Below are 144,179 nucleotides of genomic sequence, written 5' to 3'. Positions count from 1 at the left end.
GGAATCAATGATGACTCCAAGATCCCTTTCTGCCTCCGTGCTCTCAAGAAGGGAGTTTCCCATCTTATAAGTGTGCTGCTGGTTACTACTGCCCAAGTGCAGCACCCTGCACTTGTCCGTATTGAAACGCATCCTGTTTTTGTTAGCCCACCCCTGCAACCTATCCAGGTCTTTCTGCAGTCTCTCCCTCCCTGCTAATGTGACCACCTCTCCCCATATTTTGGTATCATCAGCAAATTTGAACAGGTTGCTTTTCACACCGTCGTCCAAATCTCTGATAAAGAAATTGAACAGTGCTGGCCCAAGGACCGAGCCCTGGGGGACTCCGCTGCCCACTTCCCCCCAGGTCAAATATGACCCATCCACCACCACCCTCTGAGTACGACCCTTCAGCCAATTAGCAATCCATCTGACCGTGTAGGCATCGATGCCACAGTCGCCTAGTCTTTTAATGAGGATGGGGTGGGAGACAGTGTCAAAGGCCTTGCTGAAGTCCAGAAACACTACATCCACTGCGACACCTGCATCCAGTGCTTTTGTGACCTGATCGTAAAAGGCAATCAGGTTGGTCTGACATGACCTGCCCCTAATGAAACCGTGCTGGTTGCCCTTGAGCATCATCCCCGATGCCGGCCCGTCACAGATGTGCTCCTTGATGATCTTCTCAAAGAGTTTCCCCAGGATTGAGGTAAGACTGACAAGCCTCTGGTTGCCCGGGTCCTCCCTCCTCCCTTTTTTAAAGATGGGGACCACATTGGCTATCTTCCCATCATCTGGCACCTGGCCTGAGCACCACGAGTGCTCGTAAAGCCTTGCCAAGGGCCCTGCAATAACCCCTGCTAGCTCCCTCAACACCCTGGGGTGGAGAGCATCTGGACCTGCTGATCTGAACATGTCCAGCCCCTCCAGTAGCACTCTAACCCGGTCCTCCTCAACCTTAGGTCTGGAGGTGTTCCCCTCGAGTCAGTCTTGAATCACGGTGGGGGAGTCCCAGTCCCTGCACAAGAAAACGGAGGTGAAGAATTTGTTAAAGAGGTCTGCCTTCTCCTCTGGCGCGACCACCAGATTGCCCATGGTATCTTGCAGCGGCCCCACATTTCCCGGCGCCTTCTTCATCCTCCCTATATATTTTAAAAAGGACTTTTTATTATCTTTGATTTTGGATGCTAGTCCTAGCTCTACATCCGCCTTAGCTTTCCTAACAGCCCCCCTACAGGCCCGAGCAGTGGAGGTATACTCCTCTTTGGAGATCGCCCCCACTTTCCGCCGGGTGTACGCCACCTTTTTTGCAACCAGGCATTCCCGGACGTCCTTGGTATGCCAGGGAGGCTTTTGGGCACTCTTGCACCCCTTGCTTCTAGTTGGGATCATCACCTCTTGGGCCCTGAGTATTGTCTCCTTAAGGAACGACCTCTCATCTTGGGCACTGAGTTCCCCTGCCCTCGAGAATCCCAGCGCCTCTCCCACCAATCTCCTCAACTCCTTGAAGTTGGCCCTCTTAAAGTCTAGGGCTACTGCCTTGCTGCAGGCCCTTGTCACCCTGCGCTGAATGATGAATTCCAGCAAGCGATGATTGCTATCACCCAGGTGGTCAAGGACCTGGAGGCCCCTTACCAGATTATCGCCTGTGGCCAGGACCAGGTCCAACAGGGCATTTCCTCTGGTGGGACTGTGCACTTCCTGGGTTAAGTGGAGGTCCTGTATCTCGGCCAGGAACCTCCTGGAACGGTCCGACCTGGCTGACTGCACCGTGTCAACAATAGCATGCACAACTAGGTCTCCTATTCTCACCTCCACAATGGGCTTTGCCTTATGCCCCTTGTGCTTCCTGAAGCTGCAGTCCATCTGCTCTTCATGGGGAAATTCATGAGTCCCCTCACTCCCCCTTCTTTTGTTATAGAACCTCGCTATGTGCTCTCTCTCTCTCTCCACATCCAAAGCAAATCACCTCTCTAGAATCCCAACCCTGGGTTTCTTTAGCACTCATCCTCACCCCCTCACTTCTCCTTCCTTTGTTGTGATTTTCTGCGTGGATCAGTGCCCCCATACTCCCTCCCTTTCCTCTCCTTATTGGCTCAGGGTCATATTCAACGTTAGTATAATCCTCTGCTACCCTTAATGCCTCTGTCAGGGATCTGGGTTGATGCCTCTTTACCCACTTTTGTGTATTCTACTCCAAGTCTTTTACAAACTGCTCCAACACCACTAGATCTACTACCTCTTCTGTGGTCTTGCTAGCTGGTTGGATCCAGTAGCTCCATCTCGCAAGATCTGTGCTAACACCCTGGGTCACATCTCTTCTGGTTTCTTTTTGGCCCTAAATTTCTGTCTGTATATTTCTGGCAAAATCTCCAACCTATATAGGATAGCCTCCTTCACTTTCTCATAACACCTGGCTTCTTCTGGTGATACACCCCTATATGCTGCCTGTGCCGGCCCCATCAGTAATGGCCCTAGCTGTATGGCTCATTCCTTCCTAGCTCAGGCTGCCGTGATAGTGGCCCTCTCAAACCCTTCTAAAAATGCTTCTATGTCATCAGACATCGTCATCTTTGGTAGCCTAGTCCCCTCTACCCCAGTATGGATGATTATGGGTCTTGCTTCTAGTTTTTTACTAAGCTCCTGTTGTTGGGACAAAAGCATTATTCTAGCTTTGGCTTCCTGTGTCCTTACCCTTACTAGTTCTTGTATTTGGGCTTGTTGCCCCTGCAATATCCTAATTGTAAGAGCACGGGCTTGTTGTCATTCTGCAGGCAGCTGCAGATACATACTGATCTTTTCCATCCATTTCCGGTTTCCTGGCCAATGCACCAAAAGCCTGTGAGCAGGTGTCCTGGATCAATCACAGAGATAACATACTTTGGCAGAGCTTTTCCTCCTAGTGTTTGTTCTCACCTGCCATGACTTTGATGGGAGTTAAAATTAACATGCAGGAGGGAAGCTGCTGATCCCAACTAATACCAAAGTGACTCTCTCTTTTTCCTTGGGAGTACTGCTGCTGGGTAAGTCTGGCAAACCTCCCCCTATCAGGACAACACCCCTGTGCATTCAGGTGAAACTTCCAGGGAAAACTGGGATTCTTGCCCATACACCATCCCCACTCTCAGCTCACTCTCTCTCTCATTAAAGAAAAGAACTATAAATCAAACTATTAATCGGACAGCTGTCAGCTTTTAATTTACTCTAACTCTCCGTGTGCAGTAAGTGTCAACAAAAGTCTCTAATTAGACGTGAATACCTGCTCCTCAGGGTCTCCTCTAAACTTAACTTTCAGTGGGCAAACTACCTGCCAGTTGCTTTCTTTGGGCACACTGCCTGCTCTGCTCCCATGCCACCATATGAATGGCTCTGTTCCGGAAGATCTCGTCTGGCTCTGGTTCCGGCTCCGGCTCCAGCTCTGGCTCCACTCCCCTTCCAGGGAAGAACACTGATCAGGTAGAGCTCAGTCAATTGACACTTTTCAAATATGCTGCTCTCCAGCACCATGGACACTCCTGGCACCAGCAGAAATGATGTCATCTGCCCAGCTGGTCCTGCAGCATCCAGTAAGTTTCCTTTCATGGTATTCCTCCATAACAGGGTCATTGGCTCCCTGTTACAGTTACATTCATAGGTTTTTTTATTCTAGGTGATGTTCTAGCTTACAGGGACTGGACTTTGCCTAAATTTTGTAATGAATCCCTCCTTGCAGATGGGAACTATCTTCACCTGCTGTCTGTGTGCAACCCAGCTCCAGGTATTGACACCATAGCCTCTCAGAGGCCCTCACTGCACACTGCACTTAGGACATGTTAACTGCATCTGAGTGGTTAAGCAGTAAAACACCTACTAAGAGCCATCATAACGTAGCAAGGCCAGTTCTTTTCTGGTGAGTATAAAGAGGAAATTATAGGCTTATTTTAGTACTTGACATGAATGGCAAGACTTTTAGAATCCTCTTGGGGAACAAGAATAACCCCAGATTGTCTCAAATAGCTGATGTGTAGTTTTGCATTTAGCCTTGGAGACTAGCAAAGCAACAAGTTAGAGCAAAAGATTCTAATAAGGCAAAACAAGAAACCAACCTTAGAAATGAGGAACAAAACAGGTTTGTAATGTTTAAAGGTGGCACTAAGTGTAAAAGAAACTGCAAACATTGATTTAAGAGATAAAACTGCCTGGAAAGATAAAGTAGGGTAACAACTGCTTAGCAATTGTGACATCACACTAGGAAATATAGGAAGACAACATCAAAACAGCAGCTGTCTGTCTTTTTCAATGTGCTTGGACTACGTTCCAAGAAATATTAAATCAACACAGGGACCCAGAATCCATGCTCCCAGCACAGTTGGCTAACCACTGACTTTTATTACACCCACCAGCAGCACAGTGAGGTTAACTTTAATGTGTGTAACATTGCTGCTTTTTAGTAGGGCTGTGCAAAATTTCTCCAGTTGTTTTATTTTGATGCTGTTTCGACTCGTTTCGCTTGAAACAGGGAAATCAAAATGAAAGGCTTTGAAACAGCCTCAAAATTAAACAAGTCACAACATTTCAAAATGTTTCGAAGATGAAGCTAGGCTCTCTTGCAGGGAAGCAGAAAATAAGGAGAGAGAAGGGGGAAGGACTGCTCTGATATTGACTGTGTAGCTGTGATCCTTCCCTGAGGTCCCTTCCAATCCCAGTGTTCTGGGAGAGGGATGGAAAAAAACAGCATAAAAAGCAGAATTGTTTGAACTGAGCTGCTTTCTGCCTTGGGGTCAGTTACTGAGCTGTGTCTTCCAGCAGTTCAGCAGCATCAGACAACAAAGGCTATCATTTCCTACTTGCTAGCCCCCATACCCCCCCAACTGAGATGCAGCCTCTTTAATACAACAAGCAGGCATGAGGCTTCCACTAGTACAGGCAGCAAGAAGAGGGGAGTAGTGCTAGTGCCACTGCCTGTGCCTGAGTCTGCATCCCCTCCAAGAGCACCAGCCATAACCTCCTCCCCCTCCACCACCATGACAACAAGTAGTACCAGCATGACAGTCTCCTCCACCCACATTTCACTTCCCATCTTGAGACTTCCAGTGCCAGAGTAAGAGCTGGAGCTGGATCTCAGAGCCCTAGCTAGGGAAATTCTGAGGAAGGAGGGGGAATCAGCTGAGTTTGTGTTCCACACCCCTCAAGTTTCCCCTAGAGCCAGGTCTCCTTCCCTGGAAGGCACTTCAGAGGAGGTTGAGGTAGAGGTTGTGGAGGCAAGTGGTTTAGCCGAGTCCACTCCTCCTGTTGCTGTGCTTCTGCCTGCTGAGGAAGGGAAAAAGGCAGCATCTGCACATGCACCCACAGCCCAGAAGTGAGTGGGTAGTGTGGTCTGAGATCATTTTGAGCTGGCAGATGATCCCACATATGCTATCTGCCTGCACTGACTAGCCAAAACCAGCCAGGGCAAAGGAATCAAACACATGAGCATTACAGGGATGCTGATGCATCTCTACAGGCACCAGCCCCTTGCCCTTGCTCCTCCTCATCCTGGCACCAGTTGGTGTGTGCCCCAGAAGAAGTCCCTGTCTCACTCCAAAGCCCCCCCTCACCATGAAGCAGTGTCAGCATACCCTGGAACAATGAGGGAAAGACGGGAAGAAAGTGGGGCGCATCACATATGTGAGCAAGATCACCCAGACCACTGGGGAGATGCTTGCTGTGGATGGTCAGCCTTCTCCTTAGTTGAGCATCCAGGGTTCAAGGTTCATGGCACTCATGGCCCCATCATACCAAGTGCCCACATGCATCACCATGCAGGACGGTGGTGCAATCCCTGTACGAGGCATGCAGGGAGTACTTGAGTCAGGAGCTGCACAAGCAGGTCTGCAGGTGGCCTCACACTTCACCTCGGACATCTGGAGCATCTGGGGTGGAGATCATGCAGACCTCTCCCTCACAGGGCACTGGAGTGACCAGCCAGGCCATCGGTGGGCTCTCCTTCAAGCCAAGGTGATAGATGAGTCCTGCACGGCAACAGAGATCATGAGGGCCATGAACCACTTGGTACAGGGGTGGCTCACTGGGCAGGGCAAGCTCACTGGCGGGTTCATGGTCACCAACAATGGGGCCAATATGATCAAAGCAGTCCGTGATGTCAACTTTGTTGGCATCCACTGTGTGGCACACAAGTTACACCTCATAATCAGGGACACATTGGAGGGGGTGACAGGGCTGCGGGTGATGGTACCAGCACCACCAGCCAGCTTATTTCAAAATGCAGAAAGGTGGCAGGCTACATCCACCAGAATATCAAGGGAGGCAAGACGCTATGGGACAAACAGGCAGAGGTGAACATCCTGCAGCACAAAATCATGCAGGATGTGGAGACTCAGTGGAACTCCACGTACCTGATGCTCAAGAGGCTGGTGGAGCAACAGAAGGCCATTCATGAGATGGCCTTGCTCAGGGAGATTGGGATCACAGGCCCCCTTAACAGAGCTGATTGGAATACCATCTCCCAGATCTTGGTGGTCCTCAAGCCCTTCCTTGAGGCCACTGAGAGCCTCAGTGCTGGCGATGCCCTTCTTAGCCAGGTGATCCCTGTAGTGAGGGAACTTCAGAATCAAATGGAGAAGTTCCAGGGGATCAATGACAGGGTAGTTTAGGTCACCATGGCATGGGAGGTTTGCTGCCTGCCCAGTGCCAGGATCCAAGACATCACTGCAAGGATTCCTGACCTCATCCAGGCCTCCAGTTACTATTCCATGGTCCTCATCCATGTAGGTATGAATGATGCGGCAAAGAGTAGTCCAGATTGCATCATGAGTGACTACAAGGCTCTGGGGGCCAGGCTTAGGAAGTTGGGGGCACAGGTGTTACTTTAACTTGCCACTGTATCTTGTCATATGTTAAGCTTTTACTCTGCCCCAACTTTAGGAACTGCCTTCATTCAGTTGTCTGGGTCAATCCTATCATTCACTCAATCCCATCAAAACTTTAACAGCAGCTAACACCTTTCTTTCTAGGATACCTATATTATACCCACACTATTTCTGGACATCTCACCCCCATTACCAATAAGAGTATAATTTTACACTTTCAGCAGTCTCTGCCTTGCAATACACACACAGAGCAAACATACAACACTGCTTCATTTTCTGTTTTGCACAAACACCTCAACAATCTCTGCAATACAGTCCACTTTAGTCACAGTTTCTAGCACAGAACTTAGTCTTCTTTGCTACTGACTTCTTATTGGACCAGCGATAGAAGTTGCTATACTTAACCCAAACAGACCACAGCATGACCTCAGGTACTCTGAGATCAGGACACAACTTTTCTTTAAAGCAACTGCATTTTTCCTGCTTTAAAGTAGTCATTTTTAAAATTGCATTCTTACTCTTTTCTCCTACCTGTTCTAGCATTAAAAATCTGTTATTTTTTTATTCTCTCCTCTCTTTCGAAACACTTTCCACATCTCTCTCTATAACAGCTGCCTCTCAGCCTGTTTTCCTACTTTCCTCTATTCTTTTTCTTTGGGCTTTACCAAGGGTTTTTTGGGCGGGGGTTTGGTCAGGGTATGCTCCCCCTGAAAGACTGTGTGTGTGAAGAATTACACATCACACACAATTCCTTTGGAAAATCTCTTCCTACCTTCAAAAAGAACCTTTAAACTATGCCTTTGATAAGCTCACTTCTCTTCCCTACCCAGAGTAACTTAAAGTAATTCTGGCCACTTATTTCTGTTTACACAGCTCTACTTTGATGTTTCCCAAAACAAGCTGTTACACTCTTGTAACAATCTCTATCTCTTTTAGCCTCTTCACTGATCCTGAAGGGTGGGGGAACCAAGTTTCCCCTCACTTCCCATTACAAATTCTCTGCCACTGCCTGAGCAGATGTCCAGTAACATATCTTGTCTCTTTCTCATTCCTCTAACCATCTCTGATCTCTCTGAAGCTGCACTGCCTGCATAACACTCTGCCTTATCATAACTGCACTTGTAAATTACACTTTACAAACTCTACAGCAAACACATACTTGCGCTTGTCTTCTCTCCACAGAAGACTGTAACTATTCCCAAGGACCTTAGGGTCAAAAGACCCTCTTCATTCACACAGCCTTTCAAGCAGAGAGATGACTTTCTCTGCTCCCTAGCTTCCTATTGTGAACACAACAGGAGGTTCTTACTCAATCTCAAGCGGACCACAGTATGTAACCATGTCCACTATTCTGCCTGACCCAGACAAACAGTCTTCTAGTGAGCAGTAACAAACAACATCTCCTGCACAACACTTACAAAAGTAGTCACAATTACCATACAGCTCTACCTTACTACAAGTCTCAGCTAAACCCTCTAGAACAGACCACTCTGCATCAACAAATTTCCTGATTGGTCAGGACACTACCTTCTGTCCCGGAGGAGTTACCAATTGTTGGACTGAATTTTTGGAACCAGCCCCTATACCTTTGTTCCAGGTGAGCACAACCCTCAGACCCATCAGAGTCAAAGTGCATCTGGTTAAGATGCAGGCTCCACTCTGAGGCTCTCTCTCTTAGGTGTCAGCAGTCTGGAGTATCAAAGTGTTCAATGCTTCCCACGGTTATTGCTGCCACTTGTTGGCTGGCAAACCGCAACTTCTACCTTAAATATTTAATGATAGAATCACAGTGGATGTGACTGGCAGGCACATGCCTCTGCTTCTAAGTTAACTTCTTTACATAGTTTCATAGTTTGTAGGGTCGGAAGGGACCTTGACAGATCATCAAGTCCGACCCCCTGCCATGGCAGGAAAGAGCACTGGGGTCAAACGACCCCAGCAAGGTGTTCATCCAGCCTCCTCTTAAAGACCCCCAGGGTAGGAGCCAGCACCACTTTTCTTGGAAGTTGGTTCCAGATCCTAGCTGCCCTGACAGTGAAATAGCACCTCCTGATGTCTAGTCTGAACCTACCCTCTGCCAGCTTGTGACCATTATTTCTAGTCACTCCTGGTAGTGCTCAGAGGAACAGGGACTCCCCCAATGCCTGCTGGTCCCCCCTGACTAGTTTGTAACAGGCCACTAGATTCCCCCCTCAGCCTTCTCTTGTGGAGGCTGAACAGGTTCAGGTCCCTTAGCCTCTCCTCGTAGGGCCTGCCCTGCTGCCCCCTGATCATGCAGGTGGCCCTCCTCTGGACCTTCTCAATGTTGTCGACATCCCTCCTGAAGTGTGGCACCCAGAACTGGACGCAGTACTCCAACTGCGGCCTGACCAGTGCCGCTTAGAGGGAGAGGATCACCTCCTTGGACCTGCTTGAGATGCATCTGTGGATGCATGACAAGGTGCTGTTGGCCTTCCCGACCACGTCCCCACACTGTCGGCCCATGTTCATTTTGACATCAATAACAATTCCAAGATCCTTTTCTGCCTCTGCACTGACAAGAAGGGAGTTCCCCAGCCTGTAGGTATGCTGCTGGTTCTTCCTCCCCAGGTGCAGCACCTTGCACTTGTCAGTGTTGAAACCCATCCTGTTCTCATCTGCCCACCCCTGTAACCTGTCTAGGTCCAATTGCAGCCTATTCCTCCCTTCTAGCGTGCTCACATCCCCCCACATCTTAGTGTCATGAGCAAATTTGAATAGGGTGCTTTTTACCCCCTCGTCCACGTCACTGATGAAGATGTTGAACAGTATGGATCCGAGGATCGAGCCCTGGGGGACCCCACTGCCCACATCCCTCCATGTCGAAAATGACCTGTCCACCGCCACTTTCTGGGTGCGGCCCTCCAGCCAGTTAGTGACCCATTTGACTGTGTAGGTGTCGACACCACAGTCCCCAAGCTTTTTAATGAGAATAGGGTGAGAGACCGTGTGGAAGGCCTTCGTGAAGTCCAGAAAGACTATGTCCACTGCTACCCCTGCGTCTAAAGATTTTGTGACCTGGTCATAGAAGGCCACCAGGTTGGTCTGACAGAACCTGCCTCTAATGAACCCGTGTTGGTTGCCCCTAAGCATAACATCCCCTACTGGCCCCTCGTGGACATGCGCCAGGATAATTCTCTCAAAAAGCTTACCCAGGATCGAGGTAAGACTGACTGGCCTATAGTTCCCTGGGTCCTCCTTCCTCCCTTTTTTGAAAATGAGGACCACATTGGCCCTTTTCCAGTCATCTGGCACCTCACCAGAGCACCACGAGTGCTCGTAAAGCCATGCCAGGGGTCCTGCAATGACCTCTGCTAATTCCCTCAGCACTCTGAGGTGGAGGTCATCAGAACCAGCTGATTTAAATACATCCAGTCCCTCCAGAAGTTCCCTGACTAGATCCTCACTAACCCTAGGCCTGGGTGCGCCTCCCCCGGGGCCTGAGGGGGTCCCGGCAGACAGGCTGATATGGTCCCTGCTCAGGAAAATGGAGGCAAAGGAATCATTAAATAGGTTAGCCTTGTCATCTGGTGCGACAACCAGATTTCCTAGAGTGTCTTGCAGAGGCCCCACGTTACTAGGTACCTTCTTTTTGCCCCCTATGTATTTAAAAAAGGGCTTCTTGTTGTCCTTAATGCAGGTAGCTAGTCCCAGTTCCATCTCCACCTTTGCCTTCCTGACTGCCCCCCTGCAGCCCTGAGCAACCGAGGTATAGTCTTCCCTGGTGATGGCCCCTCCCTTCCATTGGGTGTATGCCTCCTTTTTAGCTAGGAAATGTGCCCGTATGCTTTTCGTGAGCCATGGGAGCTTTTGCGCCCTCTTGCCCCCTTTGACCCTTGTTGGGATTACCTCCCTTTGGGCATGGAGGATTGTCTCCTTAAGGATCGACCACTCCTCTTAGACACCCGACTCCCCTCCCCTCCGGGACCTCAGTACTTCCCCAACTATTCTTCTTACCTCATTGAATCCGCCCTCCTGAAGTCCAGGGCTGCTGCCTTGCTGCTGGCTTTTGCCACCTTGCGCTAGATGGTGAATTCCAGCAGGCGATGATCGCTGTCGCCCAGTTGGTCGAGCACCCACAGCCCCCACACAAGGTTGTTGCCTGTGGCCAGCACCAGATCCAACAAGGCATCTCTCCTGGTGGGGCTGTACATCTCTTGAGTTAGACAGAAGTCCTGTATCTCAGCTAGGAACCTACGTGAGTGATCAGACCTGGCTGACTGCTCTTCCCAGCAGATGTCTGGAAAGTTCAGGTCCCCCATGATGACCACATCTTTTGAGCTAACTACCTCCGTGAGCTGACTTAAGAATTCCTGGTCTAGCTCTTCCCCTTGGTTGGGTGGCCTGTAGTAGACCCCCACCATTAAGTCCCTTTCCCCTAGACTTCCTTGTATTCTAACCCAGAGCACTTCAGTGTGCCCCTCATCTGACCTTGTGCTAGTAGATGAGGTAGTAGCACCATCTCCTGTAATATATGATTCTCTTGTTCTAACTTAACTTTTTCTCCTGCTTGTCCCTCTAAGTTCTTGTTCTCTAATTCTACTTTTTTTAGGGCATCTTAAAAAGATTCTATATGTGTTTGTGCCCCTGCTGCAATTACCCTTAAACTTTCAATATTCCCCATCACTTGAGCAAGTTGTTTATTTAACAGAGCCACCCTTTCCTGACTACTTGTCAGGCAAAGGAAAAAATTCTTAGAAGCCTCCCATAATAGCCAAATCACTGCAGCTTCTTTTTTCATGGAATATGGAGGCTTATCATATAATTCAACATATTTTCCAATTTTTTCTTTCAAATCAGTGATAGTGCAGGCATCTGCTACTGCCTGTTCAGTTTAAGGGCTATGCCCAAATTTTTGCAGGGTTCTTAGGGTAAGGTTCCCTGGCTCTCAGTACCACCCTCCTGTATTTTTTTTTCTTAAACATGTTTTTCTTCTACCTAGTGTTTAATCTCAGTTACCAATACCAATATCTACAAAATCAAAACCATATATCATCAATGATTCTTATGTCAAAAATACCTCATAAAGTAAGCAAAAAGACTCCAAAACTCCAAAACTACTGAGGACTCCCCGCACACAGGCCAAGGGCAATCCAAAACTACTGAGGACTCCCCACACACAGGCCAAGGGCAATCCAAAACAACTGATCTTTTTGTGTGGCTGGGCTAACTTGGAACCGTAGTACCTGGCACTTCTACCACCAGGCAGTGTGCACACCTTAGACTGACAAACAAATCAATAAGCACAGCATTAAACCACACACCCTGCTATGCCTTCTCCACCAAAATGTTACTTTAACTTGCCAATTGCTCAAATCAAGAGCTAGACCTTATAAAGGGGGATAAGGCAACATGCCATGTTTATTGATTAAATGTAGCAGATACATATGCTTGGACACACCAGTCATACAAACAGACATACACAAGCATACATACAAACAGACACAGACAGACATACAGACAAAACCACTCCAGTAAGATGTTATAGTTACTAGCAGAAGTTACTCAATGTTAGCACTGGATGACCAATTCTAGGCTCATTCAGGGTGATGGGAGCAGGGGAAGAATAGATGCACCTGTGCTCCAGGAGGTTGCAAAGAGTGGATTCCTCATCTTGGCTTGTCTGTATCTCACTTTTATAGGGATTTCAAGTCTTTGTTCAGCATTGGTGTTTTTCCATGCTCAGTTTTTAATTAGAAATTGTTTCTTCTGGTTATCTCAACTTGAGGTCATTCCAGTAAAGTTGGTATCTCCGAGTTAGTATCTCTGCTTTGAAGCATTATGTAGTTCAAATGGCAGGATATGCCAAATTCCTTCTTCTCACTATCTTCTTTGCACTTGATCACAGACAAGTTCTTCAGCCATCCATCAATTAGCTTAATTAGTTTACTGTCTGGTAACTTATACATTGGTGTCTTGTTGCTTACACAATCAGTTAAATCTTCTGTTTTCATGCAAATGGTTACCATTCTTTCACCATTCACCCTCTTACACAGACACTCATGTACACAGGGCATACAAAGTTCATTTACTTATGTCAATCAGGGAACAAATACAAAATGGAGTTTTAGTTGTTCATAAAAGACAAAAAAAAATAAAGCTAATACAATCATAGAGGTTGATCAATTCAATACTGTTATCATTTAAACATAATAACTAATGAAAAAATTCATACTACACAGGTAGTTTTCTCATCAATCCTCCCGGTCAGCAGTTGCTGTCAACATGAAAATGCCTGCATTAGAGAAGTCAACCTGAAGCTCCAGAGTTGGTGCCATTGTGCGGGTTTTGGCTTCTACAACCATACTCCACACTTCCATGAGAGAGGTATCCTGGGACGAGATGGTCTTCATCTTTCTTCTAAAGGTAAGAGTCTGTTCTCTTAAAGGCTGGCTAATCTCCAAAGGGCGTTAAACTAGGTTAATCAGGGGACAGGGCAAAAAAGGGGCATACAGGCTGTGGAAGCAGGGGGCAGCTATCAAAGAGGAGTGTATCTCCTTGGCTTGCACGTGCAGGGAATCAGTTAGGAAGGCCAAAGCTGCATTAGAACTCAGGCTGGCGACAAAAATCAAAGACAACAAAAAGTCCTTCTTCAGGTATATAGGGAGCAAAAAGAAGGTGCAGGGCAGCAGAAGACCCCTACAAAATGGACAAGGGAAGTTGGTGACAGATACGAGGGACAAAACAGAGCTTTTCAATGAGTTTTTTGCCTCTGTATTCTTGAACTCAGATCTAGAAAAATCTCCCAAATGCATTACTGACAGAAGCAGGAGAAACACCAGCCCATCAACTATCAGCACCAACCTAGTAAAGAGACACTTGGAGAGGCTGGGTGTGTTTAAATCAGCGGGACCGAATAAGCTCTATCCAAGGGTGCTGAAAGAATTGGCCAGTGTCATAGCAGAGCCACTGACAACTGTTTGAGCACTCATGGAGCTCAGGTGAGGTCCCAGAAGACTGGAAAAGGCCAATGTGGTCCCTATTTTCAAGAAGGGTAGGAAGGAAGATGTGGGTAACTATAGACTGGTTATTCTCATCTCTATCCTTGGGAAAACCCTTGAGAAACTTACCAAGGATCACGTTTGTAGGAGTCCAGCAGGTAATATAATGCTGAAGGGCAGACAGCATGGGTTCATAGCAGGTAGATCCTTCCTGACTAACCTTGTTTCTTTCCATGGCCAGGTTACTAAAAGCTTACATGCAGGAGTCGAGGTAGATGTCATCTACTTGGACTTGAGGGCCTTCAAAATGGTATCCCATCCTATTCTTATAAACAAATTGAATGGTTGTGTCATAGATGATTACAGAGTTATGTGGGTGGCAAATTGGCTTGAGGGTCATACCCAGAGGGTGGTGGTGGATGGGTAGGTATTGACCTTGAAAGATGTGGGCAGTGTGGTCCCCCAAGGCTCAGTCCTTGGGCCGGTGCTGTTCAATATCTTCATCAGTGACCTGGATGAGGGTGTGGAAAGCACTCGGTCCAAATTCACAGACCACACCGAAGTATGGGGTGAAGCAAACACACTGATGGCAAGAAACTGAATCCAGGCAGACCTGGACAGGTTAGAAAAGTGGGCAGAGAACAGTAGGATGCAGTTCAACAAGGACAAGTGCAAGGTGCTGCACCTAGGGAGAGGGAATTGCCAGCACACCTATAGGCTGGGGAATTAACTTCCCAGCAGCACAGTGGCAGAAAGAGATCTCAGAGTTCTTGTTGACTCCAAGATGAATATGAGTCATCAATGTGACAAAATAATTAGCAGAGCTAACCGCACTTTGTCATACATTAGTAGGTACATTACGAACAGATCCACAGAGGTGATGCTCCCCTTCTATGAGGCACTGGTCAGGCTGCAGCTAGAGTATTGCATCCAATTCTGGGCGCTGCAATTCAAGAAGGATGTGGACAACAATGAGAGGGTCAAAAGGAGGGCCACTCATATGGTTAGAGGCCTGCAGGGAAGGCCTTATGAGGAAATGCTGAGGGACCTGGAACTTTTCAGCCTTTGAAAGGGAAGGTTGAGGGGGCATCTTGTGGCAGTATAGAAATTCACCACAGAGGGGCAGCAGTGAATAGGAGATGCTCTGTTTACCAGAGCACCCCTTGGAATAACCAGAAACAACAGCCACAAGCTGATAGAGAGTAGATTTAGGTTGGACATGAGAGAACTTCTTCATGGTTAGGGTTGCCAGAATCTGGAACAGGCTTCCAAGGAAGGTGGTGCTCTCTCCTACCTTGGCCAGTGATGCAAGAGGAGACTGGACAAGCACCTGGCTGGAGTTACATGACCCCAGTGCTCTTTCTTGTCATTGGCAGGGGGTCAGACTCAATGATCCTTTGAGGTCCCTTGTCACCCTAGCATCTACGAATATTCCTGGCAGGGGCAAGCTGCTGTCACCAGCCATGCAGGCACTGGTGAGGCAGCTGAAGGAGGGTATCAGGAAATGCCTTGATCCATTGTAGTCCTGAATTGTCCACGTGCTGGCCACCATGTGTGACCCAAGGGTGAAGGGGAGTGTATGTGGCAGCCAAAGCCTGGATCAGTGAACAGAGGTGCTAGTGAAGAGAGTCAGGGAGGCAGAACAGCAGAGTCAGGGAGGCAGAAGGGCCGAGGCGGTCATGGAAGTGGGGGATCCACTGTTTCGTGCCAGCACGCCGTCCACCAGCCAGTCTCCTCCTCCACCACAGGTGCTGCCAATGTGGGCCAAGGGCATGGCTTCCATGGTGGGATCCAGAGGCACCAGACCCCACCATCAGGCAGGTAGCTCTCAGGCCTTGGTGGCTGCCTTTCTCACCAAGGACATGGAGTCGCTGCTGTGCGACCCCTTAATCTACTGGCAAGCCACAGCCAGATGTGGCTGGATCTGGCCACGGTTGCCAAAGAACACCTGTCTTGCCCACTGACCAGTGTTCCAAGCGAGAGGGTGTTCAGCATTGCTGGGGATGTAGTGACACCCCACCGCACCTGCTTGGATCCTGGTTTGGTGGAGCAGCTGGTGTTCCTCAAGGTGAACCTCCCACTGCTGGGGTTCCCAAACTCCAGGTGAAGACAGAGTGAGTGCCACCCTCCTCACTCTGTCCACACCTATTTCCTTTAAAAAAAAAATTTAAAAACATTTAATGCCCTGCTCTCAGAGCTAGAGGCAGCACTCACTGCATCAACAGCCAGCAGGGGAAGAACATGTCCCTGCTGAGCTCCCATACCAGGACAAACTTGGAGGTATGGGCTGGGGCTATGGGGAAGGAGGAGACCCTAGGTCCTGGGCATGACCACTAAAACTGCACTCTGCCAGGATCAGGGAGGCCTGGTGGGACTGCCAGCAGTGCGGCAGCCCCAGGAAGTGCCGGGACTAAGGATCCCCCTGGTGAAAGGTGGGTAGAAGGCGCCATAATCTCCAGCCACCAAACGCATGGACTCAGTCCTGGCTGGGGAAAGCCCAGACCCATCACGTCTTTGACAGGCCTGAAGCTTTCTGGTTGCAGTGTAGTTGTGAGGCTCCAGGTGAGCTCAGCTTAGCTCCCTGGGATGCCAGCTTTTGGTTTGAAAACCCCTGTCAAGCTGAGGAAACACCTGCAGCTGGTGTGTGTGCTATTCCTGGATGGAAGGAATAGTAAAGACCCCAGAGTCTGGCATGCAATGCAGATAAGAAAGCCAGTTACTAAAAATGGAAATGGAAGTGTCAGGGGGTGAGGGAGAGGCAGGGGTGGGTGGGTGGGGGGAAGGGGGTGTAGCAGGTAAAAGTGACAAGGTACCTGGGGAGTCAGCTATCCAGCAGGTTGTAGTGTGTCAGAATTCCATGTCTATATTGAGTCCATGAGTTTATCTACCTAGGAGGTTGATGAAGTGTAGTTCGTAGGCTCGTCTGTGAAAAGTGTTTCTAAATTCGTTTTGAAGATCAGGCCTGAGAGATTAGAGACAATTGGTGTTCTCGTCTTTCATAGATTTTTGGTGCGTGCTCATTCTGGTGTGCATTTACTGCTTGGCATCTCCTATGTATTTTCCATTAGGGCATTTGCTGCCCTGATGGAGATATGTATTGTATTGTATTTTGAAGATAACTCCATGCTGGAGAGATAAGGTTCAGTGTTTGTTTAATTTACAAACCACTTTTCACAGACAAACCCATTTACTTCCCTGCTATCTGTGGCCCCATGCCTGTGCCTTGCCTGCTCCCCCCCTTCCATGGTGCCTGCTAACTTGAAAGCATCTATGTTCTCTAAGTAATCCCTAACCTGTTCTTCTACTACCCTAGCCTGTCTTCTTTCCTATCTTTGTGCCAACTGCGCTTGTCATTTGGTAGCTGCCCCTATTTTTGAAAACTGAACTAAACAAAACAAAGCATTAAATGCTTCACCCTTCTTTGCATCATCTGTAACTAGCTTGCCTTCTGCATTCTGTAAGAAATATATAGTTTCTTTGGTCTTCCTCTTACTCTTGACATACTTGTAAAATCCCTTTTTATTGCCTTTCATATCCCTTGCCAGTAGCATCTCAAAATTGGAGAAACCATAGGGCTAGTGGACATGTTGGGATCAGAATTTAGATAGCAGCCTAAGTTTCGGGGATCAGACAGATAAGTGCCTCTATTTTGGGATGGGATGTCATTCAAGTCCACATTTTGGGATGAAAAAGAATCCACATGCAGTTAGAATTTACATTTTGGGATCTGTCACCATTAGTGATGGCCTTTAGGGATATAATGGGGTCAGAACCCATGTTTGGGATTAGAGCCCATGGCTGTTGGGGAACAGGATTAAAAATCTATGTTTTGTCCTTGAAAGTTTTTAGAGAAACCTATTTTGGGACTAGAAATGATTAGAGCCAATGTTTGGGGTTAATGCTTTGTCAGAGTCTACATTTGGCTATGGGATGACACTGAATTCTCATTAGGGGGTGGTATAGAGTTGCATATTCATTCTGTGAGAGAGATAAACCCACATTTATGTCAGGAACATGGTTAGAGCCAGGTTTCTAGGACTGGACAGGGAAACAGTTTATGTTTTGGGATGAGGTAATTTTAGAGCCTGATTTGGTAACAGAAATATTTGGAGCTAAACTTTTGAGATGGGATGGAGCTGGAATTCACACTGTGAGAAATGGGCAGGGATAGATCCCAATGATAAAATAGTTGTAAGCCCTGGTTTTCGGAAGAGGACAGCATCAGAGCCCACAATGGGGATTGTATGGGGTTAAAGCCCAGATTTCAAGATGAAGTGGCATTAGAGTCCATTTCAGGAACTCAGCAGGCCTAACACCTCCTTTTGGAACCTGGGAGGAAACAGACCCCCACTTTGAGTTAGGATGGGAGTTCATTCCTTGCTTAGAGCCCACAACCCCAGCTCTATTCGAGTTTTCAGTGTAGACTAAAGTGCCAAGTCACTCCTTCCTCAGATATTGAAGGAGTTGCCTGGGGTTGAATCCATTCCAGCAAGGGCTGTGGGAAAGAGTTGGGGGCTGCAGTTTGCACAGCTTTTATTCTTCTTTGTAGGCACTAAAGCAACCAGGACCCCTTCCACTGAGTGGAGAGTAGAGCTGGGTGATCCAGATTGGATTATGAATTGGACTGGATTAGACTCTGCCCATGCTTACTGTGGTTCTATGCTCCTGTGTGGAGGGCAGCTGTTCCACTTGTGCATTTTATACAATGCACATTGACACCCTGATGGATGGAAGAGGCAGTACACATGACAGTCCTGAGCCATTTAACTCAAAGGAACCGAGAGGGAGATGAATGACCCTGTGAATCTGTGCACATCAACCTACTCTTATGGTTTATTAATCTGCTCATTTGGCCTTGAAGCGCCATGAGACAAGGGCAAAAACCATTTGACAGTTTCACAAAGCTGATGCCTGGGGCTAGTGAGAACCCCGCTGCCCCTGCCCTGGGAGTGCCACAATGCCACATGCATCCCACCACTGGGCTGAGCTGCGCTCCCTACCCACACGCCAGCAGGACACTCATGATATTGCAACACTCCCGGAGTTGCTGCAGAGGGGCTCAGGGTGCAAAGCCCAGTGTGCAGCAGCAGGCATCTCCACCCTGAGCACAGATCAGGGGGGCACGTGCCCCCTAGGCCTCCACTGGGGTGGGTACAGTGGCAGGAGCCTCCCGCACCTGGATAAGCCACCTGGGCTCCAATCAGTACCTAACTTGTGTACTTCCTGGGCTCAGTCTCGTGCCAATCAATCTCAGTCTGGGGGAGCTGAGCATGTGCTCACATGCACATGCGCTTAGCCCCCCCAGACTCAGACAGACTGTCAGAGGCTCCACAATCAACCAGTCAGTCATGATTGACTGGTTGTTGACTACTGCCTTAGACCAACACAGCTACAACCAACAATCTCCCATGTCTTAAACCTAGTGCTCCTATTGATACAGCCCAAAATTCCATTTGCCAGTTTTGCAGCTGCATCACACTGAAGAGTCATACTGAGTCCCTGATCCACCAAAACTCCTAAACCTTCTCTGTAATGCTGCCATTCAGCTAAGTGTCATATATTTTGTGTGTGTTTTGATGATTCATCCAAAGGTGCAGCACCTGGCATTTGTCAGTTTAGAACTTCATCCAGTTGGCTCTAGCTAAGCTTACCAACCTGTCAGGATCCTTCTAAATCATGCCCCTGTTCTTCAGTCTGTTCACAGTCTTTCCCAGTTTTCATGTGATCTGCAAATTTGCTCAAGAATCTCTCTATCCCAGAATGCCACTTTCAGTGCCTCTTCTCCCTCCCCACCACTCCCTTTTGCTTTTTTATTCCAGTGAAATGTTTAAGAACCTTGACAATATTTCCTCAATGACTGGGAATCAGTGCTGAGGAGCCAAGGCTCCTGCAGAGCCTGCATTTTTTGCAGCCAGCAACTTCAAGTAATTTAGCTCTTTCCAGTATTTGAATCAATCCATGACACAAGCCTGCTGTCACTGACTCCACACAATACTGCTTGCTCCTCTTCACTATTCCTTTGCAGGCATAGACTATGCACTCAACATGGGGGACAGACGGGAGCCTACTTTATCACTGTGGGATACAGCACATTAAAGAGATATTTCTGCTGGATTAACCAGCAGTGAAATAGATTCATAGATATATCAGGGTCAGAAGGGACCTCAGCAAATCATTGAGTCTGATCCCCTGCCTAGGCAGGAAAGAGTGCTGGGGTCAGATGACCCCAGCCAAATGCCTATCCAGCCTTCTCTTAAAGACCCAAAGGTAGGGGAGAGCACTGCCTCCCTTGGAAGCCCATCCCCAATTTTGACCACCCTTCCCATGAAGAAGTTTTTCCTGATATCTAGCCTAAATCTGCTCTCTGTCAGTTTCTGACCTTTGTTCCTTCTTACCCCAAGAGGTGCCATGGTGAACAGAGCATCTCCAATCCCTTGCTGCATCCCCCAAATGAATTTGTAGGCGGCTACAAGATCACCACTCAGCCTTCTCTTGTGGGGACTGAAGAGGTCCAGGTCCCTCAGTCTCTTCTCATACGGCTTGTCCTGTAAACCCCTAACCATACGAGTGGCCCTCCTCTGGACCCTCTCGAGTTTATCAACATCCTTCTTGAAGTACAGTGCCCAAAACTGGATGCAGTACTCCAACTGTGGTCTGACCAATGCCGCATAGAGTGGAAGTATCACCTCCTTGGTTCTATTTGTCATGCATCTGCTGATGCATAATAAAGTGCGGTTAGCTTTGCTGTTGATTTCGTCACACTGACGACTCATGTTCATCTTGGAGTCCACTATGACTCCGAGGTCCCTTTCTGCTTCTGTGCTGCTGAGAGGGTCACTTCCAAGCCAGTAAGTGTGCTGAATATTTTTGCACCCTAGGTGCAGCACTCTGCACTTGTCCTTGTACTGCATCCTATTGTGTACTGCCCACTTTTCTACCCTGTTCAGGTCTGCCTGCAATCACTCTCTATCCTCCAGAATGTGCACTGCACCCCACAATTTAGTATCATCAGGAAACTTGGACAGAGTACACTTCACACCCACATCCATGTCCCTGATTAAGTTATTGAAGAGTACAGGTCCAAGGACCGAACCCTGCGGGACCCCACTGCCCACATCCTTCCAGGCTGATACTGACCCGTGTTCTACCACTCTCTGGGTGTGACTGCTAAGCCAATTTGCCACCCACCAGACCCTCTGTGATCTCTGTGTGACCGTCTATGTCACAGCCTCTTAATTTATTTATTAGTTAACACTATAGCTGTTTGGGCATGTCTACATGAGACACTTACTGTGCATTAGCCTAATAACACTGTGCAGTAGCATGGCAATTAAAAACTGTTGTAATAGCCTACTATGCAGTGTTATTAGGCTAATGTACAGTAAGCATCACAAAATAACCATATGCCGGCACTACTGTGCAGTAACTCTTACTGTAGATTTAGTTAGCACTTTATTAAGCAAGTACTAAACAAAATGCACAGTATCTAAGGCACTTTAATGAACATGTAGACACACCTTTTACATTATTTTCATTAGGCTTCATAAAGTACATGCCAAAATGTTCATACTTCTCAACACTATTGTTTCAGTCTATAGTAAATTCAGGAAGGCAATACAGGCTCAGGTTGCCTTTAGTTTTCATTGTCCATGGAAAACACTGAAAAATTAAAAGCATAACACTCTATTACTGCAGAGCCTCAAGAGGTATTTATGGCAGCAAAGGAGGTCAGACAGCATTCCCATACAAGCAGTTGTTAGAAATGCCATTTTGCTCCCACATTGCATTAAAAAGATGACTTGGAGACAATTTTTTCAGAGAGATTTTTAATGGCTCTTTTGACAGACATATTTTCAATTCTTGTTTTCTACAGTAATTCAATGTAAAACCCCCCAAATCATATACAAGAGTCTGAACATTTGGAATAACAAAGCCAGTTCAGAAAACTGTGGGACTCCCCAAACCAGTTAATTTTCTAACAACACTGGTAGAGAAATTCCCCCATAGGAGTTAACTAGACAGGAAAACATTTCAACTGGAATGCTTTGCAAATATCAGAAAACCCAGTTGCAAGGACATGGGTTAAAGCCCCCACTCTCCCCAAGCAAATCATTAGTGGCACTGGCTCTTTAGATACTTGGCCTCAGTAGGAGAAGGTGCTGGGCACCTGCGTCACTGCCACTTGCCACCTGAGCTTGGAGAAGGAGCAGCTCCCTGGAGATACATTAAAAATACTGAAGTGAGACACCCCAGCTGTATGTGCTACCATCAGCTGCAGCCTAACAAGCCTTTCCCCATCCCAAGAGGAACTGCTTAAGTACATGATCAAAGGTTTTGGGGTAGCCACTCAGACAAAAGACGAAGTGTGTCCCCTGCAGGCACTCATCAGGCATAAGCAGTGAAAGTGAGGTGGGAAATGTTCCTCTGGCATGATCATAACCATGACCAGGGGAGACTTCCAGATGGTCAGGACTGCCCAGTGAGAGTCCGGAGACTATGGAGCCCAGGTGGCCCACATGCGCCTCCTGCTGTAATGCATTAGGAAAGACATTCAAGGTATTGGTAAACAACAAATTGGTACTTGACTCCCTCTACTGATATCTGCAGGGAATGACACACAGGGACTTAACTCGCTCAAAAGCAGCATTCGTGCAAACACAAGCACCGTGGTGTGCAAACAGAACTGCACCACACCAAAAAAGGCCACATTTAAATTCTGCAGTGGTCTACACTAAATCCTCTGTTGTGTACACACATCCAAACAGTGCCTCTGTGCAGAAGAGCTGCTGGTGGTTGTGTGTGGGTATGGTATGCACATGCGCTCTTGGCACAGGCCTTTCTTCCTGGAATGGTCACAGAGTTTGGTGAATGGGGCTTTGCCTGGAAATAGAGGAAGTGTATCATTTCCCTGCAATTGATGAGGCCATTGTGTGACCTGAGCCTGATGCCACTGCCCAGCCTTCTAAGAAGATAGGTAGGAGCCATCTTTTCCCACTGCACTCAGCACAATAGGGCCCCTGTCCTTAATGTGGCTCCTAGGAGCTGCTTTAATACAGTTCATAAACAAAAATGGAAGTTCTGGGACCATCTCACTTAGGGGCTCATTCTGAATTTAAAGGAAATTGTCACTGGAGTGGCCATACCCTGGCATAGAGTCTGTCAGGAAGTTGGTGACAGCTCCCTGATCCTCTGCCTGGCCCCAGATAAAAGATAAAGCAGTTTGGAGACTGTTTCAGTGAGTGCTGGCCAGCAGTCATCCTCAAGGAACCAGGCATCAGCTGCAGCATGCTCCAATTACATGCTTTCCATCTCCACCCCTCCCCACCATGTCCCCATGCTAGGATAGTCAGAGCTGCTACCCAGCAGAGACTGCCATATATTGGGGCAATCCCCTACTAGAAGCTGCAGTGCATTTGTATTGCCTTGGAGTGTCTACACATACAATTAACGCACCTGAATTTTCTGCACAGAAAATTCAGGTTCATTAAAGTGCTCCCCGGCCTTCTTCTACATGTGTGCCCCTATCGGGAGCATATTAAGCTAGACAGGAGCAGCCCAGAGCTTAGCCTAGAGCTCCAGAGGGTAGGGGAGCTGTCCTAGCTCTGTAGGCAGCTCCATCCCAGTAGGTGGAGATTAGAAGTTGCCTCCCAGCCACATGGAGACCAGGATGGATCCTGGTCTCCACGTGGCCAGCAGGCAGCATTCTGCTGAGCCAGGATAGCTCTAGTCACTCCCTGTGGCCACATACTGCCTAGGCCAGGGGTGGGCAATTATTTCAGGCGGACAGCCGCTTACTGAGTTTTGGCAAGCCACCAAGGGCCACATTACAGGCAGCCAGGGGCAGATATATATTAATTTTCTAAATGTTTAGTGCCCCATGGGCCTGATAGAATGGCCTGGCAGGCTACATTTTGCCCACCCCTGACCTAGGCTGACCTGGAACAATTTCACGTGTGGTATGGCACGTTAGTTAATGTTCCATTTTTCTAGAAAACGGTACATTAGACTAATCTACCATGCAGTAATTGCTGTCTGTGTGTAGATGGCAATGTTTTACTGCACACATTAGATTAGTTTAATGCACAGTAAAGCATCTACGGTACATACAAACCCTGTGTACTGCCCGAGTGGGGCAGTGACTCAGCCCTCCAGTGAGCCAAGCCTTTGAGCCTAACACATTTTCCTCTCATTTTAGCCCTTCACCTCAGATTCTTACTGGCTCCTACAAACTTACTGATGTTTGACTTCATAGTTGGACACATACTCACTTGAGGTTTTCATGCTGACCCTAGATGGAAGGAACTCCAGCAAGCAGGGGTGGGGTGCAGATACTCAGAGGTTTGGCACAATCCATGCTCTCTTGACAGTGACTGCCTAACTCTCTCTGCTGCACTGTGTCCCAGGGAGGAGGGTTGGTTGAAGGGGGTTTTCTTGGAAAAAAACTCTTAAGCCAACCAGGTCCTAAATAGATGCTGGAAGTTCAAACTGTGCCTAAGGGCAAGTGAGGGTCATCACCTCCATGTATCACCCTTCCCTTTGAGGGATACAGCTTGTAGTCACCACACAGCCTGAGATCTAGGAGCAAGAGAAAGGCATGAGGATTGTGCAGTTAAGAGCAGGGAGAAGCACAGGGTCTCAGGGGAGTAGAAGCAACACTACAGACTCAGGAAGCACTGAAAAAAAAAAGCAGCATTGGGAAAGCCAGGACACTTCTCAAGCTCAGTATGGAAAAGAACTGGAAATACAGGGGAGAACGAACCCTTTATGCAAAGAGGAGTAGATAATCACTGTGCCATAAGTGTCACTTACACTGGTGCTATGAGAACAAAAAGATCTCTAATCATGAAAGAAAGAAAATGACCCACGCCAATGGTCAGATTTCCAACACAGGCATGTGCCTGAAGATGTGACTGGTACTTTTAAAAATTCCAGTGGGTACCTAAGCAGATCAGGTACCTGGTTTCTGACAGTTTCTATCTATGTTTGGTGCTTAACCTGCTGAGGTGCATTTGAAAGTCCTGCTATGTCCCCTTTACAATCTGCCCATACTTGACAGAGCCTTAACAAAGAACTAATCTGCCCATTCTACTGATCCGAGCTTTTGGAACAAGGTAGAAATTTGAAGTGAGGGGGGAAAAAACTACAGTGGCTGGGAGCCAGACGCTGGTAAAGCACTGAGAGGAGGGTCAGCATACATACTTGAACAGGGCCTGTTGGAAAAAAATGGTGGGCAGAGCAGAAGAGGAGAGGAAAAGAATAGACAGGAGGAAGAGGCATGAAGACAGGGGGGGAAATCATCAAGGATGAAGTAGGGGACCTGAGAAGGCCTGTCCAGGATGGGAGATACTGGAAGGGGTAGTGTGCCTGCTTCTATGGTAGGATGAAAGGGTTGCAGCACTCTGCAGTCCCCTGTTTCTCATTACAGTGGCACTAACTGCACTACATGCAAGCTCTGGCATCGGTCTGGGACCCTGAAGAAGACAGAAGGAGAATAGAAAGCACAAGAGAAGGAGAGGAGGCAAAAGACGGTGGGAGATGCATGAGGGATTTCCTAGGGTGAGCTCTGAAGTGAGACAGGGAAGCTCACAGGGGGCTGAAGAGGAGGGATGGAAAGAGAAAAGGATTCATGGAAGTGGGTGATGGAGAGAAAGGAGGACATACCGGGTAGATAGAGTGAGATGGGGAAGCCTGAAGAAAGGAGTGAGAAGTGGTGATAATGAAGGATGAAAAAACATAATGGGAGTCAGCACCAAGTGATGGTGGGAGATAAGGAAGCACAAGGTCAGGTAGGGAAATGGTCATACAGAAAACAGGAGCCAAATGGAGAGATAGTGGAAGATGGGATAGCTTGAAGGAGGAGTGATGGAGGGAGTTAGGAAAGAACGAGAAGCATGATGTGGCAGCAGAGCTGGCCTTAGGGATGGATGACATATGTTATTGCCCAGGGTGCTGTGGGCAGGGGGCTGCCAAACAAACACACACACACACACACACACACACACACACACGCAACCAGTCCACACTCACAGCAACACAGCCAATCCCTGTGCTGGACAGAAAAAGCAGTGTCCAGCCCAGCCTATCCCCCACCTCCAGCTACTTCTCAGGAGCCAGGTCATGCAGGTAGGGTGGTGCCTGCAACAGTCTACCTGCTTTGCTTCTACACAGCAGCAGGGGTGCCTGCCTGCCTGGTGCACCATGCCACTCTGCCTCCCCTCCAGACTGTGCCCTGCACTCTGCCCACCTGCCTCTGCCTGCAGCAGTGCCGCTGACTTGGCTGGGGGGGTGGAGGGAAGCAATGAAATACAAGTTCGTCCAGGGCACCATTTTCCCTAAGGTGGGCCCTGTGTGGCAGACTCAGTGGGGAATAATGACACGAGTTGAAAAAGCCTAAGGGTTAAGGGGTAGTAATGGAGGAAAGTGAGGAGCAAGGGTGACAGATGAGGAAGCACAAGTGGGTGCTATTTGGGAAATATGGTGGATAAGAGGAAGCATGGCAAATTGAGTCAAGGAGGTGTGAGGGCAGGTGAGGATACACAAAGGGGAGGGATGATAGGTGATAAGGAAGCAAGAGGGAGAGGTTGGACACAAGGAAGCAGAAAACCGTGGTCAACAGGGCATGATGGTGGGAGATAGGGAAGCTTGGACAGACAGTCAAATTGGATAAGTGGGGCAGGAAAGAAGGAAATTGGGGGGAAATAGTGGAAAATGAGGAGTATGAGGAGTTGTGAGGAAGGGAGAGATGGTGGGACAGGAGGAAGCAGGAGAGGCAGTGATGGCAGAGATGAGAAAACACAGGGGTCTTGGTGAGGGCAATGGTGAGAGAGATGAAGCAACGTAGGGAAACAAATAAAAGTGCCATGATATGAAGCATCAAGAAGAGTTTTCAAGGAGGAAAGATGGTAGGACATGCAGGAGAAATGGTATAAAATGGAGATGCCTGGGGAGCAGCATGAAGAGAGGTGGGTAACAAATCAGAAAGCAGGAAATGGGAAAGCAGGGAGATCATCAGTGGGAAGCAATGGGATGCAAAAATTGGACAAGTGATTGTGAGAGATGAAGACCTATGAAGAGGTCAAGGTAGACAGGAGGTGGGAAGTGAAGAGAGAGAGAGAGAGAAGAGGAAACAAAACCACATGAGCAATATGGGAAAGAGATGTAAAATGGGGGAAAGCATGTCAGGGAGTTATGGGAGGTGGGGATAAATGACAAAACATGGGAAGTCTGAGTGGAGAGATGGAAGAAAATGGAAAAGTATGAGAGGTGAAGTAGTGAAGAGTGATGGTCCAGATGATGACTCAAGTTCAGTGGGCAGGCAAGATGGCAGGAAATGAGTAAGCATGCAAAGTACAGTGAGGCAGCCAAGATGGTTGCAAATGAGAAAATGCGAAGATGATGTCTAGTAGAAGTATGGTGGAAGATGAGGAAGAACAAGGGGAAGTTGGACAAGAGAGGTGGCAGCATAGGGAGGTCAGGGTGAAAAGATGAAGACACAGAAGGGCTAATAGGGGATAGATGGAAGGAGATGTGGTGCTCAAAGTAGCAGGGCGAGGGCACATGGAGCAGAATGAAGAAGCATGAGGGGAAGCATAAGTGAAGAATATGATAGGAAGTGAGGAAATGAGAGGGAAAAGATAAAGCAGGAAGCAAATTAAGTGGGAGATATAAAATAAAGGACCTTGAGGGTGGCCAGTGGAGTGGGATAGGGAAGCATGACCTGGAGAAGGGAAGGCGGTAGAGGAGAGGAAGCCATATTGTGATATGGACAAACATGGCAGGATTGAGGGGGAGCAACTGAAAAAGATGAAGAACAGTGAGGAGAGATCAGAAAGTAAAGATGGAATGAGAAAACACAATGGTTTAAAATGATTATGAGAAAAGAGGAAGTTCTAGGAGGGACTGGACAATAATGGGAAGAGAGGGGAGAATGGCAGATGGGAAGCTTACAGATGGACAGGAGATGAAAAGGTAGGAGGGATAGAGTAGGTACTGATGTGGTACAGGGGTGGGGCAATGGTGAGCAATGGAAAAATATGGCAGATGGGGATGGTGGTGGAAAATGAGGAAGCACAAGGTGATTCAGCAGGAGAGTATTTGGGAGATGATGCAGGAGGAAGAGACAGAGAGTAGATAGTTGAAAGGGAGCAAAAACAGAGATTGAGGACTGATACAGCATGAGCATGGAAATTGGGGGAAGCAAGAAGAAGGACTGGGAAGTTATGGATTATTGTAGGAGTGGTCAAGAGGTGACTAGGAGGGAGATGGAAGCAAGATGGGGAAGCAAAGGTGAGAGAAAGAGAAAGAGAGGTGGAGTCAAAGGGAAGTGAAGAAGAAAGACAGAAACATGAAGGAGAAAAGAAGAGGCATGCTGGAGTGGGATTGAAATGCAGGAGGGTTTAAGGAAACAATGTAGAGAAAGGAACCACACAGGAGACCTGAATGGATGGGAAACAGTTGTGAGGAGAACTGACCAAAGACTGAAGCATGAGCAGCAACCAAAGTGAACCGCAGGAAGGTAGGGAAAAATAGAACGTAAACCAGGGTGAGTAATGGATGGAGTCAAGGAAGTAGAAGGAAAAAACTGGGGAGAATTACAGGACAGAACGTTACAAGGAAGCACTGGAAAGGCAGCAAGATGGATAGCAACAGATGAGGAAGCCCAAAAGTAGATCAAAAGTGAGCAATGGCAAGAGATAGGATACAGGATGAGAAAGACAAGTGAGGAAATATTCCCATAGTCCCAGAGAGATGGAGGGACATGAGGAAAGGGCAGAGCAGGGGAAGAGATAGAGATGAATCGGGAAGCAGGTGGGGTGTTGATAGAAACAATGGCAAGAACAGCACTGAAGAAAATTTGAGAGGCCAATTATGGTACAAAAGGAAGTACAAAGGGGAAATGGAAAAATGTTGGAAAGTAGAGATGGACAGATGTTGGAAAGTGAGAAGTGCAAGTGATTGCAGGACATAAATCAGATGAGAGGGATGATGGCAGATGAGCCATTAAGGGTGAACTGCAAGGATGCATAATAATGGAGATGTGGAAGCACAAGATGGAGGTCAGAGTGAGGTCATATAGGGTGATGGGGAAGTCCAAGTAAGGGGTTGAACTTGATGGTTGGAGACAGGGAAAATAAGGAGGTTTAGGGCACTGGTAATGAAGGATGAGGAGAACAAAGTATGAAGAGAAATGAGGAGACACTGGGGAGATAGGAAAGCAAGGGGACGGAATGAGTGAGGTAATGAAGCTTGAGGAAGAAAAGAACAACTGGTGGAAGATGGAGAAATTGAAGAGGAAGGGGGCAAAGGTGAAAGATGGGCAGGTGTGAGGAAGGAGTGGGACACTGACAGTAGGAAGGAGACAAAGGAATGGACAGATAACGTGGATGCAAGAGGAGCTTTGACGGGATGAGGCATGACAAAAGGTTGGATGATGGGGAAACACAGGAGGTAGTGGGAATAATAGTGACAGTTGGATAAGCATGAGAAGTGGGGAGACAATAGGGGAAGGTGAAGAAGCACAAAGCAGCAATGTGGGAATGTGTGGAAGCATGGGGAGAAAAGAAAGATGATGGTGCAAAGGAATGATAAGGGAGGAGAGCCTGGGTGATTGTGGAAGATGGGGAAGCAGGCATAAGTGCTGGGAGATGGGGGAACATAAGGAGAAAAAGAGGGCAATAGTGGAGGCTGGGGAAGCCAGGACTAATGGAGGGAAATAATATGGGAGAAAAAGTAGATTGGGGAGAATTAGAGATGGAGTGGAAGACATGAGGTTCAGGGTTGGAGTAAACAAAGAGAAATAAGGAAGTATGATAAATTCAGCAGGGCGAACAACAGCTGAAACAGGAAGCATGAAGGGGAATCAAGGGAGAATGGTGGTAAGAGCCAGAAAACAGAGGGAAAGTTGGGTAGGAGAGTAATAAAAGGAGAAATATGAGTAGGTCACGCACGAGGTGGAAGGAACAGAGATAAGAAATGATGAGGGTGGCTGGTAGGAGTAACTGCAAGCATAACCCTCAGGGAAAACTGGGCGTAAATAAAGAGGAAAGAAGGGTCTTGGATGAGGAAACAAGAGGAAGATAAATGAGGAGTCAGGCAAGAGAGATGACAGAGTATGTGGAAGCACATTGCAAGTCAGATGGGCAATGAGCAATGATGAGGAATCTTGTGAGGTCAGGGGTCAAGATGAGGACATACAGGGTGATGAGGAAGTACAGGGGCTTACAAAAGAACAATTGAGAAAGATGGGGAAATATGAGAAAGGATTGTGAATTGATAGTAAGAGCTGTAGAGCAATAATGGAGACTATTACAGAAATTATCTAAATTCTTTCTGAAGATTTTTATTAATGGAGATTATTACAGAAATACAGAGGATTGGGAGTAGTTGGACATGAGGAGTATTTATGAATTGGGGAGATGGGGAAGGAGGAGAGAAGAGAAAACAGAAGAGGTGAAGCACAAGGCAGGATGGGATGTTAGGAAGAGGTGATAAAATGTAAGAAGGGTGAAGGGAGATGGGAGGACAAGGCACAACAGGATGCAGACAGGGAGCAATAGTGGAAGAGATGGAGAAGCACAGAGGGATTAGTTAATGGTAATAGATAAAAAAAAAGAACAAGGAGGATGGGAGATGGGGAAGCAGAAGTAATGAAGCTATAGGGGAGTTGGTGAAGTATGAAGACATGGGTGGGAAGTGAAGCAGAAGATGCACAATACAATCACAGAAGATGCGGATGCACAAGAACTGTGGTGCTGGGGAGAGGGCAAAACATGCAGGGGATAGGGACCAATGGTAGGAGAGATGAAGAAGCAAAAGTAGGGCTATGTTAATGGTAATCAAAGAGAATGCAGGAGGATGTAATAGAAGATTGGGAAGAATCAACAGTGATCTGTGGGTTGGGGAGGTGAGAAAGCAGGAGGAGTGATTGGAGATGGTGATGGAAGGTGAAAAAGCAGGAATAGGGACAAGATGATCATGGGAAATGGGGAGGTATGAAGTGGCCTGGGTAATAGAGATGAAAGGCATGAAGAGGGTTTGACAGCAAGGCCAGATGAAGCAGCACAAGAGACAGGCAAGAACAGGGAAGCATAAGAAAGGTGTGAGAGATGAGGAAGCAGAAGAGGTAAGGGTAATTTAGGGAAGTGATTCAATGGGAAGGATGGGGTGATAATTGGAAAACACCAAGCATTTCAGTGGGAGAGATTTTAGGAGTGCACCTTGTGAGTCAATGAAAAAATGGCTGAAATGTAGAATGGGGGAGCTGATGATAAATTTCAGTGAGACAAGATAGCATGAGACATGAGGGTTGGAGGAGCAATGGAGGGAAACGGGAAACCTGAAGTGGACATGACTCTAAAGAACCATAGGGAAGGACTATGGAGTTGCCCCTAATAAGAAACATCCGATGACTTAGGAATATAATGAAAACATGGTGGTGAAGGAACAATGGGGAAAAGCACAGAGGGAGACAGGCAGGCATGAGATTCAGCACTGGTGAGAAATGAAGGAAAAACGGGGGGAACTGAGCTTTATTCAGTCTAGAAAAGAGGAGACTGAGGAGACTTAATAGCCGTCTTAAACTACTTGAAGGGGGGCTTGAAAGAGGATGGAGCTAAGCTATTCTCAGTGGTGGCAAATGACAGAACAAGGAGCAATGGTCTCAAGTTGCAGCAAGGGAAATTGAGGTTAGATATTAGGAAGAATTTTCTCACTAGGAGGGTAGTAAAACACTGGAACAGGTTACCCAGAGAGGTGGTGGAAGCTCCATCCTTGGGGGTTTTCAAAACCCAGCTAGACACAGCTTTGGCTGGTCTGATCTAGTTGGGGATGGTTCTGCTTTGAGCAGGGGGTTGGACTAGATGACCTCCTGATGTCCCTTCCAACCCTAATTTTCTATGATTCTATAGTTCTAAGTGATGAAGTACAAGGAAAGATTAATGGGAGTGCTAGCAGTAGATTACAGAAGCATGGGAGGAGTTAGGCAAGAGAGGTGGGGGAAGGGACAGAATCTGAGTGCAACATATGCGGTTTCTGCGCATGACCTGGAGGAAAACGGAATGCAAGAGGAATGTAGGAGGTGAGAGGAGGAAGGGGTGGGGCTTGTGGGGTGATACAACTAAGTGAGGAAATGCAATGCAGAATTAGGGAATGGAGAAAGGCACAGGGAAGATCAAGACAGGTCATTGGGAGCAGCAAAGAGAAATGAGGGAATCTGTGGGAACTGAAAAAAAATGACAGGAAGGGTAAGAGGTGAGAAAGCAGGAGAAGGAGCTGTAGTAGAAAAAAGATAGGCAACAGGACAGGGAATGGAAGAAGTAATGTAGGGAGGTGATGAAGTATTGAGTTGGGGAAGCACAGTGCAGACAGAGCAGAAAAGGTGCAAGATGGGGAATCAAAGTGAGAGTGGAGCTGGGAGCAAAATAGAGGGAGACTGAATAATCTGACAGTGATCATACAGCCACAGACAGGCACGGGAACTAAACAAGGGAGACATGGATCAATGAGGGGCACTGAAGGAAGCAACAGAGGAAGCTAGATGGCTGTGAAGGGCACTGGGGGTAGTGAAGGGAAACGGAAACAGATTCATGGAAAACGTTTGAAGGAAACAGGCAAGACAGCTAAAGGGCAGAATTTGGAGAGAAGTGGGGAGCCATTGCTGGGGCTGCGGGTACGGAGTCCTTGTGGCACTCTGGATGTGTCAAATGGATTCCAAGTACATAAGGCCACAGAGGCAAGCGTGTATATGCAGAATGGGTGCATGGTGGTATGCTCTTTAGGTTTAGACGGGGCAGGGCACACATCTGCACGGGTACATGCACATACATGAGGGACACTTATGGAGCTGAGCCCTCTGCATCATGCTGTTACACTCCTCCATCACCGCTCATGGTGCACTGCGGTATACATAAGAGTGTCAAGTACAGCAATCACAACTACAGCACTACTGGGTGCACAGAGCCTGTATGCTAGGACCACGATCTGCACTCTGAGGAATGGTCTGCTTGGGGCTTTGCTTGGGGACTTGGGTCTATCCATTCTTACAGCTCACTTGAACCAGCAGGCAGCGTGTTGTGAGGGAGTTGGGCCTCACCCTAAGGGCCACCAGATGATACAGCAAAGGAACAGCTGCTAATGAGGAAGAGGCTTCTCAAGCCTCGATCTTAACAGTATTTAAGAGCAAAGAAGGGATGGAACTAACCTGCAACAGGAGCAAGCTGTGTGCCTCAGTGGCTCTTCAGCAGTGACCCAGCCCAAAACTGGTCCAATCACAGGCCACAGGAAGTGGATGCTGGTACCAGGCAGAAAGTGGCAGATGGAAATCTGCAGCATCTTGATGACCTTAAAACTAGCTTGTGCATTGGGAGCAGCCAGGCTAGGTATGTTGCAGGTACAAAAGCTGGCTGACCCAATTACAGGGTCACTTGGGATAGGGGCTGAGTCACAACTCTGAAGGCTTCTACATTTGAGCTAGGAGTCAGAGCTCTAGACAGTTGAAACCTCTGAGAGTATTTCTAGACAGTGCAAGGCAGCGCCATCCAGGGACACAACACACCTACTGCTCCTGAACCAAGTGAAGTGTAACTGGTAGCTGTGTAACTGGAGTGTGTACACAACATCACCCCAACATGGTTGTACTCCTGCTAATTTGGCAGTTGGCAGGCACAGCACATGTTAGCATGGCACTACCTCATGCTCTATATAGACCCAAAGAGGTGGTGGCAAAGGTGCTTTCTTCCAGCCCCACCCTCAGCTTGCTTGAGCCCTGTCCTGAGGGGCCACCTTGTGGGACAAGAAAAGATGTCAGACTCTTTGGCTTCTGTGCCAAGGTTGCCCAAAATGGGATACGTTTTTCCTACATGCAGTGCCGGAGTTGTAATGTGAACCCATGTCCTGCTAGGAACTGGGTCCCAAAGCTGTCAGAACCCTTTGAAAGGCTCCAACTCCCACTCCCCGCCAGTGACAGCTTGGGGCATCACAAAGTTTAGCACTTACTGCTGCAGCAGGGAGCCAGGCACATTGGTGGAGAACCTCCTCTGAGAGGTTTCAAATACATATGAATTTGCAAAGCAGCAACTGGGAAGGCTCCAAGGTAAGCTTTTTGCCTTTGAGACAGAGTGGAACAGTTGATCTTCCCTAAATGGCTTCCCTAGCAAAGAGTTCTTATGTGCTCTGCAATTCACCCAGTGTAGAGCAAGGTTCAGTCTCAAATGTATTCTGGCTATTGAATAGCTGCTCTATTGCTTCTGCTGGGGCTGCCTGGAGTTTAGGTAGTAGCACAGATGGAAAAGCAAGGCTCCATCCTTTTGACCCACAGGCCTGTTCCACCTCAGTTATTGCTTCTAACCCAGCAAGGCAACCTCAGCTCAGCATCCAAACGTGCAAGGGGCTGCACCAAGCTCAACCCCCACTGCAGCACTGTGAGTTGTTGTGGCCACACAGTAGCAGAGAAAAAGCAGACCCCAACTTACAAAACCCAGCTCCTAGCATTCACATAGGAATGGAACCAATTTTAAGAGTGGTCTTTGGCTTCTTTGTCCTGGCTTATCTTGTGGGTGGTTGGGAAGGAATGGGAGCCCTGATGCCTTTCAGCTGGAGTCTGTGAAGGAGTCAGGATAAAGACAGCCAGATGCTCTGTCACTCTAGCTCTCTCCTAATGAAGGTTTTTTCCTTACAAGACTGGGTAACTCTGGCTGCTTCTAAAGCAGGGGTGGCATATGCAGACTGCTCTTCTGTACTACTAAGTTTACGACAAATCTCCAACAGTTAGAGCACAGCTTCAAGGTCACTTGAAGGGCAAGGGAAGTTCCTAACACTGGGTAGGAGAAGGCAGAAAGAAGGGTTCCCAGAAAGAATTTTGCCTTTCTCTGGGAGCTAGAGGGCTGTGTGCGGTGAGGGAACTGACTGGAGGGGTCAACATGGAGTCCTGCAGTGTCCAGACACAGAGAACGTATCTCTGGGGTTGAGTTGAGGGTTCATAGTCCCTTTATTTTCTAAAGTACAACAAGGAGGCACATGATACAGATGAAGTATGGAGCAAATTAGAAAGCCCCGCCATCAGAAGCAGAAGAACTGTTCTTCATGTGAACATGGGGCTACGCTAGAGGAAGGGGAGAGCAAAGAACCCAACCTTGGAAACCTGAGGGCCATTGAGAGAAGATACAGGGAACAGTAGGCAGCAGCCAACAGATCTTTGGCTACAGCACTCCCATTCCTTTCCCTGGCCCTAAGCTTCCCACAAAAGCAGACATTTTGCATGGGGCTGAGTGATCACAGACGCTAGTGCTGCCATGAGGGTGACCAGGGAAAAGGCTGCAATGCTGTGGGTGAAGCAGAGACAGAGCTCTGCCCTTTGTGAGCCAGCTCATTAGTCCCACATGGAAGGTCTGTAAGGACAGCAGTTCCCAGAGGGCAGCTCTCCTCTCACATACACAAGCACAGGGAGGAAACATAATCAAGTGAGAAGAATGGGAATTCAGTGAAATCATAGCTTTCTACTACAGACACACAGACCCTTCTGTCCTGGGAAACAGGACATAGCAGATGTAACCAAAGGTATAGGAAGTGGTGGTAGCCAGATGTCAAACAATTTTCAGAATGGGGTGGCCCCCGAGGTCCCCAGCTGAGTGACGCTCAGAACTTTTGGAGACTGTTTCCTCTGCTTCAAAGCAAGAAGTAACTCTGTGAAAGGCTGCACATTACACCCCCCACAGCTCAGAGCTGCCCAGGTACCTCCTTGCATCCTTCAACTGACTTTGCTGAGACAAGGCATTGTACCTTGAAGCATATTTGAGCTAAAGCTGTATCCTAGCCACAGAACTAGTCCTTAATTCCCCCATAGCAGAAACACCTGGCACTGTTATTTACAGCATGACAGAACATACAAATATTACAATTCAAAGGCATTGTAAAAATGAAAAACCACATTCCAAAAAGTAGAGGCTCTTTTAAAAAAAATCTAGTCATCAATGAAAATGCTAAAAGTTTTCCCAAACAAAAGTATTTACAACATGAGTTACCAACCACATTAATAACACTGTCCCAGCCCCTCCTGGAGGGACTCCAACCCCAAGCTCTACAAACACATGCAAAAATTAGCAAGGGTCACATGAAAACTGGGCTCCAACAGTTTTGGCTTACTGAGTAGGGTGAACAATAAGCTGCCTACTTTGTGTTCTGCTCCTCCGGTGAGGACATGCCCAGACACTCTCTGGATATGTCAACAGAAGGCGACACCAGGAATCACTCAAGTAGAAACCACACTGAATCTTTTGTGTATTCTAATGGTAAGGGAGGCACACAGTAACACACAGATTTTGCCGGAGGACAAGACATGGCTATGGTGTAGCATGCACCCTGCCTGCCTGTGGTTGCAGCAAAGCCATGAGGGAGAAGGGGTAGCAGCTTCATGTACAAGGACTCACAGTGAACAGAACCATGCGGAGTAGCAAGCAGGGGAACAATTCACACCCCATGGGAGTAGGCAGTTGAAGACATCTACTGATAATTGCTCTCCAGCCCCTAGAGTGTGGGGCTGTAACACATGAAGATGCAGGTTCTGAGTGGGGTCATTTCCACAGGTTTGGTCTCCACCTCCTACAACTACTAATCTACTCTTTGCATTAAATCCAATAATCTCTACCTGGCAACAGAAGATGCTTTCTACCCTTTTTCCAAGCAGTGCACATTGAAGAAAGTGCCCTAGAAGGCAGCAGACAGGTAATTGGGCTTCATTAGCACATAAGGCAGCTGGTGTTGTATTTTTAGAATGAGAAATCTGTCAGCATTAGCAGTGTGACTTAATAATGTGCTAAAGCTCTCCTGGGCTGAGGTGGATCTCTGAACTACCATGGACATCTTGCTTTCTATCCTGCCATCTCCTCCCCCTCCATTTCCAAATTCTGCTCACTAGCAGGCTGCAGGATTTAAGTGTCAGCCCTCAGAACCTGCAATCTCTTAATCCAATTGGTGTTTTTATTTTAGCATCCATCTCCCCAAATTAGCTAATTGCATTATTTTTTTTAAAGTCCTTCAGTTTAAAAAACTCAGAGTGATTTGCCCCCACACCACCTCATGTTTAGCACAGGCCCTCAGGGCAAACCAAAAAATAAGGGATATCCTTAAGACACTTTAATAAGCAAGTACCATATTACATGGTGTTTAAGTCAGGTTTTGAAGCCCAATTTTTGGGTCTTAAAAATCAATTTCTACTTATACACTGTGCCACATCAAAAAATAAATAAATAAATAAAAAAATCAAGCACTGGGTTGGGCTCACCGCTCAGGTGGCACAGTCCCATCTCCTGCAAGCGGTACTGCCTGGGCCATGCCAGCGCTGCTCACAGACGATGGAGCCACACCAGCTAAGTGCCGAGCACAGCACCACTTGCAGAGGATGAGGCAGCAGCAGCCACACATCGAGCCCAGCCCCATCCTCTATGAACGTACTGCTTACATTCATATCATAACAATTCACCCCATATGCAGTGTCTCCCTCTACGTTCCCTGCAACCTTGGTGGAAAGCCAAAATTAACAGACTTTGCCAAGAACTGTGCTGATAAAACAAACAAGAAACAGACTTCAGAGACAAGAGTGGAGGCCGGTGCTCATTAAAGGAAAGGTAATGGGGGCTGGAGGGAAAGTAGGGTCCCAGTACAGCAAAACACCTGGAATTCAAGTCTGATTAAGTCAGCTGTCTTCGCATGTCCAGCTGAGTAGGGCTCGGGCTAGACTAAGCACTGCCAGGAAAAAGGGCGTCTCTCTCTCTCTCGGCCAATTCCTCTGTCAGCCAGAACCACATGCCCAGGGATATCTACTGGGCTTTCCTAACCTCAGCAGACTGAATTCAGGGAAAAGGCTGGGACATGCCATGGGGGAGCTAAAGGGTATCAGAAGTGTCCCTGTGGAGAAATTTTAACTTGCCTATATATTTGTTTGAAGAAAGGTTGCCAGCAAGCAGGGTTTGTTGAAAGCCATCTCTCCACATTCATTTTAAATAAGGGTGTGGTCATATGCACAAGTCACTATGAGGCTATGATCTTAGTGTGTGCTGGTGTCAGCTACCTCACAATTACTGCCAGGCAGTTACTATGGCATAGTTGATGTGCTATAAATTCATGTTCTAGCTCAGGGGATGCCAACCTGTGGCATGTGTGCCACAAGTGACATGGGTAGCTTGTGTGTGACATGCAGCAGACTGGGGAAGGGGCCAGCAGCACAACAGCAGATAAGGCATGGAGCAAAAAGCAAAGCAGGCATGAAGCACAGAGCAGAGAGCAGAAAGAAGAGCAACAAATCAGGCAGAGGGAGGGGATCAGAGTGGCATTTGGGTAAGTGCCAGGCAGCATGCCTGCCAAGGTTGGCCCCCACTGCTGTAGCTGCTGCACACCTCACAGTGACTTGTTTGTGTGTTTTTACCAGAATAGCTTTGTAATGCTGGGGGAATGGGGTGATAAATTTGGCAGCTTTCCTTAGATGCTCACATGGTCAGAATTCAGGAGCTGAATTATGAGCACCACACATCTGAATTAAGGTGACAAGGAGCTTTGCCTGTGGTACATCACTGGTACTGGAGCACTGAGGAACAGCCCAGCCCTATCTTACAGTGGGTATCTCCAGCACTAGCATGTTGTACATGGAGGCTGCAGCTTGGAATGTCCCAATCAAGGAGCAGCAGTTAAAGATACCTGGAGATGGACTCAGCTGCAATATTAAACAGCATAGGGAAGCAGGCTGGCAGGTCTGGGCTTCATGGCATGCTAGTGGCACTGTGACTGCTGGTGCTGAGGTGGGAGGGAAATGGAAAGGCTTCTTCTGTTTCCCTTACCTGCACCCAGCAAGGCAGCCTGTTGTGCAAGAAGTGAATAGTTGAGCTGCAGCCTCCTTCCATGACCAGAAAGTGCTTCTCCAGAATCACTGGGATCGTCACAGGCTGATACCAGTCTGCCAGGGAGGGTGGGAACAGCTCTGTGGTGAAACCCTGCCTCTGCCCAGGGGATAGACATGCCTAGTGAAGGCTGATGAGAGCATCAAACAAGTCTAGATTATCCCTGACTCGTCCTTCAGGGACTCACTCAAACCTGTGCAAAGTGGGTGTAAAATGGTACTGGTTCTGGAGCTCTCAGAGAGGGATAGGCAGAGAGAAGCTCCCTGTAGTTCTCTGTGCTGTGACCCATTTGCTTTCAGTGCCCCCAGTGACAAATGAGCCTAGGCCTGGCACAGCACCTGCCATTACTGCCACCTATAAGGCTTTGGGATTTTAAATTACAGCTTGCTAACGGGGTGTGGCTTGAGTGCTCCCCAAGCCACAGCCTTGCAGTGAGCTTAACTTGGTACCACATTAAGTGCAGCAAAATCAGGAGCTGCTTGACCAGGAGCTTAAGAACAGACTTGGTGCTTGACCCCTGTTAGCACAGGCCACAGTGGTCAGGCTGATAGCTGGACAGATACCATTGAGCCATCTGTCAGGCTGATGGCTCCCATAGTGACTGTGCTCACTACATGCTTAACTCAAGGCCAGGGTTGATTACACCAAGGCACTACCCAGTGACCCTTGTGTAGTAACTACACTGGCACAAAGCCAATGGATTCCCTCTGTCTGGACTAGCCCCCCTGGTCTAAAACTACCACCCTAAATCTTAATACCCCCACTCACCACTGTGGTATCTGATCAGCATTAGGGACCAGAAGGCAACAGGCAAGTGGAGTAAACCCAGCCCCCACAAGGGGGGGGATGTGGTCAAGAGTACAGCCAGCTTTACAGACAAAGGAGGAGCTGATCAGGAAATGAGTGAAGGAGCCCATGGGGGAGAAGTGTGTGCTGTGCTCAGTACCTGCTGGGCAGAAGTATGGGTCCTTCAGCAGTTGCTTCAACTTGAATTACATCTAGGCACCCATACTGTTCAGGGAATGCCTGACTGAGTTCTGGCTGTGGCACCAAAAGCATCTGCCCCTTTAGTGACACATCATGCACACACTTGCACCCAGCATGTCAGATCAAACATTCCTGCCTTTTTTGAACACAAAAATAACAAGCTGCAGGCTAAGAACAGGCCAAGCACACTAATAAGTGACCCCTTAAGACCTCTACAAATTGCATCATGAACAGCGTACCAATAAGTATCAGTGATAAATTAGAAACTAAAAGAGTCTCCTGGAGCACAGCCAAGGCAACTGTCCTGGGGAGCTGAACACCTCTGACAGGAACTGGAACCTTTCAGGAGCTGTTATTGGCACGAACAGCTGTTGGAGTAGCACTAAGTAAAACCCCTCTGAAATTGAAACAATGGTGGGGTGCAACACTGCCTCACTGAAGGCATGGCAGGGAGAGAAAGGAGCCCAAAAGATATTCATAGCTCATCCAAGTGCCAGCATGTCAACACCTTGTACCTAGCACTTCAAGTACAGTATAAAGAAGGCTACCCAAGCTCTGTATTTACTGCTGCCTAGATGTCCACCTTCTGATTGGCCCAGCTTCTCTCCCCCCTGCATTTAGTTGCATATCTTGGGGTCAGGCTTTCAGAAGTCAGGTGGTTCCAGAGCTTCTGCAGCCAAAATCCCCAAAGGCAGCCAGAGGCCAAGGCAGCAGCTGCAGTCCTGATGCAGATTTGCACTCTGTTGGTAAGCCCAAGAGCTTTCACTTGGAGCACCCCAGGGGGGCAGAGCTGGCTGCTGTTTTGTGTAGCAGCCTTTCTGTTCCATGGGGTAGGGGAGGGAGAAGGAATCCAGTATTGTTTTGGGGACAAGGACCTGAACATGCCCTCTCCATGAACCCTGGGATCCTCCTCTCTCTGCAGCTTTCCAGCACAGGAGCAGGCACCTGCTGCAAAGGGTCATGCAACAGTGCTGCAATCCAAATCCAGCTGGGATGTGCTGAGCAGTCCCCGCATGCAGCAGGAAAGGAGGATGTGGCACTGTCTGCAGGTGTCTGTTAAGGGGGGTGCCGGTGACAGACTCTTTGAAGGGGGCGCTCTCTGAAGACAGAGCTCCCTGAGTGCCTGTTTCAGTTGCACTGGGATGGGAGATGACAGACAACAGCTTCAATAGGCTTTATACCGTGAGCCCACAGTTCCCCCCACCCTCCCCACAGCCCTGTCTGTGAACAGCATCATCACCATTACTGTGGCACTGTCTCTGGGTGCTGACCAATCTGCTCTCCCAGCAGCAACCCCTCTCCAGGACTGGTATGAGCAAAAAAGGCAGCAGCATAGATCCCAGAAGTCCCTGGCGCCAGAGGGTCTTTGCAGAGGCCATTGCAGGACTGCAGCTGTCTGAGCCAACAGCCCACGTCAGGTGAGGCCCATCTCTTCATTCTTCCTCTCAAGGCAACAGACCACTGCCAGGGAAGGAGCTGCATTGGCCCGAAGTGGGGACCCTCAGGGAGCAAGTCTCTGAGGAGCCTGAAGGGCTATGGAGATGGCACAGTGATTCCACATCAGGCTCTGGGGGCTCCTCTCTCTCCTGGAGACTGTCCTCCTACTGGCAGGAGCCATGAGGTTTGCAGGTTACTTCCTCAATGAAAGGGGCCACCCACCCCAGCGGGGCTTCCCTGCAGTCCCCTGGAACAAGTCCACATGTATTGCTGGGAGCCTCATCCTCCTCACTCTAGTGCAGCATCTGCTTCTTAAGCATCCCCTTGATTAGGGGACAGTTAGGAGACAGATGGATCTGTGCCTGTGTCTCAGAGAGGGGCCCCTGGGCCCCCTGCTCAGCTTTCCCAGGGTACAATCAGTCCCACTGGCTGCAGAGGAGCTGGCAGAGTCAGGAAGCGCGCTCTTTCATCAGGACAGTTGAAAGCAGACATACTGCACAGCCCAGTCCCCACTGTCCTCACTCACTCAGGGGCCCTGCCTTCTCTTCTGCCCGGCTGGACTCTGAAGGATGCAGTTTGCACTTGGAAGGGGAGTGACGAACAGTGGAGCGGGATGGCCGGGCAAAGCAAGAAGTGAGGGACTGGGAGCTGCAGTCACATGCTGTGTCCTGAAAAGAGAAAGTGGGGGAGGATTAGGAAGGAACTGGGCATAAAGAAGAGCTGCAGCTAGGGCTGGCCTCATACCCTCATCCAAACATATCAACTCCTCAGGCAGGCACAGGGTTAGCAGTGGGCTAGTATTCCTATTACCTATGTTGTGGTAGCCAGAGGCCTCTGGGCCCCATTTTGCTGGGCAAGTGTAAACCCAGAGGAGGAAGAAGTGCCTGTGCCAGGAAGTCTGATCTCCAGTGAGTGGAGGTCTCACACTGCACCTCTTTCTGAGTGTAGGCTGACATCACAGAAATGGGCACGTGGAAAAGCATCTTGGCCCAGCCTTGTGAGGTGACATTTGTTGCAGAAGCCCTGCAGTCAGCTGTCTGTGAGCAACAGAGCTTGTCTGCCGAGACTATGGGGTCCCACCCAACAGCAGCCTGTGCCACTGCTACCTGACTGTCTAACCCCAAATGAGGCATGCAGCCAAACCCACAACTGATAAAGGAAGTAGAAATCTGCTCCTGTCAACTCTCTCACGCACACAAGAAGGGCTACTGTACTATGCTTCAGACTGGGCAGCAAGCTACCCCACCTTGTGGATTCAGAAGCTGGACTGACACTGCGTTTTAAGCCTATGCTGCCCTGTTAAAGTAAAAATAAAGGTGTTACCTCACTGGCTATAGCAGAAATGATGTCCAGATCCCTGCAGCCCCCGTCTTTGCCTCCTTGGCCTGGGGAAGGTGGCTTCAGTTCATCGCTGCTGCTTTGCTTCAGGGTTTTCTTATTTAGGAGCCTGGAAACATTTTCAGATTGGTGGTACGTGGCTGGGAAAGAGTGGTCCAGTTTTCTGTTGCCATCATCCCCTGCTGCTTCCTTCTTCTCAGTGGCAGTTGTGGGGCTCTGCACCCTGCCACATACATTCCTGAAGAACTCCTGTACTATACCATATCTGGGGGCTTCTGGCTTTGCTTTGTTCTCTGGGCACCCTGTTTTCCAGATGGATTCTGTACTCCCAGCATGCTCCACAACACTGAACAAGCTGGACAGACCATCATTGATGTTACTGAGGACTGGGCTGTCTCTAGTGGTTGTGGATCTAGCCCAGGCTGACCCATTTTGCTTACTCTGATGAAGGTTCCACAGGCTTCTGTCCTTGGTACTGTCAAGTTTAGAGGAAGACCTTCTCTGCAGCTTAGGGGAGCCATACTTGGGGGAGCAACAGGGACGCTCGATCCTGGAGTGGACTTTGTCCAAAGATGAAGAGATCTGTTTACTGCGCACAGACATTAGGGAGGAGCTGCGTGGGGACCAGCTCTTGCTGTGGATGCTGCCCCTGGACATGTCTGTCTGCAGACCAACACTCACTGTCTGAATGGTCTGAGTCCCAGTGGTCGTCAGGCCCACCGTTTGGCTGGAGGTACTCTTCACCTTTCTCTCCAGTGAACTGGAGCGAATGGCCTGCCGGACACAGTTGGTGATTTCCTTCATGTCATCGCTCATGTTGCCAGATATCTCCAAATCATGCAGGGAGGATGGGAACCGGGGCACTGGGGGCACAGTGTTCTCAACAGGGGTGCTGTCCAGAAGCTCACGGTGCTGCTTGGAGAAGTTACACAGCCAGCTACTGTACATGTTGTCAGAGCTGTCCGATTCTCCCAGCTCCTTGGGCTTGGCCATTGTAAACAGGAAGCCAGGCTCAATCATGATCTTCCCCTCTTTGTTTTGGACTAGTGGTGCTTCTAGCCTTCGGACAACAGGAGGGCTGTAATAGATGCGGATCCCAGTCTTGTCTGGTGCTGTGTAGCTTCTCTGCATCTGTTTTTGGGCCGGATCTTGCCCAGAGAGGTTGTTTGCCTGGGAGTAGTCCCATGAGGAGATGCTCCACTTGTCTTTCACCAGGCTATCAGGGTTGGATTGCTCAGTATTCACATATGTACATTTTTTGGCTTTAACTCCTGTGGTATCTGCTATGCCATTAGGCATGAGCTGTGCAGCTGGAGACACCTTCTTGCCTCGAGTGTGGTCAGAAATCACAGGGGTGGTCTTGCCAGGAAGGTAGGGAGAACAGTCAAGCAGGCTTTCAAACTCTGACATAGAGGAAACAGATTTTGTCCTAAATGGAAGAAAGAGGGCAATGGGTAAAGCATGCTTGAAGATGGAGCTAAACATTGATTACATGCCCTGCAGTGCCTGGATCTACAAAAAGTCCAACATGTGAGTGGCTGAGGGCTGCATGCACACTCCTGCCCCCAAACTGCATGCCATGCAGGATGTACACTGTTGCATGGGTGCTGTGTGGCCTTCCCACTGCACTGTGTTATGCAGCACTGGCCCCCTGCACTGCACTGCACTGCACAGTGGTGACTCCTGCTGTGGTGCACCAGCGCTGTGCAGGGTCCCCAGGATCCCCCAAAACCCCTGGCTACAGGCCCTGTGTCTCACATGCTGCTCCAGTCCCCCAAGGGAGGGGGCAGGAAACAGAAGCAGGAGGAGGGAGGAAGAGCCTGGAGAATATGGCAGCAGCACCAGGAAAGCAATGGGGGAAGCAGCACCTGGACTGAGAGCCTGGGGGCCCTCTGCAGCCCACAGCTGCCAGTTGAACATCTGTGCCATTATTCACATGGATCCTGCTGTGGCTGTGTATCTCTCCTGCACACAAGAGATATTTTGTGTGGCAGAGTTTGGCAGGGCTGCAAAAGCTCCTGAGCCGCTCCTGTAGGACATGGAGGGCAGTGTCTGTGGCCCTTCTAAGCTCCCTTGCCAAGTCTGTGTTACTAAGGACTTCTAAAAGGAAAAGCAAGTAGCAGGATCCGCACTCTGAATACCATGCCTCAACGAACACCATTAATGTGGCATAAGTCAGCAGTTCTCAACCTTTTGCACCTTACGTCCCACCTATGTAAGGTCAAAAAATCCTGGTCCCACCAGTCAATGAGCGGGGGGGGGGCGGGGTCCCCAAAGGCCAGTCGAAGAGTGGAGGGGTGGGGGAGCAGGATTGAAGCACGCAAAAGCAAAACCAGAAGTCCCACCATGGCACCTAGAGGACCTTTGCAACCCACCAGTTGAGAAAAACTGGCATAAGTAATACTCCTTTCCTCTTCCCTCAGTGTCAGCATGAATCCCACTGCAGGAAATCAGCTGTGTCAAACACGTTTCAGCACTGCTCTCTGAAACTTGGCATTTAACCTGGCTGCCACATAAAGGAAATAATGTTAAGTGAGCTGGGCTCAGCCTCTGTGCCATGTCTCCATGCCTCGCCACTGTCGTTCTGAAAGTGGGGGCCGCCGCCATGTGCCTCCCCTACCCCCAGTGCCCCTTCTACGTGTCACCTAGGGCTGAGGGTTTCCTCCCCACACCCACTGGCCATGTGACATCCTGGAATAGGCACCAGCCCCTCCTCTGGATCCACTGGTACTTGCACAACTGGGCCCCGATGCCCCAACTGAGACCTCTAGGTGCTGCTGCAGTACAGATACTAGGAATGATTCTGTCCCCAGCCCAAGGAGATGTGCCCTGGATGGAGAACCAACCTGTTTGCTCTCTGTACTTGGGTAGGTCCAGCTGTGCCTATATTATCACTAATGTATCTGTGCTATGAAGCACAGGAGCTGCCTCTATGAGCATACTGCCTATGTATAGGATTGTGGGATTTTCTGAACCCAAAAGGACCCTAAGAATGGCTCGTGGTAAGGAATCACTCTGCTAGCTGGGCTCCCGAGCAGTTCTAACATGCATGTGCATAACTTTGTGGGGCCTCCCACTGCAGCCCCTGCTACCATCTGCTGTGAAGGGAGCATCAGGCAGCACCTGGAGATTCTGGTTGTACTCCAGACTCACTTGGGGCTATTTACACCCAGCCAGCATGGACGCTGTAGTCCAAAGGAGAGAGAAAAGCAGAACCAGGAGTGATATGGGCCAGCACGCCCAAAAATCAGAGCAGTTCCAAGATCATGAGAACTGGAAAGGTAGTGGGAAACCTACAGCCCAACGCAGAGAAGGCAAAACTCAGAGACAAAAGTAAAAAAGGAGAGATGCAAGGAGCCAGTGACATAAGGAGCCTGAGGCCTGGATCTGATGAGGAAGATTAGAAAGCAAGTAACTGCAGCCATGCTCAGGACAGTGAAACCCTCAGGCATCATACCTGTGGGTGCCAAGTCACCTGTATTGAATGCAGCACTCTGGGAACATCTGATGTAGCGGTAATGTCACTGCAAGCTTGACTGTATGATGGCACAGCATGTCTATGATCTCTACAAACCCAGACTTGCAATCCCCTGGAGTTCCTATCATGTCCTGCCCAAGCAGGGTGCTTCCCATATAAACAAAGGGAAACCACACCAAGAGCACTCTGTTAAGAGTGACAGGCAGCAATCACCACAAAGAACATGCAAAAGGAAGCAGTCTCCTAACTTCAGTGAACAGCAAGGAACCCTCAGGTGCCAGTCAATCTCAGAACCCTTGGGGACAGACAGGAAGGCCATCCTACTCTGGAGATAAATGGGAGAATTAAAGCAGTGGGAACTGCATCAGCCCATGCTTACAAAGCAGCGGTGCCCCTACAATTATCACTTGCACTCAAGCCCATACCAGTTTGTCCTTGCATCCCACCAGGAGTGAACAGAGTGGGACTGCCTTTGAGCTTGAGGCTGTGTTTGTCTCACCTTTTTAAGTTGGTTCCTTTGGCATCCATTTCAGAAATGTTCTCTTTGTCAGTGATTTTTTCATTAAGAGCCTAAAATGACACAGGAAGAAACTCTGGCATCAGCTGGCATGTGGGACTCAGTAATGCTACAACAGAACACAGGGCTGCATTAGCAACTTCCCAGCAGCTAGAGGGCTACACTCTATTAGTGACAGAGCAGCACTGGAACTCAGCCTGGAAGTTAAGACTCCTGGGTTCCAAACCTAGCTCATTACAGTCAAATATCCGAAACTGAGTGCCAAGGCAGGGGAACTAAATCTGCATTCAGCCACCCAAATAGAAGATCTGTAATTCTCACTGTGACCAACACAGATCAGAGCTGTCACAAGAGCCATGTCTTCAGATGCCCAATGCTGGCAGACACACCTCTAACAGCTGTGACCTTAGTCCCTGAATTTCAAGTTCCCACTAGAATGATGATCAGGGGCTGACAACCTAGAGCCTGCAAAGCCTTTGAATCCTAACCATGGAGATGTGGCTTTGGTGGAGTTTGGCAGCATTGGGCTTTGCCTGTGATGCACCACAGCTGAGTGGCAGGGAAAAAGCAGCAGCGGCAGCCAGGTCCTAGTGCCAGTAGACCTCAGACTAGAGCCGAATCATTCTGGATTGCCACCAGAATGGCTGCTGACCCCTCGTCTAAATGTTTATAGAGTGAGGGCTGCACCACTATTGTGTAATATGAGTAACTGGTCCCAGCACATTTGTGTTCCATCCTCCCTAATCAGACAGAATGAGGCTGGCCTTCTCTCACTATAGGCTGATGCTAGTGCTTCAGGCTGGGACCCTGAAAGGGGATAGTCCTTGCTCTTTTTGCCCTCCCAGGGACCCAATTCCATAGGGAGCTTGTTGGCTTGTAGAGCTGGTCACTCCATCCCCTCTTCCCCAGTGCTGAAGAGATGCAGCTGCTCCTCTCTTGCTTACCTCTTTCCAGTTGCTGCTGTGCTTCTCCATTTCAGAGTGTTTCAGAGCCCACCGGTCAGCTCCCTTCTGCAGCTGGGGAATTGCAGAGGTTAGGATGTTTACTCGACACAAGAATGGGTAAAAGCCTCAGTTACAAGCAGCTCTGGCCTTCAAACCAGTAGGCAGCAAGTGTCACTTCTACAGATATTGATGTCTGTCCTCATTCAGAGGGCTGAATAATATGACTACTCTCACAAAGCCCAGAGTACCCACAGGTGATCTCAAGAGGAATGTTCTGGACTCACCAGACTCAGGGATAGTCTGGGTAGTACCATGGCCATTCCCTGCCTCAGGATGCAGCCTGGCCTTTAGTGTCAGGCTGGAGGAGCCCAAATGGAGTTCCTGGAGGATGACTACATGGGGTAGTTTACAGTGCATGAAAAGAGGGATAGCCAAGGTGCTGCAGCAAGCTTAAAGTGGGACAGCAAACCAAAGGGAGAAGAGATGTCATCTGTCCATGGGCAATGCTATGCACTTACTGACAGAGCACAGGGCCTGAACACATTTTGGCCACCACAAGCCCTGAGCACATTTGCCTCCTGGGCCATCTGATCATCATGGGAACACTTGTCCCATGAAGAAGTGACATTCCCATGAGCCCTCACCTGGTTGATTTTATTCTGCAGCTCCTTCACTTGCTGCTCTGCCTGCTGCTGCTCATCCTTGAACCGGCCCAGTAGCTCCAGTTTCTCCTGATTCCAGTTCTTCTCACTGATTTGCAACTGTTTGGTAAGGTCCATGACAGCACTGTAGGACTCAGCCAGGAGATGTTGATGTTCTTCTCGCTCCCTTTTCAGGGCCACTTTCCAGTCAGGGAGTGTCCTCTCAGGGACACCTTTCCCTGCCTTGGACTCCAGCTATTTGGAAACAAGGAACAAAGCAATCAAATCACAGGCCTAAAGGCACCCAATGAATTCACAGCCTGACACTCACCAGCACTTGCTAACTCTGGCCTAGGGCGTGGCGGGATTGTTTCAGTCTGCTTCCCAGAGCCCCCACAGTAAGCCCTTGGAGCTGCTGTTCCCATTTGGGCAGTGTTTCTCATCCCATGGGTTGCAACCCACAAGTGGGTTGTCAGAATATTTGAAAGGGTCACAAACTATCTCAGAAAAACTCAGGAAACCATGGGTTTCCCCTTGCAGGCTAGCAGCATTCCAGACTGCAAGGGGCTGCTTGGGGCTGGGGGGAGTGAGAAACAGAAGGTGCCACGTGTATGTGCATACACACACCTGCGTGTGGCATCCATGCAGGGTGGAGAGCAGCTCCTGCAGCTCCCTGCAAGTAAATTTATAGGGCATAAATGATGCATTGGTTGCGGGGACACATGTGATGTTGTAGCAAGAAACCCTTGTCTGCCCCACCACCCTCATGTGAAGCTCCTCCAATGGAAAAAGCCCCTCTTTTAGTATTTGCCCCCTTTTGGGGATGCTTTCTCTTTTCTACTTTTTCTTCTTTCCTCTCTCTCTCTCTTTTATTATATCATTATTATTTTTATATAAGGTGTATTTGCAGTGAAAATAGAGCTTGTAGATGCTTTTACAAATGTACAAAGTAAGTTGTACCATGTAACAATGTTAGCAAGAACAGGAATCTCTGCATGGAGCAGGTCCCTGAATGAATCATGGTTGATTGTGAAACAAAGTAGCTAGTCTCAATAAACAAGTTAATGAGCGGCAATTAACACCTACAAAAGTACAGACCAAGAGGAGGAAAGAATCAATACAGAGCCAGGAACTCCCTGAAACTTCACTGTTAAAGGTGCGGAAGCCCTGATTTGAACTAATCAACGCTGGAAACAGACCCTTGGAGCTGAAATACCCCCTGATCAACCACTTCCAGAGCACTATTCATCACGGCAGTGAATCAATCTAAATTCATCAACAGACTTCTGAGACTGCGCATACCTGCGGACGTGACCCCTGGGGCTGACAGCTGCCATCCAGCAGCTACCAAGAGGGACATCCCTCAAGGTCAACAACCCCTGGATTGAGTAAGCCTGAGAATTGGGGAGTCACCAAAGTCTGCCAGAGGGGGATAAAAGGCAGCGAAGAATGACCCCGAATGGCACCCTCTTTGACCTGACCAGCACCTGCCTGTGCAGCCAGACGGACCAGCCGGCGACCCCCTTCTGAAGCAACATCGCACTGAAAGAAGCCTCGACTGGCCATCAACAGCAGACTACAGTGCTTGGGGATAGATATATCTTGACACCAGTGCTTAGCGTTTAGAGCTAGCTACTATGAGCGTGTGTGCGTGGATGTGTGTGTGTTTGAGGGAATAAGCACCAAGGTTTATGGTCTGACTTTCGTATCCGTCCAATAAACTAGACTTATGACGATCCTGTTAGTCCTTTGTAGCCAACAACGTGGGGGGGGGCACGTGCCCTGCAGATTTGTGCAGACACAGGGCTGCAGCCTAGCTGGACCAGCATGGGCAGGAGTCACCTCTATGGCCCAGCAGGTGGGTCCCAGTGCAAGAAGGTGGAACACGGTAGTGAGACTAGTTGCCAGAAGCTGGGCCATGCTGGCAAGACAGAATGCAACCCAGTGTGCAAGCAGTTGGCAAGAGGAGGAGGTGAGGACAGTGTGGGTTCTCCCCCACCCCTGCTACTCCTTGTGCTACTGATGCCATGGCTGGAGTGGGGTTCATGGTAGCGGCACCAGCAGCAACCAGTCCCACTACTCTATTCTACCTTTCCGTGCTGGGACCCACCTGATGAGTCACGGAGGCAGCTCCTGCCCATGCTGGTCCATCCAGGCTACAGCCCAATGCTCCCACAAATATAGGGGGGGGGGGCACATGCACCTTCATACCCCCCCCCACCCTATACACTCACTCCCAGCCCCACACACTAGGGGGATGGTGCCTGGGGAAGTCAGGGGCTGTGGGTCAGGAGTGAGGGGTGCTGGCAGACCCAGGGAGCTGTGGGTCGGGACTGGCCATCAATATTTATAACATGGGTCCTGGTATAAAAAAAGGTTGAGAAACAGCACAGTAGGGGACAGTGTCTTTTTATTAAGGGACTAAGACTGCAGAAAAGCTGTTGCAGTGGTCACACACAGCTGAAGCTGACAAGCAGAGACAATTATATGCCTTTACATTAGGTCCCCAGCTCTGACTCCATAAGAGGTGTTGAAAGATGGTGCTTCTCCTAGTCTAGCCATGTCCAAAGCAGTGAAGTGAGCTAGGAACTGGATACAAGCCATGTTGGGCAGTGACCTCAGCCTAGAAGATAAGCTCCAACAGCATGAGTGACTGTGGCCCAGGATTACTCATCCCCTACTGCTCTAGAAAGCTGCAGTTGATCTTTTACTGTGTACCTGCCCTGTAGCCAGCTCTTCCATGCTCACCACTGTGGTAGGTGAGCCACTCTCTAAATATCCACCGCCCACAGACAGGTAGGACACACCTTGCTTGGAGGCACACCAGTTTCTCCCAGTGCTATCTAACGATTCAACCCCAGCTTTCCCATTCATCAGCAGGACTCAGATTTTCCAAGGTTCCTGTGCTTAAGGATCTGCCCAATGGCTCCTTTGTCCAAGACCAGCACAAGGTACTGGCCAGGGGGAAAGGCAAGCAGCAGAGGTAAGCAACAGGGAAAAGCCACCATATTTACTCAATTATAAGATGAGGGTTTTCCCTTATTTAACACAGGGAGGAAGCTCTTTGTCTTAGAATCATGTATGGGGGGGGGGGCAGGGCAGGCAGCTGCTTCAGCTCCTACCTGGGGTCAGGGCTCTAGCCGCAGCTGCTGCCTGTCCCCTCCCCCACTCTCTGTTGTCACTGCACCCCATGGTCTCCCTCCTCCCTCTTGCCCTTGCTCCACACCAGCAGGCTCCATCCATGCTGCAGCCTGGGACATCGAGCATGGTCCCATCTCAGTTCCGTAGCAGCAACGTGCAACCTGCATGGTGGCTGAAAGGGCAGGGCTGGGGCTATGCTCAGTGCCCCAGGCTGCAGCATGGATGGAGCCTGCTGGCATGAAGCAAGGGTAAGGTGGGGAGAGCAGGGAGCAGATGCTGGTAGACAGGGGCAGGAGGGAGAGAAGAGGTAGAAGGAGGCGGGGGTCCCAAGGTAGAAGCAGGGGCAGAAAGAAGAACAAGCAAAAGCAGGGGGCAAGCTGCTTGACCTCCCCATACCACCTGCCCCCCGCTGCCTGCTCCCCTGCAGCAGTGGGGAGAATGACTTAAAGATTCCCCCCCCCCCCAACTAATTAGATGCTATACATGGAAAAGTATAACAAATTTATACATTTTCTATGTATAAATCTAATTACTGGGGGGTCATCTTAAATTCAGGGTTGTCTTAGATTTGAGTAAATGTGGTAATTCTCCATGCACAGAAGGAGGAAAGCAGGAAGAAGCTCTTAGTACAGCAGCAGCAGCATTTCATCCTAACAGGAGAACTGCAGGCTGTCCAGGCAAACTCACTGGCCCTGAAGGGTAGCCTCAGATGAGCTGTATTTTTGGAAGGAGGAGCCAAGGCCCTGAAGAGGCAAGGTCAGATTGGGTTAACAGAAGTACTAAACCAGACCCCTCATTTTGGAGACAAATGCCACGGGGCATTATCCTCTGGGTCTGGCATACATCACTGGATGTCAAAGTGGCTTTAAGGATAAGTCCAGCACCACTCTCAGAAGGCAAGCCCTGCAGCCAGCTCAGACAGATTACAGGTGGCATAAGTGTATGACAGCTTGAGGGGCAGGCTGAAATCACTGACAACTGCAAGGCAGATGCTGCTGTTGCAAGCTCTCTCTGGACCAGCAGTAGGGGTGAGAGCAGGTAACTCCTTGGAGGTTAACACCTTGAGCAGTACTTTGGAAGAAGTGGCACATGACAACAGCAAGCAACTGGGGGTATACACCACATTCATTTTTTACTCCTCCTAGTTCCTCCATGCAAAGGGGAAATTGAGACCCACGGAAAGAGAGAAGAGAAGAGAACAAGTCTTAACATCTCGGGGGAAAGGGCAGACACAGGTCCCAACCAGGAAATTAAAAGCAACCTAACGGCAGCACAGCTTCTGTCTGCAGTCAGCATGTCTAGTTAGCAGGAAGCTAGTGCAGGGGTCCCCTTTGCAGTAGCGAGAGCAGTTTGGGTCATCAAATGATGGTGGAGATTATTTTAAACTAGATGTTAAATGGGTCTGGATACTGCATTTATGCATAAGCCTACCCAGAGCAGATTACATTATAGACGAGCAAACAGGTAAGAGTCTGGGGAAAGTGACAAAAAGTCTAATGGACTGGCAAGTAGAAGATTTAGTTAGGGCCCATTTCCTCCTAGAGCAGGCCCTGGAAATAGATGTCAATCACAACATGCTGATGCATTATATAGCAGGGCCCCTGGTTCCTGACAGCTTTGTCTGTTAATATAAGGCAGATGGAACCCATGGGTAGGCTGGGGAAGTCTGTCAAGCACAGAAGATTAGGCAGCAGGACAAAAAAGGCACAGGGATGTCACAAATGGACCCAAACAAGACAGGACAGCACACCACACCACACCAAGAGTGACCAACAGAGGATGAGTAGCCCAGTCACCGACACTAGAAGTAATACTGGCAGCACTGGGAATAAGGGCTACAACGAGACAGGCTTAAAGGGACAGCGAATGGCAGGAAAAACAGGGTCCAGATTCTGAACCACCAAGTGTGCATCTGACCGCAGGTGTGTGTCCAATCAAGGTAACCCTGCACCAAGGACTAGGTGCCTCTTCTGGAGCTTCATGTTTGCTGGCAGCCCACTGCGCACTTCTGGAGGGGACAATGTGAGGCATACAGGAAGCTGCTATGCACCCCAAGATGGGGTCACTGTTAGCTGCAGCCCTTTCTTTACCCCCCTGGACCTGCTGCTACATGCCAGAAGCTCTCCCAGATTGACCTGGTATGTTTGCTTAAAGAAAGAAAGAAAGAGCCACACAAGAAAAAAAAAAAAAGTGGAAGCAATTTGAAAGCAAAAGCAATTAGAAGACGCGAACTATTAAAACGCTGCACCACCATCTGGTGGACAAAGAGGCTCATTACATGCCTTTGAGTGCCTTTGTGTTTGCATGCAACGAATCCATGGATGCAATGTTTTAATTCACGATGAGCCAAACTAGACTACATCTGAGGAGTTTTATCTTAATGCACAAGAAAAATGTTTTAAAAGTGTTGGGAAATCCTGCTCATGCAAACAGACATGCAGTTGCAGCACATGAAAGGGCAAAAATTGTGGTATGTACATGAACCTCAGGAACTAATCTCCCTGGGATTGAGACCCAAAGAAGCATTTAATCACACAATTCTATCTCCAGGCTGCACAGTTGCAAACGGAGCCTTGGAAAGGTAACCCTTTGTAACAGGTCCAGTCACATCTGTCTAAGTGTGCAGAGAGCCAGCCACCATGACTTTGAGAGGTGAAAATGGTCTGCCACCTCAGTGCCCATTCACCTGCCTTCTAACGACAGCAGTTTTGATGTCTATCCTACAACCATAAAGAAGAAAAGGAATTTTCTTGTCACCAGCTTATCAACACTGCTTGAACTATTCCACCGTGAAGTTATTTCATTCTGACATCGGTCTTCAGTGGAGCACAGGTTATAGGCAACACTCTGGAGCATACTACACCTTGTTTTCTCCCAGCATGAGTCCACAGGGGGTGAATCCCAGTTGAACTGCCAGTGTCCCTGGTGAGAACATGCAGGGCTCATGGGATGCACAGCCAGCCTCTTCCCTGCATCTGTTGGGAATGTCCCAAATGGGATATCCCCCTTATTTAGTCCACCCTCCCTAGCAATCCCCATAATGGAAATAATGGACATAATTTTACTCCCGCAATCCAATCTTTAATGTCAGCCCTGTTGCTATAGAAACTCACTAAGCAGGAGCAGAAATTGCTAATTAAGATTCCCACAATGCAATCCCTTCATCTTGCTCCCCACTCCCTGCTCTATCAGGCTGCAGGAATCTCCTGCACTTCCCAACCCATGTGCTGTTTGACAAGCACTAAATGCCTCCAGAGCCTGATATGTCCTAAGCCCTGCTTGTGGGATTTGTAGAGACTACACCCTGCAGTCCTTGGCTAGAAGGGGGGTCAGCCCAATGCAGGGATTTTAGGGTGATGGGGGAGGGAAATTCTACAGAAGAAAATTGAAGTCCCCAGCCCCAAGATCATCTTACTTGGGTGATGTGGCACTTGAGCTCGGTTCGCTCCATCTCCCAGGCAGCCTTTGCCTTAGCAAACTGCTGCTGCAGCTCGTTCATGCCCTGCCTCTCTTCACGCAGCTCCGTACACAGCTCCTTCAGGATCACCTTCATGTCTCCCAAGGTCTTGATGTATTCATTGGGCTGCCAGCCAGGGGAAAGGCAGAAAGTGTGAACATGGGCAGCTGCATGTAACCATCTTCACGGGCCACCCTGGCAGGGCAGGGCTGGGATCTGCTGTCTGCTCTCCCACTTCAGGGAGCAGCAAGAGGCATCAAACCCTGTGTGGCAGCTAAGGCAGGGAAGAGATATTCTGTGGGCACTGGTGCTTGGGCAAGGCACTGGGGCCTGAGACAGCCACAGATTAAGGGACTCCTGTCACTGCTGGTCCCAGGCAGGACAGGGGGACTTGCAAACAGGAAGCAAAAGCCAATAGCAGCTTTGCCTAAGAGGAGGAACAGTTTGCATGGACCCACACCAAGCTGGAGCAGGTGGATTTGTTCATCTTTGAGCTTGGCCTTCTCCCTGTTTCTCCAGAAAGGATTTTGCTGGGCAGGCACAGTAGCTAGGAAAGCCCCTCCCTAAACTGCCACCACTGATGCCAGGCTCTGATACACTTGTAACAGGCAAAGGAGAGATGGGCAAACAGCCTGGGGCAGAAGGCCTATCAGGGACATGCAGGAAGGCATGTTACAAGGATGCTCCTAGGAAGGCCTAGAACAGGCTGAAAAGGGCAAGGGGCATCTCTTCAACTGCATCTCCTCTATGATAAAGCAAACCTTTGCTGGGAATGGCACAACCAGTTATGCAGTCCCATGTACAGAAAGTTCAAGTGACTTGATAAAGTTCCTTCAGGATCACCTTCACATCCGCTAGGTCTTTGCAATCAGTTACATAACAAACTTTCACCCCCACAAGGTGTAAAGTACCTTATTCCAATCAGGCTGTGCTTCATGAAGCCTGAACCTCCAGTCTCAACTTGGCTCAGGCTTTCCCAGGCAGGCACCACCCTTTCTTACCTAGCCTTTTCTGTCTGGGTAGTACATTCCCTCCTTCAGAAAACAACAATGTACTGGTACTGGGATGTACAGTACAAGATTCATGGGCTCCTTGAGCTGGCTGTAGTAGGCTGACTCCAGCCCTGGCCCTCCATGGGGGCTCCAGCATCAAGAAGTCAGCTCCCAGCATGCACAAAGGACTCTGGCCTCACTGCCTAGGCAGCACAGTCTGACTGCAAAGAAGTCACATGCAAGCAAGACTTACTTGGGCTGCCTGCCTCAGAGTCCCCAGTACTACCCCACTCCCTGCCAGCCTAGGAGACAGGCTGGGACTGAGAGCCTGCCAGGCTGGTGAAATGCTCCCTTCCTACCCTAATTCACCCGTGGCTCTTGAGGACATGGCCAGCACATCCCACAATTCCTCCTACACTGCACAGCCCTGACCCAGGAGTGCTCAGAGTCCCCCAGCTCACCGTGTTCAGGGTCCAGGCATCTCCAGCAAACACCTTGTTATCTGCCTGCTGCTGTGGAGTGAGCTCCTCTTCCTCAATCAGCAGGTACAACTCCTTCATGCTGTTCACCTGGACAACAACCAGAGGCATGTGCTGTGGGCAAGGCTTCAGCAGCTGCACTCACACAGCCTGACCCAACAGCATCAGGTCTACTGATACCACCCTCTTCAATCCCCAGCCATGGGCCTAGGGCACAGAGGTGCCTCTGGCCTAGAGAAAGGTGTCTCTGGAAAAGTGAGAAGGAAAAGGGTACTCCGCGCACACACACAAGCAGAGCTCAGTGTTACACTGGGCCTCAAGTCTCCGAGTCCATTTGGGAGAGGTGTGACACCACACTGGAGGCATCCAGGTCTTCACTGTGCATACACTGGGGATTAGCTTAGTTCCCATTAGAGCACGCATAAATGGCAGTTCCCGCTCCAGACAGATCCAGGACAAGGAGAGCAAGGGGTTACAAGTGAATGTTGAGGGCAACCCACCAAGTTCTATGGGGCAGTCCTGACACTGGAATAGTGGGATGGGGAAAAAGGAGACTGGAGGAGAACTGGCAAAGCTGGAGGGAGACAACTGGTTGCCAGTGTGAGAGGGAGAAATGAAGGGAGTCAACAGAGCTGTGGAGCAGGGGTTCCATTTACATAGTTATTCTAAAGACCATTGAGGTTCCTGCTCTTCTGTACCAGGCACCAGAAATCTCAGCCTCATGCCAGAGGCAGATTCATCTTCTGGCCTCAGCACAAGGCCCAGTCACAAAGAGGCTGTTGTTAGCATGCCACAGACACAGTCTCATGGCTGTTCCCTGGCTGCCTGCTCTGGACATGGCATTTGTTTTCCTATGTGAATGAGCTCAGTACTCAGAGCACTAGGGGGTTATGCACGCCAGCTGGAGCTGGGCACAGGGCAGACAGGTGCTGAACAAGCTTCCCTGGTGGGCAGTGAATGCACCTGACTGGCAGCAGAGTGGAGAGCAGCTGGCTGGTCTGCACAAGGCTGAGTGCCTCAGGAATGCAGATGAACAAGGAAAAAAGAGTGGTGCAGCCCCAGAGACAAAGAGGCCCCAGCCAAATTATTAAGCTGAAGTGCCCAGAAGTTTCCCAGGGACTCCTGGGAGCTGTGACAGGCCCCCTGCTTTGTGCCCTGACAAGCATGTGACCATTCATTCTGCTCACCAGGTGTCTGGGTGCAATCTGATTTTATTGTGCAGCCAAGTTTCCATTAGCCAGCCCCATGCGCTAGCCAGGGAACCTCATCAGCAGGCACCATCCTGCTCCTGGGAGTGATCAACACAGAGAGTAATGAGCCCAGCAGGCCCACTTATGAAAATCACAACTCCTGGCCCCACATATATAGAGGGGTCCTCCTGCTCATTTCCCATTTTTTTTTTTTTGGGGGGGGGGGGGGAAGCACGGGCACGCAGCGGGCAGCACAGAACCAGCCCTTACTGGTTGAGATTGAGTGTGCTTCTTAGACCCTCCTCCTACCCACCCAGCTTTCATGAAAAGGCTTGTATGACCTCTCAGAGGATCTGCAGATTTGATTTGAGCATGAGGTGTCAATCTAGACACAGATGTAAGAAGCCAACCAAGACAGCTGGTCAGGGAAGGGGACCCACAGTTCTTCACCTTGGAGCACAACAGGCCTCTACTGCCAGTCAGATCTTTCATGCAATTGCCTGGTCCAGTCCCTGGCAGGAGGTGTCCCCAGGATAAAAGCAGTACCAATTTAGTAGTCCTAACCCAGAGAACAAGGGTTGAATAAGGCCAGGGTGAGGTGACTAGATCCGAGGTGAGCTGTTGAAACTGCCTCTCTTCCCAAAGGGGGCAGAATGCAAAGCACAGCCTACAGCTACCATGGCCTTTTGCACAGAGATGCATCTAAACAACTAAGAGCCCCAACAAGACAGGTTCCCTCTAGGCCCAAGTAGCCAGGATGCATCATGATCTAGGGCCCCTGGTCTGTGTCATGCCAGCTGGGTACCATGTTCAAGCTCCTGGTCAGCTGCCAAAACAAACCCAGCTGGGAAGTATTCTTGTCGCTGCAACAGGGACATAGTCCCCACAGAATGTGACCTAGGTGACCACTGCAGCTTTCAGCATGCTGTACCTCTAAGAAGTTATCACCCTCACTGTGCAGGATCTTTCCTTGTCTCCAGCGCTTGAGGAACCACTTCAGCTTCATGAAGAGCAGCAGGAAGTTCTGTTTGAACTGCTGGGACTCCTGCACCAGGAGGTTCTTCTCCTGGCTCCAGAATTTCTGCTCCAAGCGCCTCTGGAGGTTCAGGCTCTGCAACTCAAACTCTCGCCTCAGGAGAGCCTTCTGGTGGTCTTCTTTTAGCTGATGGGGAGGTCAGAATGAGACAGAATCAACAGACTACAAGACAGGTGCTACCAGGATTCTAACCAGGAGAGGCAGGTTTTACAGGAGGATCTGCTGGGTGGAACCATCTTACTGGGTTCCTCACTGCCCACACCAGCAAGTGTCAAGAGACAAAAGCTACTTGTTCTGCCCCTCAAGACCTAATGCATTGAGGATGGCAGGGAAGGGCAAGGGGAAAGGGAAGGAAACAGTGTGTTCTAGGCACAGAAAGAAGAGCCTAAGTTGCAGTACCACTAAGAACACTGCTGGCTGGCTCTGGAGTTGGTAGTGCTGTGGCAGAGCAACAGCAACATGTTAGGAAAAGGGAGAAACATGAGAACACTTGGTGATTGCTCACATGACTGTGCATGTGCTTCTACAATAACACCATGCAAACTAAGAGAAGAAAGGGAGGGGTCATGCTTTCACATGAGCTCCCTGTGTGTTGGCACTCTTAGGGATGGCAGGTGCTTGTGCTATGTGAGCATGAAGAAAGGTTTAGGGTCGTGGGGCCCCTTTGGAAGTCTGCAGTTGTTGCACAGACTCCCCTTTCTGCCTGGAAGACAGGAAAGGCATGGGTTACCATGTGCCTCCAGGTCCTGCCTGCTCATGTCTGGATCCTGGCTGTCTTTGATGACTCCCTGTCCCTAACAAGGATCTGTGTTTGTAGCACAGACACCCACCAGGTGCATCCCTGATGCATCTTTGACTGACCTGGCAGATCTTCTGAGAGAAGTTTTCCACTTCATCCTTCCTTAGTTGCCGTTCCTGGGAGAGCTGCTCCTGAAGGCCTTGCAGGCTCTCATTGGCTTCAGACAGCACTAGCTGAAGTTCCTTGATCTGCAGGACAGCAGAGAAATGGTCAGTCACAAGGAAATATATGGGTTTCCCCTACTGACCTGCCCAAGCCCAGCCTGCCCCTGCTGGTCTCCCATGAAAAAGGGCAGACACACTGGGACACTACAAGGGTGCATCAATACAGTCTGAGCTGGGGCTGCTTCAGGTCTTTTGGCTGCTGGTCCCAGAGCAGGGACCAGAAAAGGTGCTTGAGGAGTGACTAGCTAGGCTGTAGTACTGCAAAAAAAGGACCTGGGGTTACAGTGGATCATGAGTCAGCCATGTTATATTGGTGCAAAAAAAAGCTGATAATGTGCTAGGATGTATTAAACAGAATGTCATGTGAGGCCTCACCCAGAGCACTGTTTGCAATTTTGGGCACCAGACCTCAAGATGTGGGCAAACTGGTGAGTCCAGAGAAGAGCAACAATAATGATCAGAGGTCTAGAAAACAAGATATATGAGGTAAATTTGAAGGAACTAGAATTATTTAGGCTGGAGAAGAGGAGACAGGGATGTGATAACAGCTTTGTCACTATGAAGAGGATGGCAAATGATCATTCTGTGTCCAAAGGGAAAGGGACAAGAAAGTAATGGGCTTAAATAGCAATGATTTAAGTTAAATATTAAAAGAAATGTTTTAATGATAAGGAAGGTTGAGCACTTGAACAGAATACTTAGTGGTATGTTGGAATCTCCATCTATGAAGTTTTTTTTAAAATCAGATTATACAAGCATTTGCCTGGAATGATGTAGATATGGATGTTCCTTCCTCAAACAGAGGATTGGACTAGGTGACTGCCTGAGGTCCCCTGTGTTCTTGTTTTTGTACAACTCTATGATCCTGGATTCCATCCTCTGCTCTTAACTTGCTATGACTCTAACTATATCAGTTCCTCTCTCTGAGCCTCACCTAAGCCAGTGTGAAATCTGACCCATTTCTTGCAATTGAGGTCTAAGTGCTACCTTTTAAAGGCCCCTTTTCCTCCTTTAGGTAATGGATAGTCCAGAGTAATACAGACTCATCCTGCATGCTGCCATTCCCCTCTGGCCCCAGAATGCTCTGGGCCGGGAAGAAGCAGGACACAGTGATCAAACGATCAGTTCTGCCCCTGCCCCAGAGACTCCCATGCCAATGGCACTCCTGGGAGTAGGGGATATTACAGTCCTATGCACTCACCATGCTGATGCAGCCCAGCAGGAGTTCAATCCCCAGCCTGGGGACACCTTGAAGTTAACTAGAATTATTCAGCACTCTAAGAGGGTGGTGATTTATTACATTACAGTAGCTCTCAAATACCACAGAGATCATAGTGCCCCAAGCTGAACAGTCAATCCATAGGGCAGCAACAGTGAACCACGCTTCACTTCCTCCTTTTAAGAACAGAGACTGCTTCACTCTTACCAGGCACTCTGGTTTTAAAGCTAGGAAGACGCTTCCTCCCAGAGCTGTTCTCTAGCCAGGCCTGTTTCGAAAGTTTGCTCACATGGGGAAGAATCAGTTTCCATAAGAAGATTTAAAGTGGTAAACCAGATGTATTTGGGAAGTCACAGAAAAGCCAGATCCACCCCTGCCAACGTGGTGCCCACAGCTGGGCCTGCAGCAGGCATCTGTGTAGGAGGACACAGCCTGCAAAAACAGGGCAACCACCAGTAAGCAGGGGAAACAACTGAATTAGTAGTGTAGGAAGAAGACTATTACACCTTGGAAAGGGAAAGAAAGCCAAGTTGGAACAACCCTCCTGCCAGAAGCCCAGGCAAGTTGTGGCAATACCTGGGTAAGTGGCAAGGGACCACTGGCGATGCGTAGGGGGTGCATGTGTAGCAGTGAGCCCCCTATGAAAAGGCACCACCAACACTGTCAGCAGCGCCTGCAGGCAGTTGCCACTTCCCCCCACCCTCGACACCACCAGTGGCGTCTGCGGGCAGCCACCTCCTGCCTGGTCAGTGCTCACCACCCTCTCCCCTTCACCACCAACAGCATTGGCGGCATCTGCAGGAGCTGCCTGCTTACCACTGACACACTCCCACTGTGGTGTTCCCGCCACCGCCAGTGCCACCATGCCCCACAGCTGCCAGGGGCACACATTGTTTATGCAAGGGACCCGAGTGGAGGGCTGGGCTGAGCTAAGTGGGCAACAGGTGATACAGGACCAAACTGCCAGGCAGGGGGGAGGGCTCAACCAAACTGTCACCACAAAAGGGAGGACATGAGAGACAGCATTAGGACCAAGGACCAGTGCTCTGCTTGGCCTGCTTGATGATCAGAGGCCTGCAGTGGTTGTGGAGAGACAGGCTCTTGGCTACAGTCATGTAGCCACCTCCTGCCACAGAGACCAGTAAAACTGGTACAGTTTCTAGCCAATGCAGTGGGCTCCTCAAGAAAATAAAACTTTAAGCGATGCCTTTCAGAGGGCTGACCTCTGAGGAGAGGAAAGATGTTAGTGGGCTTCTTGAAGGGTTGCTCTCAGCAGGGCTGTAAGGCAGCCTTGTCTCCAGGAATCCAAGCTTGCTCTCTTGCCATAAGAGCAGCTGGACAGTAGGGCAACTGGCTTATGTTGGATGAAAGAGGTGGTAAAGGAGGTGCTGACATGTGGGGAAAAGGCTCTGCTGTGGTGTTCCTGTTCAATGTACCCTTAAGAGGTGGGTGGGTTGGCGAAGGGGCAGGAAACAGAAAAGGGTAACTGTACTGGAGCTGCTCCATTGCCCTGACTGGCTCAGCAGACATCTTTCCCCTTGCTCCATTCACCATAGGTAGAAGTGAGCATCTGGTCATCTCTGCTCTAGACTCAAACTACAGTGTCTTACACAGGAGCCTCTGTATCTGTTCCCTCTCATTCTGCTGACCCCTTGCATCCACTGGACAGACGTACTGGGAGCTCACCAGCTCAGTTGCAGAGCCCCCTGGCAAATCCAGCTCAGCACCCAAGCCAATGCCTCTCTCTTCACTTTGTCTGCCTCTCACCAGAGGGGTGGTGCCAGCCTTAAGCACAATTTATGGGAGAGATTTCAGTGTTCCCTCCCTGGCCTTCCATGTACTGTCACTCAGCCTTCCACAGCCCAGACCCACCTCCTATGGACACCAGGAACTCCCCATTCACCCAGCTTCCACTGTCCCTACACTGCTTCAGCTTCACGTACCTCTGTCATGTAGGATTCACTCTCATCTGGTCTGTACGGTTTGTAGTTCCGGGGGTGTTCTATGTCGGGGTCCAGATCCTTGGTGTTGTTGCTGCGGTAATGGTCGGAGGGCCGACTCCCCCCTCCATCCCACTCCGGGGGCTCCCTAAAGTCAGGCTGCTGCATGCATGGGCAAGTTAATGAGAACAAACCAAAAGAGCGGGAAGAAAAGAAAAACAGAAAACAAAACAATGGGTCTCAGAAACAGTAAAGAACTACAAGACAACAAAAAGGATGAGGAGGAGGAGGAGCTTCATCACCGTGGCAGAAGACAATGTGGAAAACAAAAGGAAACACAGAATGAGGAGACACGTGGGCTGGATTGTTTGGGGGAGGGGAAAAAAGAGAGAGAGAGGGAAAAAATGTGCAAACACCAGTTATGGGGCCATGCAGTGACTGGGGGGGCTGGGAACTTGGGCAAGTTTGCCTAAAGTCCAGCAACATGCAGTAAAATAGAACTCTGACCAAATTAGAGTGTGCTGCAGAGAGGAGCCTCATCGTATGGCCTCCTATGGAAGTCTTCTGCTCTTCAGAGCTGGGAGCCCCCTCTAGCTCCTGTTGTCCCCCAACTGCTCAGGCTACTGGCTGTGTCCTCCAAACCCTAACTCCTCCCACTTCATGTTGGCCAGGCAAGCTGGGCATTGGAACCAGTTTAGTTTAGAAGTGTTGGTGTTGACCACTTCTGGGACGACAGGTGACAAGTGGAAAGAACACATCTCAGCACTCTCCCCAAGTCAGATCCCAAGTGGTATGCAAAGTTGTTTTCAGTGAGAGTGTCCCTGCACCTTGAGGGGAGCCTGCATAGTCAGGGTCAAGCAGCAGAGCACAAGCTGCAGCTGCCTAAGCCAGATGCACACAGCGGCTGCTGCTGGTCCCAAAAAGACCACATGCCAGAGGCCCTGCACAGCACATTATGAAAAGTTACCTTCCTCATATTCCCTCTAAGAACTCTCTTGTTTGGAAAAAACTTCAGCACATAGCATAAGGGGCTAACAAGTTCTCTCCTTGAGGGTGATTATCTAGCATCAGCCTCCTGCTGTAAGCCTGAGAGCCCACTGGATCCTGAAGACTTTCAGGCTTTTTCATGTAGCACCCCTCTGACTCTCATGCTGATTTCACACAAGCAGGCTACCTAGCCAAGATAATAAGAACTGAGCCTTGAGTTGCTGGGTTCCACTCAAGGGTGGTGTGACACCACATGGGAGGTGTCCAGGGTTTCACTGGGCATATATTGGCCAGTCTACAGAACAGCCAAGGCACCTGGGAAGGTCCTCAGCACACTCATGTAGGTTCATACTCAAGAGCCCTGCTCCCTGTGGCATGCAAGACTGTCACCACATGCTAACAGAGCCTGGAATAGATGATGTCCAAACCAGCACTCCTCTGTTTGTCGCACTGGGTCTCCACCTTCTGTCCTATGCACACTCCATTAGAACAGAGTCCTATCTTGTCTTTGGGGTCATTAACATGCAGTCAGCGGTTAGTTTGTATTTCGCCTTAGAGAGGTACAAGGGAGGTTACATTACACGTCAGGTTTCGTTTTGTTAAAGCAAGAGAAACAGCATGGCAGATAAAGCAATCATTGCTGCAAGGGAACTGCAGTGACATGGGAAAAACCCTACCTGGAAGTTGGAGCTGTGCTCTTTCCGCAAAGCTTCTTTGGTGGAGTCCTGAGAGCCGGAGCTGGGTAGAAAGGAGAAAGACTCTGCCTGCTCCTTCAGGCAGTCCCCAACATGATCCACTTTCCTCATGAAGGAGTTCAGCTCTTGCTGCAGGACACTGAGCCTCATGAACAGCACATTAATTAGCTTGGAGTCATTCATACTTTCGCTGTTATTATCCATTGCCTCATTTAGCACCAGCTCTGCACAGTCATTGTCCAGACACACTTTGAGACTGGAGGTGAAGCCATTAGCATCTGAAATCAGGACATCAATTGCTTTGCTGACAAGCACAGCCTGATCCCGAACACCAAGGAGAGTCTCAAAGTCCTTGGATTTAAAGAGCTTAGTGGGGCTGTTGTCCTGAGACTTCCCAGTCCCATTGCCAGGCACTCTCTCCTGGTGGTCCTTACAATCATTCTCTCCTCCAATAGGCACCTCTCTCCAGAGAGGGGTTGGGACACACTGTGCAGAGTCACCAGCCTCAGCATCAGTCTCCATCATCAACCTCATTGTCTGGCAGGACGCCAGGTCACAGCGCTGCAGGTTGGACAGCAGCACTCGGTTCTCATATTGAAGCTTCTTCACTTTGCCACTGAGTTCACTGATCTGAACCTTGGCTGTGGCCAGCTCCTCTTGGGATGGCTCACTGATCACTGAGCAGCTGTCCTCTGACAGGGTGATGTCCAAGTCATGGTCTGATTTGTACTTGTTCAGCTCATTCATGAGGAGCTTGTTTTGATCCTCTAGCTCCATCAATGACCTCCGCAAAAGCTCTGCCTCCTCCTCCACAAACTGCAGGTGTCGCCTCAACTCCACAAGGTTCTCTCCAGAGTCCCCACAGTTTGTGGAGGAGAAAGCATACCGGATGTCTTGCCCCATCAGCTCTTTGTCTCCTTGTCCCTTCATGTCATCCATCTCTGCCCTCAACCCTCGGTTTTCAACCTCAAGCTCAACTATCCTCCGACTCAAGATGTTGGCTTCTTCCTCTACAAGCTTCAGATGAACTTTTAGCTCTGCCTCTCTTGAATGAGGAGAGTCAGCCAGTTCCTCGATGGACAAAGAGCTGTCGAGGTCCCCATACAGGGACCTGTATTTCACCAACTCCTCCTTCATGCTGTCGTTCTCTTTGGCTAACTTTGTCAGCTTCTTACACATCAAAGCTGACTCCTCTTTTGCAAAATGCAGTTGACACTTTAAATCTGTGCTGTCCTCCTAGAAGCCAAAATGACACAAGCTTCAGGAAATGCACATTGACAGGCTGCTGTCAATTAAAACATAACAAATATTGTTTGTAATTCTGGTTTTGCAGCAGAGTTACCCAAATTGATTAATACACATTGGAGGAGGTCAGGATACATCTGGCTTTATGCAATCAGTCTGCTGGCAGTCGATAGCCCTGTCTCTAGATTCTTGAAGCACTCATTGCCTAACTCTGCCCTCAGAAACAGGCAGTACACGGGCAGCCTGGATATACAGAGCACATCACTGGGAGCCACAACCTCTTACCCAAGGAAGAACTTGACCTAATAGTTTATGGGGTATGGAAAGACATTCCTCTGCCCCAATGTAATTTGTATCAGTTTGTATGCCAGTGTAAAATACACCAGAATCAAAAAGGAGCATGCAGCTGTCCTAGGATAGTAGGCATTATTGCAGTGCCTCATCACTAGGCAGCAGAGAAGTAGATAACTGCCTGTCTGCATTTAGCAAACAGCTATCCCAGGATGGAAGCAGACTGACAAAACATAACCTGACATGATTTACACTGGTAAAACTATTCCCCCATCTCTTTCAGGTGCAATTCTACATCAGATTGGGCAAAGTTACCCAGATGTAATGGTTTATGTTACCTGGCCACTACTTCTTTATATCAGTGTAATGCTGATTACCCTATCATGAACATGTTTGCCCACACCCACGAAGAAACAAGTTGATTGATTTACAGCAGTCCATCAACAAGAATACATACTTTGGGCTATTTCTACGGAACCCACAAAAACTGAAATACAACTTCCTAAAACTTCAGAAAAAACAGAGGAAGATGAAGGGCGCCAGGAGATGGGGATTGCTGACAACCCTTGTATATTGAAATGGTATTTCCATTGCATTTTAACAATTTCTCCCTAGCTCTTTCAATAAAACAGAGTTAAACTTATTCCAGCAATGTTGGGGGAAAAATAACAATCATAAATAGGTTTCGTCCAAAAAGCCTGGCAAGTGCTCGTGCTGTGCATTACTGCAATTCCTATGGGCTCACTTCTGTACAGCCAACAAAGAATCAGTTATTTAAACACAAAGCAGCTCCCTCCCCTGGGCTCCTCAGTACATCCTGTCAGTGTTAGACCTGTGCTGCTTCCACTCTGTGAGCACAGAGATATTCTGTAGTTTGTGCCTGGTGCATTGTTAAATACATCTGAACATAAGCCAGAGATAGTATATGGAAAAATAGATCTCATTGGTCTAAGAAATGGAAATAGCAGAAGTAAAATTTCAAAATGAGTTGGAAGTTTTGCTGTGTTCCCTACAACCAGTGAAGTCATACCCTGACAATTTCTTCAACCTTTCGTCCTTTCTGCCACAAATTCTTTGTACATTTGGCCACAGAATCATACCTGGATAGAGAAATCCTACTAGGTCCCATGAAGCTCCATTCCTCCAAAAAGCAGCATTGGGCTACTCCTACAATAACTCCTGCTAGTGTTTATCCAAACTGATTTTAAATTTAGCAATACAAATTCACTAACTTCCTCAGGAGACTGTTCCTCATGCCAAAAGATTTCCTGATGCTTAGCCTACATTTTCCATTTGCTTGGTCTCATTCCACTCCCCCAACAGTTATCTCCACTCCTGAGGTACAAAGGTGGAACCACACTAAGCAGATCTGACAGACCCAGGCTGTATCACTTCAGCCTTCTCATGTGGTTAGGGAAAACTACTTCCCTGCTTGTCAGTATACCCTAAGCCAGGAAAATGGGATGACGCTTTTGCATGTGAAATACAGAGAGAGCTGGAACTGTTTCAAGTACTGACAGAGAGCAGAAAGAAAAATCTTAGCTCTGTTGTTTAAGTTACCATCCAGCTTTCCAAATAAAAAACTGTTAGGAAACTGTACAATTCAAACAGTTCTTTACTACACTCCTCCAGTGTTTTAGGCAATGTTTTTCCCATGAATATTACCTCATACAAAGTGACCGTTGGTTGTAAATCTCACTAAACTAATTCATTTCCTGTTTTCATAGCTGGAGAAAGAGAGTTTTCCTAGGAAAACTCTGAGGACTGATGACAAATCCCTCCCAGTGAATGCCTTTTGCTTCATTTAAGTTCTTCTTTCCAGATGGTCAGTACAGTTTGAACATTCAAATTTAGCAGCCCCGCCTGAGACTGCATCAACCTCAGATGAGCAGTAGCCTCTGCAAACTGCCAAGGTTATCATTATTAAACCCATGGAATTTTTACACAAGTCTCATTCACAGTGTAATGAATGTATCTACTCCTTCACAAGTGGGCAAACCCTCAACTACAATGGAGTGGGAACATTAGGTTTCAGTTCAATTGTGCAGCTCTTGCTTATTTAGGATACAATATTAACATGATCTCAGTAGCTGATTCTAGATCAGCACAACTATTATACATTTAAAGGTACAGAATATGGTCTTTAACATATTGTATCAGGGCCAGATTTTCAAACAGTCAGCTCCCCAAAACTCCCACTTTGACCTTTGTTGACAGATTATCACAAGAACTCAGCACACAGTGTGCACTTGATGTGCTGAGCTTTTTTGTAAACCTGCACCTTATTTAGGTGCCTAAATGAGAGCTCATCTACACAGAGAATTGTGGCCTTAGTCTTGCACTTGTAGATCAACGTGCTCAGGACTCATGAGCCAGTGGCCTACAATCATCAAGCCCCACCAGCATAAGTGGTGTGCAGCAAACTTCCATGAGATAGAAGACAGACAGAAACCTACACAGAGAGATCTGCTTAATTCTCACCCAATACCCATTTCATTTGAAAGAAGTCACATTTGGTACTAGACCAATCAGCTACAAGCAGAAAATGCTCCCATAAATTTTCAAGATCAAAGCCACCAGAAGCTGGCTGCCAGCCACGTTGCAAAATATCTATGCACAGTGCCCCTTCCCCAACAACTACAAGCAAGCAAAGAAGAGGAGTGTGTGCCAACATGGGCAGAAAGAATACTGTCTTAAGATTATTTCCCCATACTCTTCACAACCATCTGATCCTCTCCTAAACTGCGCAAGTTACAAGAATTCTAGGTCTCCTGTTAATTATTTATACCTCATTGCAGGCAGACCAAGCACTCCCACCAGGCCCAACTCTGATGAGCTTAAACTTAGAAAGGGTACAGCAAGCAGGCAAACAAGCTGCTGCCAGGCTGGGATAGGATCAACCCATCAACACCTCTTGCTGAGAAATAGTTTCTTTCCAGCTTCCCTCCCTGTGCTTAGACAGGAACAGATCATACTCTTGTGATGCTAAGCCTTCACTCCCTCACCTTTCACCTGAGTGGCGAGGGCAGGTATTCATTTGCCACCATCAACTGACACTGAAATGGTCCCATCACAGGGATTTCTGAATCTCTGACAAACACAAACTTGTTGTGCTCCTTCCCATAGCTCAGCCCAGGTCACAGCAGTGGGGGTGCTATCTGTGCTACATAAAGGTAACCGACTGAGAAACACAAGGTTTCTTTTCTATGGGTTGGGTTTGGGTTCTGTTTCACCTTCTCTGTCCCTTGTGTCTTCTCACTGAACGGAAGTGGAGATGACTGTATTTCAGCTTCACGATGGTCTTCTAAGAATGTACATTATGTTCTTGAAGGCTAGACCACCTTCCAAAGGAGAGCTGAAGGTGGGATGGGGAACACCAATTCCATGTGTAAACACAAAAGTTTTTTACCTTGCCTTAGTTATTGTGTCCAACATTTCTGGACAAAATTGGGGCCTTGTGCTCTGGGGCACACTGAACATCTTGAAGAAGCTCTTCCAACAATCATGATGGAAGAGAAGACACAAATGTAATAACAAAGAAACCAGCAGAAACAACCCTAGCTTTTCCAGTGTCATTCCTATTAAACAGGCCTTTAAAAGCACAGTGACAAGCATATAGCAAGCAGATACTGGGGTTTCCTGGTCAGATCTTTAAGGATCTTTCTGGTGACATGCATCACTGTGGTCAACAGATGAACGTGATTTACCCTCCCTGCCTATGCCTGGGGGTGAAAGATCTGTAAATTTCCACCCCCTGAGAGGATATAACATTTTCCCTAACTTGACAGTGAAGATAAAAATCACTATTTCACATCTCATTTTGTACGTGTACATGCACACATCCTCTGCTCCAAGAGAGGTGTTGGGCCAGCTTGTATAGATCAGCTCCACTGGTTTCAAAGGAATTGTATTGACTTACACCAGCTGGGGATCCTGTTTTGTGAATGTGCATACAAAGGAACACCAATTTTACCTTCACCACAGACTTAAGGAGGGCCAGTTCATTAAATAATTAGCACTACAACGCGCTGCAGCAAACTGGAATTTCCTGTAGCATCCATTCTCTTGCAGCTGGAATATGTTTCCCTTGCATCATTGTATAATTTTTAGTGAACACTTTTGGTAATATGGCTACACTTTTGGCCTTATACCTAAAGTACAAACATTCCACTGCTATTGGGGATCAGGTAGCACAGCTCCCGAATGTGACATCAAGGCACTTGCATATGAGGAAGAAAACTGAAACCAACATAAGGTGTGACTCCCCACAACATATACCCATTCATCTCTCCTGTTTCTAAGATGCTGATGCTTACTTTTGAAAGAGCATTTTATGAGAAATAAAATACTTTCATTTATGCTGTTACAATATCAAGACTGCCTTTAAACCCTGGTAATGCAACTAAAAGTCACAGCAGCTGAACTCAGCAGTAAATGAAAGACAAGGTACTTCCACTTGCCACCAAATGCAAAAGACACTGCCTGCCCATATCTTACGCATTTGTTCTGCAGCCTCGTGGTATGGTGGGGACATGGGATTTGTGACACTTGAGCTCTGTGGGCCAAACGGCGCATGCCTGTGGCAGAAGCATGGGCAATGGCCCACCGTGCAGGGGTAAGTTTATGCCAGGCATGTACAGGTAAGTACCTTGTTGGCAGGAGCTTGGGTCGTATTCCTCTGGCAGGGCTCAGCTCAGCTTTTCAAAATATCAATCTAATGTCAGTCTGTTAAACATGAAAATGCTAAAGCAAATCATTCTTCAAATACCTCACAGTGTCAGAACCACCCAGAAGGGAACATTATCACTATTCCAGCAAGCAGCAACAGTCTTCTCACAAGGTGCAACATACAGAGTCAGACCCAAAGACATGATCTAAAGCTTGGGCACTTAGCTACAAACTGGGTCTGGTTCAATTTCTGGTTAGCAGAATCTCCTCACTCTTGAAGGAACTTGAGCTGTTCTGAGCCCCTTCCCCTTCCTTGTCTCTCCAGACTTGCTTTCCAGCTTTGTGTAATGGCTATTCTCCATCACCTAGGGAGCTCTGGATGATCCCACCACTATGAACCACACACTTGCACGTTCCCCCCCAATCCGAGACAGGGGAATGTCTACTCTTTACCACGCTCAAGAAAGCTCATTTATTATCAGGAGTGTAGAAGCAGATGCTGTTTGCTCCAAAGCTATCTGACATTTTGAATGTGTCCCCAAAGCAATGTCAGCAGGCAGATCTCTGTGACCATAACAGCAGACTTGTCCTACTGCACAGAGCTAGCTGGCCACCCCATAGGATTCCAAGTGCCTTGGCAGCTTACAATTGAAGGCCTAAAAACTTTCTGCCAAACTCTTCCTAATTTGTAGTACATCCCGATAATCAATCTCCATAAGTCAACTCTAATCACTAGAATTACTAGAGCAAAAGAATGCACTTCCATGAGCAACACAGGCTGTAACTACAATCCATAGTGTAAATGTGGCTCAGTTCTCCAGTGTCTTCTGTGGCTACCATGTCCAACATATGGACAAAGGTTGTCAGTATACAGGTACCTGGTATATGAATACCTGAACTGATGGCTTCTTTTCAATCTTCCCAATAGAACGAGATCCCCTTTTCTTCAAGGAATTCTGTAAAGAGAGGAGGAAATGATTATTTAAAGAAAATCTCCATGCCTTCCTTCCCAATTCACCCCAAAACAGACATTTCTGCTTGTGTGCACAAAGGTGCCTACTATTTAACATCACTTATCACAGGTGACTGACCTGCAGTTCATGCATTTTCCCAGAGGTCCTGATATATGGTACAAAGCATTCAGTATGAGCTGCTGAGTAATGAAAGCAAAACCTGAAAGATTAGCTTCAACCTCTTCCATCACCAAAAAGCCAGTCTAACAGTTTACAACACTGTATTCGCTTCCTTTTCACTGCAGCCCTGTTGAGCATGAGGTATCCCATTTGGAGAAAATCGAGGTCCCATGAAGCTAAATCCTATTTCCTTTTTGCACCTAAATGACATGTACTAAGGCCACACAACTGTGGCTCCAAGTATGTACCTTCTGTTTGAAATTCAGTGCGTGATGGAACGGGTTGCATACTGGCCAGGCATGCATGTGGCAAAACAGGATTGACTCCATCATATACAAGTCCCTGAACAATCTCAAAATACTAGTCGTAAGAAAACCATAACTAACAGGTGCTAGACACCAGAGGAGGAAGCCTGCTACTTTTTAGCTTAATATCCCAGCAGTTAGGCACTTGAAGACCCAGATTTTAGGCCTACCTCACCTAGAGGGGAACTAGTACTTCCTGCTGCTTAGAAGGGTACTGTAGCCACCAGGCCACAGGCTAGGTAGTACTTAAAGCCCTTTCTCCAGCTTGAAACTGGCCACTAGGCAGCCAAGAGAGAAAGATATGTAGAGCCAGAAGAAAGCAATCAAAGCGGAGTGTGTTTGACTCAATAGAACAGCTTCTGCCCTAACAGGAAGAAGACCCAGAGTTCTAGCCTGGACCCTTATTCCCAACGGAGAAGTCACTCCCCCACTGCTATCCATTTATTTTATCCCAGGAATACTTTATGCGCAAAATGCAGGGGGCGAGCTTCAAGAAGAGAGCTAGAGGGTCTAGCAATGCCTGCATCCTCTGCACCAGCTCCTCCAGCCACAGAGGGCTTTTCTAAAGGACCCAGTATAGGAGTACACACACAGCTGGGTCCCCAACACTCCTCTCTTGCCCCTAGCTACACTAGCATTGCTGGGAGGACTGTTGTCAATATTATCCTGTCTATGACAGAAATGTTTCACTGCTACATCACACACATGCCCTGAAGACAAAGGAGGAAGTCAGACTGCAAAAATATCCAGTTTCCCTGGGAGCTGAATACCCCTAGTTGAGAAGACTCTCTCTCCAACTCTGGCATTTTGTCTTGGGATTTGTACATGACATTGTTCCAAAGGCAGCTGTGGTAATGTTGGTAACAAACCATCTGCTATGAATGTTATTCCCCCCACCAATCAGATCCAAAGTTCTAGTTGCCAGCTCTGAACATGGTGAAGCTGGTAGTCTCTTATCCACTGCAAGAGTGAGTTCCATACTTGTACCTCATGCAATCACAACATCCCTTCCCACTCGTCCTCAGCTGACAGTTCCACTGTTGCAGTAGAACATACATTTCATCAGAGATCCTGGAGGTATAGGCAATCTTTCCAATAGATCTTTCAAGCAGATCAAGCCTCAGAGCAGTTTAAAAATCAGAAACGCACTCTTGAACTGCACAGACAGCAGAGCAGTGGTTGATGTACTCACTGCAACCTATGTGGCAAAGCAAATAGGCTTTGGGTTTTGTACCAACTGGAGCTTTTTTAAGGTATGGGGCTTCTTTCCTAGCCATAAGCTGCAGCAGGTCTGGGGGTCACAAAGGCAGAAAGCAGTGGCCACATAATGTGACCAATAATGCAACCAGAGAAGAAATGGGTATTTTTGCTGCCGTGTCTGTTGGACAGACAATAATACTGAGGAGTCCACAGGATGCCGAGATGCAGCCCAATAACCTAAGGCTAGATGCAGGTCCTCCAAGTACTTTTCTTATTCCCTGGATCATTTTAGCCCTGGCTGGGTAAAGTAGCTTTTGTCTAGAAGCTGGCCTTGTAGAGAGTGAGGAGACAGTGCCAAGTCTTATCTACAAACTGCAGACATTTCAGTACTGTTGTGCTCTCTCACCATGGGCCTTAAAGAGATTTTATGCAACATGGGGGAGAGGATTATCATATTTGTATATGAGAAAGAAGATCCCAAAAAGAACAAGGCTGGGCTTCTGATATGTCTAAGCCAACAGCCCAACTCAGGAGATGGCCTGGAGCCTGCTTGCTACAGCTTCTCAATTTGCTTGCTTCTGCATTGCAGCTCCATTTTGTGATGTCACTGACATGGAACACTGGTTTTACTAGTTCTGGCAAGGCACGTTTGTGGCTGTGGGCAGATTCTTCTGGTCAAGGAAGCAGCCCTTGTCAGGAGACCATCTCTCTGTCAGTGAAGACAGGAAACGCTCTCTTCTCTTTCCCAATTTAAGAAAGCATCAGAGCTATGGCTGGTGGCTCAGACTAACACCATTGCTTCCACAAGTCCATCTCGTGAGGATGGGCCAAATCCTTGGAAGGCCTTCATCAGGCCTCTGTTGTGGTGCTTTCTGCCCATAAAGCCACCCCAAAGGTAGTTGATACTTGCCATCTTCACAAGTATCTGGGACTAAGGGAAGGCAGCTTGGGTTTACATTGTATTTGCCCAGCTGGTATACATTCAGGGAGAGTGGTTGAACTCGAGCAACAGAGCCTGCCTGGAAAGGTGCATGTTCCATGTTGCTCTCCCCTCTGCATGAGAAAAACTGTTTGGTGAAGCTCTTCCAGTCATGAGCCTGCTGCTGCTCCACAGCTATCCTTGTTGGCAGGAAGAAAGGAAGAAAAACAGTCCTGTAGTAGCATTCACCACAGGACAGGTTCTGAGTAAAAATAGGAATGATTAGGAAGAAGGAAGCAGGCTGAGGGCTGGCTCTGCACCTAGGCAATTACCATACCTTTCAGAAGCTTAAGAGAATGGGGTTCACTGGAGTCCAACTGATGGCCAAGACCTATCTTCAGAGCTTAATGACAGATCCATCAAGACACAGAGACAGCAGGATGGGCTAAAGCCAATAAGATCTAGGTGACAGACAATGGAAGAAGAGCTTGAGGCTCATGTCTAAGTAGACAATAGTCTGCATAAAAAGCCTAGAGGGTAGAGTGAACCTGCTAGGTTCTTTCAGGTCAAAAAACCTGACTGAGTTATCAGGACCAAGTAACCAGAACAGATTGGTCTGTGGTACCACAAACTGCACAAATGCTGGAAATCTTGGTGTCAAAAAAAACCTGTGCTAGAAAAAAGTGGGACAACACACAGGCGCACATGGTGCCAGTGTGTACTGACTGAAAGCGGAGCCTAGCCGGCCAGAGCCATGCTCTGGCTGCCAAGCAAGCTCCAGCTGCTGGCCAGGTTCCCCATGCTCAGATCACCACCCCAGGAGGCCTCCAGAACCTTAGGTAATGCTGCTGGAGCCAGCCTAGGTGTTAGCCCCAGCCTCCCCTACCCAACCCAGGGTAACTTACCACAGGCACAAGTGCAAGGACATTCCCCAGGGACAACTAGCAGTGGCACAAATATGTGCTGCTATTTGTCCCCAGAGAACACACATTCCCACTCATGGGGACATGCCCTCTGGGTGATCTAAGAAGCTGTCAAGTGGTGCAAGGCTGTGACACTCAGGTGCATTCCCTACAGAGCAATCCTGAAATGTGTTCCACATGCTGTGAGGGGGAGGCCCAAGAGCAGAGCAACTCCGCTTCTCCAGCTGCTGGAAAAGAAACCAATTTACCTGCTGAATCAGGTGATCTCGGCCAATTACTCCAGGCTGGGACCTAGTGTTTTCAGCTGGAAGGGAGATGCAAGCTCACGACTGGTAAGGTCCCCCATAAAACAGATTAAGTCTCTGTCATGGTTGCAGCTCTACATTATTTGCCCCAGGCAAGAGGTGAACCACTTGTGCAGGACTCAGAAATAAAATAAAGTTCCCAAAGGCAGTTACTGAAATCCCTGCCCACTTAGTCACATGGCTCCAATGTAGACCACAGTCCCATGGCTGTCATCTTCTCCAACACATCACACTGTATGGTTACTGACTGAAGAAAGTGACATTTGGTGAGAATTTAGGCTTTCTTGGCTCTATCAAACAGCAAGCAGCTTATAGATTCATAGACATTAGGGCTGGAAGGGACCTCGGAAGATCATCGAGTCCAGCCCCCTACCCCAGGGGAAGGAAGTCAGCAGGAATCTTAGGATCCCAGCAAGATAAACATCCAAATGTCTCTTGAAGGCATTCAAAGTAGGTGCTTGAACCACCTTCGGCGGCAGTCTATTCCAAACCTTGGGGGCTCGGACAGGAAAGCAGTTCTTCCTTATGTCCAGCCTGAAACAGTCCTGGAGGAGTTTGTGACCGTTCAACCTTGTCATCACTTGGGGCACTCTGGTGAACAGACATTCCCCCAGATCCTGGTGAGCACCCCTGATAAACTTATAGGTGACCACTAGATAACCTGCGCTTTTCCAGGCTGAAGAGTCCCATGGCTCTCAGCCTCTCTTCATAAGGTCTGTTTTCCTGACCTCTGATCATGCGCGTGGCTCTCCTTTGCACTCTCTCAAGCTTCTCCACATCCATTTTGAATTGTGGAGCCCAAAACTGGATGCAGTACTCCAGCTGTGGCCTCACCAAGGCCAAGTACAATGGAAGAATGACGTCCCGGGATTTGCTTGAGAAGCATCTATGGATGCAAGTCAGCATTTTGCTCGCTTTACTAGCAGCAGCATCACATTGAAGGCTCATGTTCATCTTGTGGTCAATCATGACCCTCAAGTCCCTTTCATCTGTAGCGCTAACCAGCGTAGCAATGCCGAGCCTATAAGCATGCTGCAGGTTTTTCTTTCCAAGGTGGAGAACCTGGTATTTTTCAGTGTTAAATGCCATCAGGTTCTTGACCACCCGTTTCCTGAGCCTGTCAAGGTCAGCCTGGATCACCATCCTGTCCTCAGGTGTGGACTCTTTACCCCAGAGTTTGGTGTCGCGGGCAAACTTGGCCAGTCCACTTCTGATACCAATTGTCCACATCATTAATGAAGATGTTGAATAGTGTTGGCCCAAGGACAGAGCCTTGAGGGACCCCACTGGTCACAGCACACAGCGATTGACTTCCTTCAACCACCACCCTCTGGGTCCGACCACAGAGCCAATTCCTCAGCCAGAGAATCGTGGTAAGGCCAAGGCCACAGTTAGCCAGTTTTGCCCAGAAGTGATTATGGGATACCAGATGGAAGGCTTTTTTAAAGTCAAGATATATGACATCAATCTCTTCCCCCTTGTCCAGGTGATAGGTCACCTGGTCGTAAAAGGAAATAAGATTGGTCAAGCAAGACCTACCTGCATCAAACCTGTGCTGACTATCCCTCAGGATGTTGCCATCGGCCAGTCTGTTAAGAATGGTCTCTTTGATAATCTTTTCTAAGACCTTCCCCAGGACAGAGGTCAGGCTGATGGGCCTGTAGTTTGTCAGATCCACTTTCCTCCCTTTCTTGAAGATAGGCACCACATCAGATAAGCACCAACAGGCCATCTGCCTCTCTCACAGTGCGCAACATCTTATGGATCTCAAATTTCTAAAGACTGGGGAAGGAGAGAGACTGAAGGGAAGGCCTGTGCCCACAACTAATAGGAACTCAGCTTATGCGCCATGACTATTAAAAAAAAAAAAACTTACATAGCAACAAAATGTCAGAAAAATAAACATGGGCCCCTGCGTGTTAAAAGAGCAGTTTTAGGAGATTGTAAACATCCATTCATGATCCATCCCACACCTTGCTATAGCTGCAGGCCTCCCAAGAAACAGATGGTAAGCATGTGTATTCTCCCTCTCTTCCCTTTGTACAATGCAGATCTGGTAGGCAGAGGCTCTTTCTAATGTGAAATATCAGGGCCTTTGTTATAGACCTCCTCTTACCCATCTCCTAAAAATACAGCCATGCCAACTACCACCATACAGGCTACGGCCACTGAACACAGAGCCATCATGTATCCTCAGGAGGATGAAATCAGTTAGGACACTAGCTTAGGTCTTGGGATACACAGGAGAAGCTCTTACTGCACTTGTAAGGAAAACTATAGATTAGGGCCAGGCAGAAGAATGGAAGGAGAGGGTCAGAGGTCATAACAAATCATAAATTAAGTAGGTCCCTGCTTTGTAGCTCAGGGACCTGTGTGATTTACTGGTAACAGGAAGGGTATGAGTTCAAGGACAGGTATAGGCCCCTGAATCTCAGCCAGAAACAGCAGCCCTTGTGAGCCAGAAAATGTACTTGCTATAGCTGAGGTGGTTACAGAATAGTGCTAATAACACTAGAGTTGCAGGTTTAATCCCTGGCTGCACTAGATCAGGAGTAGGCAAAATATGGCCCTTGGCCCTACCTGGCCCAAGCACTATCTGGCCATGGCACATCCTGCTGCCCCTTGGGCACACAGCAGGGCTGGAGCAGCTCCACAGCAGGACTGCTTTTCTAGGCAGCCCAGGCAGCGGCAGCTCCTTCTGACTGCTGCTGCCACTGGCTCCAGCCTCATGGTTCTGGTGGGGACCCACGCATGCAACCCTGTCTCAGCATGCCCCACACCTGCTCTGGACTCGCCCACGCAGGCTGGGTGGCAGTTGGGCAGAAACTGTTGCTAGATGCGAGGGAAAAGCAGTCTGGAAATTTTTGAATTGGAAAATTAAAATTGGAAATTTTTCCAAAGCCCTAAATAGACCATGATTGGATTTAGCATGTTTATTTGACTTATATTTAGTAAACAAAACTAAAAAAGTACCCCCATGTTAATTTTATGTTCCAATAGCCACAAGCATTTGAACTGAAATATTTGACTAGAAAAAAATTAAATACAGAACACTTAATGTGGTTGAAATGTTACATTCAAACAAATTTAAAGCTTTCTGTGGAAATACATTATTTTTATTGGAATACTTGTAAAAATGTAAAGACAATACACAATAGCATGTATTTCCCTTGCATTGTTTGTTTAAATTTAAGGAAAAAAAAACCGAAGACACTGAAAAAATGTTGACACACTAATTTTAACACATCCAAAGAACCGTGCATAATATGCTGTGGTAGCCCACTAATCTACTTCAGCAGAGTAGAACTCTCTTGCACTGAGGTCATTGAGGCACCTCCAGTTTCACTGTCACTACCTGTAGAATCACTTGCACTACTTATTAGTTCCAGTTCAGAATCAGACTGAGGCAAATCTGATTCAGAACTGTTTAAACCACATTCTCTTTTGCTAAAGAATGGTTTTACCAGTGAGTCTGTGGGCAAGGGCAACTTATCACACTGCATCTTCTTTACTAATTGTGCTTCTGACCAATTCTCCAAAAGCAAGAGAATTTGCGAATTAGAAACAAGCTTAGTGGTGCATTCATGTATTAGTCTATTCCTCTTTTCTGTCTTAATTGAGCTGAAAGCTGTCCAGTTCTGTTCACAAGAAGTTGCTGTTGGTCAAATGCTTAGGATTCTTAGAGCAATCCTGGACAATAGTCGGGTGTTACAGTATCCCTTCCACCATGTGAGAGAAGACATTCTCTGCTGCCTGCCAAATGATGTCTTTGCTCCAAAGTTTTTCTTCTGTGTAGTACTTGGCAATGTCTGTCATCACAGCTATTTCAAAGTTGGGGACATTGTTAGCTACTTCCATAATTATACTGAGAACCATAGATAATTCATTTTCTGATAAATGTTGTTCTCTGTGTTGAGGATCCAAAAGGTTTGCTGCCAGATGAACTGGATGAGAGCAAAACTCAAATCTCTTAGTAAACATTTGTTTTACTACTATTACTTTTTTGGATAGAGGTGAAGGAGGCAAAAGCTCAATTAGATTTTCATTCAGTTGTCTGAATATCTCTGGAATATTTGAAAGGCTTGGTGTATCTCCTTCAAGTGTCTTGATAGCCACAGAAACTGGTAGTAGCAAACTGAATGCTCCTTGAACTCAAACCCAGAACACATCGTCATCAAGAATCTGCTTCCAAATGCTTACAGGAATAATCTGGGATACTGCATCATCTATTGAAGCACACTGCACACAGTTCTTGGTGCCCAGCAAACTATGTAAACACTTCGTAGCCGAGCCCCATCTAGTTTTGCCTGGCAAAAATGCACTTTCCTTCCCCTGCTTCTCTTTCTGTAATTTCTTCAAAGTCTGATTAGCAACATGATGATTGCTGAATACCTTCACAATCACTGTGCAGTTTGCCAATATTGTCTTCACTGTATTCACACTTACTATGTCCTTTGCCAGACAATTCAACCCATGAGCAAGACAGCCCAATACTATTAAATGAGGATACTTTGCCTTTAATATTTGCCATGAAACTTTCATGTTACTCTAATGATCTGTTACAATGGGTGTGTACCGTGCAGGGACCTGCACTTTCAAACTCTTCATTCAGTAATTTGGCTATGTATTCACCTGTATGATGAGAAGATTTGGTAGCAATTGCTTTCAGGAATATTGGATCAGGTGTTACTAACATAATGTTCAATAAAGGATTTCCTTGTATATCAGTCCATCTAACATCAGTCAGTGATTCTGTTTGACCAATCCTTTGAATAACCATTGTATGAACTCTGCCATACTCTCTAAGAGAGAATGTGATAAGCGATAACATGATGATAATTTATATGATGGGGGAATTAGTTTGTAATGTTCCTTCCAGTATTGATTTTCTGTTATAGAAGGAGGTGCACCACTTGCAAATATAGCTTAAGCTAATGTCTCATCAGCTTTTTCTTAATCTTCTTTTAACACTTTGTCCACAAAGCTTGATAAAAAGTTTTACTGTTTTAAACTGCTACTCATGGTGAACTGCATATCTGGTGAGTGAACGTGAAAGCAAAGATCCTGCTGCTTCTTCCCTAAGACCTGGCAGCTCAACATTTTCATTTTCCATTTTTTGCAAATCTGCTATTTCACTTGAGCTACCAAGTTCCCATAACACAGAGGGAAAAGACTTTTACTTTATCCTATTCTAGTCTGGTCTCATCCATCAGAAGGAGAAGCGGCAGGGAGCTTGCTTCCCTCCTCCCTGCCAGAAAGAACATTCGGCTGTTCAACTTGCTGCTCAGTTGCCCTGAGACTGCAGAGCCAAAGGGAAGTACAGTCTGGCCTCTGCAATTGGCCAGAGGACTAAGCTCACTCTCCTGGGTTGAAATAGTTAACTATTTATCTATTATGTAATTTTTAAAAAAATTATTGTTAAGCCTAAACCACTTTGGGTGCTTAGTGCAAGCAGAAAAGCAGGATACAAATATTTTGAATAAATAATAGTCCAGAGTTGCATTAACAACTTTTAAAATTATAATGTTTTAAAACAATATAGATGCTAGTCTATACTGTGTGTTGTTTAACATATTAGTTTGTTTACTTACATAGGATTCCTAAAGTAGATTTTCTCAGATGATGTTGTTCCACCACTTGGTTGTATTAGCTTTCTGTTTATGGCTTGTACATGTTATTAAATGTTTCTTCATTCTTGTTGTGTTGTTAGCATACACCTGCCCACAATACCAAATTTCTTCTACCGTCTACCAACTTTCTTCCTTCAGTGGCTTGTATTTCACTATAATGATGCCACACACTAGGTTTTTTCCCCCGATTAGGCATTATTATGACCACTTCAAATCAAAAGCACTAGAAAACTAACAGATCTTATGCAAACACTTCCAACTTCAACTCAAGAAAATAAATGAGACACTGCTCTGTGTGTTTGGTGAACTGGAAGCAAAACAAAAAATAAATCACCAGTTTTAGTTTTTCTTTCACTTGCAGGCTGAGATAAAATAAGAATTTTAGGTTTGGCTTTTATTTGACCTGCAGAGACAATTAGGTGAATTCATAACTTGATTTTTGGTTTGGATTATCTGAGTGTTTTTACCCTCCTGTTCACAAATTAATAAAACATATATGTTTATGTACCATCTCTCTCACACACTTCCTAGGAATAATCACCTTAAAAACATTAATTACAACTTTGAAACTGCCAAGCTTGCCTAATATTGTATTGGCATCCATTCATTGTTACTAATGAATTTTATGAAACAATGCATTTTTAAAAATGAAAAATTTCCCTCGGAAAAATAAAACACTGGAAAATTTTCTGTCTTGGAAAATTTTCCACCCCACAGTTCTGCCCAGAGGTGGCAGCGATAATGCCAGAGACACAGGCAGGCTAAGCTGGAGCGAACCAGTTCAGGGCTGCGTCGGATCAGGGGTTCGTACAGGTCCTTGATGGTACTGAGGGGCTGGGGCCAGTGGCAGCCAGAAGGAGCTGGCACTGCCACCTGAACTGCATAAAAAGGCAGTCCCACTGCAGAGCTATCCCAGCCCTGTTGCATGCCCAGAGGGTGACAGGATGCGCCACAGCCAGGCAGTACAAAGCAGGCATGGGGCATGCTGGGGCTGTGTGCTGTTGGCAGTGGCGGGGAAGCACTGCAGGGTGCATGGGCTCCATGCTGTTGTGGGGTGGGGTTGGGTGTGGACTGGCTCAGAGGGGCGCACATGGGGAGCTCCCATGCCCTACCACACCCTCAAACCCTTCCCAACAAACCCCACAACCACACCCTCCCCCACACACAATCACACATCCCACAAAACACTTCACCCACTTGCACCCTCCCCCACACACACCCATGTGCCTCTAGGGGGAGCCCCACTCACTGCTATGTGAACATACCCCATCACACATGCACCCACAAACAACCCCAGCCACCCTCCCCCTCCACGTACCCCACAGCCCCCTACAAACCCCATACCCACACACATCCCCACATCTACATATACCCCCACCCCCCAACACATCCCTACAGCCTCTCACAAACCCCGTACCCACCCATACCCCCTACACCCTCCGCCATATACCAAAGTAAGACTTCATTTTCCGCTATTATGCAATCACTTCTATATACACAATACAAACACACAAATCAGGACAATTAAAAAAAAATTAAAATATATTATTGCAGATGTTTGATTTTTAGCATATTTTCTTTTCGAGTTCCAAAACGGCAAACCCCCTTCCCAAAAAGAGTTCTTTAGGGGGCAAGCAGAGAGACTTCCAGTGGCAAAGGTCAGGGATTAAGGAAGCAGGACTTCCAGTCCCAAGATGGTGACCAGGGGGTGGGGTGCCTGTCAAAAGGCAGGGCGACCCTTCCAGCCCTCAACAGCTCACTAAAACTCATTAAATGACCCTCCAGCCAAAATAATTGCCCGCCCCGGACTAGATGATCTCTTGAGGTCCCTTCCAACCTTACTTCTCCGATTCAAACTATAAACAAAATTCAAAATTCACAGTTGTTAAAAAAATTAAAAAATGAATGCAGGAACTTGTGGGAGTGGGAAGTCCAGGAACAAGTTAAGAAGTAATTGGCTTAATTTGGAGATGGGCAGACTTAGGTTACATATTAAGAAAACCTTTGAAGCAGTGGAGCAGACAACTTAGGGAGGGGAGGAATCTCCTTCACTGGAAGTGTTTAAGAACAAGTTAGATCAGGGCTGTCCAACTTCTGAGTGGCCAAGGCTACAAGCCACACAGGTTGCAGGTCCTTAGGCTATATGCTGCACAGGCCACCCTCCTGGGACACTCCTTCACTCCCACCACACAGGCAGCACAGTACTCCCACCATGCCAGCAGCACAGCCCCCTTTCTGCACCAGGAGTGCACCTCCCTGCCACATGGGCAGTATAGGTAGCACAACCCCCCTTACCAGGCAGGCAAGTAGGTAGTGGGCTCCCTCAGCTCCATCCCACCATACTGCCCTACCCCAGAGACCCCAGCCACTGCACAATCTATAAGGGTAGGGGGAGTGAAAATTGGGTGGGAGCCCACAGGCCACAAATTAACCTCCCATGGACCACCAGTTGGACATCTGTGGGTTAGATAATCATTTGCCAAGGTATTGGCTAGGTACCCTTGATCCTGCATCAGAATGGGGGAGAAAAAGTTGGACGAGAGAATCTGTTTACATCCCTTCCATCCCCTGATTTCTATTATGGGGCCACAAAGGAACTTCAGGACAGAAAGCATTTACTCAGGCACTAGGGAGAGAATCAGATGGGACAGAAGCTGGAAAGCTTGAGCTTCCCAGCCATGCTGCTTTGCTGGACTTTCTGTAAAACAAAAGGGGGGAAACTGTGGGCAGCACATGTAGAGAAAGATGAAAGAATGAATAAATGACCCATTGACCCACCAGAGCACAAACTCTGTAAGCAAGCACTAGACAATTCCTCTTGGTATGAAATGGTGAAGCTACATAGCTGTTCCAGCATCTGGATAACAGCTTAGCTACTGACCTCTGGCATTCCAGTCACTAACGTTTACACAGTGGGTTTCATTCCAGTCAGACATACAGCAGCCTGGCCAAACATTTGAACCCAGTCCAACCTAACAGCAAAGTTGATGGCTGTAGTGAAAGCTGCTGGTTGGCCCAGGTTCTTTAACTCAGGCACAGAGAGACCTCAGCCAAAGGGGCTGGCTGTTCGTCAAATGTGAAGTTGACCAGGATTCTGCACAAAGGTGTTCAGCCATCTGCCTCCCTCCCAGCAGATGTGAGGCCCCAGCTTCCAAGTAACCAGGGTGTGGACTCTGACCTTCCCACCCAGAGACCCTGCCACAGGAATCTGCAGCTGAGTGTCAGGAGAAGCAAGAATAAAATAACACAGTGCTTTTCATTCTCTTCTGGAAGCTGTACTACTGAATGCTGGGTCAGAAGGAGCTGGTCCCTACTTGGAACCACCTCTTGGTGGGTGAGGAAAGTGGACTGGTGTCCTTTCTAATAATATCTGACATACTGGAAGACAATTATTATGTCTCCCCTCAGTATTTCCTTTTGTTAACTGAAAAAACTCTGCCTAAATGCTCAGGGCACTCACTATCAGCCACCCTTACTGTCTTAACACACAGGGGTACCACAAGAACAGCTGGTTAGAGAATGCAATGTTGTCAGGAAGGGCCTGTCCAGCAGGTCTGAGTCCTGGCAGGAGCAGCAGCCAGACCCAGAGAGGAGTCAGGAGAGAGGTAATGTGTGGGAAATACAACGAAGCTTAAAAGGGAAAGAAAAGGGAAAAAAAACTCAGGGAGTTTTGGATCAGGTCTCATCTATACCAGGAAGCCTGAGGACCTTCATTACTAATCTGAAGCGTCTGTATGAAGAAATCACCCTGATGTAAATGACCCAGGTTCAACAGGCACTATTCCTTGTGTAGACAATGCCTGTTAGGAGTATGGCAAATTCATTCCTTGCAAGTATTCTAATTAAAAAGACACAGGCTTGCTAATGGCCATTCTAGGGGGTACTGAACCCTCTGCCAGAGAACAGAGCAACCTCCTCATCTGTATGGAAGCTCAACATCATCCCCCACAAACTCACCATCACTCAGCTTTTACTCAGTCAACCACAGAGGGCTGAGGTGACTCACATTACCCACCCTAAGTAAGGATTTGCACTCCCCTTGTGCCCACATTAGGACTGCCTCATTCCAGCACAGGTGTCAGGATTGTCAGGTCCCATATCCTAGACCCCAAGCCATGGACTCTCCCCATTGCCACTACTGCTCCCACCATATGCAAGATACCAGTGTTTCAGCAGTTCAGGGTGCAGTAGTGAAGAGACTAATCTCCCCACTTGGCTGTGCCCCTACTTCCCTCTCCTCAGCTGCTCTTAATGCCCTCACCAGATGGAAGGTATGGAAGGTACACTTAACAGATGTCCTTTGGAGAGACAGGCATTAGGCAAGCCAGAAAGAATGAGGTTACAGCAATCCAAGAGGGAAAATGACCAGGGATGAGCAAGAATCAGAGCCACTAAAACAAAAAGACTCAGCCAGATTTTCCATGTGTTGTGGAGACAACAATCAGTAGAACAGTAAGCTCGTTGGAAGGTGGTTGGAAACAGAATCTAAAGACATAACAGGGCATGGCACTATTGCTTGTTCTAAAGGGCAGAGTTTAAGATGCAGAATGAAGGCAGTCACTGCTAACAACCAGGATGGCACTGTGATGTCCACAGCAAGACGTAAAGGAAGAGGTGAGGGAGGCCTCTAGGGTCACAGGTGCCTTGGCAGGGCAGTGAGGAAGTTTCAGTTAGGCATATTGTTTTAGAAACCTCACACTTGCACACACTAACTGCTCCCTGCAGGCAGCATTTACCATGGGAGGTAGAGAGCCAAGTATCTGCCAGACAGCAGCTTCCCACGCTGCTTCATTTATGCAGTTATCTTGACTATTCCGACTTCTCACAGCTGCTTCCAAAACAGAATTTAAGTTTCATTCTTCTACCAGCACTCCCTGCTCCTGATGGGGAGACTGGCTGGGAGGCAGAGGCTGGCAAAAATGGAAGGCACTCAAAGGGTATGGATAAACGTACATTTGAAGCCATTTCAAAAAGGGAGAGGGAACTCTTGCTCTGAACTCCACGCATTTCGACAGTTACCTGTGCACAATCTGGGAGCAACAGATATGTAGCATATTTAACTTGGGATGAAGTGTCACAGCTAGATACAAACTGCTCCATTTGTGTCATTCCCAGTGTGGCCACACACTGCTGTTACTGCTGCACAATTCACAGCAAGAGTCCCCCCCTCCCCTTTGGAGCCATTTCAAAACATTTATTTGACCATATCCTAAGAGAGAAAAAGCTAAAGAGGCTCCTGAGAAGCTCCCCTGTGAATCAATAACAGGCCTCCCTCACTGACTTACAGAAACAAGCAGTTGCTTTCAGGCTGGAGCTGTATGCTCCAAAAGCTGCAGAATGGCAGAACATAACCACTGCCTGCTCCACCTGCAGTCCCAGCAAATATCTGGTAAACAGACCTCTTGATAGCCTGTTAATCAGGGGCATTTGTTCCCTGGGAGTAGGTCACTCCTTGGCCACCAGCCTATTTGGAGATGCCACATGAGAAACATCCATAAACTGGTGATGGAACCCAGTAGCCAAGAAATGCAGCTGAGAAATATAAAACTGCTGCTTGTGCCAAGGTGCTGAGATCCAGCCATTCCTATTTAGGAGAAGCCCACTGTCAGGGCTTCTCCTGGGAAGTCCCTAGGAACAAAGCAGATACTCTCCTACAGAGCAGGATACTGTGTTTCTCTCTCTCGCTCATGCTTCTCTCCACTTGAAACAGAATGTAGTTCCGTAACACAGCAATGGGTTCTGTACCAAGCAGAGCTACCCAAAGCCAGATACAAAGCAAACAGAGCAAGCTCTTCCAAATCTCTGAGAGAAAACTGCCTGAGGGGGGAGGTATAGATCAGAGGCTGGGAGATGTCAAGAGGGATGTCACAATGCCTCTGATACCAGCATTGTAGCATTATAGCTGTCCAGGATCAGAATCTCTAAAACAGAAATGCTCAGCCAGAATTTCTAGGTATTGTGGAGATAACAATCAGCAAAAGTGGCCAGGGTCCTCTTCTCATCCCTCTCTTGGCAGATGCCCCAGGTCCCCAGAGACACCTTCCTGCAGAATCTTCACCCCACCACAAAATGGTGTAAATTTACCACAGGTGTAAATGCGAGTGGTTTTGATAATTAAGTGGCCTACCCAACAATTATCCAATTATTGGAGATGCCTCTTCCAGCTGAAGAAATAGTCATCCATTAATCCCTTTGGGGGCATGCCAGTCTCCTACTTCCAGTCACAGTGAGGTTTTGGTTTCTTTCGCTATTAACTGCTCAGCTGCTACTCTGTACAATGTACCCCAGGACACGAGGAAGTTGGTGACTGAGGGCTGCTAATTCATTTATTCCAGAAAACTGAATAACTTTTGAATTGCCAGAGTAAAGCTCTCCTCTGGCCCCATACAAGATCTACACTTAGTAAGACAAACCCTGCTGGCCCAACAGCTCAGTTCCTTTTGTGGAGAAGCTTCAGAACACACCTCACCCCATAGGAATATCATGATTTGGAGGATTTCCAACAATAGCAGTGTAAATAAGTCAGCAAAAAAGTATGAACTCCCTGCAGAATACCAGCTGGATTGTAAGGACTGACTTTTCCCACAACAAGCTCTCCCTGCAATTCAAAATACACAGCTTCTAGCTGAAAAAAAATTATCCTGTATCCTCAGTGGACTTTTGAGCACAGAGTCTTGAAGTGTTAAGATGGCTGATGCCCACAAGAGACTTTTGGAGGTGTCTGCAAATGAGGTCCGAGATTTTGTCTTCACCTATGACGGGGGTGTCAAACTCATCCAGCCCACAGACTGGATGAATGGTATGGGGCTGGCCTGAGGACCAGATTCATGGTGATTTGCAGGCCAGTTCCATGGTGATCTACTTCTAGAGATAGTCCACCAGAATAGAAACAGCTAAGTCCATACCTGCAACACCTAGATGAGAAGAACAGAGGATGGCAAAGAATTATGAGCACCCCCAAAAGCGCTGCCTTGGAGGGACAAAGAGAAGGAACTGATCAGACCCCAGGCACTCAGCCACAATACTAAACAGGGTCAGTTAGAGAAAGCAGCACACCCTGGGCAAATGAGGGAACACTTTTAGAGTCACTACTAACTCTAAATCCAAATCTGGAGAAAAGGGAAGAGGAAATGGCTCCAAAGACTAGAGAAAGACCATGCAGCCTCTTTCTCTAGCTCACCAGCTCCAATCTATTCTACTTCAGGTTCCTGTATTAGGCCCAAGGCCATACTCCATGCAGAGTGAAAGACTCTGATCACAATGCTGGGAAGTGTATATTCCGCTTTGCCAGATGGAGGGAGAGTCCTGAACTTGGAAGGCTATTTATCGCACTGGTCACCCTCAACACAGCCAAGTTCTGGAGTGAGTGCAGGGTCTTTGGACTGAGCTTGTGATGATGGAAAGCAAGGCAGCCAGAGCCTCCCAGGGCCAGATGGGAGAGGTTAGCCTCTGCAGGAAGGGCTTTCTCCATTCAGCTGTTTACCCAAACATCAGACAGCTCTCTGATGAGCTCAAGCACTATCCTTCTTGGGTATGAGCTGCCTACTCATCAACTTCCAGAACAGCCCTTCCCCTCTTCAGCCTGAATGCTGAATATACTCAGACCCTTCAGAAAGGAAATGTTGTGTGTCCAGGGCCCTCTCTGAATTGCGGGTGGCGCTGGTTCAACAGGCTCCACACCTTAGCTTGCAGGTATGTTTTTGTGCACTGCCAGTCACTCAATGGGCTGTCACCACACAGAGATACTAGAAGAACATAACACAAGAATGTTTTGACCCATACTTACAGGAGTGCATGCTCTAGAGTGGAGGTCAACATTTTTGGGCAGCGCCAAAAACACGAACAACCCTGACTTGCAAGATGCTGGCATGTCAGAGGCAGATGGCAGGGGAGCCAGAAGGGTTCCAATTTTTGTTGTGGCAGCACAGTGCTGGCCCCTTCCCTGCCATACAGCCCAAGGCACATGTGCACCTGCCACCAGCAAAGAGCCAAGTCAGGACTCTGAAGACCCCAGTGCAGCTGCTTGCAGCCTCCCTGCCACCTGCTGCAAGCAACCTTGGCTCAGTGATGGGTGGCAGGGGCCTGCCCAGAGCCTGGGCCAGCTGTGGCAGGCAGCCAGGAGGCTGCAAGCAGCTATATCAGGGTCTGTGGATCCCCATCCCAGCTCATTCCTGGTAATGGGTGCATGCACACCTCATGGCAGATGGGGAGCCACAAGGGACCCAATCCTTTTTGTGGCAGTACAGCCCCAGTCCCTTCCCCACCCTCTGACCCAGGGCACATGTGCCATTCAAAATTCCTTCATGTGCCACATTGGCACACATGCTGGGAATTGCCAACCCCTGCTATAGAGGGAGAGCAATGAACCAGGTATATCTCAAGCAACCTCTCCTCCTCTGTTCATTACCCTCCCTAGCATTTAATATTACTTTTTTCCTATTTTAGTAGTTTTCAACTGGGTGTTGCAAAACCTTCTCTCTGGTGCTATGACAAGTACTGCCACCATGACAGCAGCCAGGTAAAACTGTCCCATATGCACTGCTGCTGCATTGAGGCTCTGATCAGCCTAAAGCAGGTAGGACCTGGTTCAAGGTGCAGCCCTTCCTGACCCAGACTACCCAAATACTCCTCCTGAAAACAGGTACACTAGAAAATTCCCCATGCATGTGTCTGTGTGTGGCAGGGCACTCTTTGTGCCTGCCACTTTAAGAGCCTTGAGCCAAGCAGCCAGCAGGTGCCTTATTGCGGCAGCCATTTTAGATTCAGGATTGCCTATATAAGCAGGGCATTTTGCTGCACACAGTATTCAAGATGCAGGTTCACCATAGATTTTAGGGGTGTGTAAAGTGAGCCCTATTCAATTCAGATTCAGCCCGAATCGGGGACAGTGATTCGATTCGTTGATTCAGATTACTATGCCCAATTCGATTCGGCCAAATCTGAAAATTCGATGCTGATTTGGAGAATCGGTGATTCTGACATAGAAAAAAATTTTAAAGCTGTATCTACGTACCTCAAGGAACCAGCACTGCTTGTGAACGTTGCAATGCTGGGGCGGATGAAGCATCCCACAGGACCGTGGGGGGGCCTCCCCCGAGATGCTCAGCGGTGAACCCGGAAGTGGAGCAGAAGTACTTCCAGTCCACCTCTGGGTCTGCCGGGGAGCATGTGGGGGGCCCTGCCAAGCCCCCCATTTCTCCCCCCCTGCTCAGCGATCGGCCACAAGGGGGACCAGTTGCTGAGCCAGGGGGGCACAGGGGGGCCTCCCAGCACACTTCTCAGCTGGACCGGAAGTGTTTCTGGTCCACTTCCAAGTCTGCTGCCAAGCATGCTGGGGACCCCGCCTGCGCTTCTGTGGGCCACTCCATCCATCCCAGCATCACAGTATTCATGAGCTGCCTGCTACCTAGCAGTATGTAGAAAAAACATTTAAAGCTGTGTCTGAATCGCCGAATCTTTCAGAATCTCTCCCAATCGATTCAGAGGGTTCTGATTCAATTTGGAGAGATTAAAGGGCCCTCTGATTCGATTTGGATTCAGCCACTGAATCAGGCTGCATCTCCACCGAATCGAATTGGGGACCAAAGCTTCGCACAGCCCTAACAGATTTGTATAATGGGATGATGTTTTCTGTCTTGATTTCAATTCTCTTAATGAAACCCAACATTTTATTAGCTTTTTTGGTCACTGCTGTGCACAGACCTGGCATTTTTAGAGAACTATCTACTGTGACTCCAAGGTCTCTTTCCTGAGTTGTAACAGCTAGTTCAGCAACCAGCATCATTCACATGGGGAAAAATAACCTCAGGTATATGTACATTACCTTGCAGTTCTTGACACAACTCATCTGGCATTTTTTGCCCACTCAGCTTAGTGAGCTCTTTCTGCAGCTCTTCTCCATCAGCTTGGGATCCAACTATCCAACATCATCTCCAAACTTTGAGATACCACCGCACGTTCCTATTTCTAGATCATTCATGATAACGTTAAACAAAATGGTGCCCAGCCCAGATCTTTGAGAAATCCCACTTTTGACCTCTCTCCATCCTGAACAGTGACCATTTAGCTTTACCCTTTGCTTCCTGTCTCTTACCCAGCTCTCAATCTATGAAACAAACTTCCCTCCTAAAAAGCCCTTGGTGAGAGACTTTAATATCTGGGTTTTCAAAAACTTTGTCAGCTGGATGCCCCTTGTTCACATGCTTATTAATACCCTCAAAGAACTCCTGCAGATTTCTGGAGGCAGGATTTCCCTTTATAAAAATCATGTTAATTATTCCCCAGCCAATCATATCTGCCCATGTGACTGCTGATTTTAGTCTTCATTATAGATGCTACCAACTTGCCAGGGATGGAAGTGAAACACGCTGATCTACGGTTCCAAGGATAACCTCTGGAGCCTTTTTTGGAAGATGGATGTTATATTGGCAACCTACCAATCCTCTGGCACAGAGGCCATTTGTAGCAAGGAGACATACAGCTTAAAAAATCCTTGTCACAGTGAGACCCCTGTAACTCGTGGGCTTCCTTATAATATGAATGAAGCACCTACATCCTCTGGCATTCAATTTTTCTGGCATCCACAGAATATTTTTCAGTTCTGCAACTGGTGATTTCATTTGCTATTTAGATCACATGCTCCAAATGAACACAAACCAACTCCATGCTCATTGGATGCATCTGCTCAGTGATCTGACAACACAGACTGCCTATAAACCATCTTGGTAGAACCAAATGAGTTTATGGAGGGAAAGAATCTATGCTCTGGGGCAGCTCCCAGGCAATGCTCTGAAATCAGCTCTAGCCAGGTATGAAGAGCAACTGGAAAAATGGCAATCTAACAGGGTTTGCAGGTATGGGTTTAACTTTTATCCAGCAACTCCTCCCTCTCCCCTCAGTCTGCAAGAACAGAGTCCAAGCCCTTTCAGACAGGGAAAGGCAGCAGTACAGCAGAACTCCTGGGGAGGGAAAACATCACATCACCTGCCAACTACAGTGGCAGGTTACTTTGCAACACAACAGGTGCCTGGCTGTCTGGTCAGACTCCCTACAATGGAAGGGAGCACACCTCCCAGGAAACCCAGGGTCTGCATGGAGTGCCCTTGGTACGCTGGCAAAAGTTACTCTCCCATGAGTAAATACAGAAACAGTACCTCAGTGAGGTGCTGGAAGCACTGTGTTGCCAGAAGGGCTGTCCCTTGAAGAATCATTAAGACTAAGGTATTGAACCCTTATGCTTGAGAAAGTCCCAGGGCACTGGCTACAAGTCAGAACCATAACCTCAGTGCCCTGGCCCAGTTCCAACAAGAGTAAATCCAGTCTGCTGACCTGCACATCTCCCCACAGCTACAACTGAATACAGGAATATCCTTTGCTTCCTGCACTAAACTGCTCTGTTATGGCTGTAGAGCACAAAGCTCACCAAGCAAGGCCATGAAGGGATGGAGAAAGCAGGGCAGTTGCTCCATCTCATGCAGGCCATGGTCTCTGTGCAGCCTCACAGATACTGATAACCATGCACACATCCCTGAGGACCTACAGAGTTGCCAGTTGTGCTAATGCTGCTACACTGTCACTCCTCCAGCTGGCCTCAGTCTGTTTCCTGCTACACCATCACTTCCCTTTCAAAGGGGAAAATTGACAGGCACATTTGCAGAGACTTCTCTGACTCAGGCACACTAGCACAGGAACCCCAAAGGCACTAAATGAGGGGATCCCAAAAGCAGGTTTGGTTCTAGATTGAAGAAAGAACAGAGTGCAAATGGAGCCTGTTCTCAATACCTGTCCTGCCTCAGCAGCCTGGGTAAAGAAAGGGGCTTTGGGCATGAATCAGATGACTTGTGCTGGAGCAAGCTGACACAGCTGTGCCAGGATGCTGGTGGATAGCAACAACCTTCCTACCCCACCCTTCCGAGCATGAGGAGGCAAAGCACAGCCCTTTTGCTGATTCTGGGGCACACTTGCAGCTGTGAGACACAAAGACAGCCAGGAAGAGGGAAAAGGCTCAGTCAGATTGGGCAGCTTGTGCCACTCCCACCTGTGCTGAGCAGAGACAAAGGGGCAGGCAGCTGGTAGGTTCAGTCACCACCTGACTGAAATTTCCCACTCCAGGTTGCTGTCAGCACAGCACACCCAACTCTGGGGGTGAACAAGGACAGGGGCATTCTCTGGTGAGTGGGACCCCTCAGACCCGAGCTACTGCTTCCCCTCAACAGCACTGGCTTACTTCCCCTAACAAGGATGTCTGGGATTATAATAGGCTGTTTCAGCTCTGCACTTCTCTCCCAGCATGTCTCCTGTCCCTTTGTGATTATCATACAGAGCCCTGTAAGCTCCAGTGCCCCTCATGCACAACCCCAAGCAGGCCCCATACTGCCAGCAGGAACCTGGTACTCTCCACAGCAGTGGGGCTGTGCTTAGCTTCCCAAATCTCCCTGGTAAGAGCAGGGCTCCTTACCTAGGTGTTCCAGAGGATCACACACATATTGAGCTAGATTCAGCCCAGTCAAAGACCCTCATGCCTTGATAACAGCCAGTTCACCTTGTGCATTTGATCACAGCAGCTAAGCCAGCTTGGCTCTATTTCCCTGCCTCCAAAGCCTACAGCTGGGTGGGGTCTGCAACTAATTTCCCTTCTCAAACCCAGAGTTTAGTTATCCAAGGAAAAAGCCATGTACTGGCAGGTGATTGGCAGCAGCAAAGATGGGGGTGTGGTCTTAGTGTGGGTTTGCAGATCAACTGAAAGGGACTGCCCTGACTATTGGCAGCTGTTGGGGAAGGCCCTGGGGAGGGATGTATGGCTAGGTACCCATGCTCCTCCTGAGCAAGGAAGATGTCACATCAGGAGGAAAGGAGGAAAAATTATATTCTGCCATGAGAGAAATGAGGGACTTGGGCCATTCTCACCTGCATTCAGCAGAGCCAGAGGGAGCAAGCAGCTGACAGTTCCCAAACTGTCACCACCCAAATGCACTGAACCATGAAATTCTTGCCTCTGACCTGCAGCCAGCAGAGGTAGACAGCACTGCAGGCAGCAGGAGCCTCTGGTTCTCCAGACAGCCCACTGCATGGAAAGGGGTAGAGAATATTCCTGTTCTGCTGCTCACTGGCAGCACCACCTACCCTTGGCCACAGCACACCAGAAGCCCAGAGCACAGGTCTAGTGGCACAGGACATGCAAGTGCTGGTAAGCCCTGCCCATGCAAGGAGGTGCAGTGAGCACACAGTCCTAGAACAACTGCTGGGACATGTACAAATGTAGTACTGCCCACAAGTACTCCCACCTTCTCACAGACTGCTGTACTGCAGATGCCTGCTGCAACGCCTTGCATGGACCCATAGAGCAAGCTAGCCAGTGTGAATGTTCAATATACAATGTGCTGAGAGTGAATAATGCTTCCGTTTCTCCCAGGGCTCAGTGAAAGAGCCCAACATGCTCATTTGAGCCAGACATTCTCAAAGCCAACCAGCTCTGCCATATTGCATTGAACAGTCTGCTTCACAAAGAGAGTGCTGAGGTAGCACAGAGCAGGGCCAGGGTTACAGCCTGGACCCAGGACAACATACATTACTTCATGGCATATGCACACTATTCATCACACACCACGCACACCATTTGCACTTGGAGATTCCATCTGCAGCAGTCATTCTAGCCTGAAGCATGAGGGACCCTAGAGTTTCCCCCTGGAAAAAAAATCGCCTTAGATTTCTAGGATTGTATGACAGCCATTTTATCCTCTCCTGGGCACACCATTTCTACATTGAGGAAGCATCACAACCCAGTCTGCCAGCAAAGTAAAGCCTGGGAAGTGCCTGGGACCTCCCAGCAGGCTTCACTTCCCCCAGCTTCACAGGAGGGCACAAGTGCATTTATTTAGTATCTAATTAAGGCTAGGCATAGCCTCACTGCAGAATCGGTGAAAATCCTTGTCAATCCCTGGTGTCCTCCACTGCCTTTAGTGCTTCATTAAACCAACAGGTCAGTCAGGATGGGACGGAATGGGGAGAGCTCACAAGTAGGATTGAGTCCATTGTCCATTGAGGGACACAGAGAAAGGAGGTGCACTGCTCACTGTTAGTAAACTGGAGGCACTATTACAGATATTGTATCAGCAGGGCTGCTCCCATTTGTATGAAGAGAGCAGAGAGCTCGGGAAGTTCCCACAGTGCAGATACAAGAAGCTTTTTACAAGCATAGTACCACTAATATTTCCCACAGAATACTGACAGCTGGGCTGCACTAGCCTATACTGCAGGAACACACGCATTCCACCTCCAAGAGACTGTATACATACTCCCTGAACACAGCCCATCCCCTCAGGGATACCCATCTACTCACCACTTTCCTAGATACCACATGCTCCCCTTCGGTTGCCCATAAATAATAAATAAGAGGAATAAATGCCTCCTCCTCTGCCCCACCCAGGAGACACATGCCTGTTCCCTCAAAGCCCATTTCCTCCACCACCACCAAAGGAAAAACGTCCTTTTCCCCCTACCCTGCCCTGGATAACACGCATAGTTCCTCTACATGTTCCATCCCTTCACACCCAAGGGGACACATCCTGCTGCTACCACACAGTCTATTTCCCCCACCACTACTAAAGATTGCATACTCTGTCCACTCACCCCAGATCACCACATGCTCTCTCCATAGGGTTGCCAACTTTGTTTGAATCCAGTCTGAGATGTTTCATCACATAACATAATGACATTAATTATGGTGTGTAGAGTTTACATCAGAAAGGCAAATTCACATTACTATTACATTTTAAAAACTTGCTGGACTACTGTATAAATCAGATTCAACATTTAATATTTATTTTAATAAATGCCCTATCATTTATCTGCTGGGTGACTCTCAATAGTCTCCTAGAGATTTATATCCAATTCCTGGAGACTCCAGGGCAATCCTGGAGGGTTGGCAGCCCTATTTCTCCATGCAGCCCAACCTGCTCACCTCACGCAGTTTGTCCATCTCATTCTGCAGCACCTGCTTGGACAGCTCTGTTTCAATGAGCTTCTGGCGGAGATCCTCATTCTCCTCCTCCAGCTTGATCCTCTTCTTCTCCACTGCCTCCAGCTCATTGTGGAGTCGCACAGAGATGTCCTTGGCCACCTGCAAAGAAAGCAGAGTCACTAGTGGGCTGACACCCAGGAAATTAGGGAGGGAGGTACCACTTTTGGTATAGTAGCATTTGGAACACTAAAAGGATCAGTAAGACACTGTCATAAAAGGTGTGACATCCCTTCCCCCACCCACAATACTGATCCTGCCCAGGGGGGTTCACCAGTTACAAGGCTCTGCCAGTTACTGGGGCCCTAACATCTCCTCATGGGGCAGGACACAGTTCCCTAAACTCACACATGGGGCAAAGAAGTTTTTAATGAAGCACAGCATACGAGTAATACCCTCAGTTAATACAGGGCCCACAGGACCGGATTTGCAGCAGTAACTAGACAGGCAGCTAAAGTAGTGTCAGTTCCTTTCTTCCCACAATTCCCTGTACTTTGTGGGTGTTTGTGGCCTTTCCCTCTCATCAGTCTGAATGGAGCCCCTGAGTGTCTTCCAAGAGCCTGAGATCCTTAACAGCAAGGACTGGCAATTTATAGGTTGGATTTGGCCTGCGAAAACTCTCGATCCAGATTGTGATGGTCCAGTCTAACTCAAAGTTCCAATCCAGCCCAGAGTGGCACAGAGGATCAGAGGCAGACAGCTGTGTTGCAACACCCATCCCCTTCCTAGCACCTTCCTTTGCAGCCGTCACTTCTTGCTGTTTTTTTTGTGCCTGAACTTACTTTTACTACAGAATTTGCCCGTCTCCATTGCTAGTACAGATCCCCATTCCCAACAAGGGTAAGTGCAGGCAGCTTGGGCAACTGGAAGGCAAAGATTTACAGCCCACAGCATGGTCTGGGTTGGAAACAGTGTCCTGTGGCAGCAAAAGGTTTGCAGAGCACAGTTTCCAACAGCATGATAGATTTTGCTTTAGTGGATGAAAGGATCAGAGCATAGTGGTGCAGATACCAGGAAGTGTGAGCTATTATGGGACTGTGCATCTAACCACAATCACCTTAAACACTGGCTCCACAGTGGAAGGAACAACTGTCACATGCAAGAGACACTTATTGCCACTCTTGTAGGCAGGTTTTACAAGCAGCAAGGAGTACGACTTGTAGGAACACAAAAGGCAGAATTCTATTTCACTTTATTCACCCAAGTGGCAGCTTTCCAGCCATGTTCAGTGGCCATTCTTGGCACTTATGCACAGTTTGAGATCCTATGCAGTATGGATGGATAAACATCCACATGGCTACTGAGCATGTGCAGTAGGCTGCTCACTGGCCGGGCAAGCACAGAGCAATGTACATGAACACACAAATCACAAAATTCTACCCAACAAAAGCTCCCGATTCGCAGATGATAGACAGAGGGAGGAGGATCTCCCAGGTTTTGGCCCCAGTAGCCTACTGGCTAGGGAACTTAGTAAAAAAGCAGGAGGTTCAGGTTCTAATCTAGCACCACCCCAAGCCAGATAGGGTTTGAAGCTGAATCTCTCCAATTTCCTAGCTCAGTACTCAAACCACCAGAAAATGAGTCAGTCCCTCTTCCAACTTCCTTTTTGAAGCTAGCCACCTGGGAAGCCAAAAAGGAACATGTGGGACCAGGAAAGAATCTGTGTCCTTGCTCCCAATGGAATAGCAACTTCATTTTTCTTTATCCATCAGGTGCAGTGGCTCAACTTCAAGAGGAAGGCTGGAGAGGGCACCTTCCTAGACAGTAGGAGTTGTGAGGTCAAATCTCTTCCCAGTGATGGGGGAAGGCCCCAAGACCCATCTCTCCCTTTCCTTAGGGACTTCCCTAACCACTAGACCAGTCATTAAACAAACTTTTTAGGCTCTAGGCTAGAGTAACACAGCTCGGGTCAGAGGTGCCTGGGAGGGTGGGTAGGACTCAAAGTAGTATGGGGAGAGAGACTGCTGCCAAAGCCCTTTGCTGCTGAATGCTGCCAAAGCCCCACATCTGCAGACTGAATCAAATGGCTGAGTGGGCTCAGACACCACCCACAGCCAGTGCTTGCATCTGAAACAGCTGGCAGCCTCAGGCTAGCATGCAGAGAAGGAACAAATGGGCAGATCTCCATGCCAAGGCAAGCCAACATAGAAACCTGAAACACAACAGCTGCAAAGCCTGGCAGCAGGGAAGGGTGTTAACAAAGTAGGCCCGAGACAAGCTGGACCAAGGCAGAGGTCTGCTGCATCAGATTATGGAAAAAAAATGCACTACTGGCTACTGCACGAGGGGCTGCAGAAGAGGAAGCTTTCAATTTAATCTTCTTCAGCTCTGTGCAAATTCCCCAGTGCATGCTGGACTCTGGAAACTGACAACTGAGCTGTGGAAGGGATCACTGCAAAGCAGACAGAGCTCTTTGAATAGGGGCATAGCTGCTGTGTGCCTAGAAGCCTGGCTGGGGTCTCTTTGAGGAACAGCATATGGGAAGCAGGAGGGAGCTACAGTGATTTCCCATTTTACTGAAGATAGCACTTAATTCATGTGCATGGGACCAGGGCCAATTGGCAGTGTGCGGGCCGGGCCCCGATCCCGCCCTCGTCGCCCTGTGCGGCGGTGATTCCGATCCCATTCTGGCCGCCATGGGCAAGCCGGGAGCGAACCGGGGTCGTACCGAACCCATCTTCGGTGCACACGGGCTGTGGCTGGCAGCCCGGGCACGCAGGGCTGGAGAGAACTGTGGGGCGGTTTAGCCCACACGAGTTAGAATTAGTTACAGAGGCGTAATGGTTGATTGAAAAGATTATTTACTTACACCCAAAGATGGTATTGGTGTAGGCTGGACAGGTTTCCAGGCACAGCTCCCGCTTGAACCCTTGTTGGAGGACTCTGACAAATCGATTGCTCCCACGGAGTTGCACGGGTCCGGTAAAGTTGGGTTCGAAAAGTTTCCCCGGAGTTACTTAGGCTCCGCGGGTCCGAAGTTACAGGAAAGGGATACGTCTAGGATTGCGTTCGGCGACGGGGAGAGGCGAGAAGCGAAAGCTCCGTAGGCTCGGTTCTATTGCCTCTATTGCCTGCTTAGGGGAGGCGCGTCGGGTCCACGAGGGTCCGCAGCGCTTGGAGATCTTCACACAGAATCTCTCTCGTCCTCCCTCCTCCGGCTTGGGCGGAAACTACCCAAGCCTTTTGTACGGCTAGCAAGCCAATCGCTAGCCGCCATGTGTGCCTAAATTAGGAATCGGCCAATAAGGCGGCGCGAATCCTAATACAAACGGCGGGAACTTCTTTACAGCGTGTATCACTACGATGTAAGAAAGAGATGCACACTGCAAAGAAGCTGCAATCCGGCAGGAAATCCCCCGCTGCACCAGAGTTCTCTCTAGCAGCAGAGAACTCTACCGTGCAAAGAAAGCGACAAATTGGCGGGAAATAATTTAGCGGTGCCGAAGCGCGCACACAAACAAAAAACCACAACTTTGGGTTGTGACAGGCAGCTGCTGGAAACTAGAAAGAGGAGTATGTAGGGGTAATCCAGAGTGAGAAATGTATTGGAGCAATCATATCCACATCCTGCACCTGTGACTAAGCCAGTGGTAGAACAGTGTGCCCTGCCCTACCATTCATCTCTCTGGCAGAAGGCTCACAGTGAAGGGCAAAGCATAGGCATTCTATGCATCCTGCATCTGACACTTTTGCTCCACACTTGGACCCCACCACAAAGTTAACCCAAGCTGCAGGATACAAGTATTAGTAGGTGCCCGACTGTCACATACAGACACGGGACAATGCAGAGTTGGGTGAGGGTTACAGTAGCCTGGCTAGTGTCCACAAGCCACTAGGGTCTGTAGAGACAGAAAGCTGACTCAGTAGGCTTGCATGTTCAGACCTAAGAGAATGAAGCTTGGGATAGCACTGACAGCACAGTGCCCCGCCTGCCTTAAGATTCTGAAGCAGTTCTGGCACAAGTCATCCTGTTGCACTGTCCTTTTCCTGGCTTGCCCACAGTTTCTACTGCAGCTCCCTAAAGCAGTGGCTTCTGGGAGCTAAGCAAAACAGTGCAATGAGATCAAATCCTAGGGCTGAAATCCCAGGGCTTCAACATCATTTCCTAACCCTTTACTGAAAGTGAGGGCCAGGATGCATGGTGCAGATAAAAATGATTTCAGGCTGTCTCCATGGCTAGCAATCCAGCACCAAAGCCAAATAAGAGGGAAGCATGAAGGTGGATGTGACTGGCTGCAGCTAAATCCAGACTGGGCAGCGCTGTACAAGAATGCTTGGAGGTGCCCAGCCTGGAATACAGCTGGGGTCTGCAAGCCAGGATCAAGGTGAACTGGAAAAGCAGTGTAGACAGACAGAGAGGTTAAGAACAGGAGAACAACAAGTAAGGACAGATATTGGTATAAATAGAGCAGGGCTCTGCTACCTGCTATCACTCTGGTCTAGCAGCCTCTTGGGGTTTGTCCAGAGGTGTGGGCAGCGAGAGCCTTGTTTTTAAACATAGGCTCAGATTGTGCCTCTTAATTACAGGCCAGTTAGCACCAGATGCTAGGGAGGAGCCTGTCATCATTCAATTGCGGCATATTTCTTTTCCAGGATCAGCCGCTTTCTGGTGCCTGGGGCACTTGGCAACTCAAGTGCTCCTTTGTGTAAGGGCCCTGACTTGGCTCATGCTCCAGCTCTCCTCAGCCTCCAGAGCAAGGATGGAAAAGTATGTCATGGCCACAGACCAAGCCAGCCTCTCCTTCAAAGAGGCCACCATGCCTGTGCTTGAGCAAACTAAAATCAGCAGGGGCCTCTCTGTGCAGGACAGATTGCAGCGGCCTGAGCACAGGGACCAGGAGCAGCATTAGGACAGCAAGTCTTTTCTTTGTCCTACTGGGGGCAAGACCAGGCAGGTGGGTGACTGGAGCACCAAAATTGCAGGGGGTGCAAAAATAGCAACAGCTGAGCTGTCAACCTGGCTACCACTGCACTTCAAACAGCACAGCCCTTGACAGCACCCCATACATTGCTGCTGCCCAGAGCACTCAAGCACCCAGTTACACCTCTGGGAAGCGACGTACTGTGATGCCTGACTTGGCTGTTGGCTTCCTAGAATGACCTGACATAGCTCCTGTCCTCTCGATCATTTCACACTGAACTCCAGAAGCCAATTCAGGGAGAAAAGAGCAGGGACCTTGCAAGTCCCATCTTCCCCTGCACTTTTGATCTCTGTGCTGGCTGACCTTGGGAAGGAAAGCAGGGGAGTTGTGTAGGCACTGAAGCAGGGGACCAAGGGCAGAATGGCAAACAATCAGAACAGGCCCAAGGAGGTGAAAGGAACAAACAATTCCACTGGCCTGAAATCTAAACGGAAGCACCTAGAATGCTAGAAGAGCAAGCCGTCACTTTCAGCACCTGGAAGGGGAAGATGGTGGTGGGGGAGGAACAATGGGCATGCAGGGCCCCATGCACAAACCCTGGCAAAATGGCTTTTGCTTCAGTACGTGAAGGCCAATATGGGAGGCCTGAGACACCACCCGATGGCTTCTGGCTCTAACACTGCTTGGCTTTACTATGACATTGTAAGGCTGTGTTCGTTTGCAAGAACTGCAGTCAGAAGCAGAAGGAAGAAGCAGGACACAGTTCACTGAAGATTTGTTACTAACCAGGTTCTCACAGCCTCAAAAGGGCTGTGATCTGCTTAATTCAGTTTGGTGGACTTTATACTGAACACCCCAAATACCCATGCCTCTCTCACTACTTATCCCTCTGGCAGAAAAACTCAACTATTGTGCTGGTCTGCTGTTTGTAAAGCCATTGCTGGATACTGATCAGGAACAAGCAGCTGACTAAGGAATGAGAGCAGGTAAAGCCCCACAATAATCAAAACACCTCCGCCCATCCCCAGCTTTGTAAATAAGCTTGCAGTGATTGATGCCAGATAGAAACAAGAGCTCAAGTCTGCTGGCACAGAAGGAAACACAGGTGCTAGATTGCCAACAGAATCCCAGTACCCCTCAGCTGTTGCTCTAAGGCAGTGATTCTCAACCAGGGTGATGCGTGAGCCTTATAAGGATGCTATGGGTACCACACAATATTGGTGCCATTAGGTGCGCAAATATCTACACAAGATTCACAAGGTAAACACAGAGATTTCAAATATCCACAGTGCCAGAAACATTCTGCCCTGTTGTGGTCTTTTTGAGTTCTCTGCAACAGAAGAACTACTCTACTATTTTTCCATAGTCAAAAAGAATGAAAGCCAAGAGCTGGCATTTTCCGAGTACTGCCTTGAGTCTGACTCTTCTGATATCAGGAAGCCTAAATCCCATTATCCTTCCTTACCCTCAGAGGACGATTTTTCCTCAGGAAATTCCCCCAGATGAGCTCAGCCTACAGGTCTGCAGCAGGACATAGCTTCACAGCCAGCTCAGCTGCCTGAGCCTGCCTCTTTGCCCCAGGCCTGCCTCGTCAGCCCCTTCAGACACTCCCTATTGCTCCTTCTTCCATGCCCTTCCCCCTCTCCCTCTGATGCCCTCATCTCCCTCCCATGACATTTGTGTTATTCCAGTATGTTCCTGTGACCTTATCAAATTCCTATCCCTTTAGGTAAAGGAACTTCACAAGAGCTCCTGGAAGCTGAGATTGTGCCTCAGACTGCACAGGACGACTCAACTGTCCAGATGCAGGATGCTAAAGTGCCACCCCTAAAGCAATAAGAGCACCAGTTAGTCTCCCTTCCCAGCTGCCTGGGATAACCAGCAACTAGCCCTAATCCACAGCCAGCTAATGGGAGGAGTTGCCCTTGCCAGACCCTTCAGCTGCTGAACTCCAGCAGGAGTCTCCCCTCCTAGCAAGTCCCAAGGAGGATTTGCATGCAACATGAGACAAGCTGAGCAGATTGGTCAATTCAAAACTACACAGCCAGTGAGCAAAGACCCCATACCCTGGCTCTGCTACCCACACTGCTGGCCAGGGAGCATGGAATCCCCAGCTGCCCCTCTTCCTCACACCACAGAGACCACAGGTAACCCACCCCTTACCAAATGCTGTTGCCCCACCCCGAAAGGCAGATTCCCTTGTACATTGCCTGGGCTAAAAGAGAACTTCTCTTCTTCCCCCTGTCCAAAACAACCATTTTCCTACCTGCTGCACAGCCAGAGAAAACACTCCCCACCACAGGGCCTGATTCTAACCCAAAGCTTCCTGGGCCACACTGGCCCCTTTGGGGGCTGGAAGGGTCTCTCTTTCACACCTTACCAGGAGTAGATAAAAAGTAGCCTCAGCTTTAGCCTTCAAAACATGAACGTACCACCGCTGACAGCAGCAGTAGTGGCTGCTTTGCATCCAGCTTCCTTTCCAGCAGCAGAAGGGGCCAGGGCCCCTTCCTCACTGATCCAAGGTCTGCTTTCATGCACACCGCTGGTTGTGCATGGCATCACACAGCCCTGAAGCCAGATCCCAAGGCAGGGCCTGTTTTTGCCTAGCTGTTAAGCCAACTCATGGCATTCAGCAGCATAGGCAGCCCTCTAGTCAGAGTCCAGGGAGCCTCAATTGGAGCAGAAACTTCCCAAACCCCTGAAGAATGCCTCGCAATGCAGGTAAAGCAGAGTCCAGGGCTCAAGGCCTGGCTGCCTCAACAGTTAGGCAGGGGAAACTGGGGAATAGCTCCTGGTCCACTCTCACACCTCTTCCCTATGTACGTACATGGCTAGTAGGGCTGTGCGAAATTTCGCTGACCGTTTCATTTCGACACTGTTTCAACTCATTTTGAGCTCAAAACAGCAACATTGAAATGAAACAAAGGGCTTCAAAACAGCCTCGAAATGAAACGAGGGAAGTAAAAAAGTTTTGAAAGTTTCAAAACATTTTGATTTTGGAAGCAAAAACGGGGCTTGCCTGCAGAGAAACAGAAAGTAAGGAGAGGGAGGGGGAAGAGGGGAGGGAAGGACTGCTCTCATTATTGACTGTGTAGCTAGCCAGTGACTGTGATCCTTCCCTGAAGTGCCTTCCAATCCCAGTGCTCTGGGGGAGGGATGGAAAAACAGCATAAAAGGCAGCATTATTTGAACTGGCCTGCTTTCTGCCTTGGGGTCTGACGGTTACTGAGCAGACTATTAAGCTTTTTTTTCCCCATTTAAAAAAAAAAAAAAAAAAAAAAAAAAAAAAGCATCTTTCAGCAGCTTAGGAGCGCTAGATAATGAAGGCTACTAGCACTGATCTGAAGGATGTCCTATTTCTTAGCCTAGCCCAGCCTACCAAGAGGGATTCCAGAATACCTTTTTCTTTCTTCCAGATGCTTTTATTTTATTATTATATTCACTGATTTATTCTTTTCAATTTTATAATTACATTGGATAGGATATTGCACTATAGAATTTAATTTATATAGGAAGGGAAATACATTTATATTATATTTCTATATATTTAAAGCTTGCAGCATACATACATTATCAAATTTATATAGGAAGAGAGATATATTTATAGTTAATACATTTATACCTTGCAGCATATATACATTATCAAATGTATATAGGAACGCAGATAAATGTATATATTTGTATAAAAACAAGACATGAAACACACCATGAAGCGTGGTAGAAAGGCAAGTGGTGGCAAGCCTTCATAGAGAGGCAGAAGCGGGGGTAGAGGGAGAGGTGTAAGTCCCCCACCGCAAACTGAGACTCTTTCCTCCAACTAGCAAGGATGAGGCTTCCACAAACAGCAAGGAGAGGGGAGCAGTGCCACTGCCAGTGCCTGAGACTGCATCCTCTCCAAGAGCACCAGCCATAACACCGCCCCCCCACTACCACCATGACAACAACAAGCAGCAGCACCAGCATGACAGTCTCCTCCACCCCCATTTCACTTCCCATGCTGAGCCTTCCAGTGCCAGAGGTAGAGCTAGAGCTGGATCTGGATCTCAGTGCTCTAGCAAGAGAAATTCTGGGGAGGGAGGGGGAAAATCAGCTGAGTTTGTGCTCCACACCCCTTAAGTTTCCCCTAGAGCAGGGGTTGGAAACCCCCAGCACACATGCCAAGTATGGCACGCGAGGCCATTTTGCTCGGCACGCCATGGCCAGCCCCGGCTCTGGGTAGCTGCTGCCTGCGATGGAGCCTGGGCTGCTATCAGCAGGGCTTGCAGCGTCCCAGCTGGCTGCTGGGAGCAGCCTGGGCTCCCAGTTGGCAGCAGCTACCCAGAGCCAGGGCTGGCTGCAAACAGCTGTGCTGGGCTCCATAGCTCCAGCACCAGCTCCATGCTGATGGCAACTGTGCATGCGCCTCAGAGCGAACAGCGGGGCAGCGCAGCCCACCTCGAGGTGCACACACAGTCACTGCCAGCACGGAGCTGATGCTGAAGCTGTGGAGCCTGGCATAGCTGTTTGCAGCCTGCCCACTGCAGCTGCCCAGAACCCAGGCTGACTACAAACAGCTGTGCTGGGCTCTGGAGCCCAGTCACCAGCTCTGTGCTGGGAGCCGGGGAAAGACCAGGGTTGCGCTGCCTCAGGCCCCTCCCCCACTGCCCGTTCCGAGGTGCATCTGCACACGCTGGTACAGAGCTGATGCCAGGGCTCCAGAGCCCGGCACAGCTGTTTGCAGCCTTCAGCTGCAGCCGGCCCGGGATGCTGCAAGCCCTGCTGGGAGCAGCCTGGGCTCCAGCAGCTACCCAGAGCTAGGGTAACTGCTGACAGCCACAGAGCCTGGGCTGGGGAGCAGGGGCACCAGGGGGCATAAGTAGGGCATCCTGCCATGTACCCCCTGCCCTTATTTTGTTTTTCTGGCATGCCAGCACTCCAGCACCTTCCAAGGTAGGCATTGTGGTGTCTTTTGGCACTCCAGCCAAAAAAAAAAAAAAAAAACAACAACAACAACAAAACAAAAACAAAAACTTTGCCTACCCCTGCTCTAGAGCCAGGTCTCCTTCTCCAGAAGGCACTTCAGAGAAGGCCGAGGTAGAGGTTGTGGAGGCAAGCAGCTCAGCTGAGTCTGCTCCTCCTGTTGCTGTGCCTCTGCCTGCTGAGGAGGGGGAAAGTGCAGCATCCACACATGCATCTGCACCCCAGAAGTGAGTGGGTAGTGTGGTCTGGGATCATTTTGAGCTAACAGATGATCTCACGTGCACTATCTGCCTGCACTGACAGTCCAAAATCAGTCGGGGCAAGGGAACAAAACACATGAGCACCGCGGGCATGCTGATGCATCTTCACAGGCACCACCCCTTTGTCCTTGCTCCTCCTCAGCTTGGCACCAGTGGGGGTGTGCCCAAAAAGAAATCCACCTCTTGCTCCAAAGCCCCCATTCCTCCGCAGCAGAGGCAGGCCACCCTGAAACAGTGGGGGAAATGCAGGCAGAAAGGAGGGGCATGTTGCAAGCAAGATCACCCAGAGCATTGGGGAGATGCTTGCTGTTGGTGGCCAGCCCTTCTCCTCAGTTGAGCGGCCAGGGTTCAGGCAGGTCATGGCGCTCATCGCCCCATCATACCAAGTGCCTGCATGTACCACCTTCACCAGGATGGTGGTGCCCACCCTGTATGAGGCATGCAGGGTGTCCCTGAGGGAAGAGCTGCGCAAGGCAGGTCTGCAGGTGGTCTTACACTTCACCTGGGACACCTAGAGCAGCCAGGGTAGAGATGACATCTACCTCTCCCTCACAGGGCACTGGTGAGACCAGTCAGGCCATCAGTGGGCTCTCCTTCAAGCCAAGCTGATGAATGAGTTCCACGTGACAACAGAGATAATGAGGGCCATGAACCGCTTGGTGTGGGTGTGGCTCGTTAGGCAAGGCGAGCTCACCCGTGAGTTCATGGTTACCAACAATGGGGCCAATATGGTCGAGGCGGTCCATGATGCCAACTTTATTGGCATCTGCTGTGTGGCACACAAGTTCTACCTCATTGTCAGGGATGCCTTGGAGGGGGACAGGGCTGCCAGTAATGGCACCAACACCACCAGCAAGCTCGTTTCCAAATGCAGGAAGATGGCAGGCTACTTCCACTGCAGAATCAAGGGGGGCAAGATGCTGCAGGACAAACAAGCAAAGCTGAACATCCCACAGCACAAAATCATGCAGGATGTGGAGACTCAGTGGAACTCCTCACACTTGATGCTGAAGAGGCTGGTGGAGCAACAGAAGGCCATCCAGGAGATGGCCTTGTTCGAGGAGATTGGGATCAGCGGCCCCCTGAACAGAGCTGAGTGGGATACCATCTCCCAGATCTTGGTGGTCCTCAATCCCTTTCTTGAGGCCACCAAGACCTTCAGCACTGGCAATGCCCTCCTTAGCCAGGTGATCCCCATAGTGAGGGAACTTCAGAACCAAATGGAGAGCTTCCAGGGGATCAGCGTTCCTGGTTGGGACAAGCCGCTGTCACCAGACGTCCAGGCACTGGTAAGATGGCTGAAGGAGGGCATCGGGGAACGGCTTGATGCCTTGCGCAGTACGGTCTATGTGTTGGCCACCATGCGTGACCCGAGGGTGAAGGGCAGCGTGTGCAGCAGCCAAACCCTGAATCAGTGGACGGAGGTGCTGGTGAAGAGTCAGGGAGGCAGAACAGCAGAGGCAGGGGGACGTGGAAGAGGGGGATCCACTACCCCATGCTAGTATGCCATCCACCAAACAGTCTCCTCCTCCACCACAGGTGCTGCCTATATGGGCCAAGGGCATGGCTTCTATGGTGGGGTCCAGAGGCATCATACCCCACCATCACAGTTTCATAGTAGTTAGGGGTCAGAAGGGACCTGAATAGATCATCTAGTCTAACCCCCCGCCACTGGTTGGAGTACATGCTGGGATCACACGACCCCAGACAGGTGTTCATCCAACCTCTTTTTGAATTTACCCAAGGTAGGAGCAAGGACCACTTCCCTGGGAATTTGGTTCCAGATCCTAGCTACCCTGACAGTGAAATAGTGCCTCCTAATCTCTAACCTGAACCTATTCTCCAGCAGCTTCTGGCCATTGTTCCTTGTCACCCCAGGTGCTGCTGGGGGGAATAGGACCCTTCCTATTTGCTGCTATTCTCCCCTAACAAGCTTGCAGGCAGCCACCAAATCCCCGCTTGGCCTCTGCTTGCTGAGGCTGAACAGGTTCAGGTCCCTCAGCCTCTCCTCATAGGGCCTGCCCTGTTGCCCTACAACCAAGCGGGTGGCACTCGCTTGGTTCAGAGGAACCCTCTCAAGGCAAGCCACATCCTTCTTAAAGTGCGGTGCCCAGAACTGGACTCAGTACTCCAGTTGAGGCCAGACCAATGTCGTGTAGAGGGGGAGTATCACCTGTCTGAACTGACTTGAGATGAATCTTTGGATGCACGACAAGGTGCAGTTGGCTTTGCTGGCTGCGGCCTGGCATTGGCGGCTCATGTTCACCTTGGACTAAATAATGACTACAAGATCCCTTTCCGCCTCTGTGCTCACAAGTGGGGAGCTCCCCAGCTTGTATGTATGCTGTGGATTCCTTCTCCCCAAGTGCAGCACCATGCATTTATCTACAATGAAACCCATCCTGTTATCATCCGCCCACTTCTGTAGTCTAAATCTAATTGCAGCCTCTCTCTCCCTTCGAGCATGCCTACCTCTCCCCACATCTTGGTGTCACCAGCAAACTTGGACAATGTGTTTTCCACCCCCTCGTCCAAGTCACTGATGAAGATGTTGAACAGTGTAGGCCCCAGAACCGAGCCCTGGGGAACCCCTCCTAAGCGAGGGGCACGACAAGTCTCTCACTGGGGTTGCAGAGAGGCAGCAGCAAGGCGCCAGACTTCCAAGCGTAGACCCTGAGATGGTGCAGAGTCACTTGGAAGAACTGGATGCCTTTAAGTCGCCTGGCCTGGATGAGCTCCATCCGAGGGTGCTGAAGGCACTGGCCGACATCATTGCAGAGCCACTGGCGGGAATATTTGAACGCTCGTGGCGCACGGGCCAAGTCCCGGAGGACTGGAAAAGGGCCAATGTGGTCCCCATTTTCAAGAAGGGGAGGAAGGAGGACCCGGGCAACTATAGGCCAGTCAGTCTCACCTCCATCCTAGGCAAAGTCTTTGAAAAAATTATCAAGGCTCACATTTGTGAGAGCCCAGCAGGACAAATTATGCTGAGGGGAAACCAGCACGGGTTCATGGCAGGCAGATCGTGCCTGACCAATCTAGTCTCTTTTTATGACCAGGTTACGAAACGCCTGGACACAGGAGGAGGGGTGGATGTCGTACACTTAGACTTCAGGAAGGCCTTCAATACGGTATCCCACCCCATACTGGTGAACAAGTTAAGAGGCTGTGACTTGGATGACTACACAGTCCGGTGGGTGGCGAATTGGCTAGAGGATCACACCAAGAGAGTCGTGGTGGATGGGTCGGTATCGACCTGGAAGGGTGTGGGCAGTGGGGTCCTGCAGGGCTCGGTCCTTGGACCGATACTCTTTAATGTCTTCATCAGTGACTTGGACGAGGGAGTGAAATGTACTCTGTCCAAGTTTGCAGATGACACAAAGCTATGGGGAGAAGTGGACACGCTGGAGGGCAGGGAACAGCTGCAAGCAGACCTGGACAGGTTGGACAAGTGGGCAGAAAACAACAGAATGCAGTTCAACAAGGAGAAATGCAAAGTGCTGCACCTAGGGAGGAAAAATGTCCAGCACACCTACAGCCTAGGGAATGACCTGCTGGGTGGCACGGAAGTGGAAAGGGATCTTGGAGTCCTAGTGGACTCGAAGATGAACATGAGTCGGCAGTGTGACAAAGCCATCAGAAAAGCCAATGGCACTTTATCGTGCATCAGCAGATGCATGACAAATAGGTCTAAGGAGATGATACTTCCCCTCTATCGGGCACTGGTCAGACCGCAGTTGGAGTACTGCGTGCAATTCTGGGCGCCACACTTCAAGAAGGATGCGGATAACCTGGAGAGGGTCCAGAGAAGGGCAACTCATATGGTTAAGGGCCTACAGACCAAGCCCTACGAGGAGAGACTAGAGAACCTGGACCTTTTCAGCCTCCGCAAGAGAAGTTTGAGAGGTGACCTTGTGGCTGCCTATAAGTTCATCATGGGGGCACAGAAGGGAAGTGGTGAGTATTTATTCACCAAGGCACCCCCGGGGGTTACAAGAAATAATGGACACAAGCTAGCAGAGGGCAGATTTAGATTGAACATTAGGAAGAACTTCTTCACAGTTCGAGTGGCCAAGGTCTGGAACGGGCTCCCAAGGGAGGTGGTGCTCTCCCCTACCCTGGGGGTCTTCAAGAGGAGGTTAGATGAGCATCTAGCTGGGGTCATCTAGACCCAGCACTCTTTCCTGCTTATGCAGGGGGTCAGACTTGATGATCTATTGAGGTCCCTTCCAACCCTAACATCTATGAATCTATGACCCCACTGTTCACATCCCGCCAGGTCAAGTACGACCCATCCACCACCACTCTCTGGGTGCACCCTATCAGCCAATTTTTGACCCATCCAACTGTGTAGGCATCAATGCCACAGTCGCTCAGTTTATTAATGAGAATGGGGTGAGAGACAGTGTCGAAGACCTTCTTAAAGTCCAGAAGCGACACCATCATCCAGGGATTTAGTTACCTGGTCATAAAAGGCCATCAGGTTGGTCTGGCAGGACCTGCCTTTGATGAACTCATGTTGATTTCCCCTGGGCATGATCAATCTCCCCTGCTGGCCCCTCACAGATGTGTTCCTTGATAATTTTTCCAAGGATTTTCCCCAAGACCGATGTGAGGCTTATGGGCCTATAGTTTCCTGGGTCCTCCTTTCTCCCTTTCTTATACATAGGGACCACATTAGCTAGTTTCCAATCTCTGGGCACCTGGCTCGTGGACCATGATCGCTCATATAGCCAGGCCAAGGGCACAGCAATGACCCCCGCCAGCTCCCTCAACACCTGTGGGTGGAGGACATCAGGGCCCACAGATTTAAAAACATCCAGCCCTTCCAGAAGATCCCCAACTACTTTTGCGCAGACCTGAGGCCTGGCAGTGCTATCCTCAATATTGCCCTTACCTGTGGTGGGAGAGCTGTCCTGTTCCCTGTCCAAGAAAACGGAGGCAAAGAACTTATTAAAGATTTCAGCTTTCTGGTCTGGCGTAGCCACAAGATTACCATTTGAGTCTAGCAGGGGCCCTACTTTACCCGGTGCCTGCTTCTTGCTCCCAATGTATTTGAAGAAGGACTTTTCGTTGTCCTTAATCCTGGTCGCTAGCCTGAGCTCCGCCCCCGCCTTGGCCTTCCTAATGGACCCTCCTACACTCACAGGCCAAGGAGGAGTATTCCAGGCAGGTAGCACTCAGGCCTTTGTAGCTGCCTATCTTGCCAAAGTCGCTGCTGCACAACCCCTTGGCCTGCTAGGCAAGCCACAGCCAAATGTGGCTGGATCTGGCCATGGTTGCCCGCAAACACCTGTCCTGTCCACCGACCAGTGTTCCAAGTGAGAGGGTGTCCATCATTGCTTGGTATGTAGTGATCAGGGCTGTCCTGGGGGGGGGAACGACGACAAATAGGGACGAGCACCCCAGGCCCCACACTTTGTGGGGCCCCACAGAGCTGGGCAGAGCAGCAGCGGCACGGAGCTGGGCAGAACAGTAGCTCCACGTCCAGCCACTTGGTATCTGCCCCATTGCTTGGTATCTGCTTGGTATCACCGCCATTGCTGACAGCCACAGTAGCTTCTTCAGGTCCAGGATCAGAGCAGGGGCAGGGCCCCACATGGGTTGATTTGCCCCGGGCCCCACACCCTGCTTGGGTCGCCTCTGGTAGTGATACCCCACTGCACCTGCTTGGATCTTGGTGTGGTGGAACAGCTGGCATTCCTCAAGATGAATCTCCCACTGCTGGGGTTCCCCAAACTCCAGGTGCTGATGGAGTGAATGCCACCCTCCTCACTCCGTCTGCAACCATTTCCCTTTTTAAAAAGCCAGTTAATGCCCCACTGTCAGAGCTGAAGGGGGCCACTCACTGCATCACCAGCCAGCAAGGGAAGAACATGTCCCTGCTGAGCTGCCGTGCCAGGATGAACTTAGAGGTATGAGCTGGGGCTATGAGGAAGGAGGAGGCCCCAAGTCCTGGGCATGACCACTAAAACTGCACTCTGCCAGGGTCAGGGAGGCCTGGTGGGACTGCTGACAGCGTGGCAGCCCCAGGAAGTGCCAGGACCAAGGATTCCCCTGGTGAAAAGCAGGTAGGAGGCATCATAACCTCCAGCTACCACACACATGCACACAGTCCTGGCTGGGGAAGCCCAGACCCGTCATGTCTTTGACAGGCCTGAGGCTTGCTGGTTGTAGTGGAGTTGTGAGGCTCCAGGTGAGTTCAGCTTAGCTGCCTGGGATGCCAGCTTTTGGGTTGAAAACCCCTTTGTCAGGCTGAGGAAACACCTGCAGTTGGGGGGGGTGGGGGGGGTGTTGTTGCTGGATGGAAGGAATAGTAAAGAAGCCAGAGGCTGGTATGCAATGCAGGCAAGAAAGCCAGTCAGTGAACATGGAAATGAAGGCATCAGGGGGTGACGAGCAGTTTGTGGGTGGGGGGAGATGGAGCAGCACAGGTAAAAGTGCAGAGGTACTTGGGGAGTCAGATATCTGGCAGGTTATAGTGTGTCAGAATTCCAATGTCTATATAGAGTCCATGGTTTTCTGTACCTAGGAGGCTGATGAAGTGAAGTTCATAGGCCAAGCTGTGAAAAGTGGTTTATAAATTCTCTTTCAGGATCAGGCCTCAGAGACTAGAGGCACAGTGTTTTTTTGGTGAGGAATGTGCCCCCACAGCTAGTTGGGTATTCTTGTCTTTGATAGATTCTGGTGTGCAGTATGTGGGGGTACTGGAGACTGTTGGCAGCTTGTGTTTTGGGCTGTAGGAGGTTGGCTTCAGTTCTGGTGATGAGGTTAGGTTAGCAAGGTTTGATGCCTGTTTGAATTTACAAAACCACTTTTCACAGCTGGGCCTATGAACTTCACTGCATCTACCTCCTAGGTAGTAGGTACAGAAACTCAAGGACTCAATATAGACAGCAGAATTCTGACACACTACAACCTAGCAGCCATCTTTATATTCCTTCCATCCAGGAACAGCACACACACAGACCAACTGCAGGAGCTTCCTCAGCCTGACAAAGGGTTTTTCAACCTGAAAGCTTGCTAAGATATATTTCTCCAACTATTCAGTTGGATTTTTTTAATAATAAACATATAAACATAAAAACACAACATAACCCATCACACACCACAAGTAATGCATTTATAGCTCCAAAACAACATCTCTATTTCTACCACTCAATTCTTTTATAAAAATTCTCTTTTCATTAACCATAAGCCACATAGCCCCATTGGACAATCAAGGAAAACGCCTCTACATAAAATCAAAACACAACCACTCCCTGTCCCAGCTTTCTCTAACTATTCAGTTGGTCTACTAAAAGATACCAGATAGATCCAAAGGACTTTGTCTGCCAGTGCCATGTTCTTAGACCAACACCCCTAGCGCCTGACTGGAAGGATGCAGGGCCCTGGGCACATCTAAGCCCCAGGGCTGGGGCTGGCAAGGAGAGTTCTCTGGCAACTACTGGAGAAAAAAGCTTCTGCAGGAAAGGAAAGAAAGGCTCTGTCACAGTTTGTCTGCCTGAGATGCTGCTGGTGCTACTTACTAAGTTATTACCTGCTGTCATTTAAAGTGGTAGACCAGACTGAGGCACTAGGGGAGGAGGCAGCCTCATTGGGGCACACTACTGTGTTATGTAGAGACCCCTGTGCCAGTGAGGGCTCAGCTTCACACACACACACACACACACACACACACACACAGAGTGAGGGCACACCTTAACACACACGCAGCAGAAAAAGCTCCTGCAGGAGAGGAAAGAAAGGCTCTATCACAGTTTGGCTGCCCGAGATGCTGCTGGTACTGCTGTGCTAGTGCTCACTACATTATTTTATTACCTATTGTCATTTAAAGTGGTGGACCAGACTAAGTCTGTAGGGGAGGAGGAGCCCTCATTGGGGCACACTACCATGTTGTGTAGAGGCCCCAGCGCTAGTGAGGGCGTGCCTTAACATATACAGTCACACATGTCACGAGTTTTGCTTGTCAGCAGCTTGAGGTGCAGTTTCCCAGAAACCCCTAAATCTATCTCCTTGAAACCTGGCAGGTGTCATGTCCTCAGAAGGGGCTACTATCCCTGTAAGTTTCATCCAAATCAGGTAAGAAAGGACAACATTATAGGCAGTTTTGTGCTTCCCCATTATAGCCTATGGGCGAAACAGCAAAACAATTCTGATGAAATGAAACAAAACAAAACTTAAAATGAAATAGTTCTGTCGAAACATCAAAATGGAAGTTGAAATGGAATGGTGCCATTTCACGTAGCCCTAATGACAGTAGCATGAATACAGGCTAGCCACCGTCCTCGCCACACCCACATCTCATCCATTTGCCAGGTCTTACCTTTATTAATTAAGGCTGAGACAGGCCTGTCTCAGCCTTAATCTGGCTGTTCAGGATCCAGCACGATAGGAAGGCCACTTTGCTATGGCCTTTCAGCACTACACAGAATTAACTGCCATTTTGATAGAAAACCCCCACCAGTCCCAACTGGGCACCAAAGCCCTATACTGTCCATTATTCCACCCACCAGGCTCTAGGGCACCCACAACTTCTCTAACCAGGTCACCCCTTCCTCAGGATGTGAGCCTTGTGACATGCCAGAATCTCTCAGGTACGTCTACACTGCAGTAGCAATGGATTTCAGACAGGACGCTATTGACTATGCCCTGCCCACCCACTCCCACAGGCATGCTGCCAACCCTGAAAATATGCCGGTAAGGCTGCACTAGGATAATCCATGGTGGCTGCTCTCAAGCATACAAGGTCTCAAAAGCAACTACAGACACCCTCAAACAGCTTCACTGATGCGCTTCTGGGTCTACAGAGTGCCTGCTGGGGCAGATGGGCAACGCATCCTTGCGGCTGTCTAGGCCCAGAAATGCTGCTGGCATGGTGCAGACCAGCCCTTAGTTTCCCTTAGGACAAGTCTGTGTGGATAGGGCCTGGTCCCTTCTCTGCCCAAAGTGTTACCTTGACGTCCTGCTCGAGACTGTGTATGAGCTCCCCGTCCACCTGCCCAGTCTGTGCCACACGCAGGCTCCGGCGCTCCGCTTTACGCAGCCGATACTGCAGGATGCGACAGGTCTTGCTGGCTTGGTCCAGCTGCTGCCGAAGCTCTTGCAGCTGGTAGACATCCTCCTCCATGTAGACATCTCTCATCTCCAGCATCTCTGCACGCAGTTCCTCAATCTCATCCTGATGGACAGAGAAATATATGTCATAGGATCACACACAAATCCCATGCCCCCCTCCACTGCTGCTTGCTTGAGGTCACCAGCCTCAGCCTGCATAAAGGAAGGCCCAGAGAAGAAAACTCTTTCCTCCCTAGGAGTGCCCATGCCACAGGCTCTTGACAAGGCAATGACCTAAGCCAGTGGTTTTCATCCTGTGGTCTGGCAGATCCCTGGGGCCCACAGACTAGGTCTACAGGGCCCATAAAAGATGACTATGATCAATCAAAATATGGGAATATCCACATTTACCATTCAAGGGATCTGCACCTCCATCCAAAATTTTTTTAGAGGTCCGCAAATAAAAAAAGGTTGAAAACCACTGTCCTAGGCATGTTGGCAGAGCCCTATATATTCTGCTACACTGCGCATCCAGAGCTTCAACCCTTGTTGCTTTCTTTGCTGTCACTTGAAGAAAACAATTTCTAGCCCTCAATGTTGTGAAGGAAATTTTAGAAATATATATTGAGGGTGAACTGTTTCAGTGCCATTTGCACTAGTCTGCAGGCCCAAATTCATCTAGGTCCCAGGCCCCAGGTACTGGATTGCTGCTTCTCAGGCACTGATGGTTTTACTGCAACCTAAGGAGCACTGAAAAAAACAGCAGTGATGATTACAGCATTATCTACCATGGGAAGGGGAACTACACTTGACCTGCCAGTTCTTTGTACCAAAGTGAGGCTAGGTGAGCTGACAGCTTAATGGAGAAATTCCCCATTCTGAAGGAAAGAAGAAACTAGATGGAAAATGCTGGGTCTCAGCATGTTAAGCAGCAGCACCTGGTGGCAACAGGGCCCCTGTGCCTGAGCTGAAGTGTATGCCAGCAAGCTCCTCTTGTTCAAACAGAGGCTGATGGAAAAGTGATGCCAATTCATTTGGTCATGTCTCCAACTAGCACCAAACCACAGACATTGGGGCTATTGTGACGCCAAGGCAGGATACAAAGTCCCTACAGTACCCAGAGGGGCAGTCTGCATCTTCAGGCAGAAGGAGCTCTTTGCCTTACGTCCCAGCTGCTTCTCAGGGTTTATGAATGGCATCTCTGTGAGTAGCCCTAGAAGAGGCAAAGTCTTCACCACTAGACTGGAAAAAAGCACAAAGCTATTGTGGAGAAATCTGCCCTGCCCCAGCAACTATGCCTAGAAAGGGGAAAATCCCCTTCTATACAGCCCTGAGGGCTGTGCCAAATGACAACAGTGGGGAATGTGGCCTGAGGAATTGAACTGCACAAGCCATAGTGGCTGAGGCAGTATTGAAAGGGCAGCCCAGGACCAGGGAAGGTCCAGCAGAGACCAGAGTGCAGCACATCATGTAGCCTGGTCGGTTTACTCAAGCAGGAGCAGTACAAATTGGATCCGAGGCCTTTGCTGCTCCCTCCAGAAAGAACAGGATCTTGCCCTCTGCTAGTACCTCCTACCACTGGGCCTCTTCTTTTCAAGCCCATCTGCAGACAATGAAAGGTAAGGCAGAGTAGGCACCATAAAGAATGACTGGTTCAGAGAGACAGGCAACAGGTGAACAACACAGGGAGTAACAGCCATGCATCCTCACTCAGGTTCTTAGAGTAAGAGAAATAAGGCTACAGGGTTGGTATCTAAGCAGTATTTTTGTATCTTCCCTTTTGACTTTCATGTTTGAAATGTAGGCTGTACTTCTCTGATCTCAGAGAGCCAACCAAACTGGTAGGGCACACCACAGCCAGGGTGAAGGAAAGCTTCAGCATCTGACAAAGTAGACTGTTGCCTGAGAAAGTTCATGCCTGAACAAGTTAGTCTCTAAGGGCACTTACACACATGCAAGGAGCCTGTTCCAATGCACTGGAAATCCAGTACATCACAGCAGACTTGATTAATCTGCTGGAGCACGTAAATTGACGCACTCTTGCAGCCTCGCACATCATGTGCATCAGCGACACAGTACGCCTCCATGCTGAGAAAATGGCAGCACTGCACTTTGAACTAAAAAATATTCAATGCGCTTTAGTTTAAAGTGCACTCCTCCCATTTCCCTCCCATTTTCTCAGCACAGAGGCACACTGCACTGCTGATACATGTGCTCCTAATGCAGTGCCAGGAGCTTTTAATTAGCGTAACTCACTAATTAAAAGCACCCAGCACTGCATCATGAGCACATGTAAAAAATGTCCAACGGTTCCACAAATGCCCTATGTCAGTGCTTCTCAAACTTTCGCAGCTCGACCCCTTTTATGATCCCATTTCCTCAGCACGGCCCTTAACTCCCAACCCATAGCCCCCCACAACCGCAGTGGGCAGGACCTAGTACACGAGGAAGGGAGTGGGCAGGACCAGGTGTGGGAGGGAGGATGGGAGCACCATACTATCATGGCTGCCAAACAGGAGCCCCCTGCTCACTCAGCAGCAGTGTGGGCACAGCTCTGCACCACCATCACGGCCGTGCCTCACCTTGACAGCTGTGGTGGTGCAGCACTTCCACAATGGGTCCCACCTGCTGGGTTGCAGAGGCGGCTCCTGCCTGAAGCTGGTCCCGCCCAGCTGCACCCTGTACCCTGCAACCCCATCCACTGATGTTGCAACTCCATTTGGGGTCCCAACCCACAATTTGGGAAGTGCTGCCTTATGTTCTACCCAGCTAAAAGGAAGTGACTTCTATGCACATGCTTGGGAATGCTGTTTTCTATTTGTGATAGCATTTAATTCAAACCATCAAGAAAACACTAAGATAAAATCTTTTTTGTTAAGATTAATTTCCTCAAGAGGCCCCTTCCATTGAGGCCTGAGAAAGATCACCACTCACATGAAGGCTCCAAAGACTTCTCCAGCAGAAAACAGGACAGAGAAGACTGACTCCCTGGTTATTTCTACAGCAGAGTTTTTCAACCTGTGGACTGTGACCCAAAAGTGGGTCACAAACAAACTTTAAAAATGGCAGAGTTCCAGCCTGCAAGGGGCTGCTTGGGACTGGGGGGCAGTGAGAGGAAGGCTATCAGGAAGGGGGTGCCAAATGCATGTGGCAGCCAGGCATCATGGAGAGCATCTTCCACAGCTCCCCACAGATAAGTCTATGGGGCAGAGGGAGAGACATGGACAACACTGCCCACTACCCCACCTCCTCTTCAGAGGGAAGCAGCAGCCAGGCCATGACGGTGGGGTACAGCCGCGGCCTGGCATGAGCAGCTAACGGAGGGAAAAGACAAGAGCAGGGCAAGGCAGCCCTCACACCCCCCATTACTCCTTGCACTGCTGGCAGCATGGCTGGCACAGGGATCCCGACGGCAGCGACAGCAAAGAGTCTTGCTGCCCCTCTCCACCCTCCTGTGCTGAGTCCTGTTCACTGGGCCACAGAGGTGGCTCCTGCCCATGCCACTCCAGCCACACTGTAGCTTTGTGCCTGCACAAATCTGGGGGGGGGGGCACATGCCCCTCCCATTTAAGCCTCCCACACACACCCACCCCCTGCCCCACACACTGGGTGGCTGGGGACTGGGGGAGGGGGGCAGTGGGGGTCAGGAGTGAGGGTTAGCAGCAGTGGTGAGGGCTGTGGGTTGGGAGTGAGGGGCACCAGTAGAGCCAGAGAGTTGTTTTCTACTCAAACTATTAGTGGGTTGGGACTGGCCAGTTTTTACAAATGGGTCCTGGTAAAAAACGTGCTTGCGAACCTATACCCTAGAATAACAAACAAACAAACAAACAAACCCAAAGAACCAACATCCTAGCCCTTCTTTATCTACCATGATGATACAGGTTTCCCTCAAGCCTCACAATCCCCCTCCTAATTTTTAAGTATTAAAAAAAAAAAGGGGGCAGGTCAAGGTACAGGGATATTACATGACTTGCCTGAGGCCACAGGGCAAGCCAGTGACAGAGGTGAAGTAGAACCCACATCTGCTCAGGCCCAGAGCTATGCTTTTACTACTAACCAACCCATGTCACCTGTTCTATGGTCTATGCAAACTCCTTTATGACATGGAAGCATAACCTCTCACCACACCCTGGACTTAGCTCTCTTCTTCTCAAGACTGGCAATGAAGCATGGGAAGAATCAGAGCTTTGCAGGTTATCCCCTCCCACAATTTACATTATTTATTTTCTCTATTTCCACAGGGGAAAAAAATGGTCCACTCGCTCAAGTTTTAAACCACCCAACACTCTGGTCCCCTTCAGTGAACTGCTTAATAACTCTGATGCAGCTAATGAGCCAAGGCTGATAACAGTCCAGTGTGTCATGCACACCAATGCCAAAGTAAGAAATGCTAGGGCTACTATACAGCCTGGAATGATCTACATGGCATCATTACTAAGACAATTGGCTCTACCTCCACCGGTCAAAGTGGTACCCTTTGGCTTTGCCTTTAACCTTGCTAGCAATGTTATGTCACGTTCACATAGATCCCTCTCACTCCCAGAACAAAGGCTCATTCCAGTGCCCAGTCCCCACTGTAGCTCATGCTTTTCTGCAGCTCCTTGACAATGAGATAGAATTAATTTGCTTCATAGACCAAGGAGACAGTTCAGACTATACCTTCCCAGGGGCAGCTGTTACCTGCAGTGAGTATAAGAGATGAGTTATGAAAGTTACTTTTCCAGAGTCTTCATCGCATGTGAACATGGCCTAGAGAAGAAATGCAACACCTCCTCTCTGGTGCCTGTACTGGATGCGGTGCCATGCACTGCTCAGGACCCCCACCTTGCCTAGAAACCAGGATCTAGGACCATGTACTGCACAGCTGCTCACAATGGCAGCTTTGGGGCTGCCTCAGTTCATGCTGCACTGGGGAGTTGCTGTCTGTATGCAAGCTCCCTGTCCTGCTCCCTGCCATCCCCAAGTGCTGAAAGCTATTCACAGATCAGCACACACCAGAAATCACATCTGGCAGGATCTGACTGGGCAGAACAACAAGGAGCAGATTGGCACAGCCAGAGCTGAGCAATCAGAGTCCTATTCCCTGTGCAAATTATTCCACAAATACAGCCTCCCAGCTGAGAATTCTGGAAGCACATGATCAAGGCCAGTACTTTAGCCTTATCTGCAGAGAGGCCCTTCTGCACCACTTACATATAAGAAGGGACCTAAAGGATAAACCCATCCTGCCTTGGAGGTACAGTGAGATGGGGCTTTGTCCCCCTGCTGATTTTACCAAGGTCTCTATGAAGGAGGCTTTCATTCCCCAAAGCAGTGGCAAGAGTTGCTTAGGATTTTTCTTGCACTCATGGATTCTAACCTTTGACCTCTGCTTTAAATCTCCCAGCATGCACCTAGCTAGCAAAACTGTAGTCAGCAATACACCAATGTTATACCCACAGACATGGAGACTGCCAGTGTGGGATAGTAACCCAGGCATAATTGGTCTCCTAGCAGCTTCAAGGAGCATGTGACAAGGCTCTGTATTGCAGTACCCATGGTCCAGGGACTGGCTGAGCTTAAGCTAGCAACAATGGCTCCAGAAGCTGTGTCAAACATGGGGGTTCTCATACATCAGGGGTGGGCAAAATGTGGACCAGGGGCCGGATGCAGCCTGCCAGGCCATTCTATCCAGCCTGCGGGGCCCCTAAAAAATGTAGAAAATTAATATTAATCTGCCCTGGGCTGCCTGTTACGTGCCCCTCGATGGCTTGCCAAAACTCAGTAAAGTGGCCCTCTGCCCAAAATAATTGCCTGCCCCTGTCATACATCCTTCCCCACCCCCTGCCCCCATGCTCCTGGCATGTGGACCCCAATGCCAGCTCCAGTGCACAGCAGAGAATAAAGAGCCTATTGTTTGCTGTGTCTATCACATCCACTTCCTAAACAGAGCCACAGCTAACACTTCTCCAGCACAGCCTGCATGAGTGGTGTAGTCATCAGCCAGTCTCCAAAGACAAGTAACAGGCCTGACTAATGCAAGAAGTCAACTGTTGCTTAACAGACAGAGCTCAGCTCATAAATATTCCTATGCACCTGCAGTAGGAATCTCCCACATGCTTCAGTCAGTCTCCAGGGCCATGACACACTAGCCTCTCCAATTCAGACAATTGAGGCAAAGTGTAATTGTGCACCATGGCAAAATGTCACAACTCAGGACCAGATGCCACCCAAGGTCTCCATATTGTCACACCCACATGGAGCCCAGTGGTAGTTCCCAGAGCAGCAGCAGAGTAACTCATCCCAAGCAAAGTATCTGGGCAGACAGACCTTCCAACTTCTCAATCTCCTCTGGAAGGACAGAGGAGAAGCACGTTCATCATCATAGACTGACACTGAAAAGCTGGCCAGCTCAAGAGGAAGCTGGCATGCCTCAAGCAACCACACACCAGCTCAGATACATAGACAGGAAGGGACAGAACCAGTTAATAATCTCAACGGCACTTCCATCAGTGAGAGGTATGCACTGAAAGAGGAATGGACAAGACAGCCGACACCATTTTTGCATCATGTTTCCACTTGTGTTTTGAATATTTTTGTTCAACTGAACGGAGCCAATGCACATCAGAAAGGAGCCTCCAGAAACCATATAGTCCCCACTGAGGTATGCCAGGCACATTCAATGCTGACAGACAGCCCTGAGCAACAGGAATCTGACCGTACACGAACATCACCTTCATGTCTGGGCTGTTAACACTGTGACCTAGAGGGAGGGTTCTGCACTCAGAAGGCATCTCACCTGCAACACAATTCATTTCTGGGGCCTTTCTACTCTAAAGGCAAATACTCCCCTTGAGAGGAACAGGTGCTGCCAGGCTCCAGGGATGGCCAGATCTAGGAATGGCTAAGCAGAACTTGAAGGAAGTGAGACTCCAATTTAGAAACAAACACAGCAGTTCAGACCCAGCATCATTCAGAATGAGCTTCCCTTTAGCTGCTTTGCTTCTGCTACTTGGATCATGCCAGGTTGCTCTGCCCTGACTGACTCCTCAATTCCCCCTCCGCTACTTATTCAAAACTCAGCCTGAGAAGCCACTTCCTTCCCCTGCTGCTCCAAATGCAGAGAAGGCCAGGCTGGAAGTAGGGATGCTTTAAGGCCAGGTGCTCTCCCCCCACCCACCCGCCACAGGTTCTGCTGCACAACTCCCATCACTGCCTACCCCAGGGTCTGCTTTCCCTTGCTTCTACAAAACTCCCACACTGCTCCTTCCATTATTCACTCCCTCCTCTACCTCCTGAACTCCCCAACTTGTCTTTAGGGCAGGATGCTCCTGCTGGCACAGCTGGTCACCAGCCTTAGTGACACCAGTTGCTTGCATCCTGCTCTGACCCTGCTAAGGCAGGGAGCTCCTTACAGGAATCTGTGGCATTCCTTGTGAATGTATAGTGTGCTGAAAATGCCAGATCTCATATAAAGGTTGTTGCTGGGGAACGGGAGCAAGGCAATGGGAGGGAGGCAACTCTTAGTATATACTCCTAATCAGTATACATCTGGGCACAGCTAGAGCTCTGAGGACATGCATTTGGCTTCTGTGCCCTATATGGCAATGTGAATGGCATGCTAGCAGTCTCCCCCCCCCCCCCCCATTGGCCACACATTCAGTACTTGGAGACCAGATTCCACAGAGCAGCACACTGTCCAGCAACTGGAAAGCTGGTTAGAGGGGCAGAGAACTGACCCCAGCCAGGCAGGAAGCATGGATCCAATCCAGGGAAAGGCCTTCCCATTCTAAATACTAAGGAGGGAGCAGCCAACCCCACCACCACCACCACCAGACCAGGGAAGGAAGAAGCAGACACTTTGGGGCAGCTATAGCAGTTCAAACTTCTCCTCAGTGCATTGTCAGCAGGATTACATCAGCTACTGCATGGTAAAGTCACACAAGCCAACCTTCCAGGACTCCAGGGTACAAGCCAGCTCTCTTCAAGAGACTCAGGAAAGGCTTTGGCTCAATATCCAGGAGCTTGCTGGCTTTTAGCACAGTGAATACCTTCAGCCATTGTGAGCCAGGACTCTGGGGTTCTAGTCTCAGCTTCGAAATGAACTTCCTACATGACCCTAGGCAGTTCACAAAACCCCTCTATGCCTCTATTCCCTTTTCTTTAAAATGAAGGTCATAAAAAAAAGTGTGCTTACCACATGCCTAAAATGGATTAAACTGATGTCCCTCAGGGTTGCAAAGCAGCAACAGAACAATCAAGCGCTCCTCTTTCTCTCTAGAATCCCAAGCCTTAAAGTTTTACAATTGTGCACCAAGGCTCTTAGCTATGCACAAGAAACAGTACATGTACAGGATATGTTCATCAGACACCAATTTTGTGACAACCCCTCCCTTACCATGGAGATACCAACAAATCCCCTGGCACATGGGAGAAGTGCCAGCCTCTGACAGGAACTAACTGAACATGCAGAAACTCACTCACAAGCAACTGAGGATGAGATGCCCACAAGTGTCTATAAATATTTTACAGTGTGGAAGAGGAAGGTGGGGGCAGGGAAAAGCTCCTCTGCAGTTTAAGCCACAGGCAGAGGCAGCTGCTAAAACAAGAAAAATGTAGGTCAATTTGGAAAAGATGTTTCAGAGCGGAGAAATGATTAGGCAAGAGAACATGCTCAGTGGGGAGACAGCACTCCAGCTGCAGGGAGCCAAAGGGAGAGCGCGTGGGACAGCAGCAAGGCACTCTCAACATCCGACTTGTCACAGCCAAGAGCGAGGGACTAGTTGTGTCCCCATGACCACTCTGCTTCCTATAACGATCCTAGGAACAGAGCCCATCACAGAGGGACCATCTCTGCCCTCATCAGGGCTCAGACAGGAGACAACCAACTGTAGTCACAATAGGTTTTATTTTGGCCTCATTCAAGCTCAGGGCTCTCACAGCCAGAGTGTCCCTGCTGTGCAAAAAGGAGTGCCCAAGAAGCTTGGGCAAGGGGATCTCAGCATCCCCCAGATAAAAGACCCAGATGGCCTCACAGTAGCTTGAGACTATGTGCCTCTGGAGGACACATCTAGGATGTAGGACAGACAGCCTCACTAGGCCTCTCCATGGCAAAGGACCAGACACACCAAGAAAGATGAATGCCAATGGGAAGTTCTAAAGAGCAGAGTCTACAGGAGAAATCTGTGCTGAGTACACCAGTCAAGTACATGCATGTGCAAATGTTGGACTTCAAACAAATATGGACACTGCACTGACTGCACCACCAGCAGTGAGATAAAATATTATTTGGAGGGCGGGGGGGGGGGGAGGAGGAGGAGGGGGGCAGCTGAGTGAGGATCATGTGGCAGGGACGCTGGGCATGGCACTGAGGCGGTAAGGCATGGCAGTGGGGCTGGAGCAGTGGCACACATGGAGTGCTGGCCTGGCTGCACACCGAGCAGCACTGGGCACTGCAGGATGGTGGCACCACAATGCTGCTGCTGTTGCCGCAAAATTAGTTTGGAGGGGCTAAGCCCCGTTAGCCCTGGCCTTCTGCCACCTATGGACTGCATTCAGAAGCCACAGGTATGTAACTCCTCAGGCTCCTTAAGAACCTGGTGTACCCTGTGAACCTGGGCTTTGCCCAAGCCCTCTCCTTGGCAAAGCTGTGCTAACTCTCCCCAAGAGATTAGAGTTAATATGACATATGCTCAAACTGAATCACATGCTTGGCATCCTCACATGTACTTTGCAGGCTGAAAAAACAAAAGCCCTTATGGTCTGCAAAACATGCCTCACTGGCCACCACCTTGAAAGTCTGCTGTACACAGAAATTCCCACAGAGGAGCAAAGGACAGGAAGAAAGACTGACATGACAGCTTCTCTCATCCCCACTCTTCATCGCTCTGGGAGCCCAGCCTAGCCTTCTCCTGCCTGGTCCAATCGAGAGCTCATGGGCCTTTGAACAAGGGTGTAAATGCCCTTTTGCACTGCTTTAATGGTACAACTGTTTACACTGTCGTGGTGTAATGCGCGTTAAATTACTTTGGGACACAGCAAAATAAAACATATCCGAGGTGTTTTAGTTTGCTACCTTACAGCCACAGAGAGAAGCACCAATCCCTGTGCAGCTCAGGAGCTGTGCAGACAGCCTATGCAGACAATCCAGGGGCAGCCCATGCAGGCAGGCTCCACTGAAGGAGGAAAAAAAAAAGAAGCATTGAGCCCGATTTTTTTTTCCTCCGGGAGCCTGCCTGCCTGAGCCGCGTGAGGGCCCAGTGCTTCCCTCCGTGGCTGCAGTGCCCCGCAGGAGCACCTGGGCCAGGTGCCTATGGGCGGGTGCTGCCTGGGGGGCACCACCACCACTATGGAGGGAAGCATACTCCAGGTATAGTTGCTCACAGCATCTGGCACTTCTTGTTTCAGAAGCAGCAGCAGCCTCCTCTCTGCTGTTTCCCTTGCTGGTCAGAGACTTTGCTCCCCTCAGTGAAATGCCTGGGTTTATCGAGTGAATTGACTCAGTGGTGGGAGCAGAGGGATGAATTCACTCGTCCTTCCAGATAAGCAGTTTATTCTCTGTGCTCAGCTGATACAAACCAGTCACAAAACAGAGCCCATTAGGATGCCTTTTGATTTAGCCAGCATGCAGAAGAGGAACATAAACAATAGCTTAGCAAGCTGCATCTCAGCCAGCATGTCCAGTCAGATGACAAAATGAGGCATCATCCCTCAGGGCACCAGAGGACTCAGCCTGATTTGCCATTGGGAAGCAACTCACATTGTTCTTTGTGTTTATTATGTTACATGATGGCAAAGCCAGGATCTGAGGCAAATCTCAGATCACTATAAAAAAAGATGCAAAGCATTCAACACCGCACTTCCACCAGGATCTCAGAGCTGGGAGCATTTCTAGAACAAGATAAGAAATTATTTTCCCATTCTGAATTATGACAAGCCACCACAAAGACCTTTTGCACCTGCTTGATAAAAACACAGAAAGACAGACCCATACTCCCAGAAGAGCTGAAAACAGAAGTAAGAGCTCTCACTCAGGCCGTGGGAGACCTGGGTTCATATCCTGATTGCTCTGGATCAGAGCCTTGGACCTGTACACCTGAGTTATGGAGTCTCTCTAACTCAATGAACATGTATTTAGCTATAGAAGTATGGAACAGCTCTGACCAGAAAGATGGAGAGAGCACTAGAGATTGACCACACTGCAGTGGTTATGAGACTTTCCTTTAAGATGTGGGAACCTGATAAAATAGCAGACATGACAAAAACCCAGGTCTCCCATGTCAGTGCTTTAATCACCAGGCTCTTCTGGGGTGTTGGTGTCTTTCTGGTTCTGACCAGAAAGCTTCATTGTAAACCCAAGTCAACCACTCTTGACCATGCTTCCATCAAACCTAGCACAGGTTTGGTTTAAGAATCAGCATTTTATGGCAAAACTATTTCATTGAAGAAGCTGTGATCACAATTTCTGTTTCACAGATGTGGAGGCCAAGGACCCAGTGTTCCACTGTCAGGCTCCTTCCAAAGCCAGACAAGGGTGAGCAAGAGGAGAAGCCTCACCTAGGAACACTTTACAATGGTATAAATGATGGCACATGCTACAGGTGGTCACAGCCAAAGACTGACTCCCTCAGGGACACTCAGCAAATCAGCAGCAGAGTTATGAATAGAACCCACCTCTCTTTGTTCAAAGTCTAGTGCTCTGGGCTGTGACATACTGCCTCTCCTTCATGCATAAAACTTCACCCCAGCACCACAAAGAATGAATGACTAAAAATAGAATTCTATTTCCCTGTGGCACTAAATGCCACTTTTTTAGCTGCACAAGTTGCATTTTCAGCATTTATATGCAGGGAGCAATTCAGTTTCCCCTGCAGTGTGGGCATGTAAGTGTATGCATAGACTGAGTATACACAATAGGCTATGCACTGGCTGGGCAGCTACATATGCACACCCATTCTGAACACATAGCTGCATCTAAGTCATAAAAACATACCTGGCCAGATACCTATGACTAACTGTTAGACCCCAAAGGAGGAGTAGGACTTATTCATATTTTAGCTCCAATAGCTGAGTGTTTAAGGCACTTACCTAGGAAGTAAGACACCCAGGTTCTAGCCCTCACCTCACCCAGCAGGGGTTTGCACAGTGCACTAACCAGGGCAAGATTTGAATTGTCATTTAAGTGCCAAAATGCCACTTATACAGCTAGAAAACTGCCATTTAGAGAGACAAAGGGAAGTAGACTTCTTCCCAGGGCAAACAAGTATGGCTCATGAAGTTACATAAGGGTACCTGGCTGCCCTGATGCAGGGGCTGTCCATATGGTGTAAAGAACACTGTTAGTGCTAAAATACATTCTCAGTAATATGGAGGCACGCTCTGCAGACTACAGGTCCAAGGAGACAATGCTTTTTACCCAAGCAAAGACTACTTGCACTGCAAGCTATGTGGTGTTGTCTTGGGACTCATGTTCTATACTGAAGATGAGGGCAGTCACAATTTACTCAACATCATTCAAACTGGGCACCTGGTTAGTTAGCAATCTAGCTCCTTGTTTAAACAAAACATGACATGAATCTGGCCCGCAAAAATGCTCCTGACCACCTTCCCACTTTGTAGCCTGGTTCTCCTAAGTCACTCTCTCCCCTCCCAGCCTCTATTCTTGTACATGGCACAAACATACATTCTGCACCTCGCCTTCAGTGTCCAGCCCAGCAAAAGCTCTGAGAAATGCCCCAAAAGGCTGCAACAAGGCAGAATCCTAAGGTCACAATCAGTCACTATCATCTTTAAATACTAGAAAACAAATAAAGATTTTCAGTTAAGACAATCCAGGATGGTATTCCAGCAGAGAGTTAACATGACCATATGAATGCAGATTCCTGAAATTCTACAGGGGACAAAGAAAACACTGCTGGCCAACCCAACATCCAAGACCAATTAGGCACACCAATATGGACCCACATTGGCATTAAAAGCCAAAAAAAAAATCTTTGGGACAGCATTTCTCATATGACTGGCTTCCACTGCTGTGCTTTTGTTATTCATGGAAGCACCCATGATCAGACATCCAGGACAAAAATGCCAACCTAATTTGGAAAAGAAGAACAAGATCTTTAGACAAGAAAGCTCTAGAGAGCAATACACCATTGTAGAAGACCTGTTCTTAAAGGGATCTCAGCAGTGTGTAGAGCTTTAGAAATGAGGGTAACATTTAAAAAGACCCACATTGTTAAGAGCTAAGGCTACTGTTTCATCTTGAGCAACTCAGCAGATAACACAGTTCCCTCCAGGCTGACTGAAAAGCAGTATGCGATCACATAATTAAAGGCTATAATAATAATGCTTTTGCAAAGGCTGCCTAAGTATTATAATTATCACGAACGATGCATGCTCCCGGAGGTTGGGGGGGGGGGTACGGTGACTGCCCACAGGTGGTGGTGGCGGGGGCGTGGCAACAGCGAGCTCCCACAGGCAGCCACAACTGTCAGCAGTGGGGGTGGGCCGATTGGGGAGCTCCTGCAGGCTGCTGCAGTAGTGTTGGTGGTGAGGGGGGAGATGGTGAGTTTACAACTACCCACATGTGTCACCAACAGCATCAACAGCACTTTTCACAAGAAGTGCACCACCAATCTCACGCACTCATACCCTTCCGGGAGGGGGGGCAAGCACAGCAGTGGGACCCACCCACTACATGAGCTGTGGCTCCGTCCTGCATCCCACCCACGCCTACCCCTGCCCCAGCCCCACTTCCTCCCTTGCCACTGGGCCCTTAATCTCCCCCCCCCACCCCTTCCACCACAACAGACTTACCAACTGAACACAGCTCTCCAAGCTGCCAGGCTGTGCTCCTCACTGCCTATATGCTACGCTGCAGCTGCGCACATGCATGGGGCATTTAATTGGCCAAATTATTGGCCACATCAGGCCAATTTCCAATACAGTCAATTTTCTTTATATCGGTGCTGATCTGATAATCGGACCAATGTGTCTGCACCTCTAGTTAAAAGCACCCCTGCCACCATTCTGAAACGTGGGGATGCTGAATACACAAGGCTGCTGGAGTGTGCTAATTACCAATGATATGAAAGGTTTCCAATGAAGTAATAATGGGAGGAAATTAAGACTAGGAGGTTAGAGATGAAAAGTAAGGAAAAATCTCTCATCAGGAAGATGTTAAAAATCAGGGCCTGGTAAACCGGCCAGCCAAGGGAGCATGAAGCCCAATGCCAGCCCATTCCTACTGATTTCAGCTTTCACTTTACTGACAGCCAACAAAAGAAAAAGGCATTTGTACTTCTTTCCATTTGAGTATTTCAGTGGGGAAGCAAAATAAAAAAGCCAAACAAAAACAGTAACAAGCATGGTTGCAAAGTCAGGAGCAAGAGTTTCAAGACACCCTTCCAACGTCAAGCCTTCAAGTCAGGGCTCACCGACACAAAACACCATAAACTATGACAAGTGAAATACAAGATGGAAATTAGGAGGGCAAAGAGGGAATTGAAAAAGTAAATAAGCAAGGACATAAATACAAATGACAATAGGTAAGAGCAAGAGGCCTGAGTCAGCAAGATCTCCAGAATAACATGGAATCATCCAGGAGGTTAAGAACATTAAAGAAAAACTAAATAACTTGTCGTCATCAATATTCCCCTCAGGGATGGACACACTCCCCAAAGCTATACTTTTCAGGTAAAAGTGAGGTATTTTCAGCTGACAAGAGATGCTGAACAAGCTAATTAAATGAAAGCACTTTAAGTCTCCCAGCCCAGACAGAACACACCCAAGAGTTCTACAGAAACACAAGTGATGCAGCAGATTTACCATACAAATATTAAATCTATCGGCAGAATCAGATAGCATGTTACTTGTCAGAGAATTACAGTCCAATAAGCTTTATTTAACAATGTCTAAAAGACAATGACATGAGGAGGTAAGCAGACTCTGCTTCTGTACAGGAAAATGTAACCTATTAGAATGTGTTGAGGTAGTTAACAAACAAACAATAAAGAATGAAGAGATACAAGCTGTTCTTTCAAGAAGCCTAGAGTAAAGTGCATCTCAAGAGATTGTGAAGAAAACCAAGCACCCACAGGGTAGACACTAAAGTGTTGCCATAAATTAAAAACCATTTGAGAGAAAGAATAGAAACAAAGTGTCCGCTTTCAGAATCGAAGGAGAAGTGGTCCACAAAGAGACCTCTCTCCTTGAACCAGCTTCTCTAGCAGATGTACTTGTTATGTGCTGCAACGAGTGATGCAATAAAGGTGGCCAAATCTGCAGACAACAACATTATTTAGGTTTGTCAAGAGCAAAAAAAGAGGCTGAGAGACTACTCAGAAGGCCTTAACAACTGGCAAATACAAAAGTAGATGAAATTTGAAGTAAAGATATCGGCAGGAAGAACTGAATGTGTATACATAGATGGATTGTGAACTAATTGTAATCACTATGGAAAGAACCTCAGCACCATTTGGAGCAGCTCAATTAACATGAACAAATAAGACATTAGGGGTACAGACAGAAGTGACAATTTTCACCCAATTTGCCCCTGGAAAGCGCTCTACAGCTGTGACCAAACAGAAGTACATTGCATAAGGTGGTCAAATGAAGATGTTTCAAAACAGTGTCATCTATAACTTAACTTGCAACTGCCTGCCTCCCAGCCTCAGAGTTGTTTTCAGAATGGGGGGGGGAGAGGGGGGGGAAGGAGTGGAGGGAGTTCAGTCCCGGGTTTTTTCAGCCGGGGCTGCAGGGTGGCATGGGTGGATTAGAGCCCCCTCCTCCCCTCCACCTCACCTTGGGGAACCCCTAGAACAAGCTCCCTCTGCTCCTATTCTGAAAGGGAGGAAGGACCATCGCTACTGGAAAAGGGGGCTGCAGGCTAGCAGCCAGCAGCTGCATTCCACCCCCCACCACCCACGCTAAGACCCAAAAGTGAACTTCTGTGGTCTGGGTGATCCTTGCAACTCAGAATGCTTTCTGCAAAGCATTATGAGTTATAGTGGGGAGCTGCTCTTCTGTCTGTGCCCTAAAGTGTCTCCAGAAAGGGTAGGAATTATATTGAGAAGATTATGTTCTTAAAATGTACTGTTCCAGTTCTGGTCACTCTATATCAAGAAGGAAGAATTTAAACAGCAAAGGTTCAGAGACATCAACAAAATGATGGCAGGCATGGAAAGATTGGGGTTCCAATCCTGAAAACACATCAGTGTGCATGTGACTTGACTCGTGAGCAGACACACTCCTGGCTCTGCTGAAGCCAACAAGAGTTCTGCCATAAATCTGTTGGATGAAATCCTTAGCCTATTGAAGTCCACAAAACTATTCAGATAGGCAAAATTATACACCTGTTTAAGATGTTTGCAAGAATAAAACACAGCTAAAACTAGAGATGTAAAATTTCCATAAATTTTGACGCCTTGGAAAAAAACAAACTTTTTTCCAGGGGGTGGAGGGTCTGAAAAAAACAGAAATTTGGGGAAAAATTTAAATATATGCAATACTTATTTTTTAGCACCCTTTACAGATCTAAACTCACTTTGCTAATTTAAGAACATAAAATGTATTATACATAACTTGGTTTCCTCATAAAATTATCAAGTTTATTATCATAAAACTTCTTCACAGTCAGGGTGACTGTGAAATAAGCTCCCTCCACAGGTGGCACAATCACCTACCCTAGAAATCTTCAAGAGGAGACTAGACAGTCACCTTTCTCAGGTCACCTGACCCCCCGTTATCTTTCCTGCTTGGCGCAGGGGACTGGACCCAATGATCCCTTCTGGCCTTACAGTCTATGAATTTATGCTTGGTATATTTATTGAAATTTAAAAGTTTAGCTTATTCAGACAATAATTGCAAATCTACTAATTGAATTTACTTTAAAATGTTTTTAATTTTTGTTATAAATGGAGCTACAAGCTGCTGAACTCTAAGGAACCTAGCATTTCTTAGTTTTTTCCAGTTTATGAAAAGCAGGCAAAATTAAAGTTAAAAATAGAAGAAACTATCAATATTATAGTAAAACAAAGGCAGTTATTATGTATTCTGGACTTAGTCTCCCCACAATGTCAAGCAGATACAGAAAACACTCATTTTCACTCAAAAAGAGCCGAGGGAAAAAAAAGGAAAAAAGAAAAACCAAAACTCATTGAATACAAATTTTGCTACATGAAACTTTATTTAATCAGTCTCATTTTCTGAGCTATCGCTATCAGCAGTTTCCGCTTCCGAGCCTTCATTTTTATCATCTTCACAGACTTCTGAAAATTGAAGTTTTGCCTGGATTGAGACAAGCTTCTCTACTCTTTCACGTTAGTTTATTTTTAGCATTTCCAAACACACCAGTTTCTTTCACATCTGCAGAAAATGGAAGAATCTGAAGCAGGTGAGAAGCAAGAGGAGTCAGAGGCTGTCGTGCAAAGGCATGTTGCAGGAGGAATATGCTTGGCAGAGTCCCAGACTGCACTTCTGGACCAAATACCTGAAGATGTTCTATATTCTGCAACATTTGAAAGTACCTTTCCAACATCAAGTCCTAAATGTGTTGCTTGTTTCGTAATCCAGTCAAATGCAGTAGTAGTGCTATCGTCACTAACATTTCTGCCTTTGAATCTTGGATCCAAGAGATTTGCAGCAGAATGAATTGATTGGCAACAAAATGTTTCCCAACTATTAATAAAGTCTTTCATTTTCTGTCTTCTGTACTTGAAAGCAGAGATACACTTAGATTCTCAAAAACAGTTTTTTATCTGGGCCATTTGGTAAGGAATGTCTAACAAAAGTGCGCTGTCTCATTCAGATTCAGTGACTGCTAAAGGAACTGGCTTTAGTCTTCAGGGAGTTCTGCAGCTGAAACCAGAAGACATCCTCATCAAGTACAGTGTTCCTTACAATTCTGGGTACTTTAAGATCTTCAATTATTATGGTTTCTTGAAATGAGATCACCACTCTACCACATCTAGCTTTGCTACAGAGTTTTGAGTGTCACTATTTTATTCTTTACATTCTTTTCTTCCTGCTGCTTCCTAAAAGAATGCAGCTACAATCCGACTAGCTTTTACGTGTTTTATAACTTATTTTGCTCTTCTATAGACCTTTTGCAGTGTGTCCAACTTAATGATATCATGGGATGCACACCCTATTGCAGTAATATGTGAATATCTATCCAACATCCCATGCTGCTTTCATATTACTTGCACTGTCAGTCAGCAAAAAAAATACTTTATCACTCCCAATCTTATGTATGACTTCACATATTTTACTACTGATATACTTTGTAGTATGCCTGTTCTCTCCTGTTTCAATGCTTCTGTAAAAAACTGGTTGAGGTGTTATCACAAAGTTTATGATTCCTTCTCCCCAAACATTTATCCATCCATCTGTATGTACTGCAAGACAGTGCTTCATTGATTTTTCCTTGCACAGATTGCATTACATGTTCATATTCTGACTCTAAAAGAGGCTTGCTCAAAGAATGTCTGCTGGGCAAACACTATGATAGTCTTAGTAATTTAAAACCTTCCTGCCAGTATGCATTTTCCATTATTGACAATGGCATCTCAGAAGAATATACTGCTCTTGCAAAAGCTTAGTCAATTTTTTCCCTGAACTTCAGGTGTCATTTTGTCTGCAAATAAAGCTATTGAGAGTCTTTTGTATACAGTTGTTGAAACATTTGGTTACATGAGGATGTTGATTGGACAACCCTTTGTGATGCTGATGTTATAGAAGAACAAAAAGCAGCAGCTGCAGCAGTAGGAGGACTTCTGGATCAAGAACACTGGAAAAAGCTACTTGCACTTTCATCATCATAATCTACCTCCTCCTCACTTACACCCATGAAAGATTTTTTTAATGTCTGCAGGACACTTCTTACATACAAGGATACGTTCGGCCATCCTAGTAGCATTTGGAAATGCATATTTCATTTGACCATATATGCAAATCACTTTTTTTTTCCCCTCAGAATAACTTGCAATTTAGAAATGCTTCCATATGCTAGAAGTTGGTCACACCACTTTGCTGAGGGAGAAAAAAGAAAAATTGTAATTTAGTGGCTAGCTTGCATATGTAAACACAAAGCTACAGCATGTACAAATTTAGTAATGGATAGAGGAGAGGCCTCCTCAGAGTTAACTGAACAGCTTCTCGGCCCTGCAGGCCTCACCTCACTGCTAAGGTTGGGTGATTTGTCACAAAACATCAGATTAGTAGGAATTCAATTATGAAATCACATATGTTATGCAAACATACTAATGCAGCTAAAATAGTTTAATATCCTGAATTCAGAGAAATTTAAATTCTTACCTTTCAATAAAGAAGTATACTTTCTTTCAGCTCCTTTGCATTGCTTCTGTACTTCTGTGGATCTCAAGGTCACGGGGCCAGGAGGAGACAGGTTCTTTCCAACTCCAAAACCTTTAGACTTGCTCCGTCTCCTCTCCTGAGGTTTTTGAGCAAGCAGGGCAATAAGTTCCTTGTTTCTAATCTCTACAGAAACAAATGGATGCTACTGCCAAAGTCCAGTCCCAGTCCTTTGGGGTCTAGTCAGGAGGACAGGCGCAGATCCACCAACCTCTAGATCAAAAGTCAACAACAGAGGAAGTCCACAAGCAGAGAAGACTCTGATTCCTTGTTCCTTCTCTTGTGAAAATGGCAGTGCCCCCTGGGGGCAGAAATGGATCTTGCTCTTGCATTTGAGAATTGTACTGTACTGCTTTTCCTCAGTGTGCAGGAACTGTAACAATCTGATACTGTAGATAGTCTTACATAAAAAGTCTTCCTATTACATAGTTACATTAGAAAACGTTTTGGGGGAGTAAAGTGTAGAAATATATGAACACCTTGTCTTAAACATTTTATTCATCATTCTAAAAGAAAATATTTCATAAGAAGGGTTATTTTAATTTTTCACAAAAAATTAAATTTTCCAATTTTTCAGAAAAAAAACAAAAAAAAAGTCCTCGAGAAAAAACAGGGGTTTTTCCAGGCCTTCACATCTCTAGCTAAAACTAGTAAAGCAATATATTTTGCTATAATCCATATCTGCTCTGTGCAACTTACTGCCATGATATATTGAGACAGAGAGCTTTACATGATTCAAAAAGGATCAGACAAAAAGTAAGTGTAATTACACTAGCCAGGATAAAGTGGGTGTAAAGGGACAGCAAACCTCATGCTGCCAAATACAAAAAATTCCAGCAGCCTGGAGTTAAGGGGAAACTATGTCTCTCATGAGTATTGTAGTCCCTTAGTTATTATTACTAACTTTAGTCACATCCCAGTTCTCCAAACAATGACTAAGACCCAGCATACTGGGCACTGTACTTTCACATACCAGAAGCGAATATCTGCACTGAGGAGCTTTCAGTGTAAGTATGGACAAGATGCAAAAGGAAAATGAGAGAATGGAAAAACAAGAGGATGGGGACAAAAGAAGAGAAACCAGTACCCAAAATCGTCAGCCCTGTCCCTCTAGCAGGGAAGGTTTATTTTAACACATCTGTCTGTCTGAGCTGCTGAGTACCAATTAAAAGAAAGACTGTCTGTCATGTAGTGGCTTCTAAATCAGGTAGCATAAGAGCAATCCTCCAGAGCAATCCTCCAGAAGAACCCCTCAGATGCTGAGATTGCCCAAATGAGGGAAGAAAACTCCGGTGTACACAGAAGGGACTCGATTCTCACAAGCTACAAGACATTGGGCTGTCAGATGGCCAGACACTGGCAGCCAACTGCCACTGCTTCAGGAAGTATGCAAAATTACCTGCCTCAGAGCAAAGAGTAAGGGAACAGGACTACACTTCAGGCATACATGATTTGCTTGTGTTTCTGAGATACTTGGAAGGGTGAGAATAAGAGAGATCAACCCCCTCCTGCCACCCTCTCCTATCTGCTCATTCTCTTCATTCCTTTTAGCTCATGTTGTCTTGCCAGATTCTCCCCCACTGGATAATCAATTCTAGCTCTACAGGATGGAAGTAGCATCCCAGCTCCACTGAGATCAATGGGAATGTTACACTAGGAATCCAAAGCCTACATGTTGAAAACTAATCAGGTGAATCTGGGTGTTCAACTTGAGGCATTTCTCAGGCCCCGATTCTCAGAAGCTCTTGTGTGCCCTTCAAGGCATCTCAAGTTGGGCATCTAAAATTACCAATTGCTTTCAAAAATCTTTGACAAATATTCCAGACATTGCCCCTTTTCTGAAGCTAAACAGAGACTGTATGGTTTTGGTTTTCATTTCTGTGGGTAAAAGTCAAGAGACTGGTGGCAGCTTGGCATAGTTTCTTTCACCTCTGTGAAATACGTTGGAGCAGTTTCAGGGGGTCAGGGCACAATGTAACCTAGCTGTAAAACACAAAACTTGAGCTTAAAAAGCCAGCACTGGACTACTCTTACCTCTGGGTTTCTCTGGAAAGCAGAGAAGGTCAGCAAATGTAGTCCCCTCTTTCACTCTGTGCCAGGTAAATAGCTGGACACACTGCACATCACTACAAACCCAGTGGAACAGCTGAACTTGGCCTCCTGAGCTCCCAAATGTGGCAGTTGCAAGGAGAGATTGTAAAGTGAAGCAACATTTCCCTTTCTCCTTCCCTCTCCCTCCCCACACTGCACCTTGCCAGCTCCTGACAGTCAGCTCAACAGAGATTAAGATGTGCTAAGGGAAAAAAACAAACAAACAGTTCACAGCTTTACACCTGCCCCCATAAATTAACCACCAAACAGCTGGGAGTTTAAAACAATGCTAAATCAAATGTGCAACATTTCAAAAATAAAAGGAGTTGCCAAGTCCCTCTCATCACATGCTGCATTCCAATCACATACCAACAGCTAGCAAGGCTGCTCTCCAAAACATAGGTAACTGATGATAACCATGACTTTGCCTGACTGCAGCTACCCAACAGAATTCTGTGAAATGGCTCCCAGGTCCCTGTATCTGCATCAGAGGGCAAGGTAGTAGAATACCAGTCTACCTTGATTTGATTAGCTGCTGCATGGGGCACTGCATTGTGGGACTTCCAGTCTCCTAAAGCACAATGCTGTATTGTAAGAGAGTAGAATGGACTTGATCCTGCAAACTAGCAGCAAACACTGGCTCCTGGCATGTTGGTGACCCGTCCTTCATTGGACAAAGCTTGGGCTTTACCACGGGAATGGGGCATACCTACAGGAAGCTAACAACATCTTGGGACCTCTCCCCATTCTGAGGATTCACTTAGTTTGTATTTGTTGTTCCCATTACTATTCCAGTAGGTAAGCATGTAAAATAGAATGCCCCAAAATCCAGCCTGAGCTTTCTGATCGGACAAATGGAAAGGTAAAAAATCCAAATCCAAGTGGGAAGGGGCATTGAGGCTGAGCAGGTCAGATTTGGACCCCTGGGTGGTAGCAATTCTGATCCCATCTGTTAAATGTCTGTAGGCCTAAGCCTTTTATCACTGAGCAGAGATCAGTCTGAAGGCTTTCCCCCCCCTCTCATCGCAAACCACATCTCTAGACCCCAAGTCTTTGTCTTCAAATCCCTCTTCAGCTGCTGCCATATCACATCTCACATTTTCCATTCTGCTGAGCAGGGACTCAGGGCTCCTGTTCTTTGCACTGCTGGACAAAGACAGCCTGTGGCTCTTAAAGGCACAGTTCCTCCACTTGGATGGCTCACAATCTGAACCAAGAGACTTGTGCAGCCTCTTTAGAGAAATGTTTTTAATCAAAGCCTGGTACTTGGGGAGTGCTAGGACAGATGCACAGAGCACAGGTCTCTTGTGTATCCACAGTAGGAGCTAGAGAGAGATCAACTGAGCACTCTCTCTGACACTCCTGATCAGAAAGCAGAAGACAATTCAGCATCTGGGTGTAAAGGGATTTCTGCATCAATAACTATCATCTGTACTGAAATATACAGACTGCATGGTGTTTCTAGACCTATGTAGCACAGGCTGGGATACATTCGCATACACACAGGACTGTTCTCAGCCTCCAGTGCAAACCCTTCCCCCCCACCAAATCAAAAAATTATCCATCTGATTCTAGAGGCAGAGCAAGAGAACCGGCATGTTCTAGAACATCAGCTGGCAATGCTTTGCAGCAGCAGAATGGAATAGCCCAATTTGGACCCAGCTGTCACCCCACTACTTCATCTCCCTAACATTGCTTCTAGCCACTGCCTAGCTGCTGTGCGCCATGGAAAGCTCCCTACTGCTAAATCACAGCACAGCCAAGCACCCAGCTGAGGCCTCCACTGCCAATCACTGCTGAAGCCCCAGCAATGTGGGCTGAATCCAGCCATAGGTTGTCAGCTCTAGAAAACCTAACCCTGGTATGTTTTGCTTCTGAATCTCACTCTGTCCAAACACCCAAAATTTAAAGGGGGCAAGAATCTAAATAGCTCTGGCTTTAACCCAACTTAGTCAAGAAAGATAAAGTCCCAGGCCCCAAAAGTCAGCAACCTCAATTTAAAGTCAGTTAGAAAACACAATAAAATAATGACAGTGTTAAAAGGGACCTCTAGGTTGCAAAGGAAAAGGTATTAGAAAATGTGTTTGTCCCATCTAAATATATCCCTTTTATAAATAGGACCAAGGAGGGGCACAAAACCAGCTGGCAAATGTCTAATGAGTTGTACTTTGCTGGAGACATCATACCTTGATGATATACATAAATAAACTGTATATACTGAAAACATAACAGTACTTTAAATCCTATAGTCTGAAATGGACCAGAAGGTAAACATGCTGAAGGAGGCTAGCTTTCAAATGTGCCATTGAGTGAAATCTGTCCCACTCCAAAGATCAAGGGTTGAATCTACAGCTACTTTTATAAGCCCTAGAAAATAAGTCATCTCTGGCAGTGATGATTTATCAACATACAAAAGACAAAGGAACTTTTAAGTCAAGAGAGTTGCTTCCAGCCTCACATTCTACCTCAGCCAGCAATTTGGGACTTGATGCATCATGCCCTAAGTGAGTTCACTCACCTGCACTAGGCAAGAGGGTGGACTAGACTATCATAATTGTTATTTCTGGCCCAAATCTACATGTCTAAGCCCTCCTTTCAATGAAGATGGAATGTCAAGGTGATGAAAGATAGATAAGCAAGCCCCCTCCAGCACAGTATTAACCACTAGTGCAAATTAACTTAGTAACTTTCAATGCAAAGATGGACATCAGTTTCTGGTCTCTGATCAGCTACAGTGCAATGCACCCCTCCTGGCAGCAACAAGTTCAGGTTTAATACAATTTAAAATTCTGAAATCCACTGCTTATAAGGAAGACTCCCAAGTTAGATAGGTGTCATCAGAAATGCTGGTACCTGTACACATCACCATCCACTCATAAGCTCCTCTTCTGGGCAATACACCTGTATTACATGCCCATTAGAACTTCAGAAATGCAAGAACTGCACTACCCAGGAGGGCCTGAAAACAATCCATGCATCAGGGAGAGCTTCTAGCTTGACCCTAAGAAGTATGGGGACCCAAGTTTACAAAGCCTCCAGAATTTAAACTTTTCAGTTTAAATAGAAGTCTCCTGTCTTCTACAACTGCAAAGAAACCCTTCCAGCATGACACAAATGTAACTGACAGGGTGCTGATCTCCAGAGTTTGCAGACAGCTCCAGAGCTTCTGCTCAATTTGGTTTCACACTTCTGAAGAGGCCTAAAGAGCACCATGGGGGGAAATCTAGAGTATGAATCTGAAAAGTGAAGTCCCAAACAGGAGGAAATCAGTCCAACTATAAATCCAACATTCTCTCTTCCAGCCCCAGGGATGGCAAAGGAGACCGAAGATCAAGCTCATCTCCACAGCCTTGTCCCAGACTTCACTGGCCCTTCCACCCCATCAGTCTCTCCTTTCATAGAAAATTGGGGTTGGAAGGGACCTCAGGAGGTCATCTATTCCTAACACTGGCTAGCCAGTCCAATTTAGTCCTACTACTCAGGCCTAATAAATTACCTAATCCCTACTAGATACACATTAGTCACCAGAAAGATCATGGGAAAATCTGGTGTGTAATAGTTTAAGCTGTAGCAAAGGAACTATTTTCAAATACATTCTCAAATTCCATAGGGTTCTCATCTATATCTTTTCAGCTTATTGTAAATCAAAGCCTTTAAGCTCCTGCCAATTCTGGCAAAGGTTTGGACACCAGCTGTGAACTACAGTTAAGGGCCTTGGCAAGCACCTGCAGGCATGTTACCTGTGCACAGTGCTCCCTTCGGGACTAATTTTGCAATACATCTACTAGCTTCTGGCCTCAGTACCTGAAAATGGGCCTGCCTTCCAACCAGAGGCACCAGTAATAATAGTGCCAAGATATAAAATGAGCTTTCCAAAACACGGCCAAGCTTATAATACAGTTCTCCAGGTCAGAGACCTGCCACAGAAAACCTTCATGCAAAACCATGTATTTTAGTGATTTAGGGATAGGAAATGCTTGCCCCTCAACAGTCCTATCCTTCTTCTTTAAAAGACAATCAGAGCAGCTCCCACAACTGAAAGACACTGCATGCCGTCCCCAAGCACCAGCTCATTGCCAGTCTCAAAACATGTTAAGACAGCAAAGACGCAAGCCTGGGAGATGGCGGAAGGGAGCAGAAGCACCAGGTCAGCAGCACAAGACGAAGGAACAGAAGAGCGCAGGATTTGGAAAACTGGTCCCTCAGTGCAAGGGGAGTGGTGGCAGCAGACTGGATGCACCTGTGTTGGGTCACCCAGGCACGGCGGGCCCAGACGGTGTGGGTACACACCAGGACTGCACCAGGCACAGGCAGGAGGGCGCAGCAGCAGGACCGAGCGCAGCAACCCGGGCCCCAAGGATGTGCGGGGCGTTGCCGCGGCAACGGCGCCTCCAGGCTACACCCGCACGGGCCCGCTCCGCCCGCGGCCTCCGCGCCAGGCCCTGCTGCCGACCAGGAGCGCCGGGGGCTCCGCCCTGGCCCGGCCGCCTCCCCTCGCTGCGGCCCCGCCTGCACCCACCTTGAGGTAGTCGTTCTCGGAGCGCAGCTCGTCCAGCTCCCGCGCCAGCCCGTCGTGCGCCGCGTCCAGCAGCTCCTCGGTGAGGTCGGAGAAGGCGAGCGAGGCGCTGAGCGCCAGGCGGCTGCTGGCCATGGAGGCGGCCGACGGCTCGTCCGGCAGCGGGGAGACGGCGGGCGGGGCGGCCGCGCTACTGCTGCTGCTGCTGCTGCCAGAGTCGGGGTCGGGGTCGGGGTCGCTGCCGCCCGGCCCCAGCGCCGACAGCCGTGCCTCGTCGGCGCCGCTGCAGTCCGACGCCTCGGAGCTGCTGTCCGTCAAGCTCCGCGCGCCCGCCCGCGGCCGCCCGCCGGCTCCCGCCGGCTCCTCCCCGGCTGCCCGGCACCGCCCCTTCGCCTTGGCCCCCGCGCGGCCCGCGGGCCCCTTCCCGGCCCCGACCGGCTGCGGCGCCTTGGGCTTCCTGTCGGGCCGCCCGTCCTTGCCGCTGCCCGCCCGCCGCGAGTGCCCGGCCGCGCCCGCCTTCCCCGCCAGCGCCCCGGGGTGGCCGCGCCGGCTCCGCGCCAGCGACCAGCCGGGCACGTCCTTGGGCCGGGCCGGCGACGGCGCCCGCTGCAGCTTCTTTTTCTCGGGGGCCGGCGCGGGAGGCTCGGCCGCCGCCTCTGTCTCTGCCTCCGCCTGCATGTCGCGCGGCCGCCGCTTCTCACCGCCCCTCGCTTCGCATCGCTCCGGCTGCGGCGCAGCGATGCAGCATCCCCGGCCTGGCCCCGCCCCGCCCCGCCCCGCCCCGCCCGCGCGGAGCCGAGCCGAGCCGAGCCGAGCCCGGGCTGGGAACAAAAGGCGGAGGGAGGAGGTGGGGGCCGGGGAGGGCGGATCCTCGAGGCAATAGCGACCCCTGCGCCGGGCTCCTTCAGAGCTCCCCGCGGCCCCGCCCCGCTGTTTGGAGAAACGACCGCTTGCTCTGGCTGTGGGCAGCACAATCGACTTCCTCCCTGATCAGAGTCGGCTTCAGCCGCTGCCTCCCCGAGCCGCGCGGGCCCACAGAGGCGGCTGGATCCCGGCAGGCGGCGGCGGAAACGGGGCAGAGCCGAGGCTACAGAGCCGCGCCTCTTCCAGCCCGCAGCGAGGCCCTCGCACATGCAGGAGGCACCGAGCCCCAAGGAAGGGCGTCTCGGTGCCTGCAGCCTTTCCCTGTGTCCCTTCACACATTCCAGTGGACCTGCGAAGACAAGCCTGCCCTGGGACCGCCGCAGCAAGGGGTGGACAGGCACCACTATGAAGACCTTGCCCCTATATACGGCATTGCCGTACATACAGTGACACCGTTTAGATGTACCCGCTGTTGCTGCTTGCACACATTTGCTGCACAGCTGACTATCTAGGATTTGCCTACGCACACAAGCTTCTGTCAAGCTACCTTTATAAAGGGGAGACAAATCACCTGCACAACTCAGAGGCAGGTTCTCAAACGCCTGTCTGAAAAGGTGCCTGTAAGCTGAGGCCACAGCAACCAGAACACAGAATGAAGGTGGCCATGGGCTGCAGCTCTTGTCCCTGTTGGGTGATGGCAAAGCTGTCTGGCTGGTGCCATTTATATAGCATTTATCACCATGGTCTTAAGCACTAATTAACTTTAGGTTTTAATGGCAATGAATGCAACCACCAAGCTGTTTCTTTCTCTCTCTGGAAAATTATATAAATCCCATCAAGGACCCTGTCAGTCTGCATTTAGTATTCATTTAAAAAGAAGGTATATGCAAAATAGAATTATGACGTTCCTGGCAAGTGACTCATGTTACCTCCTCACAGAGGCCATATTTAGGGCTTGGTGCTTTACGATATCCCTCACTAGCATGGTAAAAGCTATCCCATAAGAATCCCATCAGACTTTCCCTGGTTACATCCAGAATAAGATGAGAAAACCACAGGGATCCTCCCTACTAGCAGCAGGAGATAAGGCTCTACCTAGGAAGCTGCTAGTGGTTGCCCTAATGGAAATTACTGCACCTTCTGGTCTTTCATGATCTGACTGTGCAGCAAGCTGAGACCCAGGGAAATCAGCATTTAATTACAGAACAATGAGGATCTTATTGAAAGATTCATTCAAAGGCTGCCATAATATTTTCAAAGCACCAAAGCCTACAAAAGGCTTCTAGCAGAGCCCAACTAGATCATTTGAGATCAGTTTCTTTAAGCATTCTTGCTGATCACAGACCTTTCATTATAGGGCTACAGTATATACTTAAGGGTAGGCTCCATTTTCGCTTGTCAAACTCATGTTAATACCATCACTAGCACCAACATCGTTTTTCTCCCTTCAGCATGGGATGGGGTGATTAAAATCTACATGGATTCTCCCCTAGCCATGACATAGTCCAACCCAGCCACAGCCACCTCACATTTCCAACTCGTGTCATTTCCTGTCTCCTCTTACTCAATAATCCATGACTTCCATGTCTCTCCTTTTCACCAGTGGTTCGTGCTTTGAATTATGTTTCCCCAGGCACGCAAGCTGTATTTCTCCAAAGTGACTGAAACATCCTGCCCAAGTGCCTAATCTTCCTAGGCCACTTGATGTTATTGTTTTGCCCTGCTTAGTGCTGACCCTCCATTCAAAATCAACTGTAAATGCCAGGACAGTGCGCTCACTCTTTTTTCCAGATTGTTAACAAAGTTGTTAAATAAAAGCAGGCCTAGCAGCAATCCATGGGGCACCAGCTGTTCATTGCTTTTCCATTGCTCTTTGGATAGTCCCTTCAGGCAGTGTTTATTCCTTGTGAGGTTGTTTATACCCAGCCTATTTAAATGAATTGCAAACAGCCTGGTTTTATTGCCCTGCTTTCTCACTTGTAGAAGCCTTTCCAGCTCCCTGCGGCAACACCACCTTGCTCTGTTTTGTTACTGCACTGACCTTGTTCCTGTAAGTCTTAACAAAAGCTCTGAATCCTTGTTTGGTTGTCTCTCAAGTTTCCATTTCCAGGGTAGAATCCTTTTACATCCAGTTTGGAAGCACCCAGAAGCAATAACAAATTGTATTCATAATGCATTTTGGTTACCTTTAGGGCTAGGGACAGGCATTACACACAAACTAGTTTAAGTCATCAGAAACTGGTTTAAACCTGTAACAGAACAGATGTTCAGTGCACATAAGCCAGTCTGAAAATGGCTGAAACCAGTTTGAGATAAACCTGGTTGAATGTAGTATCAGACTTAACTGATTTGGGTCAAACTGGTTTATGCAATGTCTGTCCCAGACCCCTTCCTGGTTTAAGTTAAATCAGACTCCTCCAGCATCCTGGCATGCTCTCTGGGCTGGGCTCTCTGCTCCACAGCAGAGCTGGCCCCTC

General features: G+C 48.4%; 1 protein-coding gene across 5 annotated transcripts; it reads right to left on the bottom strand.

The window, feature by feature from the left end:
• Positions 1-34,745: 34,745 nt before the first annotated feature.
• Positions 34,746-141,603, bottom strand: MTCL2 (microtubule crosslinking factor 2). 5 transcript variants are annotated; one of them, XM_059733333.1, is made up of 15 exons: positions 140,842-141,603; positions 114,784-115,008; positions 95,690-95,848; positions 71,194-71,271; positions 64,094-65,347; positions 62,433-62,591; positions 59,169-59,294; positions 58,203-58,433; positions 56,064-56,171; positions 54,569-54,736; positions 48,016-48,267; positions 47,372-47,437; positions 46,410-46,480; positions 42,418-43,861; positions 34,746-41,762 (listed from the first exon to the last, which is right to left on the bottom strand). In XM_059733333.1, the coding sequence occupies exons 1-15, from the start codon at positions 141,514-141,516 to the stop codon at positions 41,613-41,615; spliced, it is 5,166 nt and encodes a 1,721-aa protein (XP_059589316.1). In that variant the 5' UTR covers positions 141,517-141,603; the 3' UTR covers positions 34,746-41,612. The 5 variants fall into 5 exon arrangements, with proteins under 5 accessions (XP_059589316.1, XP_059589315.1, XP_059589314.1 ...); XM_059733332.1 differs by having other exon boundaries at positions 47,372-47,443; positions 62,433-62,588; XM_059733331.1 differs by having other exon boundaries at positions 47,372-47,443; positions 140,842-141,602.
• Positions 141,604-144,179: the final 2,576 nt, after the last annotated feature.

The sequence above is a fragment of the Alligator mississippiensis genome, chromosome 9 (assembly GCF_030867095.1).
Source record: "Alligator mississippiensis isolate rAllMis1 chromosome 9, rAllMis1, whole genome shotgun sequence".
Taxonomy (NCBI): domain Eukaryota; kingdom Metazoa; phylum Chordata; order Crocodylia; family Alligatoridae; genus Alligator; species Alligator mississippiensis.
Note: the sequence above shows the minus strand (reverse complement) of the source record. Positions and strands in the feature narration are given on the sequence as shown.

Excerpts from the sequence above, each read along its gene's own strand:
- MTCL2 (XM_059733331.1), bottom strand. The coding sequence starts at position 141,516 with ATGCAGGCGGAGGCAGAGACAGAGGCGGCGGCCGAGCCTCCCGCGCCG. Across the intron at positions 71,272-95,689 it reads AGATGGACAAACTGCGTGAG|AATTCCTTGAAGAAAAGGGG; the intron begins GTGAGCAGGTTG and ends CTCTCTTTACAG. Across the intron at positions 47,444-48,015 it reads TGCAGAATAAAATCAACCAG|CTGCAGAAGGGAGCTGACCG; the intron begins GTGAGGGCTCAT and ends GCAATTCCCCAG.